At 41.2% G+C, this 143834-nt stretch overlaps 5 protein-coding genes and 3 long non-coding RNA genes across 11 annotated transcripts; 5 read left to right on the plus strand and 3 right to left on the minus strand.

Moving 5' to 3' along the window:
- Positions 1–929: 929 nt before the first annotated feature.
- Positions 930–5814, minus strand: LOC136788798 (uncharacterized). Its single transcript, XR_010827379.1, has 3 exons — positions 5528–5814; positions 3321–3517; positions 930–1984 (listed from the first exon to the last, which is right to left on the minus strand). It is a non-coding gene; the product is annotated as an uncharacterized lncRNA (long non-coding RNA).
- FBXL3 (F-box and leucine rich repeat protein 3) lies at positions 5195–21472 on the plus strand. Of its 2 annotated transcripts, XM_048054428.2 has the most exons (5): positions 5198–5431; positions 9985–10348; positions 11753–11875; positions 14947–15118; positions 19161–21472. In XM_048054428.2, exons 2-5 carry the CDS (start codon positions 9986–9988, stop codon positions 19802–19804), a joined length of 1302 nt encoding a protein of 433 aa, XP_047910385.2. In that variant the 5' UTR covers positions 5198–5431; position 9985; the 3' UTR covers positions 19805–21472. The 2 variants fall into 2 exon arrangements, with proteins under 2 accessions (XP_047910386.2, XP_047910385.2); XM_048054429.2 differs by lacking the exon at positions 11753–11875 and having other exon boundaries at positions 5195–5431.
- A 2998-nt stretch (positions 21473–24470) lies between these two features.
- On the minus strand, positions 24471–32856 carry CLN5 (CLN5 intracellular trafficking protein). The gene is made up of 4 exons (XM_048054430.2): positions 32560–32856; positions 29977–30142; positions 28539–28764; positions 24471–25614 (listed from the first exon to the last, which is right to left on the minus strand). Exons 1-4 carry the CDS (start codon positions 32661–32663, stop codon positions 25103–25105), a joined length of 1008 nt encoding a protein of 335 aa, XP_047910387.2. The 5' UTR covers positions 32664–32856; the 3' UTR covers positions 24471–25102.
- A 3504-nt stretch (positions 32857–36360) lies between these two features.
- LOC106043921 (glutamine amidotransferase-like class 1 domain-containing protein 3, mitochondrial) lies at positions 36361–41494 on the plus strand. The gene is made up of 4 exons (XM_048054433.2): positions 36361–36605; positions 37687–37858; positions 39698–39902; positions 41201–41494. Exons 1-4 carry the CDS (start codon positions 36498–36500, stop codon positions 41391–41393), a joined length of 678 nt encoding a protein of 225 aa, XP_047910390.1. The 5' UTR covers positions 36361–36497; the 3' UTR covers positions 41394–41494.
- Positions 41495–41586: 92 nt separating this feature from the next.
- Positions 41587–68208, minus strand: ACOD1 (aconitate decarboxylase 1). 3 transcript variants are annotated; one of them, XM_048054424.2, is made up of 6 exons: positions 67819–68208; positions 56925–57037; positions 48354–48515; positions 47145–47234; positions 45120–45325; positions 41587–44300 (listed from the first exon to the last, which is right to left on the minus strand). In XM_048054424.2, exons 3-6 carry the CDS (start codon positions 48429–48431, stop codon positions 43346–43348), a joined length of 1329 nt encoding a protein of 442 aa, XP_047910381.2. In that variant the 5' UTR covers positions 48432–48515; positions 56925–57037; positions 67819–68208; the 3' UTR covers positions 41587–43345. The 3 variants fall into 3 exon arrangements, with proteins under 3 accessions (XP_047910381.2, XP_047910384.2, XP_013049136.3); XM_048054427.2 differs by lacking the exons at positions 56925–57037; positions 67819–68208 and adding an exon at positions 51392–51542; XM_013193682.3 differs by lacking the exons at positions 56925–57037; positions 67819–68208 and adding an exon at positions 49940–50370.
- On the plus strand, positions 51601–57073 carry LOC106043929 (uncharacterized). The gene is made up of 3 exons (XR_001211978.3): positions 51601–51968; positions 52378–52480; positions 56981–57073. It is a non-coding gene; the product is annotated as an uncharacterized lncRNA (long non-coding RNA).
- An 8394-nt stretch (positions 68209–76602) lies between the features above and the next one.
- KCTD12 (potassium channel tetramerization domain containing 12) lies at positions 76603–81224 on the plus strand. The gene has a single exon (XM_048054432.2). It carries the CDS (start codon positions 76790–76792, stop codon positions 77789–77791), a length of 1002 nt encoding a protein of 333 aa, XP_047910389.2. The 5' UTR covers positions 76603–76789; the 3' UTR covers positions 77792–81224.
- Positions 81225–111747: 30523 nt separating this feature from the next.
- On the plus strand, positions 111748–115882 carry LOC136789757 (uncharacterized). Its single transcript, XR_010828683.1, has 4 exons — positions 111748–111798; positions 114278–114331; positions 114954–115004; positions 115581–115882. It is a non-coding gene; the product is annotated as an uncharacterized lncRNA (long non-coding RNA).
- The last annotated feature ends 27952 nt before the right edge of the window (positions 115883–143834 follow it).

Below are 143834 nucleotides of genomic sequence, written 5' to 3' on the forward strand. Positions count from 1 at the left end.
AATCGTCCATCTGTATTCCATCTGTATTGCTGCTTCCGCCCCATTTCAGGGTCTTTCCTCTCAAAGGCTAATATATCTTTGCTCTCAGGGTCTGAGAGCACCCCATTAATAATACCGTTATTCCAGCCTAACAATTTACTATTTGAATGCCCAATTTCATTATCAAATCCTCTCTCAACAAGTTAGTCCCTGCCTCGGGTACATACAATAATTGCCCAGGGATCATTATATCCCTAGTCTCAGCTTGGTGTCCCCAAAAAGTAGCACTGGTATCCCAGTCCCTTCTACCCCCATCACATTTACGGTTTCATTAGTTACTTTAAGCCTTGATACTTTACAGGCCAGTAACGACCTAGCTGCCTCAGTGTATTGGGTTCACATGGCAAGGTTCTGGTAGCAGGGGGGCTGCAGTGGTAGCCCCTGTGAGAAGAATCCAGCAGCTGCCCCATGTTAGGTAGGGGACAATGCAGTTCAAGTCTCTATGACAGCACACCCAAGAAAATGAAACAAACAAACAAACAAACAAAAAAAAAACAAAACTGCAGCACAACAGCAGCTGGGAGAGTGAGGAGTGAGAAACCTCCCTGCAGACACCAAGGTCAGTGCAGAGGTGCTCCAGTTGAATATCCCCCCGCGGCCCACAGCGAGGCCCCTGGTGGGGAAGGCAGACCCCCGCAGCCCATCGTGTACCGCAGCGGAGCAGATCTCCATGCTGCAGCCCATTCAGGAGCAGCCCAGGAAGGTCGGCACCCCACGAGAGGGACCCCACACCAGAGCAGCTCCCAAAGAGCCCACAACTTTGGCCAGTTTCAGCTGGCTCCAAAGGGGCCCACTGCTGCCCAGAGCCAAGCCATGAGCAATGCAGTTCAAGTCTCTATGACAGCACACCCAAGAAAATGAAACAAACAAACAAACAAACAAAAAAAAAACAAAACTGCAGCACAACAGCAGCTGGGAGAGTGAGGAGTGAGAAACCTCCCTGCAGACACCAAGGTCAGTGCAGAGGTGCTCCAGGTGCCGGAGCCGAAGCCCCCCGCGGCCCACAGCGAGGCCCCTGGTGGGGAAGGCAGACCCCCGCAGCCCATCGTGTACCGCAGCGGAGCAGATCTCCATGCTGCAGCCCATTCAGGAGCAGCCCAGGAAGGTCGGCACCCCACGAGAGGGACCCCACACCAGAGCAGCTCCCAAAGAGCCCACAACTTTGTTTCTCACAGTACGGTCTGTACTACTGTATGGCCTGGGTCCATATATCTTTATCTCCCTCCTGGTGGAGGCAGGGCACAACTACATCCCTCCCACCAGCCAAATTACATGTTCTGGCAAGCCCCGGGTGCTTACTGCTGTTTGAACTTGATGTTTCCCACAAATAGGTGCCTACTGGTAGGACACTGGATCTATTCTTCCAGCACGCTTGTGCATTCAAGGAATTGGTGAACAATATCTGGGTTTCACACCCAATGCTGGGATATGGGAGTTAGAAACAAAATCCTGGACCCATATTTGAAAAACTGTGTTAGGGTGTCCACGCAGGAGCCCAGGTACCCTCCTTCAGTGCCTAGTTAGCCAGGCATGCAATCCTAATACAAATGCTGGCCCCCTCTTATCAATAAACCTGTTTGGGATTTTAACTTCACCACTGCTATCTTGCTGATCACGTTAACTCCTCACCCGCTGGCAGAGACAGCTACGCTGATTTTCGGGGAGACCCACAGAACAGAGAAAATTCCTGCAAAACAAAAAGCTCCTGTACCAGTACACTGTCAGGTCAGCCTGACCCGGCGCTATCACTTTCTGTCAGTCTCAAGTCTTGTTCTCAGCTGGCGACCCACGGCCCATGACATGGAAACGTTCAGTTCTTGCCTGTGCTGTCATTCACATGGCTCGCCACACTCAGCCCGTCCGGGCTGAACTCCTTGCCAAAGAGAGGCCGTGATATTACTGCATCGGAGATGCACCAGGAAATGGAGGATTTTACTACGTAGTCCTACAAAACATAGAAGAGTGATATCATGGCTTTCACAGATGAGGATTCATCTGGAAGGAATCACTATCGACTCCAGAGACAGAAATAATATCCAGACATTGAGTTTTGAGGAACCTTTTAAAGCAATGAACCCCAGCATTTACTGCAGCATGAACACCACCACCAAGTAATCCACCTGCTGCAGGCAACACTCTGCCTTGCTGTCACTCATCCTTAGTTTTATATTTTTATTTTTCCATGCCCATGAGCATCGGAAAGTCCTGTCTGCAAGCCTTAAGCTGAGACCCGCTGATTTAAGGATCGTTTCACCTGTGGCTCCTTTTTGTAAAAAAAGGGTGTTTCAGTTCCTGTTCTATATGGCCTTGTTTGTGATAGACAATACAGACTTATTTTATCAGTCCCTGGTGCTGTCTTCTAACAGTGTAAATGCTTCCTTTCTCCCAGAAAATCTTCCCTGACTGGTCAAAATCCAAAGACTGGTCAAATCCAAAGACTGGTCAAAATACAGTATTGTCTGAAAAATGTAGTGACTGTATGACACGATGTCCTCCGTCACCGCTGAGCCATTTGGGAAGATTAAAATTGTTCAAGAAAATGTTGATGAGATACCTTGGTAATTCTAGGTCAAGACCAGGTGCACTACATGCAACTCACTCAATATTCAGAGGTGAGTGAGGGACCCTTTCAGAAGTTGTTTCATTACCATTCCTCTCACGGCACTTCTCAGCCACAGTCACTGGTGATGTTTCCAGAATGCCCCACAGCTCTTTCACAAACCAGCCCAGAGACCTATGAATGCCGTCTTTGGACCTTTGCTACTTGGACCTTTCTTTCTCTGCTGTCACCAGCTACCTCAGAGCCTAAGAGCTCTATAAACACCATGGCTTTGCCCAGAGCCAGCTACAAGGTGCCAGAAGATACCCACACCACCAGCTCCTAGGTTTTCTTTTATTCAGTCCTGGCAAACTCCCCCATTCTCATGCTTCACCAACAGATGCTACTGACACAGCTTGCAGTGCTTTCCACCATGTCCTGGGCCTGATTTTGTTCAGTGTAGAGCTGCAGCTGCCCTCCTTGATGATTTTGGCTGCTATGCCCCCTACTAGTGTGATACACGGAGTTCCTGCTGCACTTGTCCTCTTCTCCTCCTACACTTAGCATGCCTAAAACTTACACAAGCAATTACAGCACAGCAAATAAGGGCACAGGCACCGAAGCAAACTTTTTTCATTCCAAATATCAGGCAGTAAAATAAAACTGTGAGGTAGTGTAACAAGTCTCTCCCAGTAAGTCAACACATCAACACTCAGGTAATGCATTAAGGGTTATAAATTACCTTGAAATAAGGAAATTGTAGGCCTGTTACATCTTCTGAGTCCTTTACCACACAATGTTCTTTTTTATTATTATTATTATTTTATTTTATTTTTCTGCAGACACCAGATTTTCATCAGAACATTAGTCTTGGTGAAAAGGTATTTCTGACCTTGCATGACATGGATCAGTCACATCGTATCACCAGCATAACACCACCTGAAAACAATACAGGAGGCTATCAGGAGGTGCATGAACTGCTCGCTTTGCATTCATTATTAAGCAGTAGATTATAAGCACAGGTACTGGGGTCAACCCATTCTACCTTCCTTTCCCACATATCCAGAAACTTTCAAGTTCTGTATAACTTGTCATTACCAGAAACTATAACTGGGGGCTGTTATCTTCCCATCTTTAGACAGCCAACCCTTACGAAGTAGAACAGTGACAATGAAAGAAACCTAACATTTATAGTTGGAGACAGCGGAACAGTTCCTTCAGTTTTCTTGAGTGAGAATTGGCTTCAGCCACAAACACACCTTGTTATCTTCCAAGTTTTATGAAGCTGTTCTGTAGAACTCAACAAGTGACAGTCACAGTCACACAGCTATTATATGCTATTACAAGCACGACTGAGATACTCATTAATGCTCAAAGTGATAACCCACCTCTCATCTCAAGATTTTCCTGAAAAGCTGAAGGCTGAACACTGAGACTTGTAAATACACACGGAACTATAACGGCTGAGCTAAAGGAAATGTCTCAAGACATGTTAAATTTGAAGTGCTTTTATTATAGAAATTCAATATCGAAATGAACATTTCTCATTGAAAAGCATTGCTGTTTCTCTACAAGTAATTTTTCTCCCACCAGTAATCTCAAGGAATTAGATTTAGAACTGAAAGTAAAACAAACCAATCAAAAAAAAAAATCAAGCTTCTTTTTATCGGCCTTCAATTATGTAAGAAAATGCCACAGTATTATTATATTTTTTTCATGTAGGGTGCTTCTTGAAGAACTGAGGGATGCTGACATCTGAGAGATGAACTGTTATCCTGTTTCAAGACTGGGAAATCATTGGACCACATCTGGCTATTTTTATAAAATTTATGATGGAAATCAGGATTGAATGGGAGCTATTTCACATTTCTGTATGTCTTGGGAACTTCAACTTTAAAAATTTCTGTCCTTTACAAGACCGAAGAATGTGCTGCATGGGATTGTTCAGCCTGGAGAAGAGGAGGCTCAGGGGCGACCTCATCGCTCTCTACAGGTACCTTAAAGGAGGCTGTAGTGAGGTGGGGGTTGGTCTGTTCTCCTACGTGCCTGGTGACAGGACGAGGGGGAATGGGCGAAAGTTGCGACAGGGGAGGTTTAGGTTGGATGTTAGGAAGAAATTCTTTACTGAAAGGGTTGTTAGGCATTGGAATAGGCTGCCCAGGGAAGTGGTTGAGTCACCATCCCTGGAGGTCTTTAAAAGCCGTTTAGATGTAGAGCTTAGTGATATGGTTTAGTGGAGGACTTGTTAGTGTTAGGTCAGAGGTTGGACTAGGTGATCTTGGAGGTCTCTTCCAACCTAGATGATTCTGTGATTGTTTGAAGGGGCAATATCACACCGACATTTCCAGCCAAAGGGAGCCGCCATACACCACTCTATCTTCTTCACCTAGTAATGTCCCAAGAACTTTATTCCCACTGATGTCTGCTTTCTCTACTACATTTATTCATAAGGCCAGCCTGGCCCCGCCCATCCAAACTACTCCTACATTTAACTCTATTAGCGACGAAAACGCCACTCCGCTCCTCCCTCCCGCCCCGCCCAACGGCCCCAACGCCCCGGGGCGGCCGTTGACGGGCGGCCATTAGGGGGCGGCCCCGCCCTCGGCGCAGGGAGGGGGGGTGGTGTCGGCTCGCAGCCCGCCCGCCGCCATTTTGGCCGCGGTCGCGTCGCTTCCGCTGCCGCCCAGTAAACAGGGAAAGAGGGAGGGGAGCGGCGGCACGGGGCGGCCAGACACACAGATAAACGGACAGACGGACGGCGGCGGCTGCCGTGGAGGGGCTCATGTGGCCGCAGCGGAGGCGCCAGCGCGGCCCGAGTCCCGGTTGAGGCGAGGCGCAGCGGGGAGCCGCCAGGTGAAGGGGCTCGGGGTGGGAAGGGGCTCGGGGTGGGAAGGGAGAGGTGGGGGGCGGCGGAGTCCTCGTGCTCCTCGTCGTAACCCTGATAAATACCGGTAATGCTCCCTTGGTTCCGCCTCGAGTGAGTGTTCGCAGCAGTTTGGGGTGTGTGTGTGTGTGGCTCGCCCCCTCTTTCGCACCGTGTCCCCGCTCCTCCGGTTGTTTCTAGAACAGCCTTACTCCAGGTGTAAACAACGCGGGGAGCTCCGCTAGGCTGCTCCGTAATAAAGCGTGACCAGCAGGGTATAAACAGTCGTGCGCTGCCCACACCCCTTTTTATTATTTTATTTTTAACTGGCATCGTGTGCTTACTCGGCGCTATAAACAACGTTCAGCGTGTGCAGTGTTCCTCCTCCCAGCCGGTGACTGAGCTACGTGGTCATGGCTGAGCAGGACCATACCACAAACGAGATATATAGCTCCCGTTGTGCCCAGCTCGGAACCAAGATGTTATTCTAGGCTGAGAAATTAATTTGGGAAATCTTAACAAGTCGGGCTCCGTGGTATCACACCTCTTTTTATCCTGGTAGAGTTGGGTGGTTTCTTTCCTTCTGTCTTTTGTTTTGTTGCTGTTTTGTTTTCCCTTCTGTCAGTGTCTTAGGTCTTTTAAAGCAAACTTAGTTACAGCAGTGATTTTGAAGAACAGGTCGGTGGTATGTCCTGAGTATGCTGGAGGGAATTAAAAGGAAGAGTGATGGTTCAAACACTGAAGGAAGTGTTAAAGAATCATTGTTTGAAAAATACATCTGCTGATAATTAGTACTAAGTAATTAGTATACATTAATATGCTCATATGGAATCTTGCATCAGTGTCTTCCTTACTGAAGTTATTTCTGGTGGCCTTGGATTCAAAATGGTTAAATATCTGGACTATCAGGCACACAAACAAAAGAGAACTTAACTGCCCAGCTTCATTTGCCCGTTCTTAATCAAACTTGCAGAAGGGTTTACTCCTTTAATTGTTTTGGTCTTTTTAGAGATCACTTTTTATGGCTCTGTTAATTTCTGTAGGGAAATGTGCATTCTTTCAATTCTGCATTTGTTCTACTATTAGGCATGCTAAGAGGTTGAAACCAATTACGTTTTTAAAAATCTGTTCCAGTACTTTACTGAAACAAGAGAAAGACAAAACAGTCATCTAAGGCTTAAGATCGTTGTTTTTACTCTCTTAGCTTAGACTTTGATTTTTGAGAAAGTTCCACATAGGACTATTTTTCAAAAATCATGATCCTCTCCTTTTCAATTTCAGAAGCATCCAAGATGTCAGTAACAAAAAAAAGTTCTCTGGAAATGCCTTTTTCCATCCACTACTTTTTAATGACATCTTATTTTCTTGGAAGTTTGTGACCTAAAGACCATCATCAGTACAGTTCTAGTGATGGCTTTTTTTGTCTGTAAAAAGTTAAGATAACACCCTGCAACTTCACAAGTGGATTTTGATGTGTGAGCACTGTATATTAATTACTTAGAACTCATCAAAGTTGGTCAGTGAGCTCCAAGGTGCAACTTGTAAGTTGGCTGTTGATGACCTGGTCCAGTTCTATCAGTCATGTCTCAGAGGTTCTCTCCAGCTGAAAAAAATCGCAGTTCTGTCAGTAGCGGTGAGTTCCTTGTCATTTCTTCTAGAAAACTGCCAGATCTCCTGCTTGTGTCTTTGAAGAGGTTACTTAGTAAACGGATTGTGAATGCAAATCAACTGTATTCTGTGTGCACGATAGTCCCTAAATGTGATAGGGGAGAAAATCCAGAGCTTGACTCCCTGAAGCTGTGATGAAATAGCATGCGAACTAGAAAAATCGTGCACTTACATTAGCTTATTAGCAAAAGATGAGGCAGGGTCTCTGTAAAACAAGACTTGGAGAGATAAGTCTAACTTCACCACACGTAGTTTTTACAAACAAACAAGAAATGGATTGGAAATCAAATATCAGGCATGTGCCATCTCAATTTTGGCAAGTGAGCAACTTGCATATGGTAATTGCTCATTAGAAGCTAGTTGTTTTGAATATGTTTAATGTAGAATTTAAAGGAATATTTCAGTTCAGACTAGCTTATTGCAGATAAATCCTAAGCAGAGTGCAAAAATGTTATTGTAAACAGAAGTGCGACAGGTCCCCAGTGGATTTGCTAAACTAATTAGCAAAAGGATTAGGTACTTGTTTTGACTATTCAGCTTTCACAGTTGCAAAGTCCACTTCCTTCATCTTTGTTAGATGCAGGTGATTAAAAGTGACTGCATCCAGTTTTATTGCTTTCCCATCTGTGCAGTGAAGATAGCAGCTCAGCCACGGAACTCTCTCTCAGGTGGAAAAGTCGTTTCGCCATTGCAATCATATTTTGTGTAGGTTTATAGTCGTGAGCTGGGGATCACAGTAAGTAGTTCTCAGGAACTAAGAAAAGGTTTTCTTGCTCTTATGATGGTGAAATATTATGATTGTCTGCAGTGCTAGTGGGTGAAAGAATCAAGAGAGAAATTGTGTTCATCAGCCTTTCATGACAGTATATTCAGGTTTGATCACAGCGTTTTATAAATAGTCACAGACCCCAACTGACAGCTTGCTATTGTCATGTGAGTAGGAGGTATGATTAAAGTGTCTTCAAAGACAGATGAAGAGATGTTGGCTTTGAGAAAATAAGCTGTGATGCATTGGATGATAAAACAGTATGATTTTTTGTATGGGTATCTAGGGTATTGCATTTCGTGTTAAAAAGACCTCTTAAGCTTTTACTTGGTTGTAGTACATAGCGGGGAAAGTTAATTGTCCAGACGCCAAGTGAACTGGACAAGTGTCGTGGTTGTGGCTGGCATAAAACTTATTTTCTTCACAGTGGCTGGTATGGTGCTGTGTTTTGGATTTAGGAGAAAACTAACACTGGTAACACACTGATGTTTTAGCTGTTGCAGAGCAGTACTTACACAGAGCCAAGGACTGTTCAGCTTCTCTCTGCCCTGCAAGCGAGGAGGCTGGGGGTGCACGAGGAGCTGGGAGGGGACAGACCCAGGACAGCTGGCCCAGGCTGGCCAAAGGGATGTCCCATACCGTAGGACATCATGTGGAACAATAAAACTTGGGGAGCTAGGTAGGGGATCTGCTCAGGGATGAACTGGGCATCAGTTGGCTGGTGGTGAGCCATTTGTCTTGCGCATCACTTGTGTGCTATTACCCCCCCCCCCCCCCTTCTTTCTTACTAAACTGTCCTTATCTCATTGCATTAGTTATCAGACTTCTTTTTTCTCCAATTTCGCCTCCCCAGCATCCTGCTGTACGGTTAGCTGCCTGCAGGCTTAAACTGCAAGAACATGTAATAGCGTTGTACCTGTAATTGCACTTGAACACTAAACAAAAATGATTTCACCGTGTGTGAAGTGCATATTTATGGTCCAGAAATCATGGCAGGGTTGGAGGTGATTATACATATCAAGCCTACTCTGCCACCCTGGTTGTCTTAGCTTTTTAGGGACTTGAATTGAGTGTATAGTAGTTTAGTTTGAAGTCTCATTCATAGGCCCTAAGGATGTGGTGTGCGTCACATTCAGGCTTTTAAAAATAAATGTGTGGATGCAAGTTCAGTTTTAAGCTGGCGTGTACAAAAGAACACACTTTGATCAACACCTGATGCTAAATTTGAAATGTGCATAGTGGTGTTTTTCATATTAAATATGTAAAGTTATACATAATTTGTTCAAATGAGACCGTTAGGGAAGAAGTATATGCTACTGGGAATGAGGTAACCTTTTGCCTCAGTTTTGCTTAGTTTAATATGATTTTGAAGAAAGTTTGACTCTTCTGTAATCTTTCTTTTTTTTTTGTGGGTTGGACCTTCCAGATTGTTTATCGGAAATCTTTCACAATCCCTATTTACTAATCGGCTGGAAAAACTAAAGCACACATGTTCTTGATGAAATATGTTTTTTAAGGATATTGATTTAAAACAAACATACCGAAGTAACCTCTTTGCTTTTAAAAAAGAAAGTTATTTCTGTCTGGGAATAAAAATTAACTGGCCAGATGCAATAGCTCCTAACATGTATACATTCTTCCTTGTCTTTTTTCTACTTTTTTGCCTGTCTTTCGCTTTCTACAATTTCAAATGTTGTTATTTCTGGTATATAGGAGTAGCGGAGCACTATGAATAATAACTGTTCGCAGAATAGTTTGGAAGAATGTCTTTCCATTAGTGGGAAAGTGAGGTGATAATCAACCAAAATGGTGAAACAAATTAGGTTCAAAGTGTTCTCAAACACAAAAGCAAAACACTGAAAAGACAGTGGCTATTGTAAATGTGTTGGTGGTGTTAGTGACTAGGAAAGTAATGTTAAATTCACCTATCTAGGTGGTAGTATGATTTTTAGACATGCATTTCAAGCTCATTGCTACTTGTTTTTTTTTTTCATGCAAAATCATGGTTACAGAAAAGGTGCATCTTCACCTCCGCAATTTTCTATAAATACCGTTCTTTTGAGCTGTCTTACACTTAGAAAACTTACAGAAATTTTCTTGTTCTTGCAGAATGAAACGAGGGAGGAAAACTGATGAGGCCAACAACAGTTCATCTGAAGAGATGAGTGAGAAAGAATCCAAGAGACACAAGATCGCAGATGAGAAAGCCATAGTCGCGCAGAGTCCTGACTGGGGTAACCTGCTCCAAGACATTATCCTGCAGGTATTCCAGTACCTGCCCCTTCTGGACCGTGCTCATGCATCGCAGGTCTGCCGAAGCTGGAACCAAGTGTTTCACATGCCTGATCTCTGGAGGTGTTTTGAGTTTGAACTGAATCAACCAGCCACGTCTTACCTGAGGGCTACGCATCCTGAACTAATCAAGCAAATAATAAAGAGGCATTCCAATCACTTGCAGTATGTAAGCTTCAAGGTAGTGTATTTTATAGGCTCCTTTAATACATTTCTAAAAATGCGTTAAACTGTTTTTTTCATTTTATTAGGAATGTTTCAAGGAAATATAATCAAAACAGTTCTGATGATTCATCTAGATCAATATCAAAGCATGAGAAGTACGCTGTTAATATCAGTAATTGAAATACTGATGTTGGCAAATGATAATTGACAAAATCAAAACATTTTGACACTGAAAGTTAAAGAGCATCATTAAATGTTAGGAAAGGCTTATGACGTGATCTTTGTGATTAGGATCATCAGTTAAGAGGGAATATGGCAGTTCTCAGCCTGGAAGACCTGGTGCTCAGGCCCAGTATGCTGAAGAAATGGGTTCTCCAAATGGGTATAGACACATCTTCTAATTCATTATTTATTTGAATATATTTTGGGGAACCAAACTTACAGTAGCAATTCTGAGCATGCCTTTTGAAAATAAAAAGAAATGGTTTGTGCAGCAGGGTGGACATGCTATTTACTTGTTTCTCAGATCTGGCAGGTTTAATGTAGAAAGCATCAGTGTGGGTGGGTAGCTGAGGTACCTCTGCTGGATCATAAGCATTGCAACGGCTTGATTTGATACTGGATGTAGACTGGTTATCCTAAGGTTTGCAGGTGTTCCTGTCTCTTTAGCTTCTGTTCAAAGTGAAAATGAACATTCGTCAGGCATAGATCGATTGCTGAGAAGGTAGCGTGGCATGTTGTAGACTTAAAGTTGATGTCTTGATCATGCTTTTTACTGTTCCAGAGGCCTACAAAGCTGTCATGACTACTGTACTTAGGAGGGTATTCTGAAAGTGCATCTGAGAGTTGGGAAAGTGCCACTGGAGGCAGATTAAGTGATTCAGTTGTGTAGCAAAATGATAATTAAGTGGTGTTATTTTTCCAGGGTATCCATTTCATATCTGTTGTGGTGTTAACGCTGAAGGTGTAGCTGTGTATGTTCAAATGATAATGTACTTAATTCTCCATCAGCTCTGTTACGAGCTGAGTCACCATAATGGAAGCATCGTTTTCACACAGGGAAGGGTTTATAGAATTCCCACATTCTGATAGGAAATACGGGGACGGGTTTTGGAGCCAAAAGAACGTTCACCTTTTTATTACTTGATGTTGACCGAATACTTTGGAACAGACTGCTCAGCTGACCCTTCACCATGCTAAGTTTTAGCAGAGGATTTAGGAGCGCAGTAAGTTGATAGCAAACTATCTTGGATTTTTGATACTTGATTTTTTTCCTTTCAGGGGAAAAAATAAAAAAGGACACTGGTGAAATCTCAGTGAGATTTTCTTCAACCATCACATTACAAAATATAAAAAACATTAAAGTTTCATAACAGTTTTGATGCAGTATTTCTGAATCAATACATTTATTTTTGTTAAGGTGGACAGTAGCAAGGAATCTGCAGAAGCAGCTTGTGATATTTTATCACAGCTTGTGAACTGCTCTTTGAAAACACTTGGACTAATTTCAACAGCCCGGCCAAGCTTCATGGATTTACCAAAGGTATTTTAATGTATTTTTCTATGTAAAATATTGCAGTGGTTTGTATAGTTTTGTTGCAACTTAATGAAAAGTTTTGTTGTAAGAATATGAATCTTTGGCAAGAATATTTGGCAAAGAAAAATTAGTATTATTGGGCTCTATTAAAAAAAAAAAACACAACTGAGATATTCTACTAAGATGGGTATCTGAAGATTCCCTTGCTCTCTGTTTCTTGTGAGAACTTAGTCCTGATTTTATTTTTCAAAGTATTCCTGCCTTTTGGCATCGATGTAATACCGGGTAATGTGTTGCAAATCAGGAGGCTAGAGGCCTTACGTCTGTAAAAGTGGTCAAGTTTCATCGCTGTGGGAATTAGTCTTTGATTTCTCTTTAGAAAGTGGTATGATTGTGACTTGTCAGTGCTTTATGTCACAATGAATTGTTGGATTCTTAGCTGAAGTGCACAGTATTTCTGGAGTCTTTTGTCAGATTTCTACCAAACATGTCTACCAAAAATAAGATTGCATTAGAAGGCTTCTGATCTAAAAGAAGAACCTTTTGTATGTACTTCTGAGCAGCAATTCCTGCTAGTGAAATAGAAACGTACTATTGTGGAGGAGGAGGAGAGTGGTTGTGGCAGCCTGGGCAGCTTGTTACATGCAAGAAGATCTTGGATGTCTGTCAACCTCAATTCTAGAATCCAGTCGACACGTATGTGAAGAAGCAGTTAGAGCTAAGCTTTTAGCTGGATCACAGTGATGTCATTGCTGATGGCAACAAGGACAAGGAAGAGGTAGGGACAACCTCAGGAAAGGAAGTAGGATATAGGGTTTAAGCAAGGTTAACTACAGAAGGATTATCAATTATTATCCTTGGCAGTGATCACAGCCACGTCATATATGTACCTTAAATATGTATTTTTAATCCTTAATTTTCAAAGAGGCTTTTGAGTTCTCTTTTTTTCTAGTTTTTCCCTTTTTCAGTGTGCTTTGAGATGCGACCATAAGAAAACCTAAACATTAGTGGGAAGAATTCACAGGCTTAACATGTTCGTTAATGGTACTTTGTTTAGCTCTTGTATGTTTTGTTGTTTCTTAATCTGAATGCTGCTTTAGCTTGTCTGTGCATTTTTCACTGGAAGGATGTATTGTGGTCCTATTCAGCTTGCTGAATAAATACTTGTAGTCATTCATGCTATGGTCTTTTGCAGCTTTGATTCATTTAAAATACAGACTTTCTTCTTCCTAATAAGTTCACATGTGGCCTTTTAAGAGTGTGTTCAAAATAAGTCTAAATCAACTTGGCATAATTTGACTTTTGATATTTACCACTCCAATAATTCTGTCACTGGCAAATGTTGCCAGCAATGATCCTTTTTTTATTTGCCTTGACTACTAATGAAGCTAGAATAGATTTGGACCAAGAATAAGTTCCTCTGGGAAATCATTGTTAAGAGGCCCATTGGTTGAGAAGCAGCCAAAGATGAATGGATCTAAAAAATAGTTAACACTATGTAATTTTTTATCAGATTGTGTAGAAAGTCTTAACTACTTGGCATATTATCATCATTGGCACTCTTCTCATTTCAAGTAACGTAATGTCTGGTGAATATCTGTAAATGACATTTAGCACTGTTTTGCCTTATCTTTTCCCTAAGCACATTCTACATGCATCTTCTAAAGAGTCTGTAATATCAGAATCTCAGGACTGTATTGTGGACTGCATATATGGCAATATTCAAAAGACATAAAATCATGAGCTTTACATTTTGGCATACTGTGTGTCTTCTGTTAATTCTTCAAACTACAATTTTAGGCACCTGTCCTTTACAAACATGTTTGATTTTCCTTTAACTTTCTATTTAATGACATTCTTAGTAGAGGGAGTTGCGTTCTAAGTACGGAGGATAAAACACAATACCAGCACTCTTTGAATATAAAGTAAAAATATTAATAAAGCACCTTTTCCTCTCAGTATGTTGTATGTATAATCAGTGTTGTCAGTGCATGTGGGAGTGGTACGTAAAGCCAAAATACCGAATGTTTCTGATTTGAACATTGTTTGCATTTGTGAACTGACTTGGCCAGTTTATGTTAATTTGAAAATATTAATTCCTGCTCTAAATCTAATTGTCTCTGAGCTTTAGCAAAAAGCTCAAACATATCACATAAAAGCAAATACTGTTCCCAAGCCTTTTCTCACATAACTGTATTCAGGATTGTGCATATGGCTCAGTGGCACAGTGTTGAAATCAAAGTAAAAGGTAATTATATGGGATGCTTAGTGTAGTGCATAGAGGAAGTACTTTCTTGTAAATCTTGTAAGAAATCATGATTACAGGCTAGTTACTCAATTCCTTCGTATCAGTGATGACTTCTGTGAATACTGTCCTATCCGTTCCTTAATCTATGTTTTTCAAGGCATTCTGGGCTCTCTGTCTTTACTGGTGAGTTTTGGTCATTACGCAAAGGTGCTCAGGAGCAACCTTCAATGTTGGACCCATATTATTTATGCTGCTTAACTGGCAATTAATTGATTACCTGTTTCCTGGCTCTTGACCACCACAATTGGCTTTCTAAGACAGTAATTCCAACCCTAAGTACTCTGTGTGGGTGGCAGTCAGGCAGTAGTGCTATTTGGCTTTGGGCACTTCTGAATAGTGTGGTCTTGCCACACTTGGCTGTTTGCATCTCACTGGGGCAGCATACCTCACCACAGGAGACTTTCTGCTCTAGAAGATGCTACTTTAAAAATGTGACTTGCAAATTTTCCTTAAAATGAGAGCTGCTGAGCTCTCTATTTGCTTGTGGCCTTCCTATAGCTCTGAGTTCATGCAGTGGGTTGTTCTGGGTCAGGTTGTCAGTTTGTTTAATGTTAGACGTTCTGATTTGTCAAATACTTGGCCTGATAGCAAAAATTATTATACTTAGTAGACATTTTTGAGTAAAACAATTTTTGATTAAAGTGATATCAGATTAATAGAAGGCTCTTTCAGCAAATGCTGTGAATAAGTAAAAGAAAACTAGGATGACAGCATAAAGCCATTGAGGTTTTTTTCAGATACCAATTTCATTTAAACTTTTTTTTTCCAGTCTCACTTTATTTCTGCACTGACCGTGGTGTTTGTAAACTCCAAATCACTCTCTTCGCTTAAGATTGATGACACGCCAGTAGATGATCCATCTCTCAAAGTGCTAGTGGCTAACAACAGTGACACGCTCAAGCTGCTGAAAATGAGCAGTTGTCCTCATGTTTCTCCAGCTGGTAAGCTACTGTATTTTGTTTTCTAAAGTGTACACGTTCAATTCTGTCTGAAAACTGGTAAACTGCTGAAAAAAAGGCATGGGGTGACAGTGAGGTTGAATGTGGTATCTACAGCAACTGTTACTAACTAGAATATTAGCTGATTGTCAATCCATCAATCCCACTGCTTTTCTCTGTGGGAGTCTTGCAGATTGACTGCTGAGCTAATAATAAAGTAGTGCGTGCTCTGGACAAGCACATAACCTCTTGCAGAGGTTCAAAGAGCACGTATTGACTTGCTAGTGCATTATTTCTGCAGTGAGTATTTAAGTATTCCAGTATAATTAAGACTTTCCAGGCTGAGTTCCTTTTCACCGGTTAGTTATGTACGGGTTCTGAGTGCTGAAATGCCATGGATTATGAAGATGGTGGCAGTCATTCTGGAAGAAAACAGCTTAATCTTTTGCTGGAGAGCAAGTGCAGGCAGTATCAAAGAAGGGAAGATTTGTTTGAGCTGTACAGAACTTCTGCCATTACCAATTACACTTAATTAGCACTGTAAGTGTGTAGCGAGAATTAAATTAGCTTGTATCAGAATGAAAATGTTGAAGTTCATTGTTGAATGTCATATTTTGTTGAAGTTAATAGAATTAATGTTTGTGGAAGGTTTATGCAATGCACAGCAAGCGTAAGATTGCTGTCACAGCCCATCAACTTCACACTTCTGGTTTTTGCTGAGAAATGGAAGAGGAATCATAAATAAGATGCCAACAACTTCATTAAATTCCTCCTCTGAGGATAGGTAGAAACTATGGTTACCATCGTTTGCTTCTTGCCAGCGTACTGCAACTGTAAATATTACATGTAAAATGTACCAGCAGGACCCCTAGTATGGGGAAAATGATACTGTAGAAAGGTCACAGCGTTGTAATGATAACAAACAAAACACAAACTTAATACTTTTGCCAGGTGTAGCTTGCAGACCAAAGCTTGTGTCTGGTTTTGTAAAAAGTCCTGAGGATGCAGGTTGTTTTGCAGCAGGCTTGTCCAGCAGAGTGTTTACTAGCTTGTTAACTGGAATGTTATTTCCTTCAGAGCTTCGTAGTTATCTATAAGGGGTTGTTTAAATTAGCTTGAGTGACTGTCTTTTCCTGACTTAAAACATAATTTGAGAATCTCTCTGTGCCTGAGGAGTACAGGAGCTGTAACAATGTCTAGCAAGAAGAGAGATCCAGCAGTAATTTGTAGCTACGTGTGGGATGTCATTCCCTTGAACTTGGATCCAAGAACAGCCTGGTCATGTCAGCTGTACTAGACTGCACTAGTTTGTGGCTAAGGCTTGCGAGAAGGCTTTATGGAATAAGGGAATGTATAATTTGGGAGAGGATATGGGTCTGCAGAGTTGCTGGACTGGTATATGCTGTTTGATCTGTACTCTGCATTGAAGGAGCAATGGGAAGAAATGGCGGTGCCTGCTTAAGGAACAAGGAACACAACTGTTGTCATTCCCTGATTTGGAGTGAACAGAATGGGATCAGATGTGCATGTGACAGAACTGGAGTGCTAAGCAAATGGCAGAAGAATTTGATTGCTTAATCTAGGTTTGGGTGTGCCTTGAGATAGAGAGAAAAAAGTAGAACAAAAGAAAGGAGCTGGTATGTGGGTAGTTGGCTTCTTAGTGAGCAGACTGCAAAAATGAGACTCTTGAAAGTGAGAAACTCTGAGCATTGAGACTTACCTGTATTTTTTTTCTTATGGGAATGTTGTAATTACCAGGCTGCTATAAATTGTGGAACAACTATAATTGAACCAAAAGGGTCACGAGTTATGTGAAAGCAGTTACTTGTAGATGCGCTTTAAATGTATAACGTGCCTTCAGATTGCGGTTTCAGGGTGAGGGGGAGATGTTTGGTACTAGACTAGCTCATAAGAATGTTATTAGTGAAGGACAGAGGAGAGCAATGCAAGTAGTGCAAAGAGAGACCCCGCTACTGCTGGGGTAAAGGAAAAAGATTGATTTCAAGCTGCGAATCACTTCCAAAAAATGCTCTGAATAATCCCTAGCTTCCTGTACAAAAACAGGACAGCATGTTTGGGTTTGGTCTAGAGTGTGTAGTGGCAGTGATGCATTTCTAATCTTTTGTCAGCATACCCAGAATTTCTTCTCCTTGCTGTTTCCAACCTGAACTTCAGCTTGCCTGTAGGACTGCAACAATACCTTGTAAAAATTATTTCTAAATAATTGTTATTTTTAAATCCACATCTATCTGGTGCTATTTATTACTTGAAATACTGCACGTTGCAGTATAGTGGGAATCGAAAGTATTTCTGTAAAGGCTGTGACTCTTTCCAGCTTGAGGGGTGGTAGAGTTGTATCTCTGAATGAAGAGCAGGAGAGAAGAATGGGTGCAGTGGCCACATCAGCAGTGCGGTGCACAGCAGAGGGTTTTTGATGCAAATCTGTGCAGTATGCTATCAAAGCAGTTTACCTCTTGGTGTGGCATGAAGGTTGAGGCAGTGCTTAGGGATGTTGTGGGAATGTCGCACTTGCAGCATGGGCTCGAGGCAGGCCCTCCAGCTGGCTAACCATCTACACAGTGCCCTGCGTGTGGAACTGACAGTGAAGGCAGATCTCACAGCCTGCACGTGATGTGGGTGTGCAATCCTAGACCATAAAGGATCACAGCGAGCTGAACCCCACTTCTTCCTTTTTTGGATTGCACTAGTCAATAACATACCTTTAAAGTATAACAGATGACTTTACGAAGGGTGTAAGAGGGGTGAGTTTAGATGCTAAATCTGTAGGAAGTTGTTTCCTGAAACTAGTGATGAGAGGAGGCTTGTGAATCCTGCTACTTGAAATAATTCAAACAGCTTCAACAAACCAGCCTATTAGAAAGCAGCATGCCTGAGTATGCTTACATACCACAACTGTTTTTACAGGAAAGAGTTGCAATAAGAGTTGAATTAAAATTCTGTTACTTAATTTTTATTCATCTATCAATCTTTTTATGTTTGAAATGACAGTACTTGATGCACTTGAAGAAACTCTTGCAAATTCTCAGGTGGAAAATACCTACTTTTTTATTTATTCATGCAATATTTTTACAAATTTCTTTTTTTAGGCTCAATATAGGCTTCTTGAATTTAATAACCACATCTTACTATAAAAAGACAGTTATTTTTCTTCCTATTGCTTCAGAGCCATAGTTGGTTGAGCTCAGGTTTTTCAGTTCTATGTTAGATGTGTTCTCACTTCTCTATAAATGAAAATACCATATCCTGAATTTCATCCTGTTGTCTGGGCCATGTGAAATGCAAATGCAGAGGTCTGTGCACTTCTTGTATCTGCAAATAGGATGAATGGAAACTTTATAGGCTGCATTAAACCCTTCTTGTTAATGTCTGTTTCTTCCATGGGCAGTGAGTTGGATTTATTCATTAGAGGGAGAGAGTTTGAAAAAACATTGTTCTAGGAAAACATTGTTACTCCTGGTTTTTAGTGTTTTTTCCCTCTTGTGCTGTAGCTTTTCCAAATTCCAAGATGTAGAGTTTATCAGTGTTTGTTCCTTCTAGCAGCAATGACTTCTCTATTTAATTAAAAGCAAACATCTATTTGAAGTTTGCATTCCTCAGGTGACAATTTCATTCTTGGCTGCTCAGTCAGCTACAGGCATAGACAGCAGTAGTCCCAGAGCAGGCTATGGAAGTAACTCTATGAATAAGCCCCTTTACAAGAATGAATTTGTATATATATGTGGATTTATGACAGGGCAGAATGGAGTATGCTGTTTATATTTGTCATGCACAAAAATCAAATCCCACAGGAAGGTATACAATGTGTAGCGTATGTCTTTCTTTCCATGCACAAAGAAGTTACAACACACACGTGAGAAAAGATTTGTGTTCTGGTTGTTCAGTATGATTCTATTTTGATACTATGTCTTGATTGCATGTTGAAATACCTACTCTTTGCACCTTCCTGACGCATAGCAACAAACTCTTATGTTCCTTGTTTGTTTTTTAGTATATTTACCTGCATAACGATGTTCTGTTTTGCCAGGTATCCTGTGTGTGGCTGACCAGTGCCATGGTTTACGTGAACTGGCGCTCAACTACCACCTGCTGAGCGATGAGCTGCTGCTGGCTCTGTCTTCTGAGAAACACGTCCGGTTGGAACACTTGCGCATTGATGTTGTCAGTGAAAACCCTGGGCAGACTCAGTTCCACACCATTCAGAAGAGCAGCTGGGACGCTTTCATCAAGCATTCTCCTAAAGTAAACTTAGTAATGTACTTTTTCTTGTACGAAGAAGAGTTCGACCCGTTCTTTCGCTATGAGATACCCGTCACTCACCTTTATTTTGGAAGATCAGTAAGCAAGGATGTGCTTGGCCGTGTTGGCATGACGTGCCCTCGGTTAGTGGAGCTGGTTGTGTGCGCCAATGGATTACGGCCGCTGGATGAGGAGCTGATCCGTATCGCCGAGCGGTGCAAGTACCTGTCGGCTGTCGGCCTAGGGGAGTGTGAAGTCTCTTGCAGTGCCTTCGTCGAGTTTGTGAAGATGTGTGGCGGTCGTCTCTCTCAGCTTTCGATTATGGAGGAAGTTTTGATTCCTGACCAGAAATACAGCTTAGAGCAGATTCACTGGGAAGTTTCAAAGCATCTCGGTAGAGTCTGGTTCCCGGACATGATGCCCACATGGTAAAGTCCTTAGAAGACTTCAGGGCAGACGGAATAGCACCTTAAACCCAAGTTTATCATGTTGCAATTAACTGTGCAAGCTTACTTAATACTGTAGTTTATTACTGTAAGCCACTGCGTTGTTTGATGGAAAATTATTTAAAAATTATTTATGAAATCCAGAGTTAAAAATGGAAATCATGAATCACTCAAACCCTTTTTCATCCAAACAAAACCTGTTTTCCGTTTTAGATTTTTTCATTGATGGCTCAGATTTTTATGGAAAAAAATTAAGCATTGAAATGTACCTGCATACTATTAGTATCAATATCCCATCCTTTGATTTTTATATGCTAATATTGAATGCAATTGGATTTGATCTAAAAGCAACATAAATTGCATGCTCTGCAGACTCTGGCAATTCTAAATCCAGTTACCTAGATGACAGGATTAAGATTATAAGGAAAATTGAGGAGGCTGTGAAATATGTATATTCTTTTATGTAAGAGTTGTAAAAAGCAAGAGCAATACACAATATTGTAAGTTAGATAATTAAAATACTGAATTCGCTACCTTATTCAGCAGACTATTAGATCCATCTAAAATTTATTTAGAGTGTAAACAGTAGTGAGAGCTACCACAAGTGGTTTGCTTTTCTTTTTTTTCTTCTAGATGTTTTAATATAGTTTGCTTATGGGGTCTCAGATTCACGTCTAAACCTGTTTTAAGGTATTTTATGTCTAGCTCAGGAAGCGCAAGCATTCTGGGGAAAAATGTAGATACATTGTATTTAAAAACACATAGGAGTTAATGAGCTCTTCCTGCACATTAACCAGTTTTGCAGCATTTGCAGGGTAGATGGAATGATGTACAGTTCATTAAATGGACGCTGCAGTGTTTAGTGGGATGACATGGATGTCGACAGTGTGAGATGAGAGAGGTAAAACTTTGGTGACCAAGAACCTTTTAACTAAATCATAGATGCATTGGTTGCTTTCAGTTTGAGGAATAACGGTATTGTAACAATTGCTTAAGCTGTATAAACTAATTGTACACTGTAAATCTGTTTCAGAAATGTTTATGTATAAAGTGAATGTTTGATAGATGATCATTTTGTATACCTTTTAATTCAGCTAGTTCAATCATTTCATATTTAAAAACCTAAAAGCAGTAAACTTACGTGAAGTAGAGCAGTAGGCAAAAATTTGTTTTGAATATTTGGTAAATGAATCTTTTGTTTTGAATATTTGGTAAATATTTTTTTAAAAGTTTTAGTCTTAAGTGGTGTAGGCAACATGCAGCCTGTGATTTGGGTGTGGCTTGTGACTTCATTTCTTACTGCCAACAGTTACATTATTTTTTCCCTCTTCTATTTCCCTTTATTAATTGGTAACACTAAAGTATTGATGCGACTCATAAATGTGATTTTGAAAGGTGTGATTGGCCGTCAGCAAGGAAAGCTTCTCTGGCTGTACTGAACTTAGCTGGTGGCTTCTCCTTGTTTGAGCTGTACAGCCGATTCTGGTAATGAGTAGGTTTCTAATGCCTGATTTCAGTAACGTTTATCCTAATGTAAAGTTCAGTGGTAATATGCTTATGAGCATATTTAAGTTCATAACTGTATTTTGAGCAAGCACTGCTCAGTGGACTGGATATCTTTATAGGGGAGTTACGTTTCTGTAGAGCTGTGGGATTTAAAAATTGCAGTTTATGAAATACACATTTTTGTATTAGAATTTGTTAATGTAATACTATAATATGCATTTATTTGTATAAAAGGTGTCAATATATATAGCCCGTGACATTAAAAAAAAACAAAACACCAAAACAAAGCTCAGTGTTTATATTCTGACACTCAAAATTGCCTGTGTGGTGAAGTTGAGTAACGTTAATAATCTGGGGAAGAGGGGAGTGTTTTCACTAAGTTGGCGTATGAAGTAACCTCATCTAGTAATGCAGATAAAACCTCTTTGGACCTTGGCTGCTCGTGTTCTGATGCTGCCAAGGTAAGCGATACGTGGTCTGTGGCTTGCTGCTGTGGTAGTGGGAATAACCGAAAGGCGAGACGGATAACCCGGATACCACAACTTCCTCCTGCCAGGAACTCACATCTTCGAATTCCAGCCTTCTGCTTCTCATGGAGAGAAATCCATCAGACCCTGAGGTAGCGAGCGTGCCAGCGTTTGAAGGCTTTATGTGCAGTTGTAATTGAACTGCTCACCCCTGCAAGGTAATGTCTTTTTCTGAGAAGGTCTCTGTTCTGTTGCATAAACTTCTGTACCAACAAAGAAGGACTTCTCGATGTGACACACACTCAGTGTTCAAGAAGAAAACCACTTGAAGCAATCTTCTGTCTCTTAAGGTTTGCAGTTTTTATACATCAAAACAATCCTCAGCTCAACTAATCCGGCTATAAAACTTCCCAGGCAAGTCTGCGTATCCTCAGGAAAGGCTACAATGCTCCTTTTTAAACAAGTATTGTTGTATTTTTATTTTGCTTTTTACATATTGGAATGATTGAATGATTTAAAAACTTAAAAATCTACAATGTAACTTGTAATAGGAATATCGTACATAGGCTGTCACAGAGCCACTAGAAACACGAACATGTCTTACAGCTGTATAAAATGATCTTTCCTGGGTTCATCTTTATCTCTTGTTTTCAGAAGATAATCCCATGTTAGACTGATTGTCCAGTTTTTGGGTAGTTGTTAATGCAGGCCATGACAAATCGTATCTCTGAACACAAGTTTTACATCACTTCAGTATTTGGATACAAAACCAGTCTTAAACTCGATGCCAAACAGCTGAGATAATCCTGACACTAGCTTAAATTGTATCAAAATGGGAGTAATTTAACAGCAACTACATACGTTAATTTTGTAGTTTCCTGTGATTTGCCTAAAGCTACAAACTTGTGAATTTAAGTGGGTTTTGCAGGATTTTTTTGTAAGAAACCTTCAATAATATTATGCAAACATATTTAACTGCATAGATACAAACTAAAAGTATCTATTCCAGTTGATGTTAAAAGCTTGCTTCATTTTCTGTTAATTTAAAGCAGAATTGAACTGTGGCTCGTTACATTTGGAGTAGGCCTGATGAAAGCCTGAACACTGTTACTTTGCTTCAGAGGGACCTGTTCAGTGTCTGGCTGATCACAGGTGGGGTTGTAAAAGTAAGTTCTGCTGCTTTATCAAAAACTGGAGCATTGTGTTAATGAGGAATTTATTTTTTTAAACTCTTAAAGTAACTCAGAACTTCAGTGTCTGTAGTTCAGGCTACAAAATGAGAATTAATTTTCCTAAAAATACTGGTGCTGTAGAAACAAATACCTTGAAGATATGGTTTAGGTTTCCTTATATCAAAACTAGGACAGTGAACCAACAATTAACCTTAGATGCTCCATAATATGATCTGTTCATCTGTTTCATTAGCTTTCTCTTGCAGGATTACATCCGATGCTGGCTGTTGTAGTTCTGTGCTTTGAAATAGTGACTGGGGGGCATCTTCTGCATCCTCTTGGTGTTTCATCGCAAAAAGCAAAGGAACGCAGGAAGCTTAGCTGTTGTGTTGTATGAGCAAGGAGAAATACTCGTGATTCCTTATGTTGTACTTCACCTGTTGTGTAATCTCATGGATGGATATCAAATACATGTTAAAGAACCGTATGATCAAAATTGCCAGTTTGTTGGCCTTAGTCAGGGGCCATTATTTCAAAGACCAATTAAACCATTAAGGCAAGAGCTTTGGCAGATGTATTATACCCCCTTTGCTATTTTAACCTGCAGGAGCAGTATTTAATAGATAAAGTGCCAGCCCCTGACCTAAGACCTGAATGTGGGGAGTCAGAAGGTGGGAGGATACGTGGCATAGGAGGGAAGGAGAATTAAGTTTCATTTCTGAATTCTATAGCTTCAGTCTCTGAAGGTAACAAGTCTGGGCCGGGAGTCCTGTAGACCTACCTGATGGCTCAGCTGTGGTGACTTCAGCACCAGAAGAGCCTCAACAGTGCTGCCCCCACCCTCAGTGACAGAACTGAAGGCGACAGCTCTCCCTCTACTCCAGCATGGCTGCGAGTGGGGTGTGTGAGGGGGGAGGCAGATGTTGCGGAGGGGTGGATGAAGTTTTGCCTAGCACTGGAAGTTAGATTTCCCCTGTGAGATTTCATAACCTCATTCTTCTCATGCCAGCTCTGATGCTTGTGACATTACATGATATATTGGCTAATTACAACTAATTAATTTTAGTTCCTTCTAACACAAGGTCAAGGTTCTTTTATGATTTGAATCAAATCACTGTGTACTCACACTGTGTACTCCCCTCTTTGGCTGCAGCGTGCCATTAATTCACCTTAAGGCCAGTGAAACTGTTTGCTTCCGCTATACAGTCATAACCTCTGCAGCAGTGCTGCTCATTCGGCAGGGGCTATAAACAAAAAAGTGACTTGTTCGCTTGCAGATGATTATGCTGCTGCAGTTGTGCTTTTGTGTATAAGTACCCCTGTGACCACAGGAAAGGGAACACTGGCATTCTGGAAAGGGGGAACGAGCTGCCAGGCTGCTCTAGGCGCAGCCAGGAAAACTTCAAGGACGCCGCAGCTGACACAGCACCACTACTGCAAGCAGTAGTTCAGGTGTGCATCAAAACAGACGCTTTAACAGACCTGCGTTAGAAAACTACCACACAAATCCAAGGGAGCCATCTGTATTGCGTTTACAATGCAGGTGATGGAGGCAAAGTGGCAACAAGATACCACCCAGGCCTTCTTACCATAAATTCACTGCCCCTTCCCACCCCGCTTCACAAACCCACCAACGGTTCTTTGGTCCCAGTTGTACAGAGCAAGGAAATGCAGACGTAGTGATCTAAGGCACAGCTGAGGGAGCCCGGCGCTCGCCTTTCTCAGCCCCAGCACACAGACAGCTGGATTGGTCAGACCAGAAGGTCCCTGCACTGCTTGTGTCTCGCAGCCACTGGCGGCCAGGTGCTTTCTAGGTGGCAACAGCCTGAGAGCAGGACAGGCAGGTTGCCTCCACTTCAACCTCTGGCGCTGTGGTTTAACCACGAGCTGGAGCCGCGTCAGCTCACCCTTGGCCAGCTGCTGTCCATGGCTGCAAAGAAGCCGGCCAAGTCAGAGATGCTGAAGCATTCGTGGACTTTGGCAGCTTGTAAGGAAAAAAAGGCATATTCTTCACGTGGCTGTAAAACAGCTTTTACAGTTAGCAGTGAGACATACAGCACTTTAACACCATTGCAGGAGCACTCCACAATCCTTCAGCATATTCTGGCAAAAGGACAAATCTGGTTCTTCCGTAAGCAATTACACACCGACAGAAGTTTTGCTGCCAACAGGTAAAGGAACCTCTTCGTAGATTATTTTGAGATACGGGAACTTCATAGGTAAAAACCAGTACTCCAAGTTGTAAAAGAGGTAAAACTCACGATTCAAGATGACACGATCGATTATTTTTAAGAGATCCACAAAAAACTCTCTGACTGTCTTATGAGGTTTGAATGGATAGTAAAAGTCTCTTATAGCTGCTGCCAGTGTCTTGTTTCCTTGAGGGCCAAAAATAGAGGTTTCATTTCCCAAATAGATAGGTTCTCCACTGAACAGAATTATGCTGGTATAGTTTGTTTGTATCTTATTAAACACAGCTCCCAGGTCAGCCAGCTTCTGGTATGTTCTCAGTATAAATTTAGAGCATTCGTAAGAGTCAAACCATACTATGGATTTTTTGTCAGGGCTTGCTTGAACTGTCCAGGTCTCGTAGTAAATGCCAGTCTCGTTGTCATACTTTACCCATTTTGCCATTTCATTAAACATGGCTCCTGTAAGAGATGAAAGTAAGCATTACAGAGACCAGGTAACAAACACAAAGATGTAACTAATATTTAAATAAAACAACTTACGTGCAAGTTATTCAAACTTTACTTCCTTTTAATGCCCCATTTCCTGCTACTGTGCCAGAACATTCAAACTTCTGAGGATCGTGACACTCCTCATTTTATTTTATCCTATCTACAGCAGATGTTGACAGTATTCAGCAGTGCAACAGGTGTTTCTGCCCTTCCTATAACTTTAACCAAATCTGCAACTCAGAGCAGGGTTTTTCATACCTCTCCACAGAAGATGCCTAAGTAACCTCTGACTGAGACACTTCTGTTTCAGCAGCTCCTCAGCCATCAATGTCAAACTAAGCCAACAGATGTCAGTGGAATGTGAAGACCAGGAAAATTAAATACCTAGAGGATTTTTTTTTTTTTAATACAAGTTTGGAGTGTTCTGGTGACGGGCAATTTCACAACTGAAATGAGGAAGACATCTCTAACTCAGTTCATCTCTCTGAAAGATTCCTACGGGTGGATGCATCTGTCAGAACAGACCTGGAACACGGGACTCATCTTCCTTTTTCCCCCATACTCCTAGCGATGCATTTCAGCCTAGCCCTTACCCCTCTCTTTCCTCAATCACTGCACTGGGTACAACTGAACAAGGGTGCTGCACGCCACACGTAATCCCCCGAACAAGCTGCGAAGGTCAGATTTCTGAGTCTGCTCGTCATTAGAGGGTGAACACATCTCACGCTTATCCCAAGGTAAGGCACGCGTGCAGGCAAGTACTACAGAGCAGCTCTGCACACTGTCCTCCTGGGCTGCCCCCATTATAACGTGCTCTTCACTGCACACTTAAAGAGCTTTGGGGCTTCACAGAGAGCATGATAATAATTCTGTTTAATGAAAGTGTTGGATAATTTCTTTTTTAATTGCCCACTACTCACTTTAATAAAGCAGCAAGTCATTAAAATCTGTGTCAAGAACTGTAGTTACTGTACACTGTAGATGGGCTTGCAGCTCCCTTTATCTTCTCTAATTCCTACCAGATTAGCTCCCTAGTGAGTATTCTGCAATGTACGTCACTGAACAGGATTTGTCTCTCCTAACAAGACCAAGACGGACTTAACATCGTTAACCAAACAAAAATATTACAGGTTTATGCACGGCTCCACAACAACCTGTTGGATAATGTCTAGACAGTCAAAAACTCAGGCTCTGGGTATTCCTGCCCTAACTTCACAAAAGAAACACACTGGTAAGTAACACTAACCTGGCCTACAATGTTTGAAAGGAAATGAAAACGATTCCTTGTGTTCTCTGACACTGCTGACAAAGAGTTCAATAGGATCTTGCAAGGGTAAAAAGGGTCCAGGTGTTTCATGTGTTAAAGTCCTCTCCCACAAGATGGGATGCTTTTCGCCTGCTTCCTGAAGGAAGCGAGTTTAGCTCATGATGCTGTCCATCTGTGCTTGCATCCACTCGCTCTCTTCCATGGAAACGTTCAGATTTCCTAGTCAAATTCAGACAATTTAAAATGCAAAACTGCCATCTTCCTAAAAGTTTTGTGGAAACAGGAAGCAAGAGAGACTTGCAGGACAGTAATAACGCCTCTACAAGGCACCGGTGTGGTCTCACCTTTCTCAGGCATTGAATAATCCACACAGACAAGAGTATTACACATTCCGAAACTGTTTGAAATATTTAGCTTAGGATTCATACAAAAGAATCCGACCATATCTTCAGTCACGAGATACAAACTCAGAGGAAAGCAGCTCCACTTATTTCATTGCTTAAAGAACTACCGAGAATTTCTTATCTGCAACAGCGAGAGAACCTAGGGACCGAGTCCAGCAAGCAGCTGAAGGCAGAAGTGGGCGAAGATAAAGCACCACGTTGTGTTAGCTGTAGCAATTCCACACTCCGGTGTGCCTTGTACCACTTATTACACTAATTTGAGAGAGTAAACTGTTTTGTTTGTGCAGAACTACAGCTCTCAAGTCCTCAGGGAGCTTTGCTCACAAGTCACTGCATTACTATAGTAATCAACCAGATTTATTCCAATGACCTTTTTATTTTAGGATTTTCATTTTTCAGTATGTATCAGGAAGTTATTGTGGTGATCATCCACAAATTTAGAGGTATAAAACTGGTTTTGTTTGATGACATATGACAGAGAAACCTATTGCTAGGGACATTTGTACAGTTTTTATGACACAAAATGTAGGAGATGGAAATTGAGATGAATATTTTTGACAGTTATGTGTATTTCTAAATATGCCTTCCTTAATTGTTTGCTTGGTAACGCACACATTTTCACCACTTATTCCTGTCTCAGCAGTCATCTGCCACTTCACAATAGGAGGCCTTTGTTTTGAGGACAGCATGTGAAGGGACTCCATAATTGTTCTCTACAAGCTGTTTTGCTATTTTTATAGTCAAGAGACTCAAGTGTTTTTACACAGCTACACCAAATGACACCCATTAAACAACTCTTCAGTGTGCATTGTTCGAAAGGCAGCAGCCTTTGAATATCATTATCTATATTAAAAAGAAGTGCAGAGATTTCAGTTGGAAATTAGTAGCATCAGCCACTGACATTGCAAATAACCTACAAAACATAAATGAAAAGATACTGCTTAGTGTGGAAATGAGGCGACATTTCTTCTCAGAAAGAGCAGTCAGGCACTGGAACAGGTTGCCCAGGGAGGTGGTGGTGTCACCGTCCCTGGGGGTGTTCAAGGAAAGGTGGGATGTGGTGCTTAGGGACATGGGTTAGTGGGTGACATTGGTGGTAGGGGGATGGTTGGACCAGATGATCTTGGAGGGCTTCTCCAACCCCAATGATTCTATGCTTTACATAAAGACAAGGTTGACTGTATTTTATGATATTAGCACCATCCAGAGCATCTGAAGTATACCTGATATTGTGGTCACAAGAACCAAAGTTCCATTTTCCTTCCAGTGTGCATCATCTATTCCTTCATAAAAGCAAGCAGCTCCCTGGTTACACCAGAATGGTGCATCCATTCCAGGCCGGAGATGTGGAAATGTGCAGTTCCCAAGCTGAAAGAGCTCATACCACTCCATTGTGTAGTTTTTGCCAGTTAAAGCACTCTTGAAGCCCACAGCATCATGCATAATTTTCTGGAAAATTAAAAAAAAAAAAAATGGGGGGGGAGAACACAGGGAAAAAAATAAAATAAATAAACACAAACTTTAACATAAAGAAAAATGATCCTATAATACTGACATCAGCTTGACCTGCACCCGATCAGACACCTGGGAGCTGCTGAGCAGCAGGGTGAGAAAAGGGAAAGTAGTTCCTGCATCATCTTAGTTTTCAGTAGTGTCGATGCACAACACACTAGATTGTATCGTGCACGTACTGTTAACTTGGGAGTCACACTGTCTCAGTGCCTTTTTATTTACCCACCATATATTCTGTTATCTGGCGGCACATACTCAGCAGGAGTTCATCATCAAAGCTCACATTTGTTTTTGAATGCTTAACTCACAAGGGTATCAAAGAAATATAGAGCAGAACTAAATTACCAAAAAGCACTGAAAGCCACAAAAGGAATGAGATAAATATTTATTTTAGAAGCTGTACAGTAAATGTACAAATTCAGTCTTAGTTTAACAACTAAGATGATGATATTTGAAGCTATTTCCATTTTTGACTCTGTGTGCTTGGTTTTGATGTTGCTATTTCATGTTCATTAATATTACTTTAGTCATTAGGGATCGTGCTCTGAAGCTTATTTATACTACTGTTACAGCTATAAATATTGTTAAAGTTGAGATTCTTTCATATTTGTATGACTCCACAAATAGACTTAGGTTCAACACTAATCATAATACCCACAAAAGAACCATAAAAGCAACTAACTCCCTATGATCTGCCATTCTGACCAGCTAGTTTTCCATCCCGACAGATATCTATGTTCATGCAAACTTAACCCAAGTTTGTTGCAACAGAAGTTAGCACACTAAGCAGACATTTCATCTGACATAAGGAGCCAAATGAGGGTGTTTTCTAGAAGCAGTGCTAGTGCAAAAAAAAAAAAAGAAACCCAAAACGTAATGACGTGTTTATATGAAATATTCCCAACATGCAGGTCTGTGGTGGAACACCTTCAAACCCATCAAGAGTGCTGGTCATGCTTCTTTAGCCAAGATAAATTCTGCAACTTTTGTTTGGAACTTGCTGCTCTTCAGGTATCTTTCCTAGTTTGTGCGCGCCAATGATCTTCCATGCAAGATTATCCCAATCTTACAGCTCTTGCTCTTGACACCTGCTGTTCAATTCAGGTGAATTTGCTGCTGTAGCTTTGCTAAACAGAAACATCACCTTACCAGATGTCCAAGTAGATCCCCATATTTGAATTCCCATACTGGAGCCTGTAATCGATACACTTCAATGATGTCTTCTTCTTTCATAACCGGAACAGCAGAGCCAGTGGGACAGAAAGTGTAACGAGCCTGGCAGTAAGGGTCAGTTTTTGGACGGTAATCAAAGCGCCTGCATTGAGAAAGAGAAGCACACAGGATGATAAGCACAGCTTCAGGGCTGGAGTAACTGCTTTGCCACTTCCCGAGAGCCTGAGTCGGAGAGGTCGGGTGTGCAGCACCTGCCACAGGCAGACTCTGTGATCCAGATGCTGCAACACCTGAAGTGCACAAGTTCACAGGACTGCTGAGGCGTGCATCTGCAGAAACAGGACTTAAGGCCACAGAGAATGCAAATGCAAGTCATGTTGTACACAGTGCTGGTGGCTAAGAAGTGGAAATCGTGTGGATTACAAAGGGTGACTTATATTCGCAGAATCAAAGAGATATAAATGCTGATTAGAGGATGGTTTGAGACATATCTGCCTCTAAAACATTCTCCTAAGCTTGTCTAAACAGGGATTGACCAGTTTGCTCTGGTAATCTATTTTATAGTAATAGCTCCCCCGATGGAGCCATTGTTACTCTAGAATATTCACAATATAAGAAAGAAATGTCATTCCTCTATGCTAATTTAGACAGAGGTCTAAGAACTTAGGTCCACTTCTTCCATTCATTGTTCCCATTAAGCCTCAAAAACTGAAGACTGAATCCACTTATCACACCATACACAGAGAGGGAAACAAAACAACAACAAAAAAAGACAACAAAACCCCCACAACCCTCTGGCAAGTCTTCCTTTCCCAATCTCCTTCCAACTCATTCACTTTATCTCATTTAAAGTAAGGCTCCTACATTCGTGTTAACAAGGTAGATTGGCATACACAGCCCGTTCGGAGCACACTCTGTGATTTCAGCACATCCTGGCACTTGTGTCCGGTGCTACTGAATGAGACAGATCCCCCAGTTAAGCGATGACTCAATGACACTGGACTTTCTGAGCCAACTAAGGTCACTTGCTCTGTCTAGACACTGGATTTTCCCTGTGGACTTCTCCATGCTTGCTGCTGTATTTCGACATTTCTAATTGTATTTTGTCCATGCTGGAAAGAAAAAAAAAAAGGAGAGAGAAAAAGAGTATGGCTGGAACAAGAACACAGAGCCAGAAAACAAAGACTTATGCCATCTATACATTTAAGCCCTGTTTCTAAATTACAAGCCTTATATTTTCATTTTCCCCTCCCGTTGCACACCGCTTGTGACAACAAGAGAACAAGGAAGTTCAGAAGCATTTCTGAGTGTCAGTCTCGGACTGACCAACAAGTTTGTACTCTGATTTTGACCATCCTGAGACCAGGTTTTGCAACTACTGAACTTGCTGGAAAATCTGAAAGATTCGTGACCGCAAGATCAATCCCTGAGACATCACTTGATAAAAACATAACTGCTATGAATTAAACAATGAGCTTTCAAAATCTCAGACATTCATTAGGTAGCAGTTAAACTAGGTTATACCACTCTCTACAAACAGCAAACCTCCACAAAATACACGTTAAGTGCAGCCTTTCTCCCGAAGAGGGTCTTTTCCTTAGCATATCCAAAGTCCTGGCTATTCAGTTCAGTAAAATGCAGGAGCACGCTACACGGTCCTCTACTTTCGCCACAGTACCATGCCTTCTCCTGAAGCTAAAGTAGCTACAGAGCAGCGAGCAGGATTTTATTCCATTTCATTTATCATCAACAGGCATACGAAGTGAATTTCGATTAAAGGAAAAAAAAAAAAAAGCCTGATTTCCACATCACAACTTTTTACTAAAATACAAATTAAATGAGTATTTTTAAAGCATTTCTGGGAGCAATAATGCATCTGCTGGAAGGAAAAGCTCAGCTAACAGGTCAAATATGTGGTACCTGTTCCCTTACTTGTGAGCGAACTCTAGCAAACACAGTACTAACAACAAGCCGGGTAAGGATTTTATTAAAAAGGTGATGCTATGTGTAACTTCTAAACTAAAAGAAAACAAAACCACACAACCAGGAATGCCTGATGGGGCTTCCAGCCCTAGCCAGCCCCTAACCTGAGAACGAGACCCCCCAAATGAAAGCAGGATCGGACAGAACCAGACATACTCGCAGGGCTTCCCTAACTTAGCTTTATTAGCACACACAGAGTGAATTCCGGTGAGAGCACCGGGGTGCTGATGCCCCTTGTGGCAGCACGAGGAGCTCAGAGGCACTCATCTCAGGGCACTCCGGCACCACTTCGGATCGGAAGAAAAACGAAAGCAACTGCCGAGCCAGCTCAGTCAGCTGATACCGACTGCAACAAGGCCTTGCAGGGCCAAACCTGAGCCCCTAGCCAGCATTTTTACACCCGCGGGGCGCTCCCTGTCACGGCAGCAGCAGGGTGAGGGGCACAGACCCGCTCAGCCGCCTGCCCCTCGGGGGGGCTCCCCCATTTTGCGGCGTTGCCCCCCCGGTGCCGTCACCTCCCCGCGGGGCTTAGCAAGGGGTCTGCGGCGGCCCCAGCCCTCTTGGGTCGTCCCTCACCTGTAAGGCACCGGCCAGTGCCGCTGCGGGAAGCGCAGTCCCCAGGCGGCCATCGCGAGCACCAGCAGCAGCAGCAGCCCGGGGCAGCGGCCGGCCGCCCTCATGGCGTCGCGGCCTGGCTGCGGGCTCCGCGCCGGGACCGACACCGCCCCTGCGGCGGGGAGCACTGGCAGGGGGCCAGGCCGAGAGGGAGGGACCAAAACAAACGCCGAAAGTTGCGGTGGGGGGTGTTTTAGGTTTTTATTTTTTATTTTTCTCTCTCTTGCTTCGGAAAAGCGCGTGTTGAATCGGCCCTCGCATGTGACACGGTGCTGACAGGCAGTGTTAACTCTTCCCTGCTCGCGTCGGTTCTCTGAGCCCATGAATGGTACAGAGGTGCTAAATTTTCTCTAATTTCCTTTCTAGGTACTAGTCCTGCATGCACCTGTGAAGGAAGCTAAGCTATAGCAGGAAGGAGACAATGCGCAATAGCATATTTTAATGGAAAACTTTAATATCTAGTGGTATGTGACACTAAATATTTGACTTGACTGCATGTGGATGTATTGGGGGAAAAAATAGTTGTGAGGTTATTTTCCCCATTACCAAAGAGATATCCCCATTAACAAAGGGATCTATTTCCCCATTAACAAAGGGATATCCCCATTACTAAGGGATATCTTGGTCAGTCATATCTCTATGACTGACTAAACGAAATGTCAGTTGACTGAATGTGGATTTCTCTGGCTAAGAAATAAGGTCAAGACAGGTTTGAGAGCAGAATCTGTGTGGCAAACATAGCTTTTTTTTCCACATCTCTAGAGTTTAAAACAGGGTATGCCGGCATCAGAGTCCAGGAGGCTGTCTGGTTGTTGGCATCTGCAGTGAAAGCACTGGTTAGTGCTGTTCACTGGGTAAATAAATAACTGCTGTGGACTTTGACTGTGAGGTGCTGGGAGAGATATCACTGCTCAGTTCATGTAAGCTCCTGAAGAGCTATCAGTTCTCTCCTCAGCACTAAGCTAGACTATACTCAACCCACTACATTTGAGGGAAAAAATCCGCATCCTACATAAAAATGCAGAATAGGCTTCTGGATATCTGTTTGGGTAATGCTGGAATTACTTAATGTGTTTAGAAACTTTTAAGATGGCAGAGCTATTAAAGTCTTTTGTCAATATGTCTGTATCTCACTTCATTGTTACTTGATTCTGTGCCGCTAATTTTTAAAATGTATGTAGCTCAGCACCATATATTAATTTCTTGCATATATAGACTTCCATATTTAATTTTAATCTCAGGTATCCTGTGTGTCTGCCTTATAGTGAATCTCTCTTTTTGTGGTTTATAAAATATAATGTGCAATTATTCATTCTTGCTTCCTAGCTTGAATGTTTTATAAGATGCCATCCCTTCTGTCTGTTCAAAAAGGCATGCAGTTGTGTGGGATATAGTAGTAGTTCTGACTTTTAGAGATTCTGATGTGCAACTCTGGGAGTGGTTTCTGAACAAAAAGAAGTAGTTTGTCCCTTCTATGAAACCAGGATGCAAGGAAGCAAAGTGAAGTAATGAAGGTGCCATAGCTGTTCATTAGCCAAACTAGAAATACGGCACGAACCTGTTCTCAGTCATCTGCGCAGCATCTTTGCAGACTGGTAAGTATCCATTCAGGCACTGCTGTGGTTGCTGAAGGTGTTGGACCAAATGACTAAGATGGCAAATCTGTCTGGTATGTATATTTTCATTTTAATAGCCTTTTTGTATCTCACTTCATTGCATCCCATAGGAAACTTTTGCAGCACACTACTGTTTTTTCATGCAAGCTATGTTATGATGTGAACCACGTTTTAAAATAGAAAGTAAATGATTAATGAATTTCTGAATAAATATACTTGAGCTAAAAAGCTCACATGCCAGCAGTATGAGTCAGCAGCTGTCTAGTTAATTATCCAGAAACATGTCAAAGTGCCTTTTGTCAACTCACAGAACTGATCTCCACCTTTGTCCACTAGTAGGCTTTGAGGAAAAAAAAACAAGATTAGCTACAAAGCTGAACTTTTGAAGTTGACTGCATTCCTAATTTTTTCTAATTCCCTGTATTAGTTTTTGGAGCATTGAAAGACAAATGTTTTCCTGAAAAAAGAAGATTCTTTGTGTTTTCCCATTATAAAACAGCATCTTCTCGCCTCTGCATGTGAGAGACACAAGATGGAATGAACAGAGAGAAAAGGGGAAAAGAAACCCTGCTGCTGCAGCCAAAAGTTGTGATTTGGAACAGCTAGTTTAGTTTTCAATGTCATCAGCTGTCGACCTGACCAAGCACCCTAGCGATGCCATGTAGCAGAACTGTGGCACTCTTTCCCACTCCAAATACGTGACTATTTGAAGTCAGATGTCAACTTCAATTGCTTGTGCTAGGTCTGCTAGCTGTAGGGATGTCAGGGAGCAGCATAAGCTGCTTTGCAAGGGAGGACAAGCCAGGAGCAGAGGCGACCATGGTGCAAGCTGGGACGGCGCCTTGAGTGACCATGGTACAGTCCTGGAATTTCTGAATGGGGACAGGCATGTGTTTGTGACTGGATCCAGCAATAGCCCCAGACATAGCAAGGCAGAGTCAAGCTTAGCGTCCAGCCAGGAGATGGGACCACCTATAATATGTGTCCAGGTTCCATGCAGGAGACAAGACTAAAGGCCACCCGCAACATAAGTTCACAGCTTGTTTGTCAGGGCTGCAGGAGACAGAACTGGACAGGCAGATGCACCTACAGCATAGCTCAGGTCACATCTGGATGCCCAGGTCTAAGTTTACATGGAGCCCATGGTCAAAGCAGGTCTGGGTGGAGCCCCCGCTGAGGCTAGCCAGGGTAATTAAGACCTATTACTGCACACAGGGCCCTGACAGCAGCTTCTCCCCCACCAAGGTGTGTTCTCGCAGCTTGAAAAGGTCTGGTCTAAGAGGTGGACCCCTTGTGAAGTGCTTTTATTGCTATTTGCTCTTGTGGCCCAGGCCAGAGATGAATCATCATGGGGCTATTTCAAGGTGATGCAGAGCCAGGGCCAGCACATGTCATGAACTGGGATGAGAACATGGAGCTGAGAGAGAGAGAGGGGTGTGATAAGGTCACAGGGCAGAGACAGCATGAGGAAATTGGAGCTGGACTATGGCACAGGGACATAACATGGTGGATCTGAAGTAGACAGAAACATCACTTCCCAATCAGATCCAAAGCCAATCCAGGAAAAAGGGCTACCTATAATATCAGTGTGATATCCATCAATCATCCATGGATGATCCTTCATCATCCATGAAGCAGGACCAGAAGCGATACTGGAGATGAGGCTACCTACAGTTTAGGTTCACGGTCCATCCAGGAAGACTAGTCAGTAAGTCAGGACAGAAAGAAAAGGAATTCCAACTCTGAAGGTGCTCTGTCGCCTAGCTTAAACATTAATCCTGGCCCTAGCACACAGGAGTTTCAGAATCTACTCTTCACACATGCACTGAAATTAACACTCTTTCCAGATATCAGCGTTTGCCCAGCCTTCACGCGTGAGGAGGACTCCAGCACAGAGGACTTGGCTCCCCGATGCCCAAACCTAGCCAACCCTCCCGCTCCTGCAGCTGAGCCCAGGGAGTCCCGCGTTGAATGCGTGTGTCGAACTGCCCCTCCGCTCTAAACAAAACATGTTTATATTTTGTATTTCTCTGGGTTGGGACCGATCCACTCAAATTGCCCTGGGGGTGTGTGTGCGTGTGTCTGACCCCGACCGCCCCCCGGTGAGGGGCCGGGCCGGGCCGGGCAGGGCGGCGCGGCGGGCGCTACAAGATGTCGGCCGCCGCAGCGCAGGCGCAAGGCGGGGGGGTGCTGTGAGGGTAGGCGGGCTGTGGGAGCCCCTTGGCGGCTCGGCCAGCCACCGACCGAGACCCGGGGCGGTACTGCGGCTGTCATCCGGCCGCCATGGGCAAGCGGGTGGCGCTGGTGCTGGCCGGCTGCGGCGTTTTTGATGGCAGCGAGATTCACGAGGCCTCGGCGGCGCTGGTGCACCTCAGCCGCGGCGGCGCCGAGGTAGGAGCGCGGCGGCCCCATCGCCGCGGCTCGTCCTCATCGCCTCAGGCCGGCCGCGGCGAGGGGTGCCTGGGCACGGGGGCTGGGGGCAACGCAAAGCCATCCCTGGGTCAGGAGCAAGGAGCGAAGGGGAGGCAGCAGCTCTGGAGAGCTAGAAATGAGATGGGGGTCGAACTTGATCCGCTTTCTCAGTGCTTTTGCGGAAGTCAGGCTCTAGCACTCGAGTGGGTTTGCCTGTTTGTTTAGTGGTAGCTGTCTGTAGTATTATTTCGGTAACTCGGATTCCCTAGAAAAGTTTGGAGCCGGTTGCAGTGTCGTGCTTTTTTCCCCGTCTGTGGCTTCGGATGACGGAAGGTGGGCACTCTCAGGGGTCTGATGGTGACACTACACCACCGTGTGAACAAAAAAATAAGCCCCGTATTTAGCACAAAATCATCCTCTCTAACTAACACAGCCGGCATTGAGAAGTCTGCAAAGCAGTCATCAAAACACACCAGCCCCTGTGGTAGACGCTTCCCAAAGCTTTGTTTTTGATTCAGCTTTTACACTCTATACCTAACTGAAACATGTTCTTCCATGTTTTGTTTTCTACTTACAGCTACCAGTCTTAGTAGAGTGAGTAACTATAATATTTGTACTAGAAATGCTTGTAAAGTTTGCATCTTTATCTATTAAACTTTTTTTTTTTTTTTAACATCTGTTTTAGCACTCTGAGACTCTGCTGTCTGTCCATTCAGGCAGCTCGTATAAATTGTGGTGCTGTTTGGCCTTCCAGTTATCTGCAGAGTGAAGGCAGGCCCTGCCAGAATTGGTAATGTTGGCACAAGAATGCACTCCTATCAAAAAGGCTTAAAAACAGCATGGGGAGACTGGCTAGCTTTACCCACCCTCATACATCATCTGTTTTTTTTTTTTTTTTTTTTTTTAGTTATTTAAAGCAATAGATCAGGCCTGTGGAATCCACTTGTCTTGGATGAGAGACTTCAGAAACAAAAACTTCTTTCACTAAATGACTGTCATTGTCACTGATACATAAGAGTTATGTTTACATGCACAAAATTGTTTCATTTCTGTATTCTAGGTGAAGATATTTGCCCCCAATATTGAGCAAAGGGATGTAGTCAACCACCTAAAAGGAAGTCCAACAGATGAGAAGAGGAATGTGTTAGTCGAAAGTGCCAGACTGGCAAGAGGAAACATTCAGGATTTGGCTGAACTGAAAGTCAGTGAATTTGATGCGGTTATTTTCCCTGGTAGGTGCTTTTAAAAGAATAATTTGTGATGATGCAATTGCAAAGAATGGTTTGTCTCTGATGCTTTTATATTTTTAAATTCATTTGTATAATAATACATTATTCTCTTGAAATTGAGAGGTATTTTTTTTTTTCTTATTTTGAGGATGAGAATGTTTTAGCAAGCTCTTGTGAGTTGACAGATCATCTTGGTTTATTTATTATTTTATAGTTCATTAATTTAAAAAGTCAATGTTGTTTTGGTGTTGGAATATACATCAGACTATTCCTTACTTCTAAAAATTGTTAAGATCTAAGTACCTACTTCTGGACAAGAACACAGACTAGAACTGAAAAGTAAGGCCTGAATGTGATGTTGCATGGTAGTGCCTTCATTTTAGGGCCTCTGAAATTGTTGGCAAAATAGCAGGTTGACAACATGCTCAATGTCAGATGTGGCCACATTTTACTTTAATCGTGTATCTGGTCTGCTGCTAATCAAGTTACAGTAAGTATGTTTGTGGATAACTATTTATAGGCCACAAGGTTGCCTTTTAGATAGAGGTAATTGCAATCACTTCAGAGATGAAGAAACTAAAGTGTAATGAGAAAATTGTGACTTGCTCAAGATCACTTTCCAGAATATTCATAACTTTGTTAAATATTGTCTTCACAGCTGTGCCTAAGTATTGACTTTGAAATTGTTGTTCTGTCTTCTGTTGTAAGGCCAGCAGAGGGAGTGTGTGTATAACGCTGGGAAATCCACTTCCAGAGCTTTCGTGAATCGGTGACATCAGGGCTGGTCTGGGAGTAGTGGCTAGCAAATATTTTCCATGTTAATTTCATGCTCTATTATAACCCGAGCTCAGGGGAGTTGCGGTAATAACTGTTACAGGGAAATAAATTATATTAAGTTTGAAAATTAAAACCTTACCTCAGAGATTCCATGTAACAGCAAACAAAAGGGATTGAGTGAAAGCAAAAATATTAAAAATGCAAAACTTCTTGATGTTGTCCCTTGAAATTCTTCTGGAAGATTATTTATTGTAGAAAAGTTAATACTGTTCTTATTATGTATAAAGAATTAAATATAATGGATGTTACACTTAATAACCTTTGATAATTCTGATAGTTCTAAATCCAGCAAATGAGTGTTGCAAAATGTAATCTGTACAATTATATGAAGATTAAATGCAATTAAAGGATTGTTGTAACCAACTTCTAGACAGACAAATTAAGCATTATTTCTAATAGGATATTCTTATCATTCACATGTGGCATGGCTCAGAACATTGTACATTACCAACTCCTTTTTAGGTATTATCTGTTTTGTTTTTATTGTGTTAATCTTTTATGTTTTTTAACTCTAGGTGGAATTTGGGGCGGGGGGCGCTCTTTTGTAGTTAAGTATTGAACTAAAATTTGTGAGCTAAATTACTGTAAAGGGGCAAACCACTGTTTGCATTACTCCTTTGAACTGCACTCTCCTACTTAAGTATTGGTCTTTCCTCTAATCTCCCTCTTGGTTATTGAAGGGGTATGTACCAGGTGGTGCAGCTTTTCCAGTGACTAGCCAAAGAATACAAGGCTTGCAATTTCTCTATTTGTTACTTATTGGAGAAACACTAAGCTTTCTTGCCTCTGTAATGTATGTGGTATAAAAAAATCTGCAGCTGAACTTGTAACATTACAAACCCCTCATGTTTTGTGTGCAGAAAGCTTTCAGTATGGTAATGCAAAAGTCCTATGTATACCATGATTATATTGTAAAAAGGAGAACTTCTCTCAGGTACTGAATTTAATGGCTTTTGGCAGTCTTACATATGAGGTTTTTTTCTTTTTTTTTTCTTTTTTTTCCAGGTGGATTTGGTGTAGCAAAGAACCTGTGTTCCTGGGCTGTAGATGGCAAGAACTGTACTGTCAACGAGCACGTGAACTCCACACTCCAAGCTTTCCACAGAGCTAAAAAGCCCATAGGTTTGTGCTGTATATCGCCAGTCCTGGCAGCTAAAGTCTTTCCTGGTTGTGAAGTCACGGTCGGCCAAGATAAAAACGTAGATGGAAGGTAAGAAGGAAAGGGATGGAGTTCATTTATGTGGGAATTAGGATTAGAAAATGTCCAGTCTTCTGTGCTAAAATCTGAGGTCTCTGGTGTCAGCAACCCTTTGGTAACTGACAGCTTTCTCTTAAAGTTTCACTTGGGTCATACTCGTAGACGTGGTGCTCTTAGGGCAGATGGACTGAATGCATGAGGTCAGGAGACTTCGTATATACTATGGTTGGAACAACTTATCCCTGAATTCAGAAATATATTGGTCTATGATACGCCCTATAATGTCAAAATCCACAGACACATTACAATTAAAGTATGAAAAATATAGGCAACCTTATTTCTTGCCTAAATCATCATTCTGCAAGCCACTGAAGGCAACACAGATTCCTGCACTGGCTTTATTGTGCAGTGTGGATGCCAATGAGTCACTGGATGTAGTGTCCATCAGTCCTGAAAGTGGTAAAACAATTTTTTAAAGAGGATCCTGGTTGTGCCAACAAGCAGGTGACTGAGGGTATCAAATTTTTATCTTTTTGCTACATTTGTGGTAATTGAGTGACAGATTTTAGCTCATACTAAGTGAGATACTGAATTTGCTTACCCAATACCCCTGAAGTCTGTGACTCATGTTTCAAATGTGCAAATGAAGGATAGGTGTCTGCCCAGTTGAGATTTAAAAACTTAGTAATTTGAGTGGCCATTTGAACTGTGTCTGTGGGGTTTTGTCTGCTCACAGAGTTTCAGTGAAATTTTTCTCTTGGTAGTGGACTGGGGCCAATTTAGGGGAAGCATGTGCGAATAGGCCATGGCAGAAATCAGTGCTGCTTCAAGGACTGTCAACTCTTGATAAGATTTCTGAGTGGAATTTCATATCAGCAGTAATAGTGAGCTATTTCCTCCATCCCCCTGTTCCTGCCTTATCCCCAGAAAATTAAATTCACTGCAGAATCCCAGTGGAAGACTTTATATGGAGGTGCTGGAAAAGGTCTAACATGCCTGCAAGTTCAGCTGCCATATCAGAAAATGCTGAGGATTAGTTATTGCTGCACTTGGTATCATCTTATAAACATACTCAAAGCTTGTTAAACAGAATTGTACCTTCAAGCATCATGACTGCATTTCAGAGATACTGGATGAGTTGTTATGGGGATGAACAGACACTGGAAGTCTCTTACTCCCTTGTCATCAACTACAAAGTCACTTAAATATTGTCACTTAATGTTCTTGTTCTCTCACTCAAGTTAACGTTGGCAGAACTATATGGCTGTATCATCCCTTTTTATGTTAATCGCCATATTTTTTATTTACAGATTTCCTGATGCTGAAACAGCATCTGCTATAGCAGAGCTTGGATGTAAGCACATTTGCAAAGATGTAAGTGAATCCCATGTGGATAAAGCCAATAAAATAGTTACTACCTGTGCTTTCATGTGCAAGGCTCCTCTGCACGAAATCTTTGATGGAATTGGAACAATGGTAGAGGAAGTCCTGAAACTTGCCTGAATGAGAGTGTACAGACTTCTGCAAGGAAATCAATTTAGCAAAGCACGAGCATTTAGCTTCTTTTGATGGTATTAATAAAATAATGCAGCTATCAAACTTCACAGTTCTGGTGTTTTTTCTTAATCTGTAATACGTCAGGTAGTTATTGCCATATTAATCCTATTTGTTTCTCCCTTAAAATAGAAAGCATGTGTTGAAGTTGCTGTGTTTGCTGATTTATTAATCCAAATGTATTCAGTCTTGATAAGTAACATAGGCACCCTTCTCATCCAATGGGTTTTTCTCACATCACTGATGATTATCCGTAACTTACATTTGGGATTACCCAGCTATAATTACAGATGGCAGAGCTGTAAATGTGTCTATATCTTCAGTATAGAGGAGTAATTTAATTTCTCCTTCCAATCAAAAGGGAAAAAGATCTTTTCTCTGCAGGTCTTGAAACAAGCATAACTACTGTCTTTCTGAAAAAAAGTGAGAACCCCCTAGATAAACTAATTTTATAAACCAAGAGTCAGAGTACGAAGTACTTAAATACAAAGAACTTAAGTACAAATTAATACTTTGCATATGGAAAATATACAACTAGTAGTGTAATAAATGAAATAATTTTTTTTTTACTAAAATGAAGTAGCTTTATTTTTATTTTTTAAACTTTTTTTTTTACATACTTCAGTGCTCTAAAGTAGGTACACTTTATACATCTTAACAACACCTGCTTTGATCTTATAAATGTGGGTAAAAGTTAGCCTCTCTTTGAAGCACAATCTTTCAAGGCCCTGTCTAAGTAAAAGTGGTGAGGCTCAAGGGAACTAAAGATTCCCAGAATTAGTTACCAAGGTGAGTAGATTGTCACTGTGGTCACTTAGTGGTTGCAGCATAAGACGTGTCTTGATACCTACTGCAGACACTGCAGTAATCTCCTAAACACGGCATCACTAATTGGTGCTGAGTGGGAATGGTTATCAAAGTAAAAAGACAGCAGATAATCTTCTGAAGTAAACAGCTTGAGCATAAACTTGAAATACAGCAGAAGCAGTTTTCTTATTAAAAACTTGCAATTGTTCACGAGAGCATGGTATATCTTTTACCAGAACTACACTTGCATCTATGCAGTCAGAAAATGTAGGACTACCACAACCTCTTTCACTGTAAAATGTTTCTTGCCTACTCAGAATAAACACCCCCCAGCCTAAATGCACAGTTGTTAAAAGTTCCTGGTTGTCTCAGTGCCTGAAGTGGGGCTGAATCTCCTGTTGAGCCAGCACCTTTTAATTGAAGCGGGTATATGGCAGGACTAAACCTGTACAATTAAGCAGCCAAAAGATGGGGCTGGGAAATAATGCTTCTGGGACTAGGAGCGTAGAGTTGTCCCTTTTGCTGTGCAGCAGCGTGATGAAGAGCATTCCGGTCTTGATAGCAAAGCCTGACGTACTGCAGAGTATCAAGAGCTACTACTCTGTTTTGTGTATTTATTTTGCTACAAACGTCAAAGCTCTGATGTAGCAGGTGGCCTCTTCAGGGAGACTTCATAGCTAAATGTACAGAAATACATGTTTAGAGACTTATTTTCTGTCCTTCTCACAGTGGTGTTTCTCATAGAGACAGCATTTCCGTACCCCTCCAGAATTTGGATTTCCTTTACGAAGTGATTTTGCAGAAGCAGAACGTGCAGACTTCTTTTGGCAGAAGACTGGGGAAATTTTTATGCAGCACACAGGCAGTGCTCTGCCTCTAGAGACACAAAGATAATTGAAGTAGACTGTGCCAGCAGATCTTCAGCCTCTCTCACTGAACCATGTGTGTTATTTCTAAATTACTTACTTAGTCAAAAACCGGAATATTGGACTGACAATGGCTCTTGTGTTAGTAAGTCCAATTTAAAAGTGCTTCAGTCACTAAGGCCTCTTCCTGAATTTTGTTTGCTTTGTGAACAGCATCTAGCTGTGAGTTCAAAGTAAGCGCAGTTTCTCTGAAAGTGCTCTAGCTGACTGTCCTGATAAAAACATACTTAATATGGAACAGTCCTTTACTTTTTCCAGGTTGTACACAGTCTCTATAATGCCTTCTGTGGCTTCTGCAGGGAGGACTTCAGAGGCATTGGATTGAAATTTTTTCTCCAGGTCCTCCTTTTTCAGAGGCTTCCTCCAGTGTCCATAGAAGGTGTCGCAGCGGTCGCTAATCGTGTTGCCGTCCTGAAGCACAACAGTCACTTCGCAGTAAAGACTCTCGAAGCTAGGTTTGTTATCGGCAGGGTGCTGTAGCTGCGTCTTGCAGAGAAGCTCCCGTAAGGCTGGCCGTTGGATGTTCTCACTGGCAAAGGACTGGACTGACATGCTGCCGTCCAGCAGAGCAGAGCAGGCAACGAACTGGAAGGAGTGTCGAGCTTCATGTTCCGAGTTAGGGTTGGGCCTGTTCACGTACTTGACTTCTGGGACTTTGACAATGACTTTCTCAATTTTATCAAGGGGAAGCAAGTTGTCGCTGCTCTCTACGAGCTTCCTCCTAACAGCAGATGCTGCATCAGCCACCCAGTGCGTTCCAAGATGAGCAGGGAAGCGCTTGATGGCCACGTCTTGCTGGTCCAACAGCCAAGCATAGGACTGCAAGGTTGGCAGAGACTGTGGACTATAATCTGTGTAAAAGGCACCCATCCCCGACTCCATGTCCAAGATCTGTTTGTTTCCTTGAAGGTCCTGTGAGGCTAAGCAAGCCGCTTCCAGCCCGTGCTTGGCAGCGTTGCCAATGTGGAGGGGCTTCGTTTGGGTTGCTGCATTCGCCAGGGGGGCACCTGCATAGGAGGCAGCAATAGCCAAGGCGTTTTTGCATTTCACCCGGTCAAGAGCTAGCAGTTTTGCACAAGCTGCTGCACTCCCTATCGTACCAACCACAGTTGGTGGGTGAAACCTGAGAAAACAAAATGTCTTCGTTACCCTATTTCAGAAAGTCATCCAAATTCACTATATATACAAGCTTCAATTTCCGTTTACTACATTGGAAGGTGGACAGGACTGTAAAGAAGCATACATTCTTATTTCAGGTGTGGTCCTAATGGAAGAAACTGCTGTTTTCCCCAGGAAAAAGTTGAGCTGGAATAATAGCACTTGTAATAGGGCCTTCCCAGAAAGCAACTGGAAAGTTAGAAGTGCTCATAAGTCAAGGTAAACTGAACAGGAAAATCGCAAAAGCATCATAGTTTTTCCTCATCTATAAATTACACATACTGGAGGATGCAAGGTCTATTATTCTGAACCAGGTTTGCAAAATTGGTAGAAGGAAAACACAGGAGCTACCAAGGAGACATCTAGTCCACCCCATACTTCGAGGGCATTTCCCCCACCCTGTCTTCTTGGGCTCTGCTCTGAGCCCAGTACAGGTGACTCCAGGCTGCTGAGAGCAAGTGAGCAAGAGAGCAAGGTCATATATGTTCTTGAGATCTTTAGACCTGTGCTGGTAAATGTTGCTCCTCTGCTGCTGATTTTAATTAATAGAGAGAGCAGCAGAGCCTTCTTGTAAGCTGATCAATGCTCTCAAAAAGCAATCGATTACCCAAGCAGTAAGGAGACATGTACGTATATTCATGTTTAAGATTTGCTTGAAGCTTTGCAAAATTGCTGGATTGACAACAGAAAATATGATTAACTATGCTATTTGTATATTAAGTGCTATCTAATTAAGTATATTAACACTTCCATTTAACTTTTTACTTGAAGTATTTTTATGTACCTTTTTGGAATATTCCTGGCTTCATTGGAAAAGCGTAGCAACCTGCCTTGCACCTCAATTCCCACGTTGAAAGCTAAGAGCAGGTCAAGACCTGAGATTTTTTTCTTCTGAGGAAAGGCCTCGGAGAGAGCAATCACGGCAGGGAGCACAGCCCCAGAGGGGTGTGTGGCTGGATGCCACGTGTCATCAAAATCCATTGAGTGCACCTAACAGAAAGAGAAGCTTTGATTCGTTATCAGCAATAAACTCGGACTTGGCAAGACTGGATAAATCAAATGAAAATAGTGTAGCTGGTGTAAAAAAGACTGAAAAACTAGTTTTTCCTTAGAAAGTGAAACTTAAAAGGTCTTTCTTCTAAGTCCTTTACTCTCAATGTGGCTCTGTGAGAAGTGGAAATGCAATATAAAGCATTTATCATGCTTTATAATAAATATATATATAATAATTCTAACTCAGGTTAATTCATAATTCTAACTCAGGTTGCACCAGTCTAAAACCAGTTTGACAATGATTCTTCTCTTCTAGAGCAGTGTTTGCAGCTTTAATTAGATGATATAATTATGGTATAATTATAGCAGCAATTTTAGGTCTTACATATGAATGGTGAATTTTCACTTCCCCCAGAACAATATATACACATAACGAATTGACTTCCCCTGTGCTGCAACTGAAGCTGGCATTAGAGTTTACCCCACTAAAGCCAGAGCAGCCCAAGCCCACCCCCACTAACAAAGTTATACCAGAATAACTTCTCTGGTGCAACCAGCACAAGCCTTCAAACGGACATCAGACTTTAGCCTGAATTTTGAGCACATCCTCATGTTGCATGAGGAGCCAGACTACCTGGAGCTCCTGGGAGCAGGAGAAATCTACAATCTTAATATTGGGACAAGCTGCTTAGCTTAAGAGTATCCAGAGATCTCTTCTCTCTCCCACACCTAGAGCCCAGCTTTTAGGTGTTTCTGTAAGTCCTAAAAACCAGAGAGCATCAGGAACAGCATTTTTAATACAGTAATGCCTCAGAATCTGAACCCTTGCACCCATTTGCCCACGTCTTCCTTCAGAGATTTACCAACTGGCAAGGTGGCAGTGCTCCCCAGTGCTCAGCTCTTGCCCTGCAATGCTGGGCATCCACACCTCTGTCGAACGCCAGGCCAGGCTGCAAGGAGTGCCTTGCTGGACAGACAGAGGGAAATCAAGTTCCTGCCCTGAAGAGTCCTGATGCCAGCTGTGAGGATACCCTGCATGTGGGATGGCGAAAACTGTCTGATACCCTGTAAGCTGCATTCCTGTTGGCTTCACTAAGAGGTACTGTATCTCATTTACAATTTTTTCTACACTGGAAATGAGGTGTCAGATAAGACTTCTGGTCCTGTTGGCAAATGAATTTAGATAGGCTTAATGTATCATTTCCATGGCTAGTCACCTTCTCTAGTTTTGCATCATAGCCAAATTAGTTCACTCCCACCTCTTGGTGCATCTGTTGATTTCACCTGGTTTCAGCCTAAATTTGAATTTAGACAAACTTCCGGGAAGCCAATCATGCTTTACTGGCAAAGTGCGTCCAAAATCCAGAACTGGCTTTTGCAAACTGCCTGACTGAAGATTAAATTGTTCTGTGATACATTGTATGTGTGTATGTATACATGCATATGTCTGTATCTGTGTTTTTCTGTTACTATACTTTGCAAGCTGGAGTGAAATCTGCTGATACCAGTGAGAGCTGGAGCATCTCTTTGTTATGCAGTTGCTGTAGCCAGGCAGCAGCAAGCTGTAGAGTTCTGACCTTTGAAAACAGCCCCGAATCCCAAATTAAAGGTAAGGGATGCAGATATATATTATACCTTGAGCCTGGTCTCATTGGAAGAAAGTTGAAGCACATTAGGGAAAGACACTAGTGAAGTTTTGTAGTAGGCTTCAGGCACAAGAATAAAGTAAACTAAGATTTTAGGAGCATGCTGTTCTCTGGAGCGAGAATGGAATCAATTAGTGTGATTTAAGAGCAAATAAAAGAGCATCTCTTACAGCCACTCCATTCACAAAAGCTGCATACAGAGGAGGCAGTCGGAAATCCAAGTGGCCCCAGATGGTACTGGATATGTCTGAGCTGTAGATCTGGAACAAACTGACATCAATTAATTCAAAGTCCTGAAACCAAGGATAAACGTGCGCTGTATCTCTGATGTAACTGAGATCAGATCCTACTCTCTTGAGACCCAACTGTTCCCTTTCATAGGAGAAATACCTTTATATTGGAAAGTATGAAAAGAAACTCATTTTCCTGATGACCTCTGTCAAGGGCTCTTTCCACCCAAGCAGATCACAGGGGGCAGGCCAACAGCATGGACCTGGCCATTCAGTACCTCCACAAAACCTCTGGCCATCCGTGTCGTTTCTCACTGCTCATGAGCAATTCCCTCAGGGCAGTCATCTTGTTGGGGAAGATCTCCCGGTAAAGGTTATGTCTTTCAACATTTTAGTAGACCCTGGTAAATGATATGTGGCCTCCTGATGCCGGTACCCCCGTGCTCTAAAGGGCGCTGTTCCTCTGCTTTTGATGCGCAAATCTTTTCGCCAACAAAAGATCTTTATGAAATTAAACAAAAGGGAATAACCACCACAGTTTGGGAGGGGGGATATCTGTGCAAGGAGCCTTATTGTCACGCAGAGTTCTGTAGCCTGAGCCCAACTAGCCATGTATTAGCAGTAAAACATCGGGCTAAATCCCATCCTCACTGATGCAATCCTATGTTGGGAAGGGCTCTCCTTGGGGTCAAGTATTCCTTTATCACAAGCAGTGCAAGACTGGAGGAGAAACATGGCCAATGTACCTCTGATGACAGTAATGTTTTGTGGACTGAAAATAACCCAATACTAAGTTTTCATCCATTTAACTGTCCCTTATTTTGGAAAGTCCAGTGCTAAGTAATGTTTGCTTTGCTGGTGCTTTTAATAAGATCTCATAGGTGAAGGAAAGAAAGGGATTCTTAATAAACTATTTTCTGCTTGTGGTGGGGAGTCTTAGCATGCAGTCTGTTACACAGAGCTTTGCCCATCCAGAGTTAAAAATAACTCAAGCAATGAAGTTTCCCCATCTCCAGTGGGAAGAACATTGCCTCCCTCTTTCCAACCCCCAAATAACTTCACAATGACAAAGTTTCCTTTTATAGCTTATATTATCCTTTGCTTTTCCTTTAGGTAATCATTAGTGTATACCACGAATGCCAAACTTACTTTGCTGTACTGTTTCACTTTGTGGTAGACCTCGGTGCTGGTCCCCAGAAGCCCTACTCCCAGAGTATCCAGAATCATTCGCTTGCTTCTCTGAATGACTTGGTCTGTCAGGTGGTTTGCATTCAAACCATGAATCACATTGGCAAAGTTTCCTGTAACTGTCTGAGAGGGAAAAAATAAATAAATTAGATGTTTTCCTTTATTAAAAACAAAACAAAACAAACAAAAAAAAACCACTTTTTCTTCCTTCTTTTTTTTTCCTTTCTGTCTGGAGTTACTGCTTAGCATGCTGGCACGGATTGCATCAGCAAAACAAAGGCCTGATTTCTTCCCCTTTTTATTCCCAGAAATGCCATATAGTTATTTATGTTTTGATTTTACTTTCTTTTGTGTCCTTATCTGTTCTCTGTTTCTGCTGCTTCCTCCTTAAGTCCTCGAGGCTAAGTACTGCAGGTGATGTGACTTTGCAAGACATATATATATATTTATATAAATATTTATATGTTACACACACACACACACATATAGATACATATAAAGAAACACAAGCAAAAAGCACCTGGCTTTTCATAGCACCTTTTCATTGCAACTGAAGTCAGTGGGAATGCGGCAGTTCAGGCCCACACAGCCACTAGCACTCCAGGAGGCAGGATTTAATCTCCCCGAGAAGCAGGACTACTATCACAAGCCTTGCTGAGCTTGGAGCTCAGCAGGAGGGGACCTGGCAGCGCTACCTTGCACCCGCTGCTCCAGGCTCCCAGCTCCCACTGAACTCCAGCTCAGCTGCAGTTCCAGCTTTTCTCCAAGCCAAGGTCTTGCCTCTACAAAAAGCAGTGACTCCTTGATCCTGGGTCCTGCTGATCTGGGAATTATGTTGCTTCTCTCTCTTTTTTTTTTTAATTTTCCCATTGAGCACTGACCCATTATGCAAACAGCCTGCTTCTTCTTGACTGGAGCTGTTAGCTGCTGTTAATATCTCAATTAGAAAGTTCCTCTGGAAATCATCTCTTCCCACTTACTCTTCTCCTTCCCTTTCCTCTACTCCCTTGCACATATCCACACACAGTGATAGTATTTCCTCTTGGCCTTCATTTGCCTAAGTTAAATAAACTGAACTGTGCTGCTCTCTCCTTTTTAATACAGGCTCACCCCTACTATGCTAGTAGCTTTTCATTGCACTCTTCTAACTGGATTTCTCTCTCCTGGCAATGTTGACCAGAACTATATAGAATCAATCACAGAATCATGGAATCACAGAATGGTTTGGGTTGGAAGGGACCTCAAAGGTCATCTGCTTCCAATCCCTCTGCCACGGGCAGGGACACCTCCCACCAGACCAGGTTGCTCAAAGCTCCACCCAGCCTGGCCTTGAACACCTCCAAGGATGGGAATCCATTATTTCAGGTAAGTTCTCACTGAGCTCAGTGATAAAGCATTAAAACTGTCTTGAGGAACACAGGGCATTGCAAGCAGGTGAACCACATATCCCACAGCGTGATGCACGCCCACTGAACATGAACAGTGAGGGTACAACAAATGCTTACACAGAAAAGTTCACCTTACAGTGCAAAGAAACAAGACAGTACCTTTGCCAACATCTTGGAGGGATGGTGCGTGGTCCCAGAGAGAAGCAGCAAATGAGTGATAGCCAGGGAGCTGGGGAAATCACTCTTTCACTACTTATATACGTGTGTTTGGGGTGGGGGAGGGCATATTAAGCCTGTTCTGGTGTTCATCTTGTCCTGCCCATTTCCTCCTCTGCCTGGAAATGTTCCTTTTTCTTCACTTTCAACTTTCCTCTGACTAACTATACTGTAAACTGCTGGAACGTGTGGACATGGATAGGACTTTCCCAGTCACATTCACATGTCACGAGTGAACTAATATATGTGATGTTTTATCACCAGATAGAAACTAGTATATTGATTTGAATACCTTACATTTGGGAGCATGGAGAGAAGAGGTCACCAGGTGTGTCAGGCTGACCTTGGGGAACCACGGTACACTGTGGATAACTTTACTGGCCGGGACAGAAATCAACCCAGCACCAGAATACGGGGTGGCAAAGGCTGTTTTAACTTAAACGTCCTATTATATATATTTTATTTCCTGTCACTACATCTGTGTCCTGTGTAATACATGCAGTTCAGACATGGGTATTGTCTACCATCAGAATTTCAGACCATATGCTGGGTTAGCGTCTCCTGGCATTTGATAGTGCTTTAAAACCATGAATCACGATATGAGAGCAAATAAATCAGATTCTTTCCTACTGGCAAGCTTTCTGCATCTCAGGCAAGGATGACTTCCCTGAGGAAGGAGGCACTTCTCCCATTGCCGATTTAGGGTTTTCACTGCTGTGAGAGTCTCAGACTACTACAAGGTAGAGAAATCCATGCCCATCCATCCCATCAGGAATGCAGCAGATCCCAGAACAGCATGAATGGAGGCCACTAAATAAATTGGAATTAAAAATGAAAATATGTCTGAAGTTTGGGCACGTTCTGGATTAGGGAGCAAAGTAGCATATCTTTTCAGAGTCTCAGTCTTGCACTTAGGTGTTCACGGCCTAAAACCTACTTAGAGGAGCCTCAGCCCTTTAAATCCAGCCTTAAATCATTTTGTAAAGCTTTCTCCAACTCCTGAGTGCTTCCAGACAGAGAACCGCATGGATCTACAGATGAGGTTTAACATTGGTTTGAGTGGACCTAACTACGACAGAAAGGGACAGTCCCGTCCCAGGTTGAATGCTCTCCCTGCTCCTGTCCCTGGACATGTAGTTCTCCCTGTGATGCTCAGCAGACCCCTTTCTGCATCCAGCCTCCCTACAGAGCCGGTCCAGGATTCTCAGCTGTCAGAAAAAAATGATTCATTGCTTCAGAAATGCAAAATTAAATCTTGCAGTATAAGCAGAGGGAGATAGGAATAGGGCTAGCAGTATTGTGTGAGATCTGGGGAGGGCACGGGCATGTAAAAAGAGACAGGAGGGCATCAGTTGTTCCTCAGACAGCTCCAACCCAGACATCTGCTTATTTTACCTGTGTGTAATGGATTTGTGGTGGGTTTGCCTTGCTAGGCAGCCAAACTCCACCACAACCGCTCTCTCACTCCTCCTCCTCTGAAGACGAGGGGAAGAAGAAAGGGAAAACACAACCCATGTTGAGATAAGGATAATTTAATTAAAGGAAAAATAATTATTAAGGGAAAATTATTAATTAAGTGAATTAACTAAAGGGAAAAGGAAAAGGGGGAAAGGGAAAAAACCAAACCAAAACAACAACAACAACAACAAAACAAAACAAAAGCAAAGGCATATGGAGGCACAGAGGAAAGAAATTACTCTCTACTTCCCACCAACAAGCGATGCTTGACCACATCCTTGAAGCAGGGCCTCAATGAATGTAGCCGTTGTTTGGGAGGACAGATGTTTTCACAACCAGAGCCCACCCCCCCCCTTCTTCCTTTTTCCACCTTTTACTGCTGAGTGTGACATCACATGGCATGGACTATCCCTTTGGTTGGTTTAGGCCAGCTGCCCTGGTGATGTCCCCTCCCCGCCTCAGACCCAGAACAGGATGTCATCTCTGGGTGCCTAACTTGAGGCTGGAAATTGCAGTGGGTATCAGAGTGCCTTAAATGATAGAACTGGCGGTGTGTCTGTTCATGGATCTAGCCAAAGAGCCCAGGGCCCACGACTCCGAAAAACCCAGCCCTACAAACACATTCATGCTTCCGTACTGTGCATTATGCACAGGCTCCATTTAAAACCTTGGTCCTGTCCTTCTCTTAAACGTGAGCAGCTGTTCAGCATGGCTACTAACCCTCTTCCCACACGCATTTCCCTGTGAGTACACCACAGCTTCCTCACTCATGCATGCATAACCTACATCTACATAAAACATCCCAACTGCTTTTCATAGCTCCTGGGCGAGATGTGCACTTTGGTCAAATCCTGGCACCATGGGGAAACAGAACCTGCAGGTACATCAGTGCTTATTTCTTGCCTTTCCATTTCCACACCAAGGGAAACCTCGGAGGCAGCCTGGATGTGCAGAAAATTTATCTTTGGCCCTGACATCGGAGCATAAAAATCCAGCCCAGCTAACAGGATCGCTCATATTGACAAGGTTGGCAACAGTAAAGAAAGGTTAATAGAAGTTAATGCTATTAGACTGAAAAAGGGAAAGGTTTTGTTACCTTTCTCTTTTTGTTCTTCCAGCTCACTCTTTCCTCCAGAAAAAAAAAAAAGTGGAAGAAAATATCTAAATTACAGTACCACAAAATCACAGAGTCATCGAGGTTGGAAGGGACCTCCGGAGACCATCTAGTCCAACCTCTCTCCCCAGCACGGCCACCCAGAGTTTGTTGCCCCAAGCTTTGTCCAGTTGGGTTTTGAGTCTCGCCAAGGATGGAGGCTCCACAACCTCTCTGGGCACCCTATTTCAGTGCTTGACCACCATAAAATAACATATTAAACAAAACATATTCAAACCCTCAAGTCAGTCCTTTTTCAGCCCTCTTTTTCCTTCACCCTTGGGATATCATTTATAATCCCATTCCATTTCTCATTTTCACCCCCTTCTTTGGGAAAGAGCGAGACAGAAGTGAAATTTGAGCATCTTCTTGACCCCTCAGTGTTCCTAATTATATCTGGGAAGTTTTCTGACGTTAGCAATTTGGGACCCTTTGCATTTCCTCTGCCATCTCCAGTGGAGGGAACTGTGAATACAGCTGAACAGATGAAAAATATGAGAAAACTGTGCAGCAACGTAACTCCTGATTGCTCTAATTTATTACTCTAATGACTAAAGCCCGCAGTCAGAATGGAACAAAAAAAGGCTCGTTACTCTTTCCATCTCTAAACTGCACAGTGCAGTGCCAGCCTGTAGGACTGCATCCTCCATCAGCAACCCATCTGGCCTCAAAACAAGGTGTGTGCCGTAACTGCCAGCTTACAATATGTTATTACCACTTGACATTTAGAAACACCAATTACAGGAAAGAAGTGCAGAGGCCCAGCTGCCTTTACGCCCATGTCGAGACCCCAAAGTGAATTCAGATGGGAGCCAGAACATGTGATATGCTTTGTAATGTGATTTGTTGTCACACCCTATTCACTGGCTGATTTCAGATACACGGTCACTTCCTTCTTTGACTTTGGTTCCAGTATGGATTGTCCAATACTTTGCAAAAATAGCATCAGTATTTTTAGGGACTGAACTGAGTTATTATGAGAAAGTGACTTTTCTTTTTTTTTTTTTTTTAGTAAAAAAAAAAAAAAAAGAAAGTAAAGCTGTAAATGCACAAAATTAAATTGCTTGGGAGACTGATTTACAAAATTGGGTCTACAGACCTTCAAGTCAGGAGTACACTGTAGCCTGAGAGGGAACAGAAAGCAGTATGGTTATCACTGCAGGGGTAGAAGGCATCTATACAAAGTCCTGTACCTCCACGGGAGAATTTGTAGGGGTCTAAATAGAAGAAGGTCGAAAATGACTGACTGAGAGTTTGGCACAGGCTGTCCACTCCTGACAAAGGGAATCTGCTGCTTGCCTCTTCTTTGACACAATGTGCATGGTTCAGCAATTTGGGCAGAAAAATTGTTAACTAGCAAGCGTGATGGAAAGACAAAATGCATTCATCAAAATGCCATTTGTAACATTGTGCGTGGCTACAGTAATGAGCTGTGCTGATTACAGAACACGGCTTTAGAAAACGAGTGCCCCACAGGGCCCATTTTCTCCTGCTGACATCACATATTTAAGCTGCTTTTTCTTCCTTTTGCCTCCAGTTATTTTAGGCTAAACTGCGCCCGCACCTGCAAGCTGTGTGTTTGCAACTGAAAACAGTATCTGCCCTCAGTATGATGCTCCTTTTGTCCTAAAGAAATATAAAAAAATTATGACAAAATACACAGGCCAAGCTTACTGTCTTCTAAGCCAATTTTTAAGATGTGACCTTGTTCATGGGCTGCACTAACACAAGAAATTGGGAGACTGGTACTAATGTGCTTTGTTTACTGAGCCTCCACTATTCTTAATGATCATTAGACGCCTTCTAATTGCAGGACCTGGGCCTTTCACCTCTACTGAGATATATTTTAAGTACAGTCAAGAAGTGAGAATTTTGTTAGGGGCAGAATCTCACCTGGAATAGATGGCTTGATCTAGATCCCGTTAACAGCCGTACAGCCATAAATCTTGGGATCCTGTAATTCTGCCCCACTATCATAACGCCCTCCCGTGCCTCTTCTTGTCCAGCCCTGCCTTCACTGCAACAGCAGTTACTGCTCCAGCCAGACTGTCAAGGCAGCAACACTACACAGCAATAGGCAATGATTGCACCACAAAACATATAGTTCTGGTAATTTCTAGTCTATAGCAGTTCTCTTATTCACATACTTGCACAACCAAGGACAACTGCAATCTCTGATGAGTTACAACATTCTCGTTTCCTTTTTTTTATTTTCCTTCTTTTTTTTTCAAACTCCACACAGCAAATCTTGGAAGTGCCGAGCCTTATTCTGGCAAAGGTTGCTACAAGTCAATACACCAGGTCTACAATACACTGTTCTTTTCTCCTTCATAAATTAGAGCTGCTACTTCTAAAGACACGTCCACACAGCCCAATGAAGCTTGTATATGTTGATTTGCTTGCATGAGTTGTAAGACAGCGGTACCAAACATGAATGGGATTACCACACAAGATCTTGTCCAAGACAGATCGATCACCTCTAAAGAAATGGGGTTACCACAGCTAGCAGCAGGTGGCTGTAGGGTTTCCATACGGCATGGCCTCTGGTCTGAATAACAGCACCGGGTATAGGATATCACATAGACTTGCAGTGTGTGCATGGACTTTGAGACAACTTCCCTTTGCTGATGACGGTGGCAGCCTGGAGCAGCCTGTATCTCACACAATGCCCTCTTCATCAAAGAGTAGTCAGTGATGTCTACATTAAGTGGTGAACACACAGCTGGGTGTCATTGCAGGACTTGTGTCATTTGGGGGGGGGGGGGTGATATTACTCGACTAGCAAAAATTCAGCTTGATTAGCAGAAGCCAAACTGGTGTGAATGCATGTAGGGATGTGGCAGTTTTAATTAAATAACCAGCAGAACTCTGTAGTGCAATTGAAGCATTAGTCACTGCAGTAAACTGCTGCATCCTACGTATAAAGGTGCCCAGCAAGGACACCTTCCTGATTCTTTCAGAGCAAGGCCCACATGTCACAATGCACCCGTTCACTGTGCTGGCAGTCCAGGAGAGAGATGTGGATATCTCGATCAAGTATAGAAAAAGCTACAACATTAATTACAGGGTATAAGAACCTCTCTGCATCTAAAGTACTGCTCAGGGATTTTGAGCCCCCTAGGAAAGTACCCCAGTCACCATCACAAGCTTTTTTTCTGCATGGGAAGCTCTAAAATAACACCTAAAGCATACGCAGGAAAAAAAGGAATGAATGATAAAACACTGCTTCAAACAGAAATAGGCTTTGGGTGAAAAATCCACTGAATTTTATGGGAGTCAATCATTTACCTGTCAGCAGCTGCAGAAGCACTTGAGACAGGTACTGGAAGATGATTTGTGTGTTGGCAGAGTTGTTCCTCCAGCTTTCACTGCAGATGCTCTCTCCCCTCCTATCTACTTAGTGCCTCCCAAATACAAACCCTCTGAAAGGATTTTAAACAACGAACCATGCTGCAAAAGCCACAGAATCCTTGTTGCTATTGTACTGCTCATTCTGCAAGGCTGTCAAATATATATACATGTATTTTTTTCTTTGTCTCAATATGAGACTGCATCATCTGCTCAGGCAATGTGCTCTCACTGAGGTATCCCACAAGGTATCTGCGTCTTGCTGTCTTTTAGCATCTTGTGGTCTCTTTTAGCATACTCCTGTAACCAAAGACTTTTTCTGCATTTATGGTTATACATAGTTAAAGCATGCATTTTCCACCTCTGAAAGATTTTAAAAATGCCAAAAAATATTGCAAAACAGCCTAAAATTACACATTAAATGTGGCAGTCTGTGATTTGTGGTGTAATTATAAAACGTGCCATGGTGGTTATTAGTTGTGAGATTAAGTATTACATGTTTCAGACTGTAAAACATGCTGGAGAATTTCTAACTGTGATTGTCTATTCATCTCTAAAGAGAAAATGGGCATAATTACACCAACATTTCTAAAATGGAGAAATAGCTGCAAAAAAAACTGAAGAAAGGTTATATTTGAAGACAAGAGCTGTAAATACATAAAGCATTTATACTATTACACTTTTCTAATGGAACATTTAAACAGAAGCTAATGATTTGATTTTAATTGGTCCTTTTTACATAAGCAGCAGTTGAAGAAATCTTGTTTTTTAGAATTTATATGACACTACTTTTCCCCCACATTACTCATCTTCAGAATAGTAGATTAAGACAGATGCAGGAAGCATTAAAAATCAAGGAAAATAACTACTTTCACAAAATGAAAGGAATGATTTTGTAACCTTTGATCATCTGTGTTGACTCTTCAGCATCAGCAGGGTTTAAAACTATACACATAATAAGGTACCTACTGTCAGATGTTGTGGAGTTCAATGAATATTTTATTTATCTTTTTCCTGCCCCACAGTATTTGAAGATGTCCCTCCTCATGTGTCCCTGGAAGTTGCAGGAGCAATGGAGTTAGCTGTAAGGAGAAAAACATGCTGTTCTGAGTCAGTGCATTTTTTAGTATAAAAAAATAAAAAAAATTAAACATCATATTCATTGTGAATGTACAATGTTAGTTGCACCACCGACCCCCACAGCTTATCCTATTGACTCTGATAACTGTTCTGAATGGCACAATGGCAGCACTATGACTTTAGTTTTAAAATAAGCAACTAAAATATCTTTATTCTGCCTTTGTACAATTAGGTTTCCCATTTCTGCAGTATGGCTGTTTCCATTCTTTATCAAATTGGGCAGTTATGAAGTCTGTTTGGAAGTCTGTGTTTTCTTTTAGGGTATTTTTTGCCTTTTTATTTGCTTGCTCAGTTATGGTATTTTATCAAACTGTGGAGGAAAAATCAGAAGAGAAAGGAGGTGAATATTTTTCTTCAACTAATTGACTGAGTCGCAAATGAAGGAATACTGAGATTTTGTGGTCCACCCTAAGACATCAGCACAAGCGCAGCGGGACGTGAGTCATACTGTTCAACTAACGATACACACGATACACACAGGGCAGGAACAATGCAAGGCTGTTTTTTTACTTTAAAAGAAAAGCAGGCAGCTTCCTTGGGTGGCAACTTTTAGGAGGCATCTTGCTGCCTAAGTTGCCTGCGAATGAAAAGATAGAGCTGTGTTTTATTTTTTATTTTTAAGCCTGATCCACCCATCCCTGCCTTGTACTTCTATGTTCCTCCGCTGCAGCTGCTGCTGCTGCCAAAGGGTGGGCTCGTTAGGAGGAACGAGGTGGCTGATGCCGAGAAGTTGTTTTTCCCCCACTGCTTCCTGGTGTCTTGCCCTACTACCCTAAGCAGCTGGACTCTCCACCTTCCAAGCACAGAACAACCCTGCACTACCCTGTTGCCCCCTGTGCTAACAAGGCCCAGGTGTATTTCCCCGTACTTTTCTGCTCCCTGCAAATCTGGGAGGCATATCCAGTAAAAATCAGGGAAAGCGGATGCTTGTCTGGGGGAGGAGAGGGAAGAAAAGCTATGTGACTTTATGGGAATAAAACATGTCCTGTCCCTTAGGATGCTGGAAGAGCAAATCTTTGTGGGGCAGGGAAAGGAAGAAGGGGATTAAAGAGACCCCAGGTCTCTTAGTGTTTTGTATGGAGCTGGTACAGGGCAATATCTGCTGAGCTGTTTGATGGAGGAGTAACCAGTTTGCCCAGACAGTATTTGCAGCTGAGCCTAAATTAGTACTTAGTTCAGCACAGCACTTAGGTCCACACCCTCCACTGCAGTTCACATGGGGATTGTGGTCACTGCGCTGGTGCTGGCCCTTGGTATGAGCTCACACAGGCCAGGCTGTCTGCCCTGAGCATCTCTCTGATCCAGCGTTATATGGCTTTTTGTCTATCTCTCTTTCTTTGCTGGTGGCATTTGGATAACATGTTCCCAATCCTCTGGTCAGTAGAGAGCGGTTCAAAATCTGGGGGCTTCTGCCCAGCTGCCTGGCACAATTGGAGCAGGAGCTGCTTGGTATGGTGGCAACATCTCTTCCTTCATTGGAGCCAGGCTCTGCTGGAGCTGTCGTCCTCTGCTTGCTTGGCCATGTGTGCAGACCTAGGGCAGATGAGCTTTGTGCTATTCGTCCTCTGCTCCTGACCTAATTCTGTCCATGCCATCACTTCTGGTCAGAAATGCTGCCTGTCTCTTTCAGACACAGTAAGAAGTTGACTAGAGACTTCTCTTCTTGGGGGCTTGTTGGGAACCTCCCAGCATGGGAACTGACCATGTTGATGACTGCTCTTGAGATGTGGCTGAGAAGAAAAAACCCAAAACAAACAAACAAACAATCCCAAGCATATAATTCCTTCCAAGGATCAGACCACTCTCAGGCACTGTCTTTACACAGTCTTTTCACGTAGGCACAGAAACCTTTTCTAGATGGTGCCTGTTAAGACAGCTGCTCCAAAGTTTGCGATTTTGCATCATGAACCCCACCTCTGCTTTCATTCCTGTATCCCAGAAGGGTATGCGGTGTGAGGCCCCCACCGTAACTGTAGGACAACAAAAGAGAGATGTTCAAGAGTCTGGTAGTGTGAGAAAGGGCTTGTGATCAGACCTCTGCGAACTCGTCATGTGTTTACAAGAAAGGTGGGAAGGAGATCATTGCTAAGGGAAGGTAGAAAGTAAGAAACTCACTTGTCTTTTGGGTGTCTCTGTTGCATGAAATTCAATGTATTAGTTTTGTATCTCTGCTCTATTTCTATCCGGAGCTGAGTGGTGAGGCCATCAAGAATTATCAGCTGATTTAAATGCCATCTTGGAAAATGGAACTGGCAATTGAGACCAGCAATTATTTCCCAGCTACATTTGCTATATACTTATTTCACTTGATGCTGCTTCCAGACAGATACAGGAGTCAGTGGTATTATAAGCACGCTCACTGACTCCAAGTGAAAAATGTCGATGGGTCTGTGGCCCACCCTCAGCATGCTGTGGTATTTACTGCCTGTTATTATATCTCTTTTTTACCTGGAGAAATTATCCTTCCTTCCTTCCTCCCTCAAATCCTACTGCCATAGGACAGATAGGAGGAGCTCTCGCCTGATACCAGTGCAAGATGCCAAGCCCCAAAGATTTATAAAAAAGTCCTCTCTAGTTTATGCCCTAGGAGTGGATGCCACCCTGATGCTGGTGATCTGTGGTCAGACTGCGTGTAAATCAGCGTGGAATGAGATCGTGGTGGGGCTAGCAGTCAGGACTGGCGGTGGCACTGGGAAAGAGGTGAGCCACCTTCTCTCCCTTGTCCCACAAGTCATCAGCCTCAATAATCTCCCTTAGGGTGAGTGCTTCAGATGGAGGACCTGGTGCTTCAGGGACGTTCAAGAAAAAAGGTGCAGGCGGGAAGGAGGAAATTGAGTTGGAGAATCTGCTTCTGGGCTGCGACAAAGATATGGTCGGACCCCAAGAACTCCCTGTAAGGATACGGAAAGATGGGCTTTGAAAATTCACTACGTTCATACACAAAGCGGCGAGCAGCATAGAGAGCTACGTGGGGGTCCTTCCGCAGTGTCATCACATCACCAGGCAGCCTACAGTAGGGAGTCCACGCGTGAAGGTCCCTTTGCCCACATCTTCTCTGAGCCTAAAATCCAGGGCCTGCCCATAGGCCTCTGCTGTTTTGTACTCTGAGAGCCACGTGAGAGACTTCACAGGGAGGGCAGGAAAGCCCAGCAACAATTTCCTTCAGAAGTGGCATTTCTGAACTTCACTGTGCCTCTTGCAGCTGGCTGCTCTGTCAGCACTGACCTCACCTGGGCAGCACAAGGTTTTTTCCCAGTATGACTTGTTGAAACAGCTGATCCCCCTGCGGTAAACTGTTTCCTCATGTTCACGGGAGCCGACCTGTGGGCTTCAGCTGCCCCCCCCTTATACGTTGCCAGAAGAGGATCCCCCAGAGATGAAAAGACTGCTCTGCAGCCTGCTCCCTTAGCATTGCAACAGCAAGGCACCAAGGCTCTGCAAAGGTAGCATGGTACATGGAAAAGCGCAAGAGCGTGGTGGGGCTATGGGTTGAGATGCACTGGGTTTCTGCTGGAGGACTGAAACAAGCTAGCTCAGCCCAGACAGAATCTGGTTACACAGGACAGAGTAACTCACAGGTTTCCCAGTCTACAGTGGCATATGAGTTCAGCTAAACAGACAAGGAAGGAGTCACTATGGGCAAAGACTTCTCTACTGTGTGGGCGTCATCCACATCAGACAGCCTAGCACACACTCCCACCTCAAAATTGTTAAAACAAGCAGTGGGATTTAACAGACCAGATATATCTGGGACCCTTGTTGCCTTAATGTTGCTGTTTCTGTATCCTCAGGCTTCACATCTGCTGCATTTTTGCAGTGATTAGAGAGAGCAACTATTATAGTAAAAACTTCTCAGTTGACTATATGACTTCAGAAGGTGATGGCTTGAGAAGTAGAAACAAATTCTTCAAGGCTCTGGATTGTGTTGAGAGAACTAAATGAGTATGAATCAGGAGTGAACCCATACTAGGAAAAATAAAGCATTTATAAATATCTAAAAGACAGAATACAGCAAATCTTAACATCTTATTCCAATAGATTGCCACAAAACAAAACAAACAAACAAAAAAACCAACTTGCATGAAGCCATTCAACCCCAGAGTTTAGATTACATGGAAGACAGTGTGAGTCTGTCATATACCTGCTCTCAGGGTATCTCAGTGCATACACACGGCAAAACTGAAGGGATATTATGGGAAAAGATGTTCTCCACCTAGAGAAATACTTGACTGAGGTTGTGCTGGAATGTCCTAAGTTAGAGTTGAACATGATGAGATGGCCACATGAGCAGTGACAGCATAGGGGAGGGTGCAGATCAGAATGACCTTCCTTAAACTGAAAAAGCATGGCACAGGATGATACACTTGTGTTTATCCATCTACCTTGCGAGTGCAATTATTATACAGGTAGGCAAAGTCACAGTAATGACACACACAAATTAGGTGTAGAAAAACAGGCAGAGGAGCATATGAGCAACCACAAATCTTGTTAACCTGATTAATTGTTCACTGATAACTGAATCATAAATTTTAAACATTCGTTGGAGCACACAATTGTTAAACGCACCATATGAAAAAAGATACACAGAGACAATACAGAATGGTAAGAAGCTTAGAAAAAAATGGCCTGTGAAGGAGGCATGAGGATGTTTATTTAGGCTAGAAGAGAGAAGTAGTATGGTTTCACATTACAGCTAAGCCAGTCCAACCACTTGCACTTGTATGATGCCTCTCCTGGGAAGTTAATTCAGTGAACTAAGTCAGCAGAAAATTTATTTTGCAAAAGAACCGAAAATTCTCCACTTTGTTCTCTGAACTGGTTCATCACAATCACACAACGGCTAGCTGAGTGTGGAGAAATGTAGGGTGGTTCATTTTGGCAGCAGCTAACCTTCCGACTGATTTAGCTTTAATGCAAAAGTGCAACATATAAGGGTGCATGATGCAGAAACATAATCTGTATGTTTTACAAAGAAGAGGATGTTGAGCAACATTGCTGAGAATACCGAAAAGAAATCTACAAAATATATATCAAAGATATGAAAAATGTGAAAAAAACCAACCAACCAAAAAAAAGTAATAAAAAAAAAAGCTTTATAACAGGAAGAGCGCCAGGTACTCAAACATTAAAATAGCTTACATAAGAATATCATTGAAGTTCCTTCACTGGAGTCCTTTCCAGTGCATCACACTTGTGTCTGCCAGGATTAGTCCAAGGTTTCTTATCTTGCCTATTTGCAGAGGTGGATTGGAAGATGACCTCTTGAGATTCGTGATTTACCAAGTTCACCCATCCTGCCTAAGCCGACCTCTAACTCAACTTAATACTACTTGGAAAAATGTTTTTAACAAGTACAGGGGCAGATTCTAATAGTGCCATTTGATTAATATTTCGGTAAAGACCGGAGAAACATCTGTGTATACACTGTTTACAGACACACTACTTACAGTCTGCTTTGAATTCTGAAAATCTTCCTGGATTAGCATAGCTAGTCTCCAAATAGACCATGAAAATAAGTCATACTTCAGAGATGATTCCCAGGCTTATGGTTATGACTGCAAGGGGATTGCAACACTCACAAGTCGTTGCTCAAGCATGATGGAAATTCAGTTGCAAATACTGGAAATAGGGTCACTCACTGGGAAAGCTGTACACTGAGATATACAATTTAATTAACACATCAGAAGAAAAGTATACTGAGCACCTTTTTTTTGTTGAAATATAAGAGATGTTCATATTTAAATTGCAGAAGTATAAAGCTGGAGTTAAAAATGAAGCAAAGAAACATGCAATACTATTTTTTTTCCTTTTTGCAAAAACAAAATTCTAGAAATGACGGGTTGCAGAAAAAATGGATCAGCTTTGGCAAAATACTGAAAATCACTTAACCTTCTGTTTCCCCATAGTCAATAAATGCCATTATTAATAATGCTGTCTAGTGAGGTGGACAAACTTAAACACCACATCTCTCCTACACAAAAGTCTCTAATCCCTTTAATGTAGGGAAGTTCTTGGAAAAGCCTTGTAGGAATAATATAATAACAACAATTTACAGGCATTTAATAAGAAAAGACGACAATTACTTTCATTTGTATATATATGTAGCTAAAGAACTAGAGAAAACAGTTCAAATGGAGCAAGTCTGTGGACTCATCTAGACTTTACAGGTGAGGGATCAAGCTAAGAAGTATGCTCTACTGAGCATCTTTTCAAGTCTTTGAAAGTCTTGTCAAACGGACAGGATCAATAATAACTTAGGGAGTATGTGTAAGCCCTTCAAAGAAATCTGAGTGCAGAACTTGCTGTGTAATCATGCCCACCATGCTGATACTGTGCAGCCTTATGTGGGAAATCCCACCCTGGGACGTGAAGCTGCCATCCACGGTTTGAGGAGCAGGCAGCTTTTTTCTTTGACAAGCCCTGCTACCTTTGAAGCTCAGATCTACTTGTTCTAATGGGACTGATTAGAGAGAGAGAGGAAACTTCAAAAGACTTCACTGCCTCTATGAACTAACTAGTCATAAGGCTGTGCTGACAACCCCTTGTGACATGTACCATCATTTATTTTTTCCCTTGGCCCCCACTCTGCCCCTTAATATTAGCATCTTCTTTCTGTTTGCACATGAGAACGCTGCAGTTTGCACATACATCATAACATAGTCTGTTCCTCTACCTGATAAGGGACTCTCCCACATTTCTCCCTGCTGGGCTTCCATTTTTTTTTCCCTCTGAGGTTTTGTTGTGAGTCACACATTTTAAAATCATGATCCTGATTCAGCAGTAATACACGGACGTGATTGCCTGACTGACAAGAGGCATATTTCTATCACAGGGCTAATTCAATGAGGACAAGAACAGCTGGTACATGGAACAGGAAAGAATAAAATGCTAACAGAAAACCCTGTAGAGGGGTCTGCAACTCCTCCAGGCCTATGTGCATGGTGGTGTAATGGGCGTTCATTTAATTTCTTGTCACTCATTCAGCGCTGATCTGTGCTGATGCTCTCTCTTACCCCACTGCCAGATATGGTCCATCTACTTTGTGCATTCAAAGCAGCATCATGCCTGAGTACTCTCCCCTCCCTGTCTTGACACTGACCCTCAGGTCAGTACAAGCTCTTCATTTTCTTCTCCCACTTCTGCCTGCCCTTATTGAAGGAACCACTTCCTCAGCTGATTTACCAAAATACCACTTCTCATCCAAACTTCCAAAAAAATTTACTTCATCACATGCCCTTACTTACAGGAATAAATTTGAAAATGAATCTTAGGTGGAATTCCCAAGAGTATCCAATTTGACAGACGTGTCTTTTCAGGGTGTAATGTTAAAAGGCCAGGGATTCTCTTTATTTTGGTGACACTAGTGTTATTGCATTCATAGTCTCTGCTCCTGTCCATGACACTGCTGCTGAATTTGCTGCTGAGAAAAGAGCTGAAATAAAGGTGATTGCTAATTAGCCAAGTGATTCTGGAACAATTTCCAGTATAAGTTTACACCTGCACAAAAGTGGTAACATTTTTTTTAAGCTCTAGAAATAAATGTCAACTGATCAACCATAAGGGCTAAGCCAGAGGTGAATGCCAATAGCATCAGTAAGGATATACAGTTCCTCAGTTAGATAAATCTTGGGTTAAAAATACAAGTTATGAAGAGTCACTTTTGCTCCTTGCTACACACCTACACACCTATACTCCTCACTGCATATGCTGAAGCAAACACCAGATGTCTAACTGGGAGGAATTTCACACAAGAGAATGATGCTATTCAGAATTTGGAAGATAAGTTCCCAGCACCCTGATGAGTTGGCACTGTCTGTATGCAAAAGTGCCTCTGCTTGCAGGAATCTGAGCTATTAAACCTGCTTCATGAAATGGCTTCTTTCAGTTATGATACTGCAGGACCTTAAAAACTGAGAGCAGACAGCACTGCCACCTACTGCTCCCAGGGACATGGGTCTTACTTTCATCAGAGGAACCACATTTTGTGTGGTTAAAAGTTGGTATTTACTATTAAAATTACATTTTCTGCAAAAGTAAATTGAATACAATAACAATAATAATAAAAAATTACTGTCATAGTAACTGTACACTTCTCAAAACATCAGGGAATAAAATAAGCCAGAATTACTTTGCTGTCACAGTTTCAAAAAGAAAATAAGCCATCTTGCCATCTCTGTTTTGCAGCTTAGTCACATGCTTTGATGCTGTTATCTTTGGCTAGTTCAATGGAAGGAGTTTTGTTAGCAATGTAGTGAAACTGTAGGCAGTCAGCATCTCACCCGATTAAGGCTTTAGATTAACAATACTGTCCTTAAGGTATGATGGACAATTGCCAGAAAGAGTGATAATAGAATAACACAAAGGAAAATCAAGACGAAAAACATTATAACGCATGACTTAGGAGTGAGAATGCTTGCATTTATATTTTTTTCTACATCACCTGTCCTCTACAACTGAAATGATCAGCTTGAATCTTAGAAGTCTTGCCTTTGATAAACACTGCCAGAAATGTGCCTACAGAGTTATTATTTTAAGGTGATACTAGAAACCATCACAGAATTCCTTGTGCTACAACAGTACATCCTCGGCACATACTAATAACAACTGTTGATATTCTAAAGTTTCATGGAGATGGAGCTAGCAAAATACACGGTTTGTCAAGATTAACAAGGTCAAGACAGACATGACTAGCAAAGGGGAGCTCTAGGATTACTACAAAGACAGTGCTAAAGAAACCACACTGGGGTTTTATGAGATAGATAAGATGAACTGGAGCTCTAGATGAGACTTTATTAAATAAATTTGATTAGAGTTTATACTTCAACAAGTTAATTGAAGAGGTTGCCAGAAACCATAAAAGTGACGGTGATTTTCTCTAACAACTGCGCAAGTTTTGAAGAAAAAACACTGTAGTATTTGGGAAATTTGAATTTTCACATCTTCCCCACAGAAATGTTTAGATGAAATAAATAAATGTATATGAAAAGGCATGCATACAATGCATGCAGTCTTGCACGCTGGGTGAAATCCTGGCCGAAACCACAGGGAACTGAGCTGAGAGACGCCAAAATGTCAACTTCTGTATTTACGTTTGCATGTGGATTTCACGAGGAAAGATTTGCTTTCTGGCTTTTGGAACAACTCTTCCTTGTGCTAGATTCTAAAGAAAACTGATTTTTCCCATTAGTCAGAGCACTTGGCACGCAGCGTGGCATTACAACCTGCTCATACTTTGTCTTCTGATACTTTGAATCAGGATCATCCTCGCTTGGCAAGTCAAGCTGCCTACTGCTTCTCCACCCGTGGTGTATTAACACTGCTTTGTGAGCCCATTCATCTGTCCCTGTTATAGTCCTTGCTCATAAATCATTCACATACATGAGCCTGAGCCCTGCTGGTAGCCTGGGAACTCTTCAGGGTGTCAGCAAAAATGCTGACCGAGACAAGTGCCTACAGCGTGCTCCTTTCCTTCTTTGGTGCAAATTCAAACAGTCCAGTTTATATGCTCTATACCACCCTGCTGGTGGTTTGAACAAGAGTGGAGCAGAGGAGTATTTCAGCAGACAGACACAATTCTCAGCCGTGAGACAGTGACTCAACAGCATTGCCACCTGGGCAGCCTGGTGCCTGGTATGTCCTGGCAGAAACATCTCTGACCACATCCTGGTCTGGACGCATCGAGCCAGGAGGCTTGCCGTGCCAAAGCATTGTGAATATACTCAGTCCTTTCTAAAGAAAATTACTGTGAATCTTAATGCAAATTAGAACATTAAACAAGTGATGCTCTCAGACTATGTAAAACATGACAGAAAAATCAAGAAATCTAAATGTAAGATGGGGTAATAGGCTGCTATGAAATTCTAACTTTACAAGCATAGAAAGTTTACGTTAAGAGAAAATTACATGGGTAAATTTGTACATATTTGCCTATTCATGCAGTGTTAGCAGACAAAACATATCTAGACTCCATTTACCAATATATTGTCAGATTTTCAAACACAGCAGCTTGAAAGAGCACAAAACTAACAGCTGCCTAACCAGCTCAGGTGATAGATGTTTGTGCTTTAGGGGTGGGGATTAACAAATTAAATTAGCTGCGCTTCCTCTGCACCAATTTGCCAGAAGACATATGGATGGATTTATGATTTGCATAGTAACAAAGGTTGAGTTAGTCAAAAGTATGGGAAAGTTTTGGCCTAACAGCTCCAATTAAAGTAAGTGGAAATTGTGTGACTAAGACCTCCAATTAGCTTTGCTTCTTGAACCAAGAATTTCTACACAGTGGCAAAGCTTCTTACAGAACCTAGTGTTTGTGCCCCAGGTAGTCTGAATGTTATATAGAAGAGGAGATGTTTAAATCCTACAAGAAAACCCAAAATAAGATACAGAACAAGTGAATGGAACAAGCCGGTTGTTAACTCAAGGTGACGTGATCTGTGATCTGTAAAGTGTAAGTGCTCGGTAGGCTTACTGATGATATCTGGCTGAGATTAGTAAACCAATTTTTTCTTCATAGAGAAAGCACAGTATCAAAACAATTTTTGATCAGTGACAAAACAACAACAAAAACAACCAAACCCAAACAAACAAACAAACAAAAAACACACACAAAACCAAACAAACAGGTGCATGGAATATATTCACTCTAGCTGATGGAAAAAACCTGCACCATCACAGTAAAAGCAAGAAGGTACAATATTTGGACTAAGTACATAGAACAAACCTTACTAGTAAATCTACTGTTGTCAAAAGGCAGTGACCCAAACGTCATCTCTTTCCATTAGAAGTCAAGGGGACAGCCTCATGAGCCTTGACCTGAGGACAGAGACTGAGAGATCAGGAAGAGGAATCACATGCATACATTACTGATGAATATTTTACTCTTTAAAATAACGCCATTATCGAACAGGTCTGAATAACCACATTTATTACCTATACACAATTCTAAAGACATGGCTATCTAACTACCGTAACTCTATAACTGTAACTAGTATAACATTAAAAATATGCAACTGAAGGCTCGTAAAATCCAGAAAGAATTGCTATCACTCCCCTTTGTACATATATTGCTTTTTCTTAGGTATATATTCAATCTTTTTTCCCTTCTCCTTTTCCCCCATGCTTATGCTTGGCAATTTATTCTTTTTTTTTTTTTGGATTGCCAGTCACAGACAGTCTTGACTTACAAAGAGATCTTTTCTTATTCCAGAAGCTTTTTTGCCACTTGGACTGCAGGTTTTATGCTTATCTTCTGCTCTCTCAGAAAAGCTTCCCCTTCACCAAGATCCAACCTATAATCACAATCTCTTTCTATGTGATTTAACCTCCCTGAGATAAATAGATTGTTTTTGCTCGTTTTATTTGAAAGGGAATTATTTAGGGGAATTGGTTCTAACACGACATAGATTTGTGGCATATGGTTAAAAACAAACAACAAAGAAAGCATTACATTTTTTGAGGATGGCAGTGTGGCAAAAGGCACGCATACACAACACACATGAACAATTACAAAGTGAAAACAAACAGGTCCCTTTGCATGGGTATAGATCTTTACAAGATAGCAAAAGTTTATGGCATATACTCCTGCAGTTGTCTTGCTGCAGAGATGGGGAAGATAATTCCTCTGTTTAGCTACCTGATCCCCCCGATTTGTATTCATAAGCCAGAGCAATCTTTATTTTGTCAACAGCTTGCAGGTATACAAAGAGAGGAGCACTTCTTAAAAATCTAATTCCTATATTCTTGAAGGCTTAAAGAGTCTGCAGACTACTGCCGTTAAGTGGCTGTGATTTCTTTGAGAATTCAGATGCTTGCTTCATTAAAACTTCATTAAATCTGAACACTTTCACTCTTCGTTCCATATATTTCTGAACATCCTGAGCACCTCTCAGACATTTACTCTGTTGGTATGTTCATTTTAAGAAATAATGTATTACTTTTATTTACATACACGACTGAAAATCCCAGATATTGTACACAGATAATATCTTACAGGAAATAGTAAGCAGAGTGTTAATTCCTTCATGTAAACTTGGAACAGGAAAGCACGTTCAGAATTTTCTAGACACAGTAATTTAATCCCATTTTGGCCTCTACAACTAAAGAGCAAAATACATGCAGTAAACTTCCTTAGGAAGGAAGACAGCCATGTCAATCTTACTTCCAAATGAACGGCAGCAACTCTCAGTTTTAATTTACAGGTAGGAAACAGCTGCTTTTCATTACTTTGTGCAATAACACCTCATTAGCACGGCACATTGGGAAGCTGGGGAACCATCAGCTATGCCTGACGAAGTTGATTCCAAGTTTCTTCGAGCTTGGCTTGAAAAAACAGAACTCAGTCCAAGCCAAAACTCAAGTTGGGTTCTGCAGTGGATAAGGCGGTAGGAGTGCAAGTCGAGAAACACTGCAGAGGATGAGGGCTGGCACTTCGTGAATGAAATGCTCTGCCAAACTCAGCTTTGGTGCTAGCAGAGGCTGACCTGCTATTTCACTTGCTAGGCAGAGATTTTCAGCAGTTAGGCAGCACATCATTTTCCCTGCCAAGCGTGCAAAAAGAAATGTATTTGCTACGACGTGTTAGTTTATGTGGTGGGTCAGGGAGGATGTCAGCAAGCAGGAGGTCTAGCACCTCCTTTGGGCATGGCTGTGCAGCTGAGATGCACTGCCTGCAGGAGCTAAGCACATCTACTGACAGCCTTCACTCACAGATGTCCCCACTGGCATGAACCATGGTTATGGCCACGAGTGATGGGTACTTCAGTGAGATCCTGACCAAATGGATGTCTTCCAGGATGTCTGGAGCAGCCAAAAACTGGTGGAGCTGCATACCATGCAGCGGGGCCTACACTCTGAGGCCAAAGAAGCAGAAACCAGTTTGGGCATCCTAACAGTACAGTGTCTTTTGTGTGTGTGCAAATAAATTCTGTTTTTCATCTCCCAGGTGGGAAGGTGAACACTGAGGCTCTAATGAGACCTCATTAACTGCATCTCGGTCTGTGTCAGAGGAGATGAAGTCTGGTGGACACTCATGGAGCCCAGCAGAAAGCTGGGCCCACCGCTGCCATACCCAAAGCATCCTTCAGGACTGATAACCTGAGGGTACATTAGCAAGCAGGGAACTGTGAGATACTAAATAACCTTTGTCAAACCATTCACTCCTTCCCAGTTTAATATTGCTCGTTAGTTTAGGTACTTTGTAAAACAAGCAGGGTTTGACATCAGTACACTCAATTCTGCAATCAAAAGTTAGGTAAAAAAAAAAAAATAGTGCAAACATTTTTTTAGGTAGTCCTGTCAAAAATCAGTTGCCAACTTATTTATACTAAAGTTACTGCTTTGGGCTTTCTTCCCATCTGTATTTTAATGGATACTGTAAGCATTCCTGGTAAGGACCGTGGTATTTCTTCTATTAAACATAATAGGAATTTTACATCAATTTCAATAGAAAAAGATGCAAAGAGAACAAAGCAAATGTCAACTGCAGAGTCCATTAAAGCAACTATACCATTTAATTTATTTTAATCTAAATTAAAGAGTTAATAGTGGTTAAGCACAGCTTACATTGGTACAGTGACAGAAAACCAAAGCAAACAAATTAATTATCATTCACTGACCAGAAATATGACTTTGAAAAGAGCTATGTTACTGAATAGTATAACCCACAGCTAAATCACAGCTAAAATCACAGCTAAAGTGAACAGATAGGATTTGAAACACATTGTCACCAGTCTTTATTATTAACTACTTTATCTTTGAAGAATCACGCTGTAGGAAAGATTAATCAATATATTTTGAAATTTTCTGTTAAAAGAAAAACGTTTCAGAACTAAGAAAAGGATTTGCAAGCAAGGATTTAAGCAAGACCTGTAACCTTTGAAAATTACATTAAAAAGTATTTTCTCTTGGATAAATTTCATGCCCCCGAGTGACACCACCCTTGTGACTAGCTTCTCAAAGGAACAGACTTAGGGGCAGTTCTTAACTTGCTCCTTTGCAAACCAATGCTCTTATCTTTTGATTTGAGCTTCCTTCCAAGGTTTGACTTCTGGCTTTGGACCACTCTCAGCCTTTCCTGATCCTTGATTCTTGCCTTCACTTCTTACCCTGTGGCCTTCAGTACTGAGAGGCACTGCCAGTACCCTTACATCTCATACACTTACCTCTCACAATGAGAAAGTGGTATTCATAATAAAAAAATGTGCTTTTTCACACTAAAAACTAGTCTGAAGCCTGACAGACTCTAGAGGAAGGCAGGCTGATAATAAGTGGGAGTAGAGGTTGCTTTTGATATCCTAATTAGCTGTGTTAAAAATAGATAATGAATTACAATTTCCATATTAGGAGACACTCTTTTATTGAATCCTCATACAGTCAAAATCTAGGACACAGCATAAGGCTGTTGACCCACGCTGACGGTTGATATAGAAGATCGATGTAGCTTCTACTCGTGTTTGCAAAGGTCTGATTGTCTTTCTGTCATTACTGAGGTAGAAGCTGGGTCAGAATGCTATTTATTCACAGAAAGAAAAATTGCCAAGGGAAGATTTGAACATGTGAATGAAACATTTCACAGCGATATGGAAAATTAATCTCTTAGAGCCAAGGCTCACAGAAAGAACACCGGCTTAAAACCACTCCATAGGGATGATGAATAATTTAGCACAGGAGAAAAACCACACATGCTGTGCATGTAAAATATTACACCACTACATATTATAAAATGACATAACTGTCTTCTGCTTTTTTTGGTATCTGACAGAGCTGTAACTTCCTGATAACTAAAGCAGGGAAACAGGAACTCAATCATCACATTTTCCTTGATATCATCTGGAAAGAGGAAGTTGGGGATACTTCCCCATTTGGTGAAAGGTCCACAGCCTCGTTTCTTGTGTCCTACAAATTCAGTGATGCTCAAGATTTGTGCAGAAGATGTCCTCTTTGATGCTCTTCTTTACTGAGGCAGAAACAACCTGCATGTCATCATGACATTGAAAATTCAAATTTTGGAAAGCGTGCTTGAAGAAAATTAGTATGGCTTTGAACTTCACTAATTGCTGACTTGATTATGTTTCTCAGCTACAGTTGGTAGTAGCTCTGTATCAGCCAAGGGCACAGAATATGGACTTGATGGCTGTCTGTCCTCCCTCCTCTCCCTCGCTCCCTCCCTCCCTCTCCCCCAGGTTCTGAAGAGGATTGCCCTCACAAAATTCTTCAGAGCAATGGCTGTATCACATAGGCAGAAGCTCATTGCTTCAGCACTGAAATTCTCTTCCAACCCGAATTATTTTATGATTCTTGCTTCAGTTTCATTCGTGCCTGAACACGTGTATTTTCATAGCAGCTGGACCTCCTAGAACATGCAGTTCCAGCTAAACATATTCAATCATATATGCAAACACACAGCCATAATAATCTTTACTAACAGATATTATCAGATACAACTTCATAGATAGCTTTCATTACACTTACCAAGAAATATGTAAATCTATGGATTTGTGTATTTGTGTTGTCCAGCTATAAACAGTACATGAGACTGAGTTTGCACAGAGCACTCTGTTTTGAAGGAGAATTCTTCTGTCTTTGCGTGGAATAACACACAATTCAAGTTTTTTTGGCAACATTACTTGGTATCACTGGAATATAACACAGAGCCTGACAATTTAACCCTGAGCAACGATTCAGAAACAGGAAAGGACTCACCTCACAGCCATCCACTGACTGTCAATGAACTGCATGCATTGAGAGAGCATCTAAGTCCCAAATATGTGAAGTGTTCCCATCTCTTAGACAATAAACTCTGCTGTGGAACTAACACATTATTTTTCTTGCATCCTCTAAGCAAGATTACGAAGCTTTAATGAGCATAGTTGAGCATCTAGTTCAGCTTAAGTCAATAAGCCCTTTTGCTGTTTTTATGCAGGAGGCTGAATAATTTACTAAATGCAGTATTAAACTGTAAAACAATTTAATCTTGTCTAAACAGACATTTTCTAAACGAAGTAATACCATTTCACATAACACAGACTTGGAGAAATAATAAATACTAACCACCACTTATAGTTCAGAATAGGGATGTGTTCTTGCTTTGCAAAGATTCATAGGAAAAAGCCAAATATAGTAATATCATAGTTTACTTCTACTTTTTGTGACTAAAAAGGCATTTCTTTAATATGTATTTTGGGTCGTGCTGGCAATACTTTGGAGCCTTTTACATTTGTTAATTGCAATGTGGGTTTACTCCCACTAGGTGTTACCCTTCCTCTACGGTTTGTGAAGGAAATTGTCCTGCTTGAGTAAATCTGCACCAGATTACCCCCCATGGATGCGCTACCCAAAATGCAAAGAAAAAACAGGCTCGTTCTTCATCCCACGCTCGCGTTACAGGGAATCGTGATGGAAACATCTTTCTAAACATTGACACAACAAACGCACCTACCCCCCACCCCAGAAACTCACAACACAGTGAAAACTCAAAATACTAAAAGAAGAAAAGTTGCTGGATCCTATCAGATTGAAACAGCATGCATCCAACACAGCTAGTCCCAGTAGACAGCTAATAGCAAACACTGAAATATGACCGTCTTACCTGAAGCAGCTAATGCTCAGAAATGCCTCGGTACCGCACAGTTAAAGAAATTCAACAGCACGTTTATCAACATAAAGCCTAGCCTGTCTACTAGATCATATTTAACTCTCTTTACGGGGGATGTATGCCTACCACGTCATTGTGTGGCATCCTTGAATGTTACACATACTAATATTTCACTGCGTATCCCACACAAAATAAGAATAAAACATTGAGATTATGGCTGTGTTATGCAACCGGTGACTGACACATACATGAAAATAGTTGCATTTATCCATTTAGTACCCCTGGATGAAGTCCAGTTCTCCTCATTGGAGATAAATGTAGCCAAATACAAAGGGATGGGAAATGGAGGAAAAAAATAGTTGAGTATTTAGTGAAACTTCTGAAAAAAACGTTAAAGACATAAATTTCAATAACCACATCCACGCAGCCAGGCATAATCTTGCTTGCATAAAGCTGCAGCAAGATGCCCAGAGAAGATAATTTTTGTGAAGAGAGGTTGCTTCAAACCAAATATTTCATTGCTGTGCATATTTTTAAGCCCAGAAAATGATAGCTATCTCAGTGACAAACTGCAAGTTCGGTCTTTGCCCAGGACTGGTGAACAAGATTCATGAACAGTACCTTTCTCTGGGAAGGCGAGTCAGGGGGCAGCTTGCACTTTGGAGCACAGCACGCTGCAGTGGGGTGGATCAGCTTGTGTCCCTATAGGAAGACCTGGGACGGTGGCCCAGGCAAGGTGCTTGTTGCAGCTGTGTCCCACGACCCCTACAAGGTGCATGGCTTTGGAAATCATAAGGTGCCACATGGGAGCACCATGGGTCCTCTCTTCTGGCCTCCCACCAGCCGACAGGCAAGTGGAGGTAAAGCTCTGGAGAACTGATGTCAGAAGGAATAGCGCATCTTTTTTCATTTGTGAAACTTCTGAAAACACGAGCGGGAAGATTCATTAAGCTCAGGTCTTAAAGTCTGCTCTCAGATCTAACAAATAGCTCGGGTCAAATAAGAAGTTCAAGTTTAATGCATATGTTACTGCTGTGTTTTTGTTAGCCTACGTTAACACTCGGTAACAGGGAAATTAAGTTTAATTAACAGATGAATTAAACATCCCATTTATACAGAAGCATCTGTAAGACTTGCCTGCTGGTACATACAAAATCTTCCACTGCAAATTCTGCTCTGAATAATTGCCCTCACGAGTATTATATGATCTCATCTTCTGGGTGCAGTTTAATCACAGTGCTCTCAATAGAGAGCCCACACGAGGGAAGCTGAGTTTAAAATACAAACCTGTGGGAGGCTCTTGAAGTGGCTTCTTGCTAAGTATGGCCGGGAGCAGGGTGATGTGGGGGGGAACACACCAGATTAAGAAACCGAGAGGCAAAAGTGACTCCATGAAGCTGTTACCAGCAAAACACAATGTGCAGTTTTCAAGTGCTTTTAGTCTGGTGAATTGTCCCTAAAATAAGGAAACAAAACAAAGATCCCCTGTGTGCTAGCAGTTAAGTCATGTTATTTTCCCTTTTTATCTAGTGACAAACTCGTATCTTTAAACGGGTAGCAAATCAAGTTCATTCAGCCTTTTTATTTTTTTTTCTGATCTTCCAAAACTACGATTCTAACCTCTCTCCTACTCCTCTCAAAATAAGGAAGAGCGAGATGGAAACAAGTCGCTTGTTATAAAATGTCAGCAAAATATCAGATTAACCTAATTTGCCATTTTGCTCCCACAGATGAAAATACATGGTGGTCAAAGTCCTGGCAGCCTGCTTTTCCACATGGAAAAAGCAATATTCCAGATCTCTGGTACCTTATGCTTAGATTTATTCAGATTAATCTCCTGTAACTTCCGAGTGTCCGGTGCTCCAAGCGCACATCCTTCCTTAGACCACAATACCTCTGTCAGCTCTCTCGCAACACATTGTTCTTTTTTTGTCATCTATTCCCTTTTCAAAACTTTTATTTCTCAACTCCCTCTCTTCTTCCTCTTCTTCTCTTGGGCAAATTTAGCTTGCTTCTTGAGAACTAATTTGCCTTTCCTTCCACACACATTTCTCAGTATTTGAAGCACGTTTAACCCTGCCTCTGCATCTCCTGATTTCTAGTTCGTGGACCGATGCATTACGGTGTTTACAGTAGGACAGGGCAGAGACAGCTTCTTTCTCACCTGAGAAAGGAAAGGAAAGCACTGCCTGCTGCCTTCACACTCCTCAGACCTCCTTGTCCTTTCAGCTGTTCTCTCGAGGAAGAAAGCACGCTTAAACTCCCAGAGGAGAGCAACTGAGTGCACCAAAGCAGCAGCTCTTTGCAGTTGCTTGTAGAGAAACACGGAAAGGTAGATGAAATTCGAGCAAAAGCCTGAACCGTAAGTTAAATGCTCTCTGCCAACGCATTTTAAATAGGTGCTTATGTTTCACGCAGATCCTGAGGTACCTAGTTAATCCAAATTAAATCCCAGCTGTAAGGGCACCCAGCTACATACATAACCACACACACACGAGGAGCCATGCTCTCACGACAAACCGCTGCCCCACATGTGGCCGGAGGACACCCCATCCTCTCGGGGGTCTCTCCCACCACCGGTGCCTTGCCTCGCTCCGCCGGAGCCGAGCCCCGATGCCGGTGCCACCCAGCGGGACATGTCCAGCAGCTCCCACGGCTCCTACACTTCGGCATAAACGACTGAGGTACGGCAAGACCGGGGCCGTTTTCCCTCCCGCGTGAAGGAAAGGGCTCCGCGGGGCGGCCGCTGCCCCGCGCCGGGCGGGGAGGCAGGACGGGGCGGGGGGACGGGGCTGACGCAGGGTCCCCCGGCCGTCCCCCGGCCGTCCCCGTCGCCGTCTCCGTCCCCTCCCCGCGCTCGGCTCTGCCCCCCGCCAGCCTCCCCCGCCTCCCGCTACATAAACGCGGCCCCGCCGCCGGGGCTCGCCGCTCGCAGCCCGACGGAGGCGCCTCCTCGGCCCCTGAGCGGAGCGCGGCGGCCGCCCGGCTCCAGGCACCGACGGGGCGGGAGGCTCCGGCGGCGGCAGGAGGAGGAGGAGGAGGAGGAGGAAGAGGAGGAGGAGCGGCGGCGGCTCCCCGCCGGCGGCGGGCTCCCTCCGGCATGGCCCTGGCGGACAGCGCCCGCGGGCTGCCCAACGGCGGCGGCGTCTCGCCGGCGGCGGGGAGCGGGGCGGCGGCGGCTGGCGGTGCGGGCGGCTGGTCGTCCTTCCCGGAGATCGTGGAGCTGAACGTGGGCGGGCAGGTGTACGTGACGCGGCGCTGCACCGTGGTGTCGGTGCGCGACTCGCTGCTCTGGCGCATGTTCTCGCAGCAGCAGCCCAGCGAGCTGCCCCGGGACAGCAAGGGCCGCTTCTTCCTCGACCGCGACGGCTTCCTCTTCCGCTACATCCTGGACTACCTGCGGGACCTGCAGCTGGTGCTGCCCGAGCACTTCCCCGAGCGCAGCCGCCTGCAGCGGGAGGCCGAGTACTTCCAGCTGCCCGACCTGGCGCGCCGCCTGGCGCAGGCACGGGCCGCCGCCGCCGCCCGCCCCGCCGCCCTGCCCCGCGACGGCTCGCTGTGCGCCGACGAGCCGCCGCCGGCGCTGCTCGGCTACCTGGAGGCCGAGCCGGCCGACGGAGGGGGCGGCGGCGGCACCGCCGTCGGGGCGTCCGCGCCGTCGCCCACCGCCAGCCGCAGCCCCTCGGGCGGGCCGCTGCTGACGCCCTCGCAGTCGCTGGACGGGGCGGCCGGGCGGCGCTCCGGGTACATCACCATCGGCTACCGCGGCTCCTACACCATCGGCAGGGAGGCGCAGGCCGACGCCAAGTTCCGCCGGGTGGCGCGGATCACCGTGTGCGGCAAGACGGCGCTGGCCAAGGAGGTCTTCGGCGAGACGCTCAACGAGAGCCGCGACCCCGACCGCCCCCCCGAGCGCTACACCGCCCGCTACTACCTCAAGTTCAACTTCCTCGAGCAAGCCTTCGACCGCCTCTCCGAGGCCGGCTTCCGCATGGCCGCCTGCTCCTCCACCGGCACCTGCGCCTTCGCCCCCGAGCAGGGCGGCCCCGCCGACGACAAGATCTGGACCAGCTACACCGAGTACGTCTTCTGCCGGGACTGAGCCCCGCCCGGCGCAAGGAGGATCTGCAGGCGGGATGTGGCCCCTCGCTCTCCTCGCCCCCAGCCCCTGCAGCCCCCTGCTCCTGCACGCACCTCCCGAGAGCCCCGGGGGTGGGGTGCCACCATGTAGCGTCCCGTCGGGGCCGCCGTGTCACGTCCCGCCTTGGCCGCCATCTCGTGTCCCGCCTGGGCCGCCATGTTGTGGCGCCTTGGCCGCCATGTCGCAGCCCGGCAGCCCTCTCTCTTCTCGCACCGCTGTTTCCCCCCTCACAGCCCCCAGTAGCTGTGGTGGTAGCGGGGAGGGAGAGCAATGGTAGACAAACACCCATCCCAGGAAGGTGTGTGTGTGTGCACAGCTCCTGCCTCTCCTTGCACGAGGGAGGTGGTGGGTAGTAGCCTTGCCAGGGTGGGATATTTAAAAAAAAACAGTCGTTTAGGGGCCAAGGAACTTATTTTTTTCCAGTTGCTTTTCAGTGACTTCTGTTGAAGGTGGCACAACAAATAGCTGTCTTTTCTCATCCCCATACTCCCACTGAGGTTCTGCCTTGTTGGGCAGATTTGCAGTGGTCCATTTTATTTCACCTTCCAAAAGCGATGCCAACCTGTGAATGACTGAAAGTGATACCTGGTTGTGAAGGCTTGGTGCAGCAGCTCACATTTAACCTGTAGAGATGAATAATTTTGCAGGAAGTGCGTGTGTGACCCTTTGTGACCAGTTGCATCCATATCCATACCCTCTCTTCTGCCTAAACCTCTGAACTTTCCAGGCTGTTAAACTGGGCCGTGGCCTGCGTAGCACGTGCGTGAGGCTGATATGAAAGGACTGATTCCCTGGATAATGAACCACTTGGAACTGTAAAGTGTCCTCAGAGACACATTTGTGCCCACTAAAGGTCAAGTGACAACTCTTTGAAAACCTAAAATGCTTGTACATTGTAACTTTCATGGGTGGTGTGAAGTCCTTATGATTCTCTTGAAGTCACTGTCTGCAATATGCATCGAAAATTCAATGCATATTTCCCTGAACACCCTCAAAATGACGGGTGAGATAACAGCCAGGCTTGCTATTGTGAAGGTAGGGCCTTCTTCCCGTGAAGGTGAAATCACGTATATTGAATTGAAGCAGATGTACGTTATAATTATAATCAAGAACACCCTGCTTATTACTTTGTTTTGTCATTTTAGTGCTGTAAAACTTTGAAGCCAACAGAATCGATGCTGAAGCAACTTTTTTTTAAGAAACAGTTTCTTGTTTTTCATGGCAGTATTATTGGGAAAGTGACACTGCTGAGAGTTCAGTACCTCTTCCTAGACACAGTCATTCTTAGAAAGCATTAAGCCCCATCCTTATGAAAACAAGAACAATGTCAGCTTTCTTCAGGGGAAATTACCCCTTTAAAGCTGTGTTCATGTTATCTAACAGTCTTTCTTTCTTGGAGAAGGCAGCTGTAGCTTGCTTTGGAACATATAAGCTGAGTAGTGGTTTTTACAGTATGGAAAATGAAGCAGTTCTTTCCAATAAATTCCTGAAGATTTGAGTACAAAAGCACTTTAAAACCTGAACTTGATTTTGAAACCTGTGTTGTCCATTTGAGACAGTAACAGAAAAGTATCGTAAATATATCCTGAGTATTGAAGAATTTAGCATATTAATGGTTGAAGTTGCATTTTTAAAACTGTTGAATAACAGATTGTTCTAACCCCAAATTTAGAAATACTGCTAGCACTTGTATCTAACCAAAGAATTTCATTGTAGGTTTTTATTTTTAAAAGCTTAATTCCTCTGAAAAGAGCTGTAGCTACGTATGCATTGAGTTTCAGTGCTTAGTGTTTGTGTGCACCACTTGGTCTTTCACTAAGTACATGTACAATTGTGTAAAACTGAAAATAATTTGCATAGCCATGTTTTTTTTTTATTTTAGCAAGATTGTTTATCAGTGTGATTAAAGTGATGATGCACATAAGAAAGCTCTGAATGTTGTCCAGTTGTAGATAGATGTATAATGGGGTATTTTTAAAAGGACAGAAATGTGTAACCTGTCATGTTAGATGAGCAATAAGGTAGAGTGAGAGGCCAATACACCTGAAGACAGAATGAAACCTGTTTGTCCTATGCCTTACTCTGAGATGATTTCTTTGTGCATAACTTATTTATACCACAAGTGAAAGGATATGGATCACAGCTACTAGGTCTTTAAAATGTCATTCTCAAGAATAATGACTGTCTTTTTCTAGTTTCTGTTAAGTACTTCCGAAGTATGTTTTTTAATATTTTGTATAAAATCAGTTTTCAGTAAAGTGTTCAAATTCCCTCTAGATGGCTTTCTTTTTTTAAGAATCTTGTAGCTTACTAAATCCATCATAGAAGCTATGAATAGGGGCAGTTTTAAATTGAACTTGTGATTTAGTGTATATATATATACAGTATATAAACATTTTACACGAATCATTTAGTTTTTTAATCATTTTAGTGCTGCAAAATTTCATAATATATCTCGCTGAACATTTGCATATTACGCTATGTACATAATATGGTAATGTTTTATTGGATTCCTATTCCTGTTTCTAAGGATAAAACTGAAAATGAGTATCAGCGTAATTGTAGAACTGAAATTGATGGCATATTTGCTTGAATGTGAATCATAACTAAACTTCTGGTTGGCTGAATGCATCTCTAAAACAAAGATTGCCTGTATTTTGATCAGTGAATGCCTACCCGTTTGCTGGCAGATGACTCAGAAACTCTCATATTTTTAAGCAAAAGTGGGTATAATAAAAATATGAACTGATGATTTTTTTAATATTTGTGTTCGTGCTCAAAACTCTTAAGCATGATTAGTATTAGGCAACGGGCCCCCTCATTTACTTATGAGTTATCAAGATCTTGGTTTAAAATGATAGTGCCATAAATACAGTAGTCTTTTTATGACATGCCACAGAAGACTAGATATTTTCTTAAACGTTAATCGGTAATTTCAGTCAAATTTTTAAGAGGTAAAATGCCCTGCGCAAAGTCACTGAGTGTGGGTAGTTCCCTCTAGTGAGAGCTCAAAGAATGGATCAACAAGATGACTCTGCTAATCTTTTAATCTGCGGAAGGACAAAATCCAGAGGCACGCTGCTGGGGTCCTGTATATGGTATGTAGCAGTTGTTCACAGTTCGTATACTTACAGATAAATGCAGTAGCATTCGTAAGTGCTATTAGAAAACAAAGGCAGTCATTCTTTAATTGGAAGTTAAGGCATAGGTCTTTTTCACTGATGCATATCATGAAGGGTGACTTTGCAGATGTTTGATAGGACATTTATATTTTTATACATGTAGATAACAAACCACTTACTCATTCTTACTTTCTCATGTATAGCATTGAAAATAAAGATCCTCCTAGGAAACTGATGCATACCAAATTAAATTGTTGTTCTTTAAATATTAACTCAGTCGTGATTTATGCTGTCCTTTTTACTCTTGTTAAAGATGTCATTAGCTTTGCATTCTGTTCCACAGTCTCATATTCATAACTTCAGCAAAGGCTCCTAGCTGATAAATAAAACAGAAACACTGAATAAAGAATAGGGATTTCTAGTAACACCCATAGCATGACAAACAGAAATGTATAATGCTCAGACTGCATATTTCCTTTAGAGCATCACAGAATTTTTGTGGTACTACTCAGCATAAATCAGTCCTCGGTAAACCATAGCGACTAAATAGCTTAATCTGAAAAGCACAAAATATTTTTATTATTTTTTTAATGAAGCCAGAAAATAATGAAATTGGATACAATATTCATATAATGAAAGAACCATTACTACCCAAAGAAAGATCTGAGAGAAATACATGTAGAAACTGTTAAGGAACAGAACGGTGATTGTATTGGCTACCCTATGAACTATTATAAACCTAGTGGGACGTGCTGTGGTCGGATTCATAGGAGGTTAATAATGAAATGCTTGTAAAATCCACTTGTGTAAAGCATCTGTATATGTAATAGATCTTTTTTTGGGTAGAATGGTTATAATGCAAAGGCATGTTGATCAAATCATTTTGTTTGATGGCTTGATCGTATTTGAGAGTTTTGTTATCCCATAATACAAGAAAGGAGGTTGTTCCATAAGCAGCAAAACTTTGACTGTCTTTTCTGCAGATGTAGGTCTCGTTTCCTTTATTTTACCACTTCAATTACTCTGATCAGCCGAGTCCCCTTTATTTTACTAGGCAAAAGATGGCATGCTCTGGCAGAGCCATTTTCTGCTACACCGAAGGTTTTTTTGTTTTTCTCCTCTACCCAACCAGCAATATTCATGGCATTTGTAAGAGTATAACATCTGTGAGTTTTCTTCCAATTTTTTTTGAAATTGCCCATGAGCTCAGAAGTTATTAAGGAGGACAGATGTCCATCCAAACAGCAATGGAAGTGCATGAGCCTTATTTCCTTAGGAAACAAGGCTAACAACAAATTACTATAATTAAAGCTTGGCGCTGTTTATATAAAATCTTTTGTCAAAGGAGGATGCAGTATTCCAAGTGCACTAAGTCCCTGTAGATTGAGGAGGCAAGCGGCCACGCTCACTTTTGCAACACTGGCCAGTCAACCAAATGAATGGGTGTGCTAGAATGGCTTAAAACTTTTTTTTTTTTTTTTTCTCAGCCTGCAAATTTCTGCATTGCTTCCAAGAGCAGCTCTGACAGCTGTGAGTCTTGTTACAACAGCCCGCCTTGGCTGTCTGTTTTAAACCCATCTGTTGGTACCTTTGCTGGAGAGGATTTCTGTTATGAACGTGGAGCTTTCAGGACTCCTGCCCTTTTGGCGAGCTGAAAATGATCGTGATGCACAAGAAAATATTTTCCAAAGGCCGCATTTGACTCAGTTTTTTATTATAGGATATCTTCAGCGTATTCGTTAATAAAAAATAGCGGAAACGCTTTATTTAGTTAGAAAGCACTAGCATGAGCTTTATGAAACTGATTGCTAATTTTGTTTTTCATAAAGCTGAGCTGTGTGTGCCGTCTCTTCACAGTGAACTGTACTTGCTGTAAGGCTCTGCTGCTAAACAAAATTGTTGTTCATGATTGCTGAAGTACCAATGCCACCATCGCAAGTCTGTTGGAAAAAAGGCAGCATGACAGCAACCACTGTCAGTCATATTATCACATTTCTTCCCTGTTCCTCTCTCCACTGTGTTCAAACTGGAATAAAATGGAGCTCTGTTATACATTTCTTGCTCTAAGAGTTATTTAGCACATAGTATGGAATATTCGATACCTCCATCAAAGCTGTTAGCAACAGTGAGTCAGGTTCCTAACAGATCTATTTCCTTGCAAGGAAGTAAGAGCTAGAAGAAATCCTTACACATAGTGGTAGCAGCGTCATGAAGTTTTCAGGAAATTTCTTGATACCACAAGGAGTTCAAGGCATTTTTGCTTAGTCCAAACAATAAATTCACACTTCGCACTTATCTTGCAAACATGAAAAAAACAAAACACTATAGACCTGCTTGTCATTTGTTTGTTCACACAGGGAAGTTCACACAGGAGTATGTAAGAAAGCCAACGTGTCCTGTGGTGTCAGGGTGTCAGCATGCAGATGTTGCACAGTTCCAGATAACCTTTTGCAGTTTATTAATTTGCTCAGAAGAGTATTTAAAGTAAGTGTTAACTCACTGAAGTTCAACTAGGGAAAAGGAGACCAGGATGTCTAGACTGGGATAAACAAACAGCTCCATTAATAAGGAGCATTTGATCTATTATTTTCCTTTGTCATTTTGAGATAAAGTCACAACCTTGGTTAGTTCATTGAGGAGCAGGCTGTGGCTTGAAATGAAAAAATAAAGGAAAAGCCCCTTGCTCCAGTCCTCTCCCTGCGCACACTCACTCTTCTAGAGGGAACGCAGTGCTGGTATGATGATGGGAGTGACCTTTTTTTTTTTTGGTTTCTGAGCTAACTGCAATAACCCACAATGCTGCCACCTCAGTTTCAACTCTTTCTGTTAGTGGTTGAACTTTAGGGTCACAATAACATTTAATAGTCCTTCGGCAGAGCATATCACCATAACTACGTAGATTTCCGTAGATTTGGATGTAGTTTGGTTTTGACTCAGATTTTCCAAATAACGTGGTGACAATCTCCCCCCTCATAATACAGCAATGTTTGGGATTATTAGAAGAGTAGTTTTTTTCCTTTAAAAGGGCAGCGACTCTTCCAGGAATGTAACTTGTAACTTCTTTTTTTTAAAAAAAAGAAAGGGATCCCAATTGCGGATTTTTTTCCCCCCCAAATCTGTAGTCTTTCACAAGCATTCCTAACTTTCATCACCTTGTAAAATTCTCTTCAACATCTTCCTACGGCTGAGAGCTCAAGACGTCCCTGTTTCAGAAAGCTGCAAGGGACAAGGAGGTCTTGCAGTGACTCGCAAGTGCTATATGGCAATACCTTCCTTTCCTTTCCCTTCCTGCCGTCAGAACCGAGCTGGGAGGGCAGCTGGGAGCCAGATCCCAAGCCCTGACTGCAGCAGCCCCTTCTGCCTTGCTCCCTTCCCAGCACGGACTGAGATGGATGAGCAGTCCCTGAGCCAGCTCAGCCCCGCTGCTGGCACCTGGCCTGAGTGAAGAAGGGCAAGAAGGGCAGCATTTGTATGCTGCTAAGCTCCGTGCAGCCCGGCGGCCACACATTGGCACTTCTTCTCCGTTAGGCTTCTCAACCACATATTTCTAGAATTTGCTTCTAAGGTCTGCACGTTATCTGCTGTACCAGGGGATGTTTGGAATATGGGCAAGATTTAGCTGTTTAGAGTAGGCTGCCTAATAGCTTATCTGCTGTGGTGCTGAAGAGATGATAAAGACACTCAGTTAAAAATAGCTTTATAGTTGCTTAAAGTGTTGTGGTCTGAATAACCCAAGTTTACAGGTCGCTTGCAGATTAAAAGATTGGAGGAATTTCAACACAGCATCTCCTAGGGTTTGAGGACAGAAGGAAACATCCAGATCATCCAGTCTGCTTTTCTACATAGCACACACTGCAGGACTTCCCTGAATAGAGCCTAGAGTCTTTAAATCAAACAGTGAAGTCGTTTGGACTGCCATCTAATCTCATGCAAGGTACTGCTAGTGAAAAAGAAGAGATCTTAGCGCTTGATAAATTGTCCCACTCTGAATGTCACTAGCTTTGGCTCCCAGCCAGAAGGATCTGTAACATCTCCTGCACTGGTGCTGTGGGACTGGAGAGAATATTTGTAGGTATGCGCGGAGACAGTTCCACAGCAGCTTCATTTGAACTAGATCTGTTTTTTCTTTTATTTCTTTTATTTATTTTTTATACTGTCCTGTCTTTTCCTTCAATTCCCAGGCACACTTCCGCTTAAGTGGTTTTGTGTTGGCACTGTTTGTGTGGCCATGTGGTGATCCTGCCTGGGGACCTGGTGCAGCTGAAAACCTTAAAGAAGCAAACAAAACAAGGCAGATTAGTTTTCAACCAGAGCAGCTCCCTGGACTGGCTCAAGTAATAATAGTGCCAGGAGAAGTGGTCTGATGGCTAAACAGAGTGCACACTATGCATTTCATGCCTCTTCTCTAAATCCTCAATTTATCAACATCTTTATCAAACCACACCAATGCAAAGTAAAACTTCTCTATTCTGTCTGTTTTTTTCCTGGTCATCTGTCCATGATTTGCACTGACACTCCTAGGGGTTAAGGTGTCACTGGGGTTTATTCTCAGTAGCCCACCACTGTGGGTGTGTGCTCCATCCTTCAAATGCTGTCCCAGTTATCAGTCCAAACACATGGTAGCCTAGAAAGTGTTTTCTTATTAAACTTCATGCTGCAATGTGACTTCTAAATAACCTTAAAAAACAAAGTAAAACTAATATGAGAGGATGTATTTTCCATGCATCAATGTTGATGAACATTACTGTGTCACTCAACTTTTCAGTATCATCTCCTACTCGCTATTACACGGATAGGTAGTTTTTACACTGGATAGGTGGATAACAGGATAAATGACAGGTTGGCTGGTCTGAAGTTCCTAAATTACCCAATTTCATTCTCTTCAAGTACCATCAGATGATGGGTTTTCCAGTTCTTTGGAGCTATCTGAGGGCTCTGAGACTTTCTGAGAAGTCTGTGTTAGTAATTACACAGGCTTATAAAGGCGCCAGATATAAATTGGCCAGACCTAACTAAAAAACTATCTGTTGCTCATCTTTTTTGATTAGTCTCGGAAGGAAAATTGTTCATTTTTCTCAGCTGACAGGTGGAACAAAATGTTTATATTTTTCACGAACTAACAAGCCTCTAATTTCCATGAATCAATACAATTTTTCACATTGTTCCTAATAAATTTAAATAATGTTGTTCTTACATATGCTGACTACTACTTTCTTCTTGTTCTTTCTTCTTACCTTATTGAATTTATACAATACAATTAGTACAGCATTTGGAATTTATAGCTTCTGATTCATACAGATTGTGATAGCTTTCTCCATTACAGTTTATATTTATGATTTTTTAATAGCAGTCTGGATCCTGTCCCGGGATGTACAGGATATCTGTAACTTCTGTTGATCTCAATAAAAGATTCTGTCTTGAAAATTTAGCAAAAACAGTGTTATCTGTTTTCTATTCAGGACTTTCCATTTACATTTAATTGCTGAAACTGTACCCTGGGATTTAGAAATGCAGATATGTACCACTTTTAAAGGCTTGTTTCTTGATTTGCAGTTAGTGGGAATTTCTACTTCATTCGCTAGTCTTCAATATAACAATTAATCAGCACAATCCCTCATATAATTATATAACTAGAGAGAAAACATCTGAAAATGTTTTTCATTTTCCTGAAGGAAGAAAAATTGGCTTACAAGCCAAGTTACAGACCATCCATTGAGATTTCTATCACTTCTTAGTATTAATATTTTATTCAAGGAATCTTGCAGGAAAATTTAGAGAACAGAAAAGAATGGCAAACTTAAATATCTGCTCATCTTTTTAAAGGGAAAAAAATGTTCACATTGGCTCTGCTTTACAAATGTAAGATCACAAGTCTTTGTAGATGTGTTGTCCTTGAAGTAGTGTTTGAAGTTTTGCTGGACCTAATAACTGAGAGGAAATGTCTTTTCTACATTCCTAGTCAGCATTTCTTTTTCAAAACCAAAATTATGTGGGTCAGTGACTCTGCAGCAGCAATCTTCTGTCCTGGTGTGCATCTCAAGTATCTGAAAACACCATGCTTAACTTTTCCTGAAGCCATTTCCAGCTGTGTATTTTTAACTCATATCAACCCGCCATTGCTGTATAGTATTTCCCCAAAGCTAGAAAAATCTGCTTTATAAATGTTACGAGTTATGTATGTATGAAAGATAATTTTCATAATTATATTCATAGCCAAAGCCTTTCTGATCTATCCAAGACGCAAGAATGCAGGCTTGCAAAAGGCAGCATGTAAATGTTGCTATTGAGGTTGTTACCTTTAAAACTTAAATGTTTTTATTTTAAGTTTTACAAAACATACAATTAGGAAACCTGCCACCATGCGGTGTGACTTCAAAACTCTGTACCATAATGTCACTTAGTGTTTTGGCTGTTTGATCTCAATTTATATACTGTGGTGAACGTCCAAGTAATATCTAGGGGATATACCAGAGGAACGTTTTCTCAAGTCTTTCCTAGCACTGCTTTGGCACATCTAAAAGTTGCTGCTTTGTTATATTCAGTTATTTGTGTTTTTTCCTAAACCTCATGTACATAGTCACCTATGATAATTATCAATGTGCTAATGTATGGCACACAGCTCATTCCTTCGCTCTTACCTGCCTTTGTGTTCCCTGGAGTTGGTATTTTCTGTTTTGAGGCCCTGCTTCTGATACACACATAGTTTGTAATAGCGGCTCCCTTGCTTTATGATCTTTGTGTTACTCCTCAAGAGAAGGCCCTGTTGTTGATTTAAAAACAATTTTGGCTGCAATTTTCTCTCAGTATAACCCGTACAGTTGTCCTCACAATTCTCATGATAGTTTCTTAAATACTTTAATATTCTTCCCACATTTTCATTTGCAAGATTAGATTAGAGAAAATGAGTGGAAGGAATGCAGCTCTAAATTAGCATTCTCAGACAATGTGAGATTACTTTTAATCTTAATGTTACAGCAGCAAATGGGAATTGAAGAGTCCCTGACTGAAATCAGCAAGTCATTCCCTTTATAACATGATACGGAGTTCTGGATGACTTCATTTAAATCAAGTAAGGAAGTCTTCCTGAGGTCAGAGTGGCTCTCTCCTGTTGTTGCCGTGTACTGTGGTTGCTCCCATTTGCTAATTCCTTTAAGTTTTAAAGGTAACAACAGCAGCAGCAATATTTGCATGCTGGCCTTTGCAGTTGCATAACACTGGAGGTTTTCCCTGAGTTGCAGTATCTATCATACAGACTTCTCACAAACAGAAACAAGCAGAACACAGGACGGACAGTCATTCCAGATTTATAAATTCCTCAACCCTTCCCATCCTTTTCCAAAGACATTGTGTCCCCATGAGACTTCTGTGTTTTCCTTATGACACATATTTCACCATTCGTCTTTACACTGAAGCTATTCTACAGCAATTTTCGTCTTTCCTAGGGCGATATATTGGCCTGCAGTCTTTCCCTTCCAACTATCATCTTCCTTAACTATATTTTTACCTTTTCTAAATCAGCAACAGCTGGTGCATGTGTACTTAGAACAAATCTGATATTGGATTCAGTGATTTACCTACTGTGTTAACTTTTCTAGCTCTTATGTTTTTACCATCTTTTGTGTTAAAAGCCTTTTGTCTGAGGCACATGGTTCTGGCTGTGTACCCCAAAGACCTTTCTAAATCTATGGCATAGCTACAGGAGTTGCCATACCATCTCAGCTAACTGGTTTATCTACTCATTTATCCTCTCTCTGACCATGGCTGACGCTGGATAGATCACAGGAAATTGTAAGGATCTCTGTGCAGACCACAAAGCATCTCAGAGTATTCCGCTATAAACCCATTATCTAAGTATGTGTGACTCATTTTGCTTATCTCTTTCATAAGGAATCGTGTGATATAAATCTAAAAGAATTATGCTTTGCTAATTTCCTTTTCCTAAGGAAAGGTCACTAGAAGAAATGTATTCTGAATGTTCTTTTGGCTTACATTTATGGAGAAACCTGCTGCAGTACCAGGGCCCTATAAATAAAATTGCAAAATCATAGAATATCCTGAGTTGGATGAGACCCACAAGGATCATTGGTTCCTACTCTAAAGGATCAAACTCAGACCACTATTCATTCCATTTAGCCCTTCCACCTCCACACTCTGCAGTTACTGCTAATGATCCCCATCAGACTGAACCACCAGAAAAATTAGTACATTTTCTACTTGTTTGTTTTGGCCATGTCACTGCTGCAACATTACTCTAATCCTCACAGAGTTTCCCTGGCTGCAGAAACACATTGCTTCAGATCCACTGAGCAATATTTGTTAAATCCCATGGCTCAGTATAGAATTACATTGGGGAATTACTATTGTTCTGATATTTTTTTTTTTTTTTCCCATCAGACATACATACTCTAGAAACTGTATAGACTGCTGGTAAATATTCTGAAAATGTTGTTTAGAAACTTAGTTTATACTTTCATATGGTCTTTAGGTGATTTTTAGAGAATGCTTTTATTACTTTGATAAGAAAACATTGTTATATTTTTAGATTTTTAATTTGCTTGTTATCTGCTATCTTGCCTTGGATCTCAATCACATTTCCTGAATTTAATAGAGTAATCTTGAGGCTTTTGCTGGTCCAACTAAAACCTGCAGTCTACATTGGCTTTATGGGACCAGGCAATAGTCAATGTAATGCATACATAGGTGTATCTGTTTCATTCCCCTTTTGTTAAAATTCTCTTCCTCATCATTTTTCTAGTTTTGCTTCCTGAATTTTTCTCAGGCTTTAAAGTGATTGATAGTTAAACTAGGTATTAGCTGTGGGAGGAGGTGGGTAAATTTTGGCACACTGCACAGGTATCTTCCAATCCACTTGGAAGAATTAGAAGGACAAGTTTAGCTGCTTTTTTGGTCAACACTCTAGCCAGTGTCACTGTACCTCCGTGCAGAGCATGGGTCCTGCATGGCCACAAGATGCTTTCCAGCCCAACGCAGTAAGGGAATTCTAGTGTCTGGGAACTGCTGGAACATATATATATTTATATATATATGTCCCCTGAGGACAAGGGACAGTCTCTCCCATAATTGCCAGGCAATAGAGATTAATTTTTAATTCATCAGCTACTTTTTAGATGAGGTAGATTTGAAGTGGCTCTCCCCTGTAGCTTACTGCATCCTTCTATCTTTCTGAGGTGACAAAAAATTATCTCCTTTCCATAAAGGGAAGCTCCCTTCCTAACAGAGTCTGTAGTAAGGCGACATGGACAAGAGTTTTGGGGCTATGACACTGACCATGAGGAAGGACGGAATAAAAGAAGATAAGAGAACTATTGACCAGTGGCCTTCTGTGATGGAGAAAAAAAGAAGTGATTTTCTTTCCCAGATCAGAAGAGGAAGTCTGTTCTTTCCTTGTCAAAATCTTTTCTTGGATGCAGGTGTTCAGATTTCCTACTGGAAAAATCAAAGTTCCTCGGAGAAAGAGAAGGCTTCTACAAGTTCAACCCTTGCATGACATTTTTGTCTTCTCAGACAGCTAAATACCAGAGAGAGAGACAAGTGAAACACAGAGAAGGAGAAAGGAAGAGAAAGAGAAGGGAAAGGGAAGGGAATGAGGAAGGAGAAGGGGATGGGAAAAGGGGAAGGGGAGAAGAAGAGGGGATTGAGCTGGGATGTGGGAGTAGGAGACCAATTACACCAATTACAAAGCTCAAGGTCCTGGTCCAGCACTATCAGAAGCAGTGAGGAGAATCCACAAATTTGACACCTTACCAAATACTTCACGTCTCTGTGGAGGAACCCATCTTTGTTGATTGGAAATCCTTTCATTGAAGGGACTCGGGGAGAGTAGCCTGAGCTCTCTTGAATCTTCTCTGGTCAATATGGTCATTATTATGAGTTTTGACTCATCCAAATGCTGACAATGGCCAGATATACCTTTCTCACTTTATTTCTGCAAAGAAATAGTAAGAAATTTTAGAAAGAAAGACGTATTAAGCAATATTAGGAACTGCAGATGTGCCATTAAATGTATTCCACCGAAGGCAAGAAGAATAGGCACGTGTCTGTCATTCAGTTCTGTCACAAACAAATCACTGTCAGTAGTTACTCAGCTTTGAGACAGTTTTGTTTGTTGGCAGGGATGCCTGCAATAATTTCCTAAATTTCTAATTTTCCTTTATTTATTACGTGCTTTGGTTGTGCTATACATTGGGGCAGCAGTGCTATGGAAAAGAGGAAGGGGCACAACTTTATATTCAAATGTTTTAGCTAGGACTCTGTCCACTTAAAGCACTAGCAAATAGTGTACAATAGCAACCTTGGCTATCGTGTCCACATGGTTGAGTGACGTGAGTGTGTTCAGCATCCTTGATTTTCCTTCCTTGCATGGACTAAGCTGCAGAGCTGGCAGGTACACCTTCTGCATGCCTGTATTGGCGACAGAGAGCAGCAACATCTGGAGCACATGTTGTGGTTATTAACTCAGGACCAAACACTGATATGCAGTTCTTAACCATGGAGGTCAGTAAATGAGTAATAGGGAAATGGAAAAAAAAACGAACAAGGGAAACTGTGGTGTTTCTCCCTTTTAAGTACACAGGGATTTTTTTTTTTTAAAAGAACAAAAAGAAAAAAAAAGATTTGGGGATTTTTCCTTTAACCACTCCTCCATTTTTTTACATAGCGCAGAGCTCCAAGCAGTAGAGAGGTTAGTTAGTCAGGGTAGCAATTATTGAGGGTATGACGTGAGCCTTTGCATGTGACAAAAAGATGGCTTTGCCCCTGAAATATTTCAGATGCCAGCTAGGCCAGTTGCACTTGTATTTCCATGTTCTGCTGACTCCTGCACAATCACTGCAAGAACTGCAGATCAGCTGGGCGATTTCTTTCCCCCGTTGTGGCTGCCACTTGCATTTTTCCTACTGAAAGGAGCTTGACCCCATTAGACATCATTCAGGGCTCAAGTATCAAAATGGTAGAGGCTATTTAAGTATTTGGGTCTTTTGGAAAATCTGGCTTCAAAACTCCTCTTACAGCTGACAGAGGGGTGCATGTTTGCATCAGTCCAGAGAGAGCTGATGTGCAGGAGAATGCTTAGAAAGGAATTTGTAGTGTAGCTGATCTGGGGTTATTAAACCTAATCGAAACTGCAAGCCAGTTATGCTTGAGCAAGAGGAAAAAGAAAGGGTACTCTGCTGTGTGCTGCACACAAGTCCTGGCACTGACCAAGAGAGGCACAGAGCACTGGGTGACAGAAAAAGACAAGCACTCTGTTCATGTCCTGAGCACGCTGGGTCAGCATCTGCCTGCCAAGAATGAATATTTGCAAATAAAAATGCAGTGGAGTAATTTGCTCGTCCTGTCTGCTGTCTGCATGTATTTTCTTCTAGAAATGATTGTCTCCTTACTTCCTGACCTTAACATGCTTAAAAGATATGTAGCTGTATTCCGATAGAGGGACGGTGCTTTTCTGAGGTTTGTTTGAATTTTTAAAGGTGCACTGTTTTGTTCCTGTACAAAAAAAAGGCAATACAGCTCTGCTGGCATTATCCACCTTCTTGACACCCACTCAGAAGTGTCAAGTAAGATGTATGACAAGCTACCATTCTTCTTTTGCATTCATAATTAACTTTCTGTCATTTCTTTCCTAATCCACAGAGTCAGTATACTTTCTTTTCCATTTTGCTCACTGTAGGATGCAGATGGCAAGCTAGTGGGATATGATTTTTAAACTCGCTCTAAGACTACTCTCATGGAATAAAACAAAATTACTAGAAGTGTGTGCTCAAGGAATGTGAAATGACTACTTTCTAAAGTGCAAAACCACTAAACCAGAACTCCTAGCATTGTGTCTAATTGGCTTAAGGAGAGGGAAAGGAGTTAAGACACCACATTTGCAGGTTACACTTTAAAATATGTATCCCAAAAGTATAAAGTATATCCAAAAAGTTGTCTTTAAAAGACAGTAATACACGATTGTTAGAATGGTGTGAAATCCAAGGGCATGACCTTATCAATAGATGTGAAATGCCTGTGAAAAGCAAACTCTGCTTACTCATTTGTTCTAAAAAATCGTCATTTATTTATTTAATTTATAATACTGGTTTACTTACTTAGTCAAATGACAGATTATTTTATAGGGCATATAAAGTATCTGCAGTCAAACCAAACTAGGCTTGAAAGATTTTTTTTTTGTCTTTTGAAAGAATTTTTTGTTGTTGTTGTAGTTCGGGAGTCATTCTCAGTTGCTATTGGAAGTGCTGGGGAATGTGGGTGCAGTTTTCTCTAGAGTAAACAGTTATTCAGCTGAGCTATGAAATGGCTGTCCTGATTTATTATGATCTTTCCAGATTTTTGTTCTCTGATGAGGGGAAGCTTTGAGGCAGGCTGCTTGTTTAGAGTCAGTATTTAACAAAATGATGGAAATCTAGATCTATAAATACAAAAAAAAGAAAAAAAAAATCAAACCCAGCAAGTATTTGAGGAACTTGTAACTTCCAAAGAGGGCTTAAAATATTCAGATTTTGACCATCAGATTAGTTCCAGTGTACCTCAAGGCAGAATACAATCAGGAGCTCTTTTTTTGTATTTTTCCTAACATTCAGCTCTGCAGATGGGAATGCTGCTTCACCCCATGGATTATTGCTTTGAAATTGCTTGAGCACTTCAACTTTTGATCCAGTTCAGGGCTGCATAGCCTGGCAATTCTCAGAAGATTTATATACCATCATTGTAGTAATTCTACATAGGTGTATTTTTAGCTGTGATGTATCCTACCACTCTTTGACTTAACCTGAAGGGTTTTATGCTATGGGGCATGCTGTTTATCCTAAATGTCCCTTATATCCGTCACAGATGATATACAGGGTCATGCACAGCATGCTTCATATAATCTCAAATTCACATTCAGATATAATTCTTACTGGTAGCATTTTCATGTGTCCATGCCATGCTTAGGCGTCTATTTTTTTTTTTTTAATTTTCTTTAGCTGGCGTATTCCCAACATGCTGTAGCAAAGACTTTGAAAGTATCCTTGATGCAATTATAGACTTTTTTTTTCTCATACTGTCAACTTCTGAGCAGTTTTTCTGCTTTAATCTAAAATTATTAATCACTACATGAAATGCATTCATAGGAAACAGTATTATATGTGGTAGCCTATAGGGATAGATAGGCAAGTCATACAAAGAAAACATTGTATGGCTATTGTAATGATTATACATTACATTTTTAAATACTGTATTTAAAAGTAGTCAGATGACAGTACACATTCAATCTCCATTTAGTTTATGGCTACTTTTACAAATCTGTGTAGCTACAAAGTTTCACATTAACAAGAAATTTTGTTAATAGGCACTAACAATTTGTTTGCAGCAGAAATCAGGGCTATTTGTCTAAGTTAGGGAATTTGGATGCAAAGTAGGAATTAGGCCTTCTCAGTCTTATAATGTAAATTTACTTTAATGAGAAGCAGATATAATTTATTTATCTTCAAGAAAATGTTAAATTAAACATGTTACAAATACACATACACCAAAGTATTCAGAGGAAATAGCAAAAAAAAAAAAAAAAAGTAAACATTGACTAAATATAATCTATTAATGCAAGAAAAATTTCAAAGATCAAAACAATGAACAGAACAGTTTTATCCCTTCCTGGAAAATTCATCATTTCGTGGTCTCAGTGGTTCATGAACTTTTTGTTAGTCAGTTAGCTTTCTCCATCAAAAAAAGACTGGTAACAGGGTTTGTGTTTCATGCAGCTTCCTGCATTCAATCAGCACTGCTATGCTCAAGCAAATGGAAAAATAAGCCATCTCCCAAACAATGGAATTAAACAACGTCTTCAGTTATGCTAGATGGTAGCTGGCAAATGAATGACAAGGCAATATGATTTGTCTGTAAAACCTTTCTTTGCTTTGGAATATTACCTGGACAATTTTATATGGGACACATCCAAAGATTTGGGTATCCTCAATGGATGAAGCCTTGAATGTGCCGTATCCATATCATCCCTTGGAAATCAGGATGGGCCAGAACTTCCTTCTTCTCTCTGCATGACATAGCTGGAAGATAAAATCCATTTCCCCCGATTCTGAGCAGAACTGGATATTTTACAACCTGACCCACCTCCCACTAAAACTGGCTATATCTTAAGTTGGTTGCATGTCCACTAGAGTTCATGCTAACAGAGCATGCTACACAAAAGGAAACTGTAAGCAGCCACCGGTATTAACTGATGGAAACATTCCAGGTTTGGACACCAGGTTTTGCAGATTTTTAATTAGCAAAATGCAATCACTTGTTCAATAGTAGTAGTTACTGGTGTTATTTACCTGTATTATACAGAAACAGAGTATACATTTCCTTGTACGCTAGACAGCAACAGTAACGGGGCTCTGATCTTCTAAAGCCTATGTCATAGGCATGTGAATAAACATTAAATAAAAAATGCAGAAGATCCTGAATCACTCAAAAGTTGTTTTTTTCCAAATACAGATTCTTGAGGCCAAAATATTATTCTTGCTGTGTGAATACCATTTTTTTTCCAATGATATGTTGACATTGTTTACTGACACTGTTTGTCTAGCTAAGATGAATTGACACAATTTTCTTTATTTTCTGTCAAGTTGGATTTCCGTATTCTTTTAAGCAGGTGAATTTAGAAATGAACATTTTCTAGCTAGGAAAAATTACTAATTGTAGATAATTGTAAAAAAAAAATAATAATATAAGCTACCTGGCTAGAAACAAAGTACGATTAAAAAAATCTAGACTCCTTGCTTAAAATGTCATTATAAGAAGATACCTGGTTGAAAATGAGAACTGAAGTACTCAATATTTATTTGCATTTTAGCTAAACTCAGTGCAAAATAATAATTCCTTTTTTTTAGGGTGGGGGGAAGGGACGGGGGGGTTGGAACGGGTGGGACGACACTACTTTTCCATTGCTCCGTAACTGCATTTCATGTGTCCAGACGTTTCTGTCTGTGGAAAGTTGTATGGTATTGTGAAATCTGCAGTATCATCATATCTCTGTACAGTTGTTTGGACTGGAATCATTTGAGTGGCAGATGACTGAATCCCCATGACAAACTACAGCAGAGCTTGTGTGACATTGATATCTTGTTCATTAAGTCATATATCTCAGCCAATTTGTGCATTTGGTTCCTCATTTTCTTCTTTGTCAAAAATTCCAGATTATCAGAATATACGAGTTCCTAGACACATTACATTATACTAATTTGATTAAACTGAAGTACATTAGATGCTTATTAACTGAAAAAAAAAATCAGTGATGACTGATTATATTTCTCCCTTACAAATAAAAAAAAAATCAAATGAAAAGCTTGATCATGCTGTTGTTCCTGGCATGGTCTGGCTATGACTTGCCATTAAAGTTTCGCAATGACATTTAAAAATTATTTCCTTAAAAAAAAAAAAAAAAAGCACAGCAAAATATATCAGATCTGGACCAAGAACTTTATGACTTTGGTTATTTTGAAGATTATTTGTTATTTTTCAAACAAAAATAAATGTAATTGTGGAAATGGTAGAATGCAATAGAATAGGCGTCCCTATGTTTGTACAGTTTTGTAGTATAAAACTTCAGATCAGGATAGCTTAATCCTAGGCTTGCATTCACTTCCATTTAGGAAGTGGCCTATTAATAAAATGTGTTTACATATGTGAATGTGTTAACATATGTGAAGAAATGTGCAAACACGTTTACTCTGAAGCATAGGTTTAAAAGCAGCTTTGGCTTCAGAGGAAGTTGTTGATGAGCTTAGCTAAGGGTGCTTTTGTGAACAGTAGATTTCAGTGACTTCCCTGAGTCCTGTATGCTTATAAAGAACTAAAGTATCCAAGAGTATCCAAGAATGAGCACCACAGAGGTATGCTGCTGCTGTGATGTTCAGCATGGACTGAACCAACCTGAAAGTCAGGCAAGTTTTTGTATTAGCTGTTAGTTCTGGCCTGTTCCTGTTGAAAATGTTGTACCAAGACATGGAATAGTTACTCTGGTAACTATTAGGTTACCATTAGGTTCACATTAACCAAAAAAGAGTTAAAAGGTAGTCATGCCATGGTTAAGTAACATGCAAAGCAAATGAAAAATGTGCTGGTAACTACCATCACGACTGGTGTCTGATGTCCCAGATGACAGTAAATATTTGTATGGAGACCAAGAAGCCTTAAATGCATTAAGAATGTGAGAGCAGTGGTGCTGGGTCAGGCGAAAAGTCTGTGCTTTCGGTAGCGTACTCTTGGCTACTGCCAAGTGCTTTGAGCTGGTATAGTCATGGGCATACCCACAAGGAGTCCAACCTCTGTTTTCCAAGGAGCTGATAACTACATATATGAGACAGGCAGTAGACAAGAAGTAGTTTCCCCTATCCTTTCTATTGCCCTACCAGAGAATCTGAAGTTATATATTCCTTTTAGTGTTCATATTTACACTGTTACTTCATCGGGAAGTCCAGACTAAAAAGCAAATCTCTCTGCCTGAAAGTCGTGAGGGTGTCACATGAGAACCAAGTATCTTTGTTAGCTGAAGTCGTGGAGAATGTACTGGGTTTGTTGCTAAGTTAGACTGGTAGCAGCTGCTGCTCTAGGCAAATGGCTTTTTAGAATTAGAAACCATTAGTGTCTGAAGTGACACATTTATAAAATGTCTCTACATGAATAATTAGCTCACACAGCAAAGCTGCAGCTACCTGATAGCACAATACTTTTCCCACTTTTTATTTTTATTTTTATTTTTAATTATTATTATTATTTTGTCTAAGACATGCCAGGGGTTGTCATTACTAATTTATTCCTCATATGACAAATAGATGGTAAATGAAGGTGTTTTCATATATTAGAACAACCCATTACAATTTTTTTTATAGCTGTAATTGAAACCCCAAAGAGATTTTGGTCTTTATGCTACTGAAAGCCACGCTAAACAGCTTTTTGCAAATTTCCAGTTTGGAGAACAGCAGAGTAACTATTCAAGTATTTATGTGGAAGAAACAAAAATCCTCCTTTAGACACAATATTTTGCTGAAAATTTCAGTTGTCTCTTTTCTGTTTCAGCTGCCTTTTCTCTAGTTCAGAGATTTCTGCTTCCTTAGAAACTGTTCTCGTTTCTTTTGATAGAATATCTTTGTGTAGTAGCTGAAAATGAACTGGACCTCTCCCTTTCTAATTCAAATACCACATAAGATTTTATTTCCATAATGCACACAGTTTTCCTTTACTTGTTAAAGAAAATTGCCAAACTTTCTGTATTGCTCTTTTACAACTGCTAGGGACCTTGTACCAATCTGAATGCACATGGCCTAGCATCACTTTTGGAAACTGAACTAAAATCTGTGTCAAATTGTATCATAACCCAGGAATGAAAATAATAGGGGTGTCTTACTTTAAGGATATTCTCTGCAGATTGCTATGGCCAAATGCAAGTAAATGATGAAAACAAAGCTAGTAGGTATTTCTAATTCAAATTTTTGACATCTCAATAAGTCATTTTAAGATTAAAATTATTCTCGCTATACTTAGTGCATGAAAGACCAAAAGATTCTATGTTTTTAATAGAGTTTATGCAGGAAAGCATTGACAAAAACACGAGAGTACTTTTAATGTTTGTTCCTACATCAAACATGCTGAGATGAGGCTTAACAGCCCACCAGAGAATTCACATTTTCCTCAGTGCTGTTAGTAAAAGCTGTAATTATCTGTATCTTTTGAAAATGCTGTAAAATGAAAGACAACCTGATTCTCAGTAATAGAACAATGTAGTACAGCAAAGATATTATCATCTATTTTTTCATTATAAGATGCAGATGCATAACCAGGAAGAATACTAGTATGATTATTTCTTAGTAAGCCTTTACAATGTATAACCATATAGTAGAGCAGTGAAATGAGAACTTTATCTCAGCAGAGCACTTCTGCTGTATAGCCTGAAAAAGAGCTCAACTTTCTGGGATGTTTTCGCTCTCACAGTCCTGCTTCCTCTCCTTTAATTGTCAGTATCCTTACTAGCCAGTGATTCTGGGGGAGGATTAGGGTTAGCCTAATTGCTTTCCCCTTCACTCTTGACAACATTAGTGAGGTTAGCATCTCCACCAAAGTCCCTAGGGCCTTACTGCTGCTGAATAATGCATATGAGAGCTCTGTACCCCAGAGCAACTTTTACCCACTCATACTGGAGGGCTTAGCGCGGTATGATCCCAACAGAGGCTGAGCATAGGCTGGGGTAGGAGTAAGCATAGCTGGCAGTCACCTAATTAGGAGCCAGGGGACTAAGAGGGACCGTAGAGTTTGTATGACCATGCCTAGCCCCTGGTCAAAGTTGTCCAAGATTTTTTGCTTGGATTTGCTTTATTGAAATATTAAAGCAGCCACAGACACCTTTGAATTTTTCATCTGTCCACATTTTTTACAAGACTCTAGTTTTTCACAGTTGAAACCTACCAGTTGAGGAGAAACTTCCAAATGTGTTGTGACAGTGAAGGGCACACTGCCCTTTTTACCCCCTGAAATTTTAAATGCTCAACTGTTCAATTATATATGCAGTTCAGGGGAAAAGCAGTGGAGAGAAAAGTCAGTGGAGGGAGGGGATTCTGGGTAGGGACAATTATGCCAGGTCAGGTGAAAGGTTTGTCTAGGCCAATATTGACTTTGTCCCAGCAGTGTCTTTGTAGTAATAACACTTGGTGGATTTCTAGTACATGAATTCATGTAATTGCTTTTTGAACACCTGTGAGCTTTTGACATCTCCAACATTGAGCAGCAGTGAATTCCACGTTTAGCTGCATCCTACTGAAGAGGTTCATTCCCATTTTTTTTTTCAACCTGTCACATAATGTCATTTGAAGAGTGCTAGTTCTTGTATAGGAAAAGAATAACCTTTTATTATTCACCTTCTCCCTGCTGTGACTCTTTTAGCTCTTGTCATATTGGCCCCTTACTCATCACTTTCCCAGGATAAAGAGCCCTTGTCTAGTTGGTCATTCCTTGTCACTCTCTGCCTCTAATCAGTCTTCTGCTATTTTCATCTTCTGTATGGTTCCTCCTATTCTCCTTGCAGAGCTCACAAATGTAGTTACACCGATTCCTTCATATATACTCCTGTAACTTAGGGCCTCGAAATGAGAAGCCAAACAGGGTTGGATCAGAAATCTACTTACTGTCCTGTCTCAGACTGTCCACTAGCACATGTCTGGGGAAGCATAGAAGACTAGACTGTTCTTCAAGAAGTTTTGCACTTCAAACCTCAGATTCACGCACTGCAAGTTGGCTTTCTCTCCTTTTTTAAATGGTGCAAGACTTAGACTTGTCCAAAAAGCAGTTTTTAAACCTCCCCCACCTCAGCTTTGTCTCTTATTGAACTCCAACAATGAAGTGAAAAGATAGCTCAGTCTGCTGATTGTATGTTGTATTTCTCAGGATGCTCGAAAACAGGAAGAGATTTCCCTGTCAGTAGAGATTGCCTGATATAAAAAGTGTTGAAAAGTATACAAGCCCAGAATAACCATTCAAAATGATTTATAGCAAGAATAAATTTTTGATATTCACCCTGAAAAGTTATTTCCTGGAAAAAAAAAACCAAACAACTAACTTTGAAATCTGAAGCTAGCCCTGCCCCAAATTTGTTCTGCAGTAAAAAATAAATACAGAATGCAGCAAATTGCAGAAACTGTAATAGATCCTGGACTGATGACTGTGTTACATATGGACTGAAGCCTGTTTTGGGAGGATATAATGCTCTGGGCAAACTGACAGGCATCTGTCCCTACAGACCTTTTATTACATCCATAAACCTTCACTGAATAACATTTTAGTGACCTAAGAAACTGATCACATACATGTTTAAAGACTGTATAAAGGAATGAATAGCTTGATATGCAATTAAAAGCTGCTACTTCAGCATGGATCTTTTAAGTCAGTTGGAAATAATTAACTTCAGGATGATTTATTGCAGAGATTAATCTTTCAGTTAGATTCTGAAGAATATCGCTTCCTACAATTTTAATGGATACCGTGTGAGTTAAGATAGTGTTATTTGCCTTTGCTACCACCCATACTAGACATACTGCCTCAGTACCTCTATGCATATAAAATTTATTTTCACTAGCACATATCTAATTAGGCACTACCATATTGTGAACACTATCTCTTCTTGATGAAAGTATTTATAAAAGGCAAGCCCTGAAGAGACCCACAGATGAGATCTTTCAATTTTTCACAGCACACGTCATCATAATACTGAACCATGAATTGTTTTTTGGTTGTCTACTTAGCAGCTGAAATTATAAAGCCACAGGACATTAAGCATATATATAAGGTCCTATTGATTTCTGATTAGCGAAGATATTGTCTACAGTCTGTGAATATTGTAGGCATAATATTCTCATTTCTCTGAGAAACAGCTATTTGTTGAGTGAATTGAATGCCATATAATCATGAATTGGAATGTAAGTAACATGAAGGATGCTTTTTGTATCGGTTTTTGACTTCACAATTTTTGGTACACAAGTAGGTCTAACTTCTATACTTCTTTGGCAATCAGTAGAAAACTGTTTCTTTACACATCTGCCCTAAAACAAAACAAAACAAACAATCAAAAAAAACACCACCCAGAGAAATTCTGTATGCATGTTTCTACTACCTTTCTGTGATTTATCCACAGCAGTTAACTCGCACCTTGGCCCAGAAAAGCAGACTGCTTTGTACACATCATGATCTCTGACTTTTTATGGGTTTCAGCCAGTCAGAGCATAATCCTTAGGTTGCTGAAAGCATATTCATCTCTTGTTCTTCCTGGAACCAGCTTTTAGTCTTATAAACAATAAGCTGTGCCACACCAGAAGAAACCAAGCACTACATTTCCTGCATAACTCTTTTGAGGATGTAAATTGTTTTGTATTTTTTTGATGTTGTGATCCCATTAACAGCCTTCTTACATTTCATTCCCAGTGTACAGGAAGGACATCAAACTAAAGCAGAGAAACTAGCTGAAGGAAAATGCCTTCAGTTAAGCATGACAGTCCCTTCCTGAGAAAACGCTTCAGGCTGAGGAAACCTCTGTTTTCATTCCATGTCATACATATGTCTCACATAATACATGTTAGAAAAATACCTTCACTATAGCTGGTATCTTTGCTCAAGCTAATAAAAGGGAAATTCTGGAACATCAGCTTGGATGATCCTTTCCTGAAGGGTCCATTTTATTTTCAGTATCTTCTGCCAGCGATGAAAAAACAAAAGTACCTTGAGCCTCTTTGTTATTAGGATTTGGCATGACAAATGAATAGCCAAATGATTGCATGAATTAACCAGAATAGCTTTCTGTTGGAATTAGGCTAAGATTTCTACACACCGCAGTGCATTTGTTTTTAAGCTTATTTTGCTTGCTCTACTACACTAACACTGCTACAGTTTTATCTGCATCACCCCACAACTTCCTTTTGCTCACAACACATTTCATCACCTACAAGGCTCTATCTGATCTGTTAGCCAAAAATCTGGGCAGTCAGCACATACAGAGCTGATGGCAGAGCAGCAGCTGAAGAACTTGCAGTGCATGTGCTAACTTGGGACTACCAGTCTGTGTAGAAGTAACTTCAAGGTTAATAATCCTACTTTTCATTAAAACTTGTCTTCTCTCTTTATCAACCAGTACGGCCTGGCTGCCACAGGAAGGAGCAATATTGTGGTAATGAGATTTCAAAAGACAAGTTAAATTTGTTCCTGTAGAAAAGGAAGGACATGAGATGTAGGAAGTGCTGAGAACAACGAATAGGATTATGAGAAATTTAACAACTTTTGACACCAGAAGGGCCCCCTTTGCACAACCTTCAAGTCTAGGCTAACACAGCCAAGCAGCATGTGACAGCAGCAACCCCATGCGTGCCTGCATTTTTTTTTCCCCAAGAAGCAGTTTTTCTCAGGTGGTCTTAAAGCCTTCAAAGGAAACTTTCACCCTGCATGAAAATATTTTCAGTGTACTCTCAGAGTTCATTATTAGTTTTCCTCATGGCAAATCCATCTATCTCAGTTTCTAGAGCTATTGGATTAATGAACAAGGATTTTATTCTCAGTACTACCAACAGCTTCTGTGTTAACAATGTCTCTGTAGCTTTTGCAATCTCCCATTGTTTCCTTGTTAACTCCAGAAACTGATTTTATTAGAATCACAGAAGGGCTGAGGTTGTCAGAGACCTCTGGAGCCTATCTGGTCCAGCTCCCTGCTCAAGGAGGGCCACCCAGAGCAGGGTGCCCAGGACCATGTCCAGGTGGCTTTTGAAGATCTGCAAGGAGGAAGGCTTCACAAGCACTATAGGCATCCTGTTATATGATTTTAGCTTAAGGAAGTTAGTTTTGCAACATTTCCTCTGCTGTTAGTTCAGGAAAAGTCTCTGTCATGAGTGATACCCAGCAGCTACTCTTAGACTCTTGTTCTTAGGTGCCCCTGTCTCTCCACAGGTCATCCTGAGGGGAGTCCCCAAATAAAAATTAGCTCTGAAAACACCCCACAAGCTTCAACTGACCTTTTGTGAAGAACAAAGTTAGTATAAACAACTTACAGGGCTGAAAAAAAAAAAAAGCACGCTAGGCTGATAGACACAACAATCTGCCCAGAGTGGTAGGAACTCTCTCCCCTTGTAGTTTCTGCCTTTGCATGGAAATGAGCACAGTAACGGTAGAGCTAACCCTCAATATAGCCATGTGATTTTGTATGCCTTTTATCCAAGACCTGTAATGTGACTTGCATTGCAGCAGCTGATCTAGCATGGAAATGCTGGTTAAGAGATTTGCAGAATCACGGAATGGCTGCGTCTGCTCCAGCACCCTGCTCAAGCAGAGCCCCCACAGCAGGCTGTCCAGGACCATGTCCATTTGGTATTGAATACCTACAAGGACAGAGACTCACCAGCCTTTCAGGGCAACCTGTTGCAGTGTTCAACCACCCTCACAGTGAAAAAAAAGTGTTTTCAGTTTGTGCCCATGTGTTTCAATAAATTTGTGCCCAGATTGGTGGGTCTGCTTATGATGTGGGATTCATTTCACCTACAGACGGATTCAGCCCACTTAAACTAAGTCTCTAAGGTGATGTCTATAGAGCTGAATAAAAAAAGGCCAGGTACAGACTGGGTTGCATCTACTCAGTGTGGGACTAGCCCCCTCTATGGCTGGTTTGTCAGAGAGCAAGTTGGAGCAGTCCCAGGCAGAGCCGGGGAGTGAGATAAGAGGTAAGAAGTGTGGGTGACCAAGGGTCCAGAGCTTGGGCTTGCTCTCTTGCACTCATTCCCCCATCATTAATTCACCTCTAGACATGCCTGAGATTAGTTACACCCATCGGTTTTAACATCCTCATCATGCAGGGGGCTTGGTGCCACTGATGCATCATTCCCTTGATATGTGAATATATAGAGTCTAAAGAGAACACATGGAGAGATTTAAATAGGCGCTGTCCATATAAAGAATAGGTATTGAGAATGTCATTTCCATCTCTTCACTTATAAAACAAACATGTTATAAATGACTGAGTCCCAAATAGGATTACAATCAGAGTTTACAATTTATTAAACGAATAGAGGCAAGCAAACAGCGCTGGGTGCGCCAGGAGTCTCTGCTCCACCGGGACGCACACCTGTTACGTAAGGCGGCTGGTTTTTATGCTCCTAGGCTAATACATATTCATTACTACTTCTAGAAGAGGCAGGGTTATTATAATTGGTTTCCCGAATCCGAAGTCCTCCCAGGTGCGCCTGCTTATCAGTCTCTGTTAGTTTCTCGGGGGCCGCTCGGACAGGGAGGCTCATATTCTTCCTCCTTATCTAGTGGTCTCTTGGCCGGCTGTCAGAAGTTACTGCACATTCGTGCAAAGTCAGCAGTTTTTCTCCGAAGAAATCCCTTTGTTCTCTTCTCGCCTAAACCCAGGCCTCAATGTTAACCCTTCAAAACCCCTTAGTGGCACGAATTGCTGGACCATTTCTTACAATTCCTCCCTTTTTTTTTTTTAATCATCAATTCGTGTCTCTCCTTCAACCTTTGTCAGTAACAATTGGATTTCATCAGTCAGTTCTCGGGGTGTCCACTTCTTAAGCATCATTATCGACACGTCACCTTTTCTCTCCACTGAAGTCATCACAAATTGGGTGCTATTTATTACTCGCCGTATCAACAACGTAAAGCAAGGTATCATACAAGGTATAAACAATAATGTCACTATACCACATAAAAATAAAAACAGCATCCTTTTAACCCATGGTTCACCAGGCAACCATGAAAAGAAATCCCAATCCATACCCTTCCAAGTTTGTACTGGGACGTGGGCTAGCTTTCTAATTTCCTTTGTTATCTGCTTGACCACTTTTCCATTATCATCAATCTGTAGACAACAATTAGAATCGTTCAGTTTTCCACATACTCCCCCTTCTTCTGCTAGTAAATAGTCTAAGACCATTCTATGTTGGAATATAGCATTTCTCATTTGAGTGGATTGGTCAGCCAAAAGATCCAAGGCTGTCGCTGTTTGATTTGTTACAACTTCGAGGATAGCTTGCAACCTAATTATTCGGTTCAAATTATAAATAGGTTCTCGGGCTCCTGATATCAACTCATTTGGGTTCCAGGTGGCTGGCCCATAATGCTGTATGATTCTTTCAGGAGGCCATTCATCCTTTCCCCATTTTTGGGCACTATCCCCGGATAAGGAAGTATCAATAGATCGTTTTACTCTGTTCAGGTCATCATATAATCTTATTCCTAAATGATTTCCTTGTGTTTGTGACAATAAAAAGAACAAGGGTCTTATGTACCCCCCATAGCATATTCCCGACCAGTTTCCAGGTAGCCTCTTGTAAGCATGTTTGCCACACACCCAATAATGTCCCTTTAGGGCCCACGTCCCGTTTGGAAAATGACCATCCCATCCATCTTTACCCTTTGGGGCGTGATAATACAGAGTGTCCTTGTTACCGAGTGGTCCTGTTACAATGTCTGCCCCGTTTGTACTCGTATATGCACGCTTCCAAGCTCCCACGTTGGGTTTCCACTTACAGTCACAATTCAGTTCTCTTTGGCGACCTGTCATATTATAAGCCTTTTTCGCCATCCAATCTTGAGAGTGTGGGAAGCGCCTTCAATCATGGGGTTGGGCCCGCTTTCAGAGCTTGTGTTACCATTCAGCCCTTCAGGGTGATCCAGCTCCTGGAAAAACTAATCACAATTTTATTATGGGTTTAAAAGGTTCTCATGTTATTTTTCTCAGGACAAACTGATCTTGGTGTGGGAGAAGTCCGGTCGAGGCACTCTCACTCGGCGGTCAATACCCATAGGGGTTGCCTCCCTCGGTAGACCATACACGCCGCAGTGGAGGGTCCTACCCCGGTCTTGCCTTCTCCCTTTCCTCCCTTCAGCCTTGTCCTCTTTATCCAGTGCCCTTAATTCATGCAGAACCTCATTGCTGGGATATCAGTTCCTCTTTAGTCTCAGTTTCAGTTCCCCAGGAGTGGACTCAACCCTCCAGGCTTCGGTAGTTATTGATCCTTTTATTCTGGATGCGTGGGTCCAACCCCTTCTTGCTGTTCTCACAGCTGTTTCAGTAGTAAGTAAAACAAGGTACAGTCCCTCCCATCGGGGGTTCAATGATTCTTCTCTCCAGGTTTTTATTAAGACCTTGTCTCCTGGTTGTATTTTATGAATAGCAAATCCTAAAGGTGGTGTCTGAGTCATCATCCCAATTTCTCTTATCTCCTGTAATCTCCTTCCAATGGTAATTATGTATTTCTGGATACTATGATCCTCAACTACATTGTTCCCTAGGGGCATCCCTTGAGAATAAGGCATACCATATAACATTTCATATGATGATAATCCAGTCTCACTGTGTGGTTTAGTTCTTATGTTTAAAAGTGCCAATGGTAAGCATTTCGTCCAGGGCAGCTGTGTCTCAATCATTAACTTAGCCAATTGTTGTTTTATTGTTTGATTCATCCTTTCTACTTTCCCTGAGCTTTGTGGGTGCCACGGAGTGTGGTATTCCCACTGAATACCTTTCAAGGGGTACATCCTTCAAATCTTTGTGGCTGGCGTATGTTCGATTATTTCCACACAATTGTGTTCCAACGGTCCTTCTTCTGGAACGGTTCCTAGAAATACTGCTGGATATAACAGGTTAGTCATTTTCAAGGTTATGTCATCTTGTTCAGTTAGGATTGCCTGATATTTCATCATCCGGCTGGGTGATAACCAGTGCCCCCCCCCTTTGTTCCAAAACGGTTGTTACCATATGTGGTCCAAAAACTTCAATACGTTTTCCCATTTGAAGGCAAATAATTTTCTACTATCTTTATCAAGAGGTATGCAAAAGAAGGCATCCTTTAAATCTATCACGGTAAACCATTTATATTTCTCTTTCACAGATGTTAACAATGTGTAAGGATTAGCTACTACCGGGTGAATATCCTTTGTTATTTCATTTATTGCTCTAAGATCTTGTACAAATCTATACTCGCCATTCGGCTTCTTTACTGGAAAAATTGGAGTATTGTATTCCCATTTACATTCTTCCAGAATCTGATATTTGAGAAATTTGTCAATAATTTTCACCATTCCCGTGCCTAGCTTCTATCTTAAGTGGATATTGTTTGATTCAAACAGGTTTGGCTCTTTCCTTTAATTCCACCTTTACCAGTTGTGCCAGTTTCGACTTCCCTGGTACATCTGTTTCCCGTACTGTTGCTATAACTGCATTTTCTACTTCTCTTGGAATATTAACAAAGGGTTTATCTTTGATCATTAGGATTTGGCCTACTTTGGACTCAGGTACCTTCATTATTAATTCTCCATCCTCAAAGGTTATTGTTGCATCTAATTTGGCTAATAGATCCCGTCCCAAGAGTGGCATCGGGCATTCTGGTACATACTAAAATTTATGGGTTAGTTCCTCACCCCCAAAACGCAAATCAAGGGGTTGTAAGAATGACCATTCTTCCTCTTTCCCTGTGGCTCCAATTATTGTAGTTGTCTTAGTTCCTAATCGTCCTTTTAAACTATTTAACACTGAATATGTTGCTCCTATTACATTTACAGCCTAATTAACACAGAGAAAGAAGCTCCCATAACCAACAAAAAATTCAAGCCTGTCTTCGTTTCCTAGCTTTATTTCAACTAGTGGACCTGCTAGGGTAGATGCCCCAGGTCCCCATCATTCCTGACTGTTGTTTGTCCTGCAGCCTAAGACAATTTCTTTCTGATATCAGGGGCTGATTGCCCTGGAAAGAGGTTAGCCAGTTGCCTCTCTCTCTTTTTTTTTTTTTTTTTTTTTTTTTTTTTAAGCCAGGTCCATTTTTTTTTTTTTCATTGCATTTCAAAGTTGGTCCAGAAATTCAAAAATTCCATAAATTCCATAGGGGTTTCTTTTGGACCTTGTTGGAACAGATTCTCAATTCCCAATAGCCAATTTAACCAGATTTTAGTATTTACATAATTTCCGGGGTGATTAGGGTCTCAGTGAGGGGGTCGGTCAGGGGAATGCAATCGTTGAAAGTTCCCTGAGCGGTCCCATTGGCAATCTGAGCTCACACACGAACTCAGGTTGTTTCAAAAGTTAGCTGCTTTTCTGTTTCCACGACAACTCTCTCGGACCCATCACGGTCCCCCTGCCCCAGAGGGCTCACACCGCGATTTAGAGATCTCAGCCTCGGGTTGAGGCGGAACTATTAACATTCCTACATCCTCTTCCCCTGCTCATTCAACTTCAAACAGCTCTGTTAAATACTACATGCCACACAACCTTTAACACCTTCAACAACCCTTTTAACACTTCCTTTACCTTTCTCCAGCCCGTACTTTTCTAATGCCAACACCAAAGGCTCAGTCAGGGGCCAACTTAATTCCAAACCTTTTCCCTCCAACATGCTGAAACAACATATCACTATACAACATTTCATCCTATTTTCCTTCTCTCCTCAAAAACATTAATTGCAAGACACTGTTATAGTCGATTGATCCATAAAGTGGCCATTTAGTTTATATAGTGGCCACCATTGATTGCAATACTTAGTGAAAGTCCTCTTGCTTTCTGTGCCCCCATTTCTAACAATATCCTTCCAATGTGCCAATATGCACCCAAGGAGGCTTTTTCTTTTTTAGGACGTCTTTTTTTTTTTTTTTTTTTTTTTTTTTTTGGATTTTCCCCTTTTCCTTGATTTCCCATTCCCTTTTATTTATTTATATTAGTTACTGTCCCTTGTTTCAATTTCCACGCAAACCTTTTTATTGCAGGTTTTTACTATCTTTTCCTAATCTTCTTCCCAAATGTCCCAATTCTCTGGGATTAAACTCTTCTTTCCACATACAAACTTTACTATTTCAGATTATTAATGAGCCCCATTCCAATCATAAATCCGCAGGACTTCGGAAAAACACCTGAAGCACTCAGCCTTCTGTCTTCTAGACAAACAATAACACCTTTTCCACAAAATTTACATTTCAATAAGACCGAATTTCAAGCCAAATGCTAATTTTTCTCATGCACTTTGTTAGTAAGCCTACACAAAACAAGGAATCACTCCTGTGTATCCGTCAAGATGGGGGTTTAAAAAGGTACTGAGGCCTAAATAAATTCGCTCTCCCCCTTCTTACCAAATTCCCAGAGCTCAGGCCCGAACCACCAAAGAAGCGACTCTCCGTTCTACCACTTTGATAATCAGTCAGCCCCGCTCCCCCGATACTTGGGAAACTGACCGAACACCACCGCGAATATACACAAACTTCTAAACTGTTACTTAGATAATGCTCCCACCTTCCTCCTTGACACAGTCAAAACATTTAAGAACAAAACAGGATTACAAGATGCACCACCGGGGGTGGATTGTTAGGATATAGAGGTGGTAGGTTATCCAATGACTCCCATTCATCATCTTTTTCTTTTTCCTTTTTTTTTTCTTTTTTATTTTTTTGTTCTCTTCTTCGTCAAACTTCTCGTCTGCTTTTAGTGTAAATATTGAGGCTGGAAAAGGACGTGAGATCCTGATCCATAATCCTGCATAATCACTTTCCTCCTGGCTAAAAGGTTCCTTTGAATTAACATGTATATTTAAGGCCTGGCAAACCCAGTCTTCAAAGGATCCGAAAACGGGCCAAAAGACATGTGGTCTTAAAGGCTCCTTTGGCCATTCTGTCATACAATACTGAACCATTTTTAATTTACTTTTTCCCTTTTCTGGGGCCCCTATCGTTCCAATTTCTAATCATTATCCCTAATGGACTTTCTGGTGGTATGTCTGGTAATTTGCTCCCTTTTCTCTGGTCCCGGGTCTTCAATTTTGTCTGACCCATCTAGGAATTTTACTGTGGCAATTCCTACAGCCCTTGGTTGCCTTAGTGAGAGTGTCTTGCAGGGGGTTTAGGACCTATCACCCACCCACGAATCCTATAGGAATCGCTTCGGTCCTTCACCGGCCAAGTCCCTCGCGGGAGATTGGAACCGCGGTTAGAAGACCTCCACAATCGCTTCGGAACTACGTTCCGTCTCAGTCACACTCTCACACACACAGGCAACCGAAACCCACCCAACCGAACGGTATACGCCTTAAATACTTACGACTCCGTCGTCTTCGTTCGGATCTTCGCGCGCAGAATTACGGGCAAAATATAGTGCTGCAGCCGGCAAAGGGAGCTCATAAAAAAATCTAAATCTTTGCTTGCCCTTATTCAGGTTCAAGATGGCATTAGCCCTGACCTGACTCGAACAGGAGCCACCAAATGGTGGGGGCGCCCCTCCTAGATCAAGTCAGAATTCAGGAACCAAGACCATCCCGGACGAGCCCCCAATTGTTATAAATGACTGAGTCCCAAATAGGATTACAATCAGAGTTTACAATTTATTAAACGAATAGAGGCAAGCAAACAGCGCTGGGTGCGCCGGGAGTCTCTGCTCCACCGGGACGCACACCTGTTACGTAAGGCGGCTGGTTTTTATGCTCCTAGGCTAATACATATTCATTACTACTTCTAGAAGAGGCAGGGTTATTATAATTGGTTTCCCGAATCCGAAGTCCTCCCAGGTGCGCCTGCTTATCAGTCTCTGTTAGTTTCTCGGGGGCCGCTCGGACAGGGAGGCTCATATTCTTCCTCCTTATCTAGTGGTCTCTTGGCCGGCTGTCAGAAGTTACTGCACATTCGTGCAAAGTCAGCAGTTTTTCTCCGAAGAAATCCCTTTGTTCTCTTCTCGCCTAAACCCAGGCCTCAATGTTAACCCTTCAAAACCCCTTAGTGGCACGAATTGCTGGACCATTTCTTACAAACAGCATAATGATAACATCTAAAAATGACTTTATGTTGCCTAATTCCACAGAGTTTCAAAGATGAATAAACTACAATAGAAAGAGATCCACACCACTTAAAATCCAGAAGAAACATTTATTAGCTGGTCTGACATACTGTATGTCAGATATTTTCTGCATCAAATCCCTAATTTTAAGGTGTAGAATACATGTTTTAAACTCTCATAGAACATCTATGTATGTTTTTTTTCCATGAATAACCATTTATAAATAACATGGCTAAAATGTGTACTAACCTTTTAGGTCTAAATTTGATCAGAAGCTTCTGTTATTATTTTCTTCTTGTTAGGTACTTTCAAACAGAAATCAGTTTTTTATTGTTTCATAGATGGTTCAAGAGGCTCAAAATCTTTTTATGGACTGGGAATCATTTATTTAATAATTTTATCAACTGTCACTAATTTGTGTGTATACATTTTGTATTACTTCAAGTTATGATTTTTCCTCTTTCAGCCTTAAAAGCGGTGCCATCTCTATCCTCCAGGCTAATATTCCAGTGTTGGTATGTATGCACTCAAAGAAATCATTTTATGTTTTACAGTATTGCACTATGACTGATCCAGGGTCTTATAGGTAATCTGTGCCAGGAACAGGAAACCAAATCCATTTCCTAAATGTCAGTTCAGCGATTTAGTCTCTACAGAATCACTGGAAAATAAATTACAATGTAAGCCAAAGCCTGTGGAAGTTTTCTAGTGAGCCTCAGTGTCTTTAGAGCCAGGAGTTACTTCATTTTTGGCATTACTTCCATATAGTTGAGTTCAGACCAAGCATTTATTTTCCACTACAGAAACTGCCTCAAGGAACAGTGGTTGTTTGTCAGCTCTTCCTTTGATTGTGTAAGATAGCACTACTGCATGAGAGTAATCTTTCTTTTTGTATATAAAACTTAGCTGAAGCTTTGGGAGCTTATTAGGAAAAGCTTTAGGGAGCTCTTTTACATGGAGATGGAGGAAGAGATGAGATGTTTTGCAACCCTCAAATAAAGAATATGCAAATGACATTGTCTTTAATAGAGACCCCATTTATCAGTCTTCAGCATTGGAGAGGTATTTATTTTACTTTCATTTTTGCTTTCCTGCAGATATCATGAGTGATATGAAATTTTAGAAATAATATAATGAAACATTATTGTGTGCTACTGTGTTTCTAGCTTCTTGTTTTCATTTTCTCTTAAAAATTCTTCTTTAATTCTGCTTTCCCAAAAGAAGGACAGTGGGTGGAGACTGATTTATCATGGTACTTGTGTCTTTATTCTAAGTGCCTAATGATCCCCATAATCTATTTCTATATTATATACACATACATATAACATTTTCAAATATAACATTTTTATAATAACTAAATTCTCTACCTAGTTACAGGAGAAGAGTTAGGTGCTTTTGAAAGCCTCCAAGGTGAGATCCAGACCATCTGAGTTGGATTTTAAAATTCATTAGTGTCGTTAATTAAGTGCTTACATTTGGTGAATTGGAGCTCTTTTTGGACATCTTCAAAAACACCTACTTCCTTCTGTTGCTGGTTTATTTACTTAAGGATGACAGATCCAACAGATCCTTATCCATTAGATACAACCAAATCTCACAAAATAAAAAGACAGAACTCTTTTTATACAGGATAGCTCCTTTATCTTTATATGTGGCATGGCATATCATATTTATCACATACTTTTGACTATCTCCGTGCTGCTTGTCTGTCTGTACTAAAATCTCCTTTGGCATTTCAAACGTCTCTTATAATTATTTCTGTGTACGTAAAACTTCATTTTTTCTCAGCCTATAAGATCAGATCAGGCAACATGAAGTCCTGGAACTCTGAAAGGTTCTGCTTTTTAATAACAGACAGCAAGATTTTCCAACAATACATTACCTGAGGGCAACCATCCCTGGACAGTGCCAAAATATTCCTTCATTCTGTACTGCAAGCATCACCTGTGTACAAAATACTCTCGTTATCTGTGATATTAGGAATGTCAATATATTTAGTGGACAATTAATCTCTTTTTAAATATTTTTTAAGAGACAAAAAATACAGTTTCTTAGACACCACCTTCCCCTGCTAACTTCTGGGCCTATTGACTTACCTTTAGCCAAATTGGAAGATAGGCAGGAGTTTCAAAGGCAATGATATTGCTACCCTTGTAATGAACACTGATGTCTGAATGAAAAGGAGGCCGAGACTAATTCCCCAGATAGCAGAAAGCTGAAGGCTGGAGGAGAGCTTAGCAGACTCTTGTTTCATTGGGGTGCAGTAGGGATGTGGAGAAATGCTGGGGTGTGGGACAGGCTAGGGGGAAGATATCCCTCTATAATTCACCAGGGCTTCATTTGGTTTCCTGCTTATCAAGCCACTTTTAAGCACTTGTCAAATGTGTGTGGTTCTGGATACAGAAGGCTCAATTTGGTCTATGTTCCTTGATAGGAAAGTATTTTGACATAATATCTAATCAAGGGACAGTTTACACCTGCACTCTACCTGCTCACCTATACTCTTTGTTTCTTGTGTTTAGCTGGTTTACCTGTGGATTATTGCTTTTTGCTATGCATCTTATGGCCTTTTCAGCCAAAGCTGCTTGCTATTTCTCCAATTAGATGGTCATATATTGCTCTTTTCTTTCTACTCTTGCCATAAACCATATGTATTTTATTGTGCTTAAGGCATAAATCTAAAAAAGAAAGTTTACTGAGGTGCTTAGGACTCTCAGTGGAGATGAGAAGTTTTCTTATCAGTGCAGAAGAAGTATAGCAACTGAGCGAATCTAATCTTGAGAACTAAGGTGTGATTCCGGTAGCTTTACAAAAACAGTAAGAAGCTGGATCTGCTACAGGTTTCTCAAATTATAAACTGTACTGATAACACCACTTTTCAGCACTTTTGGAGACCTTTAGAAATGGTTCACAATATAGGAGTGCTCCGTGCTCATGATTCAAATTGGTTCCAAGAGACTAAAATGTCTAACCAGTAGCTATTCTGTGTCACAGAGGGAAAAGAAGAGGCCTCATAAACCAGAACGAGGGACATCTTAGCTATTTGAGGTTAGGACAACAATTTTACTTCAATTTCTTCCCCTGACAATAACACCAGGGGATATCTGTAAGGACAGGAAATCCTCCGTCACCCCAATAACATGTAACTGGTTAAGTAAGTTCCATTACATTCTCGTCTCACATAAAGATAGTCTTTATAAATCTTTCATCCCCCAGTAGTTGTTTTGATACACCCTAATCCTGTGCAGAGACCTTTAAAGTACCAGAAATCCATGTCAGAGACACCAAGTGTCTATGAATGCTGGCACTTCAGAATTTACAGTCTGAGCCCCATGATAAAACACGTAACTGAATTCCTTACACCATGTAAGGAATTAGTGCAACTAGAGGAAGGAGAATCCTACTGATGGAAATCATCCTTAGCTGACTTAGTTAAGTCTAAGCTAACGACTAACGTTATAAATTCCTTGTGGCACCTCCAAGAAGACATTTCCCTGTGTTAGTACAGAATGGAGCCATTTTATTCTGGAGGTTATTTTAGCACTAAGCTAATACTTCCATCATTAAGGTATGTGCATATACTTAGTATTTACTGCTGAGCTGCTTTAAGTAACTTCTGGAAAATATTAGCTCACCTCTTGCATCTTCATCATTGTTCTGTTCCTGCTAGGTTCATTTACCCTGAAGAGGATGGGCGAGGCTTCTATGCTTTATGGTGCAGGTAGTTATATTCTCTTAAGAATGTATTCCCCTAAAGGTAGCTATGATCTAAAAATCTTCACATAATTTATCTAAAATGTAGAAGATGAAGGTCAAAAAGATTGATTTGGCATTATTGGAAGGAAGACCTAATTATGATATATGGGTCTACTTGTTCTTTTTATATCTAAGAATTTCAGATCTTTATAGATGTAGACAGAAATCAAGATAATGTTTACATTCAAGTTACATTTGAAAGCATTTTTCACATCAGCATACCTAAACATTTATTTTATGAATGAAAATTGAAATTCTAAGACACTAATATGAGCTTTAGGTATTATCTGATAGGGTTATTCTTGCCCCTGTTTTAAGATCCACTTTTGCCACCTATATAGTAACAAAAAGAAGACCCTTCATCATTGTGTATACTTGACAGATATTACTGCCTTCCATTGAAATACCTTATCTGGTTCTTTATCTGTGGCCTTTTGGTAAGCCTGTGATGGGATTATTTCAAATTCATGTTATTAAAACCCTTACACCCATCAAAATCCAGTGTTACATCATACACTGTGTTTATGTCACTTCATGCAAGGAGTCTGCTCAGGATCCAACTTCGGCTTGCAAGCTTTACATTCTACCATCTGTATTATGTTTGATCAGAATTTATTTGACTTGAAATGAGAACTTCCACATCTGCTTCTGCTATGGACATTTCTCTTGTTGCTGGTACATGACAGATCTAATCTCACAAGATTGCTGTTATATTCCTATGCTCTGTTTTTATGGACTATAAAATTAATCTTGTTTAAATAAAAATCTTGTTTAAATAAAAATCTTGTTTAAATAAAATGCAGAAATTTATGTTTAGTGTCTTAGAATTACTCTATTTTTATATTGTTTATCTTTCTGCTTATAGCACTCAAAATAGCATAATTACCTAGATTTATATTTTGGGATTTTGATATTAAGAACTATATTTTGCTTCCTGGGTAACTTCCAGCTGTGTTCAGTAAAGCTTGCTTTTACTTGAGCAGTCTCCCCAGTATTCCCCCTTACGTGTCACTCAGTGAGATTATTGTTAGTTTAAACAGGACCTATAAGAGCAGCCAGCAGCCTGGCATAGTCCCAGATCCACTGATTTCCAGCATTCAGGCCTTGTAGGCAAACCCCAGGCTGACTGTGAGCAAGCAAATGGACCATCTAGACTTACTGACTGACATATTCGCCTCCTAGTGCTGTATGCCCTAATAGCAGCATATAGAATGCCCTTACAGGATCTCATATGCTCTGGGTTGCATTGTCAATGACTGAAGCTATCTTGAAGCTGACCTTTGTATGCGTGTCAAAACATCAGCTAGACATAATCAATTGTTCTCCAAAATGGTCTCTGAATGCAAGATATAACTTTAAGTTACATCCTATTTCCAAGGTTTGTTGCTTGAGAAAAGGAAGGAGGGAAAAAATGATAAATGATATTTCATAAGGATTTTTATATTCAGCATAACATAACTGCGGATAAAGAAGAATGTCTTCTGGGAAAGAAATGCAGCAGATTGCTCAGAAGACTTTTGGATTGCTTCAGGGAAAATATTTCTGATTCAAGAAGTAAAGAAAGCAAATGATGGGGATATTATACTATATTCCTTGGCAGTTGTGAGGAATGGATGAAAATTTGAGGCTGGAAGGTCCATTAAGAGTGTCCATGAAAAAAAGGATTCATGATCATTCAGGACAAGAAGGAGGAACAACAACTGAGTCATAGAAGGTAGATTTCAACAAATTCTCAGAATCGGTAAGCAAGATCTTATGTAAACAAAAATACTATTGAAGCGTTAGATCCTAAAAAGTAATACGCACAACTACATAATACACATCCACAGGTATATACTATCCTACTGTGGAGAAAAGAAAGAAAATGTGGTAAGAGATCAGCTTGAGTAAAGCATGAACTGTGCATGAACCTTAAACACAAGAAAAAATCACGCTGGAAGTAGAAACTAGGTCAGGCTACTGAGGATGAGTGATAAATATAACATGAACATATAGGAACGAAATTTTGAAAAGCCAATGCTCAAAACAAGATGCATCTGCCAAGGGATATCAATCAATTTAGAAATACAATTGTAACAGAGAGAAGGTGAAGGAAAGGGTGAGTTGGTAAGCTGTTCAGTAGAGAGGAAAAGCTATTGTTGGATGATATTCAGAAGGTCAGATTTTGTAGTAACTTTTTTGTCTTGGTCTGTACAAGACTGATCAATTGCAGTTGTGGAGTATTATACTTAATAGCAGTGACAAAAAGAAAGACCTCAGCTATGGGAAAGGAACAATTTAAATATTAGTTTTTCAAGTCAGCAAGGGCTTGTGAGTTCTGTAATGGGGAAATTTAAGGACTGCATGATGAAATATTAGGTATTAATGTTGTACTTGAGAGCAAGAGATGGGCAGGAAACATCTTGAAATGCTCTTGAAGAACAAGCCAGGAGAAAGGAAGACTGGGCTTACGATTCAGTCGCTAACTTAATTTATTCTGTCAGAAAATGTTTGGACAACTGATGAAACAAGTTGTTTCTTAGCACCTAGAAGACAACAAGGATGTGATGTGAGTAGCAGCCAACACAAAATTATCCAATTCACGTGATTTACTTCTGCAGAAGTACAATAAGATTTGAGGACATAAATGCCATTTATCTTGACTTTAGTAGGGTTTTTGATACAGTATCATATAAAAAATTGGGAACGTATATAAAGCACTGAGAGTTTGGATACAGAAGGGTTGGATAGATTTCATAAACCATGAAATAATGATCAGTGATTTGTGTCAAAAAGGCAAATGTGTCTAGTATGGTTCCACATGTTTCTCCACATGAGATGTTTCTTCAGTCTTGCTGGGTTCAGTTTTTTCTCAACTGTCTGAAGAATACACCTGTTCAATTTTTGAATGACATAGAGCTGGGAGGCATGATGAGAACATAGAATTCAAAATAACCTTGAAAAAATGAATAAGTAGCTTGAAAATAGGAAGGTGAAATTGAACAGGGACAACTATAATGTATTATTCATGGGCAGGAGAAATCAACTGGAGAAATCAAAAGGAGAAATCAACTGGACACATATGGGTAAGAAAAAGTCTAGTTAAATAGCAAAACTTTAGGAAAGGAGCTTGGGTCTGCACTGGATCAAAAGGTGAACCTAAGACACAAAGGGAGAAAGGCAAATGTCGTTCCTGTCTGTTCAGTCAATACAGTGTGCAAGGTATAAAATATTTTCTCTCTGCTTGTTATTGGTAAAGTTACAGAGTAGTATCCAGTACTGGGCATTGCATTTAAATAAAGGCAACTAACCAGTAGTATCCAGTACTGGGCATTGCATTTAAATAAAGGCAACTAACCAGTTCAGGTGAAAGGAGTTAGAGTGATCACAGACACTCAAAACATTGCCTACATGGAAAGACTGAAGAATTTATTTAATCATGAAGAGAGGAGGGCTATGAAGACAACAGTCAAATATGTGAAAGTGTTGCAGAGAATAAGGCATTTTATCCCTTATATCCATGGGGGATATAAAAAGGAATAGAGAGAAGATTCCATTTAATATCTGGAAAAATTTGCTTATGTATAAAGATAGGAAAGTGTTGGTAGGCTACTGGTTGTGCCACTAAAAGTGGAGGCCTTGCTGAATAGTTTAGACCAACGTACACAAAGAAAACTTAGATATGCTTGATCTAAGTGTAAGGCCAGGCATGGCCTAATGACTACCTGTAGTCCCTTCTAGCTCAGTGATGTTTAAAATTAGAGGTCAAATTGAACAGGTTCAAATTTGACAGATTATGATATGAGAACCCATCAATCAGTCTGTCTCTAGGAGATACAATAGGAAAATATTTGAGACAAAATGGGGAGACAAGCAAGCCTGTTGTCTAAAATAAAACCACTGCAAAAGGGATTAAGAGTTCTTTTGGCACTTGCATATGTGAAAATAAGATATAACACGTATGAAAAAATGTGGCATTTTGGTTTTACTTTCTTGTTTAAGAAAATAATTTTTTTTTATTATAACTAGAAAGGCCACAAACTTGTATTAGACAGGTCTTTACTAAAACAATATAAATGTGCTTCCTGAAATAAAGTGTGTCCTATATTTGCAGTATGACATTATATTCAAATGATATCATTTGAATAAAGGTTTAAAATGAAGACTGTATTAATGCATTAGGTAGTGTTCTCCTGAAAATATTTGTAACCTGCAGCAATTCAGTCTTTTCTAGAGGCAAAGACTTTGTTTTGCAAAACTAATTTATAAATCATTTTCAGTTAGATGATTTAGCAGTATTCAAATAAGAAATCTTTCACAGGGAAGAAAAATACCCAAGCCTTCACAAAGCTGATTAGCAGATTTCTAGGAGGGGACCCTTGGGTTGTGAATACCTCTATTATAATATCAGAATTGCTCATAAGAGAAAAAAAAATAAAACCTCAACTGTGAGAATGCAGCTGTAGATAAAGTAAAGCTCTTTCACCACTAAGTTTTAACATAAAAGTGAATTGGTATAAGATTAGATGAAGCAAGGAAAAAGGCAAAGATGTAGAAAGTTCAGTTTTTATCTTGACTGTCAAAATTTGTGAGGAACCTCTTAAAATGCTTTATTGTTAACAGAAATTCTTTATATGGCTGTGATGAGAAAAGTGAGGCATGTTCCTGCAGGTACATCTGGATGTAGAATATAATGAGCTGTTCTGGCTGTACTTGGCTTGGTGTAGAACTATAGAACTTGTGAAGTGGATACCCCATTATGACTGCAGTAATTTTTATAATATTTTGAAGTCAGTGCATGTTCCATTCCTTTCAAACTGTCCATCTGGGGAAGAATTTCGGGTATTAGAGAAGGCAGTTTAATTTTCCATTCACTAGCTATAGCCCAGTGATGCCTGAAATGTAGGCAAACAAATTACATGAAATCCAATTAAAATCAAAGATGCTGTGGAAACTCAGCTGGTTAGAGATGTTAATGTTTTGTTAAAACCTACCTTTTAATATCATATTCTTTTGCATGCTTCAGAATAGTGGAATTTTGGTTAGTTGATACTACAATAATAATGAAATAGTTTGGCTTGTGAAGTTTCTGTTGGATTTAAAGCTTCATACTGAAGGATTAACGAATGAGTCAACACCAAAAGTAGCAAGTAACACAGATGTTGGGCCTCTAGTCCTGATTCTCTTCTCATACCTTTAAAATATTATCTTCCAGTTGGCTGCAACAGAATTATTATTTATGTGTACTAGAGTTAAAAAGGTAAGATCCTTTAGATTCTCTCTACTTATATTCTGTAAGAAATTCCAAGGTTAATGGTTTTCTAAGAGAAAGCATGTAAGGTAGTGAAATGCTTTTTGATGGCCTTAGATGAAAATTACAAGAGATAGAACTCAAAACATTCTAGCTGTGAGCCTGACAACAAATGCCCTTGTTGTGAGGTCTGTGTGGAACCCATATAGAATTATAGAATCATTAAGGTGGGAAAAGACCTTCAAGACCATCTGGTCCAACCATCACCCTACAGAATGCCTTCTGTCCTTCCCTGTTGGACTGACTTTGTAGGTGCCTACAGGAATCTTCAGCTGCGTGGCTGAAGAGGGCATGGACAGGAGGGTGCCATGGTCTCTTTGTGCCCCTTTCTAGGCCTGCCACCATAACAGGAGATTGCAAGAGAACAAAGGGAGCCACTTTCCATTGCCATGGGCAACCCCTGCCTCAGACCAACGCTGTCAATCTTTTGTCTTTGTGGCAGCCAGGAGACACTTTTCCTGGGCTGGCCATGTTGCTGACCCTGCAGTGACACTGACCACTGCCAGCGGGCTGCCACCTGTTGCACAAGCACTACATCACTGGGGTTGGTGCCAGGAGCACAGCCTGCTATAATTCTGATTACTGATCTTTATGTTGATAGCCTCGTGGAAGGTTCCAAATCCCTCTGGCTGAGTGGCTGAGGACGGGGGGGTTCCATATGTCCTCCTCTGGGCGTTAGGCCCTAGAAGGCAAAGGAGGAGTAACCACTGTCTGTTTCATCACAGGCAGCACCTGCAGGCCTGATATAAATGCTGCCCTGCATTTGTCTGCTCTGTCTAAAGGTCTTAAATACTCCATGAACTCCCAAATGAGACTACAGAGATGATGTTTGCCCTTGAAGGGAGAAAATTCTTATAGTCAAAACTCAACTGGAGTTCGAGATGGCCAGTACAGTGGTGGATAACAAAAAAAGGCTTTTTAAAAGTATGTTAACAACAAAAGAAAGACTAACGAAAACATTGATCCTTTACTTGATGAGGTTGGTCACATCACAAACAGGGATGAAGATAAAGCAGAGACATTTAATGCCTTCTTCACCTTGGCCTTTAACACCAATTATAGGTTCTGTGACCCGTAGAGCCCTGAGTTGGAGGACAGCAACTAAGGCAGTGATAAACTCCCAGATGACATTGAAATTGTGTGGGATTTGCTGCTGCAACTCAATGCAGATAAATCTATCGGGTCCAATAGGATTAATCCCAGGATATTAAAAGAGTTGGCCAATATTATTGCAAGACCTCTCTTTGTTATTTATCAATGGTCTTGGGAATCTGGAGAGGTCCCAGTTGTCTAGAAGCTTGCTAACGTTATTCCAATTTCTAGGAAAGTCAAGAAAGAGGATACTTTAATTACAGGTCTGTCAATCTCACTTAAGTGCCTGGTAAAATCACGGAGATGATTATTCTAGGAGTTACTGAAAAACACTTGAAAGACAATACAGTCATTGGTCAAAACCAACATGGATTCATGAAGGGAAAGTCATGCCTTACTACCTTAACACCCTTTTATGACAAGGGAAGACAGTGGATTTATTTATTTATTTAATTTTTGACGGGGGAGGGGGGGGAGAAAGAAGGGGAAGGGAGAGGTGTGTGTGTGGCAAAGCTTTTGATACTGTCTCTCACAGTATGGAGAAAAATGTCCATTATAGAGCTAGACATGTACACACTACATAGGGTGAAGGGTTGAGCTCTAAATAGTTGTAGTAAATAGGGTAACATCAGGCTGGTGGCCATTCACTAGTGGTTTTCCCTATGGATCAATATTAGGACCAGTTCTCTTCAATGTATTTTTCAGTGACCCAAATACAAGAGTTGGCTGCACACTAAGTAAGTTTGTGGATGATACTAAAATAGAAGGAGCTGTTGATTCCCTTGAGGGTGGAAAAGCCTTGCAGAGAGATCTTGACTAATCTAGAGAGTTGGGCAATCACCAGTCATCTGAAATTTAACGAGGGCAAGTGCTGGATTCTGCACCTAGGACAGTGTAACCATGGATGAACATATAGACTGAGGGATATGTGGCTGGATTACAGCCCTGCAGAGAGTGATCTGCGAGTTTGATTGATCAATATGAATCAACAATACGTCCTGGAGGCCAAAAGGACAAATCATATCCTGGGATACATTAAGCGTAGTATAGCTAACCAGTCAAAAGAACTCCTACTATATTCAGCATTGGTGTGGCCTCATCTTGAGTACTGTGTTCAGTCTCAACAATATAAGATATAAAAAGATCAGAATGCGTCCAAAGGAGGGCAACAAAGATGGTGAAAGGACTAGAGGGTTGTTTTGTTCAGCTTAGAGAAGAGAAGACTGAGGGGTGACCTCACTGCTGTCTACAGCTTCCTCATGGAGGGATTGGAAAGCAAGGCTCTGCTCTCGTCTATGTCTATGGTGACTGATGATAGGATGTGAGGGAATGGCTTAAAGTTGCATCAGGGGAAATTCAGGTTGGATGTCAGAAAAAAATCTTCACTGAGAGGGTGGTCAAGCACTGGAACAGGCTCCCCGAGAAAGTAAGTGGTCATGGCCCCAGTCCTGCTGGTGTTCAAGAAGTATTTGGACAATCCTCTTAGATACATGGTTTAAATCTTAGGTTGCCGTGTGGAGCTAGGAGTTGGACTTGATGATCATCATAGGTCTCTTCCAGCTGAGAATATTCTGTGATTCTGTGATTCTCTAAAACGGTGGTAGACACATATATGAATAGAAAAATAGAAATAGAGAAATGGAGAATTCACCTGTCTAGCGCAGGGCTACATCCATACTGACAAATGCAATTGCTCCAGACAGTGAGTCTGAGTTTGCAGGCCAAGTGGGATGTGGATAGGGCTACTACCGTGCACTGCAGTAACATGACCACATCCACACTGTTAAACACTCAGCCCTGGGGCCCATTGTGTGCCCTTGCAGATTTCATTACTATTTTGTATGTATTATTTCTGGTTCAAAGTGCCTAGAAATAATCTTAGAAGAACATTGCAGCCTGCCAGATTACAGTGATTAAAAGGAATGACATTTGTCTAGCAGAGGAGTAAGAGAGATGCATCTTTTCCTCCCACCTGTACTGGCAATTGGAGAGGCTTTTGATGACTGCTGTGATGTCTCTCCTAAGCCAGTATGTCTTCTTCACTAAAATGGGAGATTCCCAAGACCACCTTCAGCCTTGTCTGAAGCAGGCACCCATTCCCAGAAGACCATACAGGAACAAGAACTCCTATCCTTTTGTATGGACATAAAAGGAACATAAAAGGAACAGACCCAAAGGTCCATAGGAACACCTGTGTATTTATGGATTTTAGATTAGGATTTGTGGCAGGGAAGTCAGCCTTTTCTTAGCTCTTGAGGAGTAATTTGGACAGCCTTCACTGATGAGGTTTTGCATAACTTAGGGCCAAAAACTATATGATGTGTTTTATTCTGTGGCCTGAAAAGGTTCGTGTGTGTGTTGTCTGTCTTTCACTTGATCCTTATCTGTGGACCTGCCAGGACTGTCCAATCTGAGGGTGAATTGTCCAGTTCCCTTGGTAAGGAAAATGTTAAGATTCTTGTATGGCTTCTGGTTTAGATGCAAATACGAGGCATGGACACCAAGAAGTTCTTCCTGTAGAAGAGCTACAGGAACCTATTTTCTGCTGGTCTGTGTTTTGTACGGGAGTATTGTAAGGACCTTGGCCCTTGCTGGGATAAAGAGTGTGACCTTGGTGACATGTCTTTCAGCTCATGGCATCACAGCAACTGAAGGCCATCGAGGAGTACCAGGGTGCCTTGCACTCCCCCTTCTCCACTATGCCAATGTAGAGGATGGTACAGAAAGGATGCAAAGATGGCATTTGTGGAGGCTCCTGCTTTGGAGGAGTGCTTGGATCTAGACCACATGCAGAGAGACCACAGCTTCCAACACTGTGCCCTGTCTCACCGTTTTGGGGCAAGCTGAGTGTGTGGGGCTGTTTTACCTTATGTCACTTGCTACACCCAGGTGCAATGGGTAAAGCAATGGACCCAGGTGCCTGTGGCCAGGCATGGTTTCCCCATCCCATGCTAACATGCAGAAACAGATGCAAGCTGAAGGAACACAGTGGGTTAATTGGGTGTGAACAGTGCAGAAGAGCAGTCCTGGGTACAACGATGGAAAGAGAGTTGCCTGGCCTGCGGCGAGTGACTTGTGGCATCTGTGGTGGTATGTGGCACAGCTGGGGCCCTTGCCAGAATACTGCCAAAAATGAGGGCACTTCAGGCAGGGAAGTCTCTGGGCAAGAGAGTTTTCAGCAGAGGCTTTTACTTAGAAATCCACTGCAGTTGCAGAAAATATTCTCTGAGTTATACTAAAATGATGGTTTTAGAAATATTTTTATTTAAATACATGGTATATCTCATAGCTTTTCAATCTTCAGGCTTCATTTGCGTTGAAGCTTAGTTTCCTCCATATGTTTACCATCAGCTGAAGAACTAGAGCTGATGAGCTGCTTGGAAATGTTTTGTCATGCTGTATGTGAGTTTTTCTGCTTTGCAACTAAATGTTTTTACATTTAACTTGCACTGTTTCTGAGAAGAGATGAGTATTCGCTGTTAATGCTGTTATTTCACACTTACATAATAGCTATTCATTTGTTTCATGAGTGAATTTTTCCACTAAGGATTTCTGAACTTCACATCACAGTAGTCTGCAGTTGCATTGCAATTTGATGCAACTGTGGCTTGCACATAATTACTACAGAAGGGTACGTGATGCCACCATCTTCCCTGTCATGGAAGCTCTGGCTTAGATGACGCAGAGCACTCCCATTTGATCTAAACAAAACTGATTCAGTTTAGCAAGTCAATCTCACTGAAGAACATTTTGGGACTTAATAATATGCATGCGGTATGATAAAATGTGTGGTAAGTGCGAAGGTAAACAGGAATCTTTTTCCAGAAGGCTATTAGATAAATTTGCAAATATATTTGTTCATCTGTATTTTTAAAAATCCTATGCAATTCTATAATTGAATGGTCTACAGATATTTTTGTCATTACATATATTTTACTTTCAGATTGCATTTGGGATTCTACTGTGTAAGAATTTCATCAATGAAATATAGAGAAATCAAAGCAAAAAGAAATCAAATTTGGTTGCATTAAGCACATTTTGGGATAGGCTGAGCAGTCAGTCAATTCCTTTTGAATATTTTAAAGTCAGCAGACAATGTATATGTCCTGTACTTTGGAAAATGTATGTGAGTAAGAGAAGAAGAAAAGTGAAAACCTTACCTTTATTATTCAAGACTATTCTGATGTATACATAGCAGTTTTAGGGTCTATTTTCTGGCATTATTTTTGTATTTTCAAATCATTCAGACAGTTTGTACTCCATTGGAAATGCTATTTTATTAAAGGCATGGCTGTTTGGAAAATAGCGATTGAGAAGGTCTTCCAGAAGCCTTAATTTCCCTCTTGATCCTGGAGTTAACCAGGTTTCTTTATTATTTTCTAACCACAATGTTGTATCTATGATTTTTTACTGTGAAGGTAAGGTTAATTTAGATTCATTGTTTGGTCATTCATGTTTGAAATCCTACAGAATTTAGACCACGTGAATGGGAGGAGCCCTCACTAAATAGGTCCAGGACTGCCACTTTATTGCTAAAGACATTTATTGCTAAAGACTTAAGATATTGATAAAGCATGCAGGAAGATGGCTTTACCCTGGCCAGAGGTGGAGGTACCTGAATGCAACATGAGGAACTACAAAAGAAGACATGAGATCTTACTCAGAATAACAAGGAACTGGCTGTGAAGCTGCCAAAAGTGACCAACAGTGTCATAAGGGATGGATGGGTCTCACCAGCAATTGGAGTGAGGTTACATTAGAAATGGATGAATGTCACAGACAGATGAAGAGCATCAGAGATCTTCTGGAGAGCAGTCCTGCAAGGTCAGCAATGCCCCGGTAACCCCATCTTTACACCATGTAAAGCAGAGATGACCTAAGTAACTGCACCAGAAATACCAAATCTGAGTACAGCTGTAGTGGGGAAAAGTATTTAGCAGAAACCTGTTTAATTGTGAGGGAAAATAGAAGGAGAAAAGGGGAGGAAGGGAAGAAAAAAAGGGGAATAAAAACAGGAGTATGGAGAGAAGAATAAAGAAGGTTTTTCTGGGGCAGCCTTGTATCTGATCACTGAGTTCCATCTGATCGTTGTCTGATTTCCTAATATTTTTCCTTGAACAGTGTTCTCTGCTCTGTGTGAGATCCTGGTGAGCTTGAAGCCAAACCAGCTGGTGAGTAGGCCGGGAGATCTAGGTCTAGATGCTGAAGGGGCCATAAATCTAGAGGCCAGTTACGAGAGAGACTGGAGGTCAGAGACCATATACTGGATGGACTATAGGTCTGTGCCAGCTAGCAGAGAGCCCCTGTGTATGTTTCTGCACATGTGCTCCTTTTGGGAATACATGTTTAGCTTTGCTCCTGGGCTGGACCTGGGAACAGGGACCAGCAGCAGCCTCATGTCCAGACAACAGGAAAGGAAAGATCTGTGTCCCAAAGCCTTTGGCTTTGCCTCCTCTTGGCTGACATTGCATGCACAACAGCCGTTGTGCTCATTCCCACAGTCTTTCCTTTCCTCGTTCCTTAATCTCTTCCAGAATTTATTATGATAATTCACAATAAATTCTGGAACTTCACACAGGATTTTAGTCTCTGTGGTATTCAGGGAGTGTCTACAATCTGAAATCCATTATAATTATGTCTATTTTGCTGCTAGGATGACAGGACAGGGGACATATTAAAGCACGTGATATACATTGACCCATGTACTTATATCTGCCTTCATTTGTAGGAAATGTGGAAAGTTTTAGAGATCATGCCAAACTATTTTAATGTCAATATGTTTTATGAGATATGTTAAATAATGTACACGGACATTCAATACTTTAGAAGTTCCTTACATTCAAAAATTCCCGAGAGCATACAGAACTTTTATTGCTTTTCATTTTTGAAAGATTTGGTAGTGTTTTTTGTATTGAATGTGTTGTATAGATATCTTATATTCAGCAGCACAGAACTCATTAATAGATGATTTTAAACACTAGCTAATTTTATTTTCTGCAGAATCCTATCATATACTTAAAATATATAGTTTTATATTGTTGAGATCTTTCCTGCAGAGATGGTATCAGCTGCTATTTCAGATGCTACTATTACTACCGTAATTGTTTATTATTATTATTATTATTATTATTATTTAAAGGAATGAAAACTATCTATGAAAAAACAGCAATCCATTTTCACAATGGAAAGTGATGACCACATCATCTAAGTTAGAGGCACAACAAACCATGGGTCTAATCTCAGCTACTTGGAAAACAAAGTAAACTGTTGAAAGCCATTATCTGATGGAAAAATGTCTAAATATTTTTTTTTTTTTTAAAGAGCAAGATGTAAAAATGTTGGTGATTAATACAGTATCTTTCTTGAATGGTAATGTAAAGAGCTGAATCGCCTGCCCTGACTGAAAGGGCTCCCCTCTACACGTTGACCAGCAGACCTGGATGACCAGAGTGGATAAAGAAAATACTGCATCTTATAAAGTGACTTTACGTGTGGTTCTCCCTGCAGTGGAACCAAGGCACTTCGCAACAGGAGGTTTCTCTGCTTTTCACCAGGGAACAGTAACAGTGAAACCCATTGCTTCCAGATGTGACTTGTTGTCATGATACGGTCCAGTTTTGTAATCATCATTACCCTCATCTGCTGTTGATCAAGCTGGAGCTGTGCACTGTGACAGCTCTCCAATTTGTGACAGTATCGATGGTCTCCTGAACCTGACCACCCATTTACTGTCATGACATCAATTGCCACATTTTATGCTCTTGAAATTTCTAGTTTCTAGTGAACACTAGTTTCTAGTATTTGAAATACCTTACAAATACAAATTAACTTTTGATATTAAATATAGGTTTTTAACTTCTTTTTTTTTTGTAATTATTAATTGCTGGCCCTTCAGGTTTTCCTATGTTATGTCCGTAAGCCATTCAGAACATTTAAGTTTCCTTTGAACATCTGCATTTGATTTTTACTTACATTTCCTGCCTCTTCTAACATCTGTTCTGACAGACTGTTTGACCTTTGCTTTGTTAATTTGTTTTGTTAAAATTTTTCTTCCTTGGCTCAGTCTCATAGTGACATGACCAAACTCCTATATGCATTAAACTGCATCGTTTATCCCCAGCTAGGAGTTCCCATCAGCTGCTTCTCTGTGGAGGTCAGTGGCCCTCACAGCACTGCAATTCAATTGCATGCCCTGGATCCAGCCATGCATCCATCAGCCGGATGCTGGATCTCATGTCTACTGTGAAATACCATAAAGCATGATGCTTCTTTGAAGTGAGATTTGGGGAAAACCCAAATTTAGTGAGAAGTATGCTCAGTGTCACAAATTTTGCTGGCTGACTGAATTCAAATAAGTTTAACATAAAGATCTCTGCAGAAACTTAACAGTGGACACCTAGTAACAGTGAAGAGTTAGCTACATAAATATTATTATTGATCTAAATTAATAATCCATTGGGGGATTAGATTTTCCTTGGAATCTGGTAAACTGAAGAAACTGGAGAGTCTTTTCCACCTAAAAACTGTTGTAGCATATCTTCATGTTCCTGGATCCCTCACAGAAATCAGTATTTCTTAGTTTCAAAGTTTGTTGCTATTGAATGATAGGCTGAAAAAAAAGTTTCATGAAAATCATGTTGTAATAGCCTAAAGTTTGGAAATCCAAATGGGAAATTTCATTATCAGTATTTTTTTCAGCTGCAGTGTCAGACTAGACACAGTACTGTGAAAGTTTTATTTTTGCTTCCTGGACTAATAAAAAGAGGAACCTCTATAAACGCAGAACATCTATCAGAACCCACCAACCAGCTGTGCTTCTTCTTTTGCACCAGGGCCAGAGGACCTTTTGCATAGCCACTTCCTAATACTTTCCCTGAAGAACTGCCTTCAAAAGCAACACCACAGTTTTTAAAGTTTGCTTAACAATTTTGAAAGGAGAGGTCTCACTGTGTGTTTTGACCGTTGCAATCATTTAATGGTAGTTACCAAAAGATATTTATAAGAAGTGCATTTTGCATGTGAATGGTGCTCTATAGTCAATAACATATACATTTGTAGGCATTAGGTTATCTTCCTGACTAAAACTGTAACCAAATCCTTGTATTTTGTGGCCAAATCAGGTCTGGGGTAACTTGACCTGCTTAGTGAAAAGGCTTTGGAGAATCTCAACTGTTTTGCTTCCAGTGAACATCATAGTCTGATGTTTCACATCATTCTGTGGAACATGACTGTCAAACATCTTTGTTGAGCTGGTCATGCATGAAAGAGTGAAATCTTTTGCATCAGCAAGAACAGTCTCTTCAAGATGTTCATGTCATGGTGCTTCCTTTTCCTGATGTAGCCTCTCCTCACCACGTGAGTCCCTTGAACAAGAAGTGAGAAACAAATGCCTTAAAATTTCCTGTCTTGATGTGCTGTTTAAGTACACCTTATTTTTCTGATCAGCAATAATAATAAAATTGCTGTAACAGACAGTAGTTCCTCTTCCCTATATTTAATGAAAATTTTCACAACTAATCTTCCCTGCATTTCTGATACGACCTGACAACTTCAGTATATTAAATCATTAAATTTCTTTATAATATGTAGCAAAACAGCATAGGAGGGCAATGACAATCATTTCCATTTTTAGTACAGAAACTCAAAATTGTCTGGCGAGCTCTGGCAAGCCCTTGGATAATCCACGGAAGAAAAGGTAAAAGAATTAATCTAATTTACACTGCAGTCTTAGAAGCTCCTAAATCTTTCAAGTATACTTGTTTTGGCTCTGATTACACTTGGAAAAAAATGTAATCCAATTTTATATTGCTGCTGTGTATAATTGCTTGTTCTTTAACTAAACATTCTTTCCCATCCAAAAATCCCCATGTGATTTGAAAACACTGCCCACATCATTGCTATATATGAATGTGTTGCTACTGGCAGAGAAACGACTATGAGTTTTTCTGAAAAGTTTTTATCAATTATCGTTTGCCTATGAAAGTATATCATATAATTAATTACATTATCCTAGGAATACCATAACTGTGGTCGTTGGCAGGAGGACAGGAAGAAGAGTAAGGCATTCTTTTTCTTCTGAATCTCTTTAATGTAAGCTTACACAGAATTCCCAGGACAGATCACATTTGACACAGGAAAAAAATATTCTTGCAAACCTGCATAAAGTCTGTTCTGTATTCAGACAGAATAAAGTCAGCATAATGAAAGGCAATATTGGGCTCCTCCTGAGTCTCTGACAAAGGCACAAATATTGGCTTTTTATTCTTTGCTGCTCTACTATTCAAATAGAATAAAATATCAGCCATGCATTTTTTCTTTACTGTGTCTGAATGAGCTCTCTTGGCATTTCAGGCTTGGTGCACGGTGGGCTGGATACTTGAGTTTTAATTTTATTGTTCAGCTTAATAATGTAACTTTTCATGGTCCCACCTCCTCCTGGAGACCTCTTAACAATCTTTGCAAGATCTTTGTACTTTATGTTTCAATATTTGTTCTACAAATAGTTTATATGTAGAATAACCCAGAAACCCCCAAAAGCACTGGCAGCAAGTGCCAGTGGGCCAATAGGCCACAGGAGCAACAGCTATGCTGTGGGGAAGGGTAATTCTGAAGAAACAAAGTTGTCTATTTCTGTTTGAAACAGCTCTAAGAGCCTGGGGCAGGTTTCTTTCTCCGAAACCTCGGGCAGCTGAACTCAGCTCTCAGCCTGAAGGAGCCCCCAGGGGCCAGCCTTGACGAATAGTTGGTAATCTAAGGGTGTTGCTTTTCACTAGCTGCAACACGATGAATTTTGTCTTCAGTGGAGTTAGAAAATATTTTATTGAAGCATTTCCACCTGCCTCCTTCACGTGACAAGTGTTCTTGAAGAACTGCATCTTGGTGGTTACACCCCGGCAGGTATTAGCGGGTCATCTGTTGATTGGTGGCTCAGAGGGAAATTACCTTTCTCCTCCACCCAGATGATTTGCCCAGACTTGCTCACAAAAAGCTTCTTTGTTTTTAACCCCAAATGTTTGGTCCATGCTGCAGCAGTGGCATCCAGGGAAGGGTGCTGCTGATGAGGACCAAAAGTGAGCCAGACATACCTGCACACAGCATAAGAAGGATACAGGAGATAAAGGATGTAAAAGTGAGAAGGTGGGTGTACAGTTAAAGGAAATGGCAGCAGGTGGAGAGCATCGGAATAGAAAGTGCAGTATAGAGGTTGTAGAGGTAAGGGAGGGTCAGGATAACATTTTAAAGTCAAAGCCTGTGCATTCAGAGTCATACGCTGCATGCAGGCTGTGTGCCACTGCTCTAAAGGGCAAGGCAAGGCAGCAAAGAATTTCAGGCATAAGACCTTCTGTCTCACGCTGAGGAGTGCAGGAGCCTTGCTTTCATGCAGGGTATTTGGCTGCAGCTGTGAGTCCCTCTTCCTTACACAGATGAGATACTGCTGATCTTCCTGGGCATCACGGACTCCCTGCTCCCATGGAGGGAGCATTGTAGCAGCTGCACGTCTGTCTTTCCCCTTCGAGACCTGGATATACGTCAAGAGAAATGGAAGCGCCTGACAGACAAAAACCCGTGCAGAGCTAAGCCAGGTGTAAACTGGTTTAGGGTCTGGAAGCAGTAGGATAACATTCAGCATGGGTTAAACACTACCCTTGCATTCACTCAAGGTCCGGGGCAGATTTTGCAAACTGTGCTAACTTTCATGTTGCCATGGCTACTGTGCCTGTGCTAGCTGGCTCAGACACACTTGAGGGTTTTTGTGTGAGCGGTGGGACTGTCTCTGACCGCATTTAGGTGCATCTCGTGCACTGTCATCTGGACTGAGAATACTCTTCACGGACTGGATTTGTAAGCTTAGTCTTCCACTACTCCAAAAGCTGCTCTGCTGAAGAAGGTTGTGCATTATTGAATCTACTTATGAATAAAACAATAAAGATGAAGCAGAGATTTCAGTGCTAATCTTAAAATTGTTCTCATTGATTTTAGGGAAATGTAGTACTCAAATTGTTGTTCTCACTACACAAAGCTGAGGCTAAACTTGCTTGCATCATATTTTCACATGAAAAATTTAGTTATGAATTACTATTGCTTTTAGTTTGGTATTCACAGAAGACACCTCAAAAGTGAATTTATTCCTAGCTCTTTGTATGCTTCTACAAGAATTAAGTCTAGTGAAGCCAAATATATTTTCGTCACAAGTGCATTCAGTGGTTCATGAGCCGTGTTCTCTTCCAATTTTGGCCTCAGCCTAGCTTCTCCCTCCTGATAAAGACTGAAAGTTTTCAGTCAGATTGCTGTAACATTATATATACGAAACAGCGCAAAATAACTAGGAAATGAACCTCAGGTTTTTGTGCAAGATCATCTACACAGAGACACTGGAATCTGGAAAACTCCCAGAAGAGAAGAGTGGCTGAAGATTTATATACTTTCTTGGAAGATGGATAACATGTTCTGCTTGGCCAGGAAGCTAGAATGCTGTTACAAAGCCCAGAAGCCCTTTCTAAATGCTAGCAGTATGTCTCTGTTTGTGGAAAGAAAGCATTTCTGTTCTGCCTCCTCTCTTCTGAACTGCCTGTGAGCACATTTTTCTTCTTGGACGTCTTTGTGTTGTAAAGGACAGCAGAGCAGTTTTCCTTTGCCCTTGTAGGTAAAGGCCGGGATCACTGATGCACGCTGTGCTCCAGCCTCACTTCTTACCCTGCACCCAGGACAGGACTAGCAGCATCAGCTGAGGATTTTCCCAGTGTAAGTAAATAATATGTAGTTACCACTTACAGGAGTAAACCAAAGAGTAGAGAAGGAAGCCTAAGCATCAGTCCCAGCTTTTCGTAGCTGCTATCTGTTCTGCAGCTTGAAATAAGAGAAAGGATGAGTTCTCCTCTCTGTTTTGATGTAGTCATTTTTTACAGTGACTTTCAAAATCAACTCTTTCCACGGTAAGGTTTCCAACACTGGAAAGCCAAAAAAGTCAAGTTAAATTATGTAGACTTACGACAACAAACCCAAGACTGAAAAGATGTACTGGTATGCAAGAACACATAGCAATTCTTATATATACGGGGCTGAATTCAAAGCAGCTGATGTGACTCTTTGGAGACTGGTGAGCCTTGGGCAGTGGGGATGTAATATTCTGGGAGATTTATCAGACAGATTATACCACATTCACTCCATTTACACCTTGTTTTGCTTTCACTTCCATAAAGTGAAACTTCACCAGCCACGTTGGAAGCACACGAATGAGGTTAAAGAAATTGCATATGTAAGAATAGGATGAGGAAATCAAACCACTGCAAGGTTCCCAGTAAGTGGAAGATAAAGTGCTATGGCATGCAACAGGCAATTTTCTCGGCATGTACATGGATAGACAATAGTTATCCACTTGATCTCACCTTTATTTTCTTCTTCTTCAGTGCAATCACACACATTTATTTATGCACCTGGTATTAGAATTTTTTGCTGTTACATCTGTATACACAGTATGTGTGTATTTAACCACAGATATATAACATACAGAAAGCTATCACTACATCAGAAAACTCTGTGGTATCTTCTAGTGGGTCCAAATACACTGTTAAAAGCTTTAATTCTTGACCTACCAAATTATCTCACAGCTCTCCATCTTTCAGAAAACTAGAGGTCTTTCTTATTTTGACTGCGGAGGAGAATGGGAAATGGAACAGCAGTTATCTAACCTTTTGTTTTTCTATCCTCTTAAGCCATTTATTTTTTACTCCTGATCGCTGTTGTTGGTCAGGAAAAATAATTTCACGTGACTTGGAAAAAACTCAGAAAAGGATACTTTTGATTTTTCTATTCCTTTCCCCTCCCCTTTGTTTATTTGCCAGATAAATATTTCTACACAGACATGGCTACGTAGGCATCCAAGCACCACCAAAAACATTGTAGTCCAACCACTCTCATTTCAGAAAAAAGATAACAAGCAGAAAAGGGCAGCTTTGGCTCCTTTTTGAAATGCAGCTGCTGGCCTCCTAACTCTCATATCTTACAGGGACAGATCTTATGTTAGGTTCAAGAAACAAGGAAAGAGTGAGTGTCCAAGCAGAGTGAGTAGAGACAGTAGCTAGCTTTTCCCTGCTGCTGAATGTAGACATGCTATGTGTCCACATGTGGGTATAAATTGCTGCTTGAAGTTATACCCATTTCAAGGTCGCAGATGGAAACCTTTGGAGTTGGCAGGGTGATCCCTGTCTCTTGACCATACGTTTGAACAAGGTTTAACCACCAACAGAGGGCCACTGCTCATCCATCAGCACGACATGGGGCCCCCGTGCTGCTCTGCTTTACTACAGGGTAGGGAAATGCTCAGTTCCTGGGTTAAGCACAGGTCCCAAGCTTGAGCAAGCCACAATTGTTAAGCTCTCCTACAAGTTTCCAGGTGGGTAACAGCAGGGATATATCACCATAGATAAACTAGAAAGTCTTCAATAAAATCATGACACAGGGGTGAAAAGGCCTAAACAGGTGCTTAAATTAGGAAATGTTTCACAGATGGCTAAAAAGTGGAGTGCTGGACTTTGGGCCAGTGTTTCAAGCTCTTGTTTCATTCCACTTACCCAGGACTGAAACAGAAACAGCTCGAAGCAAAGAGGAAAAGCTAAAGTTCAAAATTCAGAGATTAGCAATGTGTAGCCTGCAGCTCAGATCATAGGCAGCTGTTCTCTGAAGCACAGCCAAAGAACGTAGCTGAGAGAACTAAAGAAAAAGATTATTTTTTTTGGTAAAAGTTAGTCACCTAGTGACAAATAATTACTTCTTTTTGTGTATGATTTAAAAGCAACACTCATCTGAGATGTTATAAGAGATGCCCAATAATGCAAAAGTTAGTAGCTAGAAGAACACAGAAAGCAAAGTCAGACACAACAAAAGGGAATATTTTTAAATATTCCATCTTCAAGGACAAATAATTACCTTTTGAAGGCTTTTTAAAACAAAAGTTTGAAAAGTTCAATTTTTCTGATTTTTTTTTTTCTCCCACAATTTTGTGATTAAGTTCATTCATGGAATTACAAATAAAGTTTTAATTCATGCTTTGAATATACATCTCTGTAAAATTAATTCTGGTGCTATGAGAGTGTTAGCTCAGCTTGCAAACATATTCTATTTCTTTCATCACACTTACATTATTTCCCATTTTTACACTATTATTATGCTTCATAACTAGTTTCCTGTACTTTTTATGTGAAGAACACTGAGATAGCAAAGGATGCCATAGATTCCTTAGACAGAAACTACAGGTAAAATTTATGTATTTATATTAATAAAAAAGATAGGACTTGAGTGATACATTTGCAGTTTTATGTACAGCATAAATCATTTACTTGTTCTCTGTTTGTGACAGTCTGCAGCTTAAGCAAATTATTTGCTGACACAAAATGTAACTGGAACTGTAGGTTCAGTGGCTTTGCTGTGCTCTTTTATCTGCTCCTTCTTCCTCCCAGTGCATCTATATCTCCCCTGAAGAAATACTTTGAAACTCAAAGCTGGTATTTTTATGAGCTGCATGCTGGGTAATAATATGAAGACCATATTCTAATTGTGCAAAAATGGCTTCTCTTTAAAAACAAGTACTTTCATAGTTCTTCCATCAGCAGCTAGCTTTTATTTTAAGCCGTGTGCATAGAGTGATTTCCCAGCGCCTGCTTCACACTCTTCCATCCCACAGCTTGATCTCCTTGCTCCCTAGTATCATGCTGTTTCCTACTTGGGAAGCTTTTAGAAAAAGCTGCAAAAGGCACCTTTTAATTTATCCCTTTCCAGTAAACCAAATGATTAATTCCAAAGCCAGTAGCTGACTGGTTTGATTAGAGTTGTCCTGGCACAGAGGCACTCTGCCTTATGTGGAGCATCAATTATTTCACTGCATGTGATGTGATTTTGGCTCCTGCTGAAACCAGTTTTCACGTGACAGAGAAACTCTGTTCTTCAGAGAGTGGGAAGGGACGTCTCAGCATGACTGCCTCCTGCAGTTTCTTACCTTCTGGAGAAGGAAAATCAGTAAGGGCTGTTGCCAGAGGCATAGATGCCTCCCTCCCCTCCTTGCTCAGTGCTGATCTTACAGATAGGTGGGATGAGATGAAGGTCTTTGGACAATGGGCATGGCTTTTTTCTCTCCTTCCACCTGCAACTTTGAGCCTGGGAAAGAGCAGAAGCAAGCTCTTCTGAGCATTATTGGAATACACTGGCATACAGTGGTCAGATCTGATATCTAGGGGTGAGATTACAGAATTACAAGACAGGATTTGCTCAAATCCAAAATGATTCACTCCCCAGAAGTAAGTGGAGAGATGACTCAGAAGCTTGCCTGCTCAGTGGGAATTTATATCCCATGACCCGTGTACTCGGCTCCTGGGTTAGGATGTTCCTGGAATATGTATATCTCTAGGACCGGCTGCCAAGGTCAGCTCAGTGAGACTTCACTAATCCCTGTTTTCCTCTCTCTGTCTATCCTGGCTTCTGGTGTTGCGCCACTTCCTTCCACCCCAAATGGATGGAATAAAACTTCAGACAATCCTCAAAGCCTCCAATACTCCTTAGCAACTGACGTGCAAGTGGTAGAAAAAGCTCTAGTGTATGTGACAGTTATTGTTCTTAGTCCTCATCTACTGAAACGAAAGTTCAGGGAAGAAGTCTCTTTTCAGTACTTCCCCCTTCTGCCTCCTTCTTTCTCTGCCTAATGTTGCTGCTTACCAATGTCTTCTGGCAGAATTAGAGAAGTGTTAGCATCAGAAGTACTTTCAGGCAGCTTCACTTCTGTTATGTTCTCACCACTGTTGGAGGAGGCAGAGGTCTGGCTAGTAGGAAAACAACTGTGCTGTCATGTCTGCACACTTTTGCCTTTGATCCTCCACTGCAGTTCAACCTTCCTCTCATTGCAGCCAGCAGCAATGGCACTTTTCCACCTCTGTCTTGTAGCTGCCCATAGTACTCCTTGTACATCTGTTTTTAGGCTGTAGCTTTGAAGTGGACCCTGCTTTCAGTGGGATATGGACCACGTGGACCCCAGTGGTCTCTTGCAACGTAAGTTGTTCCCTGTTGGTATGACTCCGACTTTGCATGTGTCTGGATAGGTAAGTGGAGTCACTCCAGTCTGGGAACAATTCTGAGGAAAACTACATGATTTCCCACTGACAATTATTTAAGATTGAAAGCTAATCATACTGGACCCAATGTGTAGCCTATTGTGTCTTCAGGAACCATAATGAAGGACACTTGACAAATTAGATATCTGTGTTTTAACTGGATGTTACTTTCAGGCAACTGTGCCAGATCATGAGGTTGTCTTATTGCACATTTGAGTGGAGGAACAAAGTGCTAGATCAGTTTGCAAGTTAACCTAAAATACAGAGCTGGTGCTGTAAACAGATGCACCAAACACACGCGTCTGTTTGCCTGTGTGTCAGAACTGAAATATAGTTGCCCAAATATAGGATGTAGGCAACTGACTGAAAATTTGACTTAAAATGTGTATGCCTTAAAAGGAAAACATCAGCTAATATCTCTGCCATGTTAAAGACAATCTTGAAGACATACATGCAACTCAACTAAAAGTTGCTAAATTTTGTCCCACTGGTACAAAGTCTGTAGGTTTTGCAGTTAGTAAGAAAAGGAGCTTGTGGGGTGACAGAAGTGGAGGAAGAATCTAACATCCCAGAGAAGAGTTCAATGAATTGTTTTATTTTTTGTCTTTCATTTTTCAAATGTTTCTTTTCTATAAAAATAAGAACTATCATAAAGAAAGCCATTTTGTCAGGGAGCTTATCATCTGCTCTCTCTAACACTGTTTATATTGCAAATGTGTCAAACTTGGGTCATATCATGATGATAAATGTCTCACCATTCCCTTCCACTGCCCTTTTCTATCTGTTACCATTGAGTATCTTGTCTCCTACTTCGATTAATTCAGATTATAAATGCCTTGTGACAGGTGCTGTCTTGTTCCATGTTTTTGAGATACTTAGTGTGATTAGGTGAACATTTACTGGATCACTGTTTTTCAACCTTATTTGGTGATAAAATGAAGTGCAGAGCTGCACTTGTGCCATGACATCTGCATTTGGGAATTGTACTCATTCTGAAACTTGTCTTCAGTCAACCAGGAAGCAGCTGTCCTACTTTAAGTGAGAGAGGAGGAAACAGGAGAGCATCAAGACATCTAAGGGAGCAGAAATCTCTGTGGTCTGTGGAAAAAGACCCATCTTCTGATGGGTGAAAATACAGTGACTGGCTGCTCTTGCAGTATTTGCAATGAATATCATGAGAACAAGCTGTTCCTGTGACATTCTTGGCTTGGCCATCTGGTAGGAAAAACAGGGGAATGAGCGGGAAGAAAAGGAAATGGCAAGAGGACTCTGAGTGTGCAGGCATGTGCGTGTGTGTATACACATCAGGTAGGAGGAGGGAGCAGAAAAATTAAGAGGGTATAAAAAGTGGGAGGGAAATGAGCACAGAAAAATACCCCAAAGAGGAAGCATATTGGATCTCTGTAAAGAGAAACAAAGAACAAAACACCTGCCAGGCAAAGATACAGAAGGACAAACACAGATAGAGGAAGGAAGGAAGGGAGGAAGGGAGGAAGGGAGGGAGGGAGGGAGGGAGGGAGGGAGGGAGGAAGGAAGGAAGGAAGGAAGGAAGGAAGGAAGGAAGGAAGGAAGGAAGGAAGGAAGGAAGGAAGGGTTAAGAAAGAAAAAAAGGAAAGAAAGAAAGATTAAGAAAGAAAACTAGGAATTGTTGTGTTATTCTATCAGTTTTGCCAGAAATTGAATTAAGCTCTTTGCCAACCATTTGTGTTATCATCTGAATTCAGTGGTATATGTATTAATAAACTACCACAAAGAATCTTTTCAGTAAAGCATCTCTGTGCTGTATGAAACAGTACTCAGGAGCCTGAGGGAGACACAATGTGAATTTAGATTTTCTTATACATTTATGTAGGGTTTCTGATTATTTTTTGATTTTCATAAGTAGTGTAGCTACTACTACTTTTATTATAATGACTAACTATAGAGGCTATCTTAGATAGCAGCCAAAGAAAAACGCAACCTGTTTGTAGCTATTGCTTTCTCTCTTCCACCTTCTGTCCCATTTCACTACAGGGAAGGTTTTAAAACTCTGGCCTGACATCTCACTACCTGTCTTTGGATGATGGTGTTTCAGACAACTGCATTGATTCAGCACCGATGTCAGAGCTGCTGGGAAGGCCCTGGGTGAGCTCTGACTTCTCTGAGGCTCTGTTCATGTGTGCAAGGAACAGGTTGCTGAGGGACATTTGGCTTGTATGAAGAACAAGTCTCCAGCAATGCCATGCTCAGGTATGTCCAGGGGTGAGTATCTCTTCCCCCTGCCACATCTAATAGGGGAGAGGAGATACTAACATCACCTGGGGTTGAAATAGGGGGGAGGAGAAAATAACATCACCTGGGGTTGGAAATGGAGTCACAGAGAGGATGTAGGAATTGCTGGCAGTATTTGAGCAAGTCTTAGGGAGACTGTGGGGACATGGATAACTCTGAGACTCATCAACATCCTGGAGTAGATGGGATTATTGTTTCTACATACAGTTTTGCATTCCCCTTTTTATTACCCATTCTATTTCTCATTTTAATCATTTGATTATTTTCTTTGTCATCTGTGTAATTTTAATTAAATAAATTGGCTTTTAATTTTGACTCAGTGCCTTGGGACAAATCTATCTCTTTCCTGTTGCCATTTCAGCCCATGGCATGCAGCTCTGGCTGACATATGTAGTCTGTCTAAATATCAAAGGTTTTTAAAAAATGTGAGAAAATGAGGAAAATGGCAGGAAAAAAAAACACAGCATAACACATTCTTGCTGTGATTTACATGGAAAAACATTTGCAATCTTAAAGCTGATTACAGAGATAAGTTCAAATGCTGAACTCAGGCCAGAAGTCCTCATTGCTATCAAAAGTGGACACTGCTCTTTGAGTAAAGCCACCTACACCTGACAAAGAAGTTTTATCTTAAGGGCAGATCACAGCCGTGCGAGTCTCAAAACCTGGGTTGTTGTCAGTTCATCCACTGAATTGTGAGGTGACACATTTCCTGTTTTAGTGGTGGAGCAGATGCTACAAGATGTAATGTGGGTAATACAAAGCTTACCCACATTTTGTGTTGATCTAACAGGTGAAATCTGTTCTATTTGCAGTTATCTTCTTGCACCTTGTTTGTACAATGGGCAGAAAGACATTAATTACTTTGACCAAAGTTTAATGTAAGATCTAGAGTCTTTCTTTCCTCATTCAAGCTAACCCATTGGTTAAACAGGTAGTTATGAAGCCCAAGCCAAAAGTCTTACAAGATTTTTAATGAAAATCAATACCTCCACCTCTTTTTTTTTTTTTTTTTTTTTTTTTTCTGTGGAAAAATCTTTATGTGACTGGAAATAGCTCCAGTGAGAAATAACTTAGCATCACTGATTAAGGATTATTACTGTTGAGAATTATTCACTGTGTTATTATGCTGTTGCTCATCACAGGTATAGGCAGGAAAAAGGCAGGAGTAGTTTGCATAGAGTTTGGGAAGAGGCATTCAAGGTAGAGAAGACTTTGGAGGAGGCACCAAGAAGACAGCCTGTGTTGTATTTAGGTGTGCTCCCTGTGCCTGCAGCATTTCTGAAAAGAGGATAGATTTACTTTAGAAGTAACTAGGCCTATTATGTTATAATCCAGCATGTGGTATATGAAACATATAGACAGGGGAGCTAGTGAGACCCAGCAAGGAAGAAAACGTAATTAAACTGTAAAGCTGAGTCAATCGCATATGTGCCAACTGGGCAGGAGCATCCAGTGTTGCAGTGTGGATGTGCAAGGACATAAGTGGTGTGTGACCTGAGAAATGCAATTACTAGTGATATGCTGTGCAATTACAATGGTGCCAACAGGCAAACATAAGGTGTTGAGGAGTACACAGGGAAACGTTTCTGGAAATCATAGTAGATCTTCCATTCATTGCTTGGCATCACATATTTGACTGAAAAACAAAACTGAGAAGGGAAAGTGTATAATCATTTTGGGCCCTGTTAGGAATTCTAACAGATTTTTAGGAATTCTAACAGATTGTAAAGATACATTTCATGGTGCTAGCATGCAGATGCTGATGGGGAAATCATGAGATTACTGGCAAGCCAGAAAAAAAAAAATACAGTACCAAGTAGATCAGCAGCCCTGTAAACTATCAAGAAAAGTTACAGGAAAGCTGAAGTTTTGTATCAGAAGCTCATATTTTCATAAAATAACTTGACAAAGATTGGAAGGAAGCACATTACCCCTACTAAAGACTGAATATGAATTTGCAGTATGGTTTTTGATGAGAAAATACTACATGGTAACGCCATGGTACTCCAGACTATGACACTACCAAACCAATCTGAAGCTGAGGAAAACTCAAAACCTTCTAATCAAGCATCTTATTGCTTCTGAGGAAACCTGGACAGCCCCAGGGAAACTAAAATTCCTAGGGAATGTCTAGACCAAAATATATGAAAGACCCAGGGATACTGTGAGACAAAAGTTAGGTTTTCTTGGAACCTCTCAGACTCTGTTATGTTCTGACCTCGAAACATTACATGATGGCACCATAGAGACCCAGAATACCAGTTTCAAGAAGAAACAAAACCAAATGAAAGTCTAAAACATCACAAAGCTGTGAAGCAGCTGGAGCAACCAAGTAATGCCTCTGGAGGAAACTTGGGTGCAACACTCTGGTAAACCTAACTTTGTTATTATGGTCCTGACCGGCACAGAAAAGATTAAGTTTGGATAAAAAGGACCTGCCAGCTGCTGATGTTCCAGCATGGAACAGATCTGTCATTGGATCTTAGCTTTTTGCAAAGGTACAAACATGTCACAAGCAACTAGAAAGCATCATGTAGAGGTATCCAGGTTTTGGCTGAGATAAAGTTAATTTTCTTCATAGTGGTTGGTATGTTGCTGTGTTTTGGATTTAGGAGAAAAATAATGTTGACAACACAATGATGTTTTACCTGTTTCTGAGCAGTGCTTATATTAAGTCAAGCACTTTTCAGCTTCTTACACTGTCCTGCCAGCAAGGAGGCTGGGAGTGCACTAGGAGCTGGGAGAGAGCGCAACCAGGACAGATGACCCAAACTGTCCAGAGGGATATTCATAGAACCATAGAATCACAGAATGGTTTGGGTTGGAAGAAACCTTACAGATCACCTAGTGCCAACTCCCCTGCTATGGGCAGGGACATCTCTCACCACACCAGGTTACTCAAAGCCCCATCCAGCTTGGCCTTGAACACTTCCAGGGATGGGGCATCCACAGCTTCTCTGGGCAACCTGTGCCAGTGCCGCACCACCCTCTGAGTAAAGAATTTCCTCCTTATATCTAATCTAAATCTCCCCTCTTTCTGTTTGAAACCATTCCCCCTTGTCCTATCACTATCTGCCCATGTAAAAAGCTGCTTTCCACCTGTTTTATAAGTCCCTTTTAAGTACTGAGATGCCACAATGAGGTATCCCAGAGCCTTCTCTTCTCCAGGTGGACAGCCCCAGCTACCTCAGCCTTTCATTGTAGGAGAGGTGCTCCAGCCCTCTGATCAACTTCATACTCCTCCTCTGGACCTGCTTTAACAGCCCCACATCCTTCTTTTGCTAAGACCCCCAGACCTGGATGCAGCACTCCATGTGGGGCCTCACAAGGTCAGAGCAGAGGGGGACAATCCCCTCCCTCCACCTGCTGGCCACCGCTCTGTGGATGCAGCCCAGGATGCAGTTGGCTTTCTGGGCTGCAAGCAGACACTTCTGGCTCATGTCAAGCTTTTCGTCCACTGGAACCCCCAGGTTCTTCTCTGTAGGGCTACTCTCAGTGAGTTCTTCTCCCATATAGTGTTCCAAAACATATGGCATCACGATCATCAAAAAAAGTGTGGGGAGTTGGATGTGGGGGCGGCTGCTGTTCAGGGGGTTGGGCATTGGTTGGCAGCTGGTGAGCAATTGTATTGTGCATCACTTGCCTTGCATATATATACATATTATTATTATTTTACTTTCCTTTTCTGTCCTGTTAAACTGTCTTTATCTCAACCCATGGGTTTTACCTTTCTCTGATTCCCTCCTCCATCCTACTGAAGGGGAATGAGTGAAGAGCAGCATGGTGCTTAGCTGCCTGGTAGGTTAAACCACAAGAGGCCACTGAGGTAATGTACTCCTTGTGACAGATTAATTGAAGAGGGCATATTTCTCTGATGCATCTTAAGTTTCTCTATATCTCAGGAAATTGAATGACATTGTACTTGAATTTTCCTACTTAGAGTGACAGGATCTATGTTGAGCAGCATCACCTTGTGTGAATGTTAGGAAGAGAGAATTATTTATGCCCTCAAACTGTCCAAACCATAAAGAGATAACATCAA

This window comes from Anser cygnoides, chromosome 1 (assembly GCF_040182565.1).
Source record: "Anser cygnoides isolate HZ-2024a breed goose chromosome 1, Taihu_goose_T2T_genome, whole genome shotgun sequence".
NCBI classification, from domain to species: Eukaryota; Metazoa; Chordata; class Aves; order Anseriformes; family Anatidae; genus Anser; species Anser cygnoides.

Coding starts and splice junctions, on each gene's coding strand:
- FBXL3 (XM_048054428.2), top strand. CDS start 9,986: ATGAAACGAGGGAGGAAAACTGATGAGGCCAACAACAGTTCATCTGAA. Junction 10,349..11,752: donor TGCAGTATGTAAGCTTCAAG/GTAGTGTATTTT, acceptor ATTTTTGTTAAG/GTGGACAGTAGCAAGGAATC. Junction 11,876..14,946: donor GCTTCATGGATTTACCAAAG/GTATTTTAATGT, acceptor TTTTTTTTCCAG/TCTCACTTTATTTCTGCACT.
- CLN5 (XM_048054430.2), bottom strand. CDS start 32,663: ATGAGGGCGGCCGGCCGCTGCCCCGGGCTGCTGCTGCTGCTGGTGCTC. Junction 30,143..32,559: donor CACTGGCCGGTGCCTTACAG/GTGAGGGACGAC, acceptor TTCTCAATGCAG/GCGCTTTGATTACCGTCCAA. Junction 25,615..28,538: donor TCTTGTGACCACAATATCAG/GTATACTTCAGA, acceptor CATCTCTTACAG/GAGCCATGTTTAATGAAATG.
- LOC106043921 (XM_048054433.2), top strand. CDS start 36,498: ATGGGCAAGCGGGTGGCGCTGGTGCTGGCCGGCTGCGGCGTTTTTGAT. Junction 37,859..39,697: donor TGATGCGGTTATTTTCCCTG/GTAGGTGCTTTT, acceptor TTTTTTTTCCAG/GTGGATTTGGTGTAGCAAAG. Junction 39,903..41,200: donor GATAAAAACGTAGATGGAAG/GTAAGAAGGAAA, acceptor TTTTATTTACAG/ATTTCCTGATGCTGAAACAG.
- ACOD1 (XM_013193682.3), bottom strand. Junction 47,235..48,353: donor AAGTGAAACAGTACAGCAAA/GTAAGTTTGGCA, acceptor AGTTTGTTCCAG/ATCTACAGCTCAGACATATC. Junction 44,301..45,119: donor GCCAGGAATATTCCAAAAAG/GTACATAAAAAT, acceptor TTGTTTTCTCAG/GTTTCACCCACCAACTGTGG.
- KCTD12 (XM_048054432.2), top strand. CDS start 76,790: ATGGCCCTGGCGGACAGCGCCCGCGGGCTGCCCAACGGCGGCGGCGTC.